The 144179-nt window shown below is 38.3% G+C and overlaps 2 long non-coding RNA genes across 2 annotated transcripts; one reads left to right on the forward strand and one right to left on the reverse strand.

Moving 5' to 3' along the window:
- Window positions 1-34778: 34778 nt before the first annotated feature.
- LOC104151921 (uncharacterized) lies at window positions 34779-69213 on the forward strand. Its single transcript, XR_695888.2, has 7 exons — window positions 34779-34953; window positions 35447-35584; window positions 44221-45806; window positions 49512-49611; window positions 58904-59016; window positions 68364-68483; window positions 68607-69213. It is a non-coding gene; the product is annotated as an uncharacterized lncRNA (long non-coding RNA).
- On the reverse strand, window positions 54624-120530 carry LOC104151918 (uncharacterized). The gene is made up of 4 exons (XR_695885.2): window positions 120446-120530; window positions 106180-106259; window positions 83693-83750; window positions 54624-54893 (listed from the first exon to the last, which is right to left on the reverse strand). It is a non-coding gene; the product is annotated as an uncharacterized lncRNA (long non-coding RNA).
- Between the last annotated feature and the right edge of the window lie 23649 nt (window positions 120531-144179).

Genomic DNA, 144179 nt, shown 5'->3' on the forward strand with positions numbered 1-144179 from the left:
TTACAAGTGGAGTTTCTCGGATATATCCTGGGACTTGTTCTATTTGACATCTATCCCTGACCTAGAAAAGAAGGTAAAATGAACCCTCTTCAAATCTGTAGATGACAATAATTTGAGATGGACAGTAAAGAGGAGGGCTGCTATTCACAGGGGCCTAGACAGGCAGGAGGAATGGCTCAACAACCTATGAAATTCAACAAGGATGTCATAGAGAGGTTTGGTTTAGGGGAGAAGTTAAGAAAATGGGTTTTTACTGGACAATGGGTGTTAGGTGCCAGTCACCCTGTCTTTTGTTGTAACCCGGGACAGCCTGCAGAAACCCCCCACTGCCACAATCTGAGATCATTAGCGGAGAGCTAACATGTAACCTGTGGCCTGCTGAGGAGCCCTGGGGCCCCCACCCCGGGCGTGGCCTGCTTGTCCCTTCCTCCTCCTCCTCCTCCTCCTCCTCCACTCCCCGCCTTCCGGGGTAACCACCAGGTACCTTCACCCTCGCGGGTTTGAGCCCATGTTTGTGTTTGTAAGGACTGCCATTGTTCCTGTCCTCTGTTGTGTGGGGAGTTCACCGTGTGGTTACTGACTGATTAACGGTGTATCGCTACTATTGCTGTTATTATTACTAGTCTTTAGTTCTTACTGCTACCAGTGATACATATTAAAGTTTGTTATGTGTGTCTGGCCGTTAACTGTGAACCCGTTCACAGGTGACAGGGACACCTGTACCGCCACCCCAGCCCTTCTTGCGGCGTGGAGCGCTGTGGGGACCCGAGCGTGAGGGTGCTCCGCGGTCGGCTCCGCCGCCCTTCCCGGGCCTCCCGTGACAAAGGATAAATGGAAAGTTCTTCACGCGAGAAGGAATGGGCCCAGGTGTTGGTACAGGCTGGGGACTTAGTGAGTGGAGAGCAGCTCTGCTGAAAAGGACCTGTGGAAGCTGGTTGACAGCAGGCTAAACATGAATCAGCTGTGCACCGTAGCAATGATGAAGACTAACATCATCCCGAGCTCTATAGCACAATCATAGACAGTCAGTCAAGGAAAGTGATTATTTCCTTTTTAGACTGCAGATGCAATACTGTGTCCAGTTTTGGATCTCCCAGTACAAGAAGGACATTGAACATGAGAGAATTCAGTGGAGGGCTCCCAAGATGCCCAGAGGCTGGACCACTCGCCCTGTGAGAAGAGGCTGAGGGAGATGGGGTTTTTCATTGTGGAAGAGACACAGCTTTGGTGGGGGTAGTCGAAAACAGCCTGCCAGGCCTACAAGGAGGTTACCAAGAGGGCAGAGCCAGGCTCTTTACTGAAGTACACAATGAGTTCACGAGAGACAGTGGTCATAAATTGAAATGGAGAAGTTCCAGTTGAACAGAAGGAAATGAATTTTCAGTATGAGAGTAACTATGTATTGACACAGGTCACTCAGAGAAGTTGTTCTGTTTCAGTCCATGGAGATTTTCAAAATCTGACTGAACAAAATCCTAAGCAATTTGGTCTGAATTCAACATTGATCCTGCTCTGAGCTGGCGATTAGACTAGCAACCTCCCAAGGTCCCTTCCAACCTGAATGATTCTGTGACTCTTAAGCATTTGGGGACACTGAAGGTATTATTTGAGAGGAAAAAACTAATAAATAAATAAGTATCCCAGCTACTTGACATTCTTCTGCACCAAAATGTACAAAGAGCCAACTAAACATAGGAGGAGCAGGAGGATGTTAGTACTGTGCTAGGTAATAAGCATAAGCTCACATGTGAAAAGGCTTCAGACTGACAAGAAGAATGAAAGAAAATGTCTAAGAGCACTCTAAATGGTCTGGAAGAGAAACATAATGGTAGTAAATTGCATGGAGAATACAAGATGAACTAAGAGGACCTAGGAAAATGTTCTAAAGAGAAAATCTGACTCAGTCTAAGTCATTAGACTTATAACAATAGTAAATTCAAGGAAGAAATGGGTAGCAAATGGATGATGTGGAGATTAAGCAAAAATAGAAAGAACATGACAAATTATAATTTACAGATTTTTTTTTTTTTTAAAGTGGACACCTATTTGCTCAGAAGACATTAAAGCAACAGACATGATAGGCAAGATGTGAGTCCAGAAGATAGGATATATGGTCAGTCATATAAAAGTGGGTGTAAGAAGCTGTCTGGAGAGAACCCTAAAATACAGCCCTACAAATCTGGCAGTACTATGTAAGATGTAAAGACTATAAGAAGGAGAAAACTGTAACTTTAGGCCAGACAGGGTCTAAGAGAACAGAATCATCAGAAGATTATGGATTTTTTTCAAACATTACTGTGAAATGTCTAAAAAGAATCAAAGAATCATTATAAAAAAGAAGGGAAAAGTATTTCATTTACTATTTGATAAGAATACTGAATTAAAAATGCAAGTTTGATAAATATAATCAGTTATGCTAGAACTTAAAAAATCCTTTGCAGTTGAAAGAGTATAATCATAATTCCAATTCTTGATGATGCTTTGACACTATGAACAAATCACAGTTGCATTAGATACATAGAAAACTGACTCTCTCATAAGCTATGTGTCCTTTCTTCAAGCAGCATTGCAGGGCACTTGAAAATACTGAAGAAATAATTATTTTTATGGATTCACCAATGCTTTGGTCTAAGTTAGATTCACATTAGGATTCTTTTTCTGATGAAAATCTGTGTAGTAGGGGATTATTGCTGTAACAGTACTCCTGTTACTACTTCTGATCAAAGTAGTAATTAAGAAAGATCATACACAGATTAAAAATGTAAGGACTTTATATATATGTTTTTTACTTACTAGGTTTTCTGATAGCACTGATAATACCAGTAGGTAGTACATGAATATTTTTAAATAGGAAATATTCAGCTATCACTTTCCATAAATGCTAATCCTCAGAACCCTCTTTGTCATCATACCCTCTTTGTCACTTCTGCTCATATGCACTACCACATCAAGTATTGTATCTGCTCTTAGTATACCCAGAGCTAATCTGGAAGTGGTATGGTTTTGTCCAGTTTATTAAAATAGTTATTAAAATCGCAGCCTTTATCAAAAAAACATATCCCCAGCTCATTGCCTTTTCTGGAACTGATAACTCCCACTCCCAGGCTTAGGAATGGAAACTGTCTCCCTGGAAGTGCAGATCTGATAGTTATAAGTTGGATATATACCCTTGAATAGCGTTCTTAGCTGCTCAAGACACAACTTAGCTTCTAAAGTCAGAGTCTGACTTTTTCATAAAAAGTGAGCTAGAAAATTGGCATGAGAAGAAATAGAAGAATATTTCCAGACACAATTTAGTTCAAATGAAAACAAATACAGCAAAATGACGCAGACTGTAAAAAAAAAAAAAAAAAAAGCCCTAAGGTAATTAGGGATGAAGGAAGATATTGCGACCCTAAGAGCAGTTTTCCCATGCAAACTCAGAATCAGCAGAATGTTGCCACCGAGTTATAAAATATTTTTACTCTATTTATCCTCAAAATGTCACCATGCAGATTCTTTGAAAGGATGGAGTAGGAAGAATATGAGTAATGTGTAAGAAACACAACCTATCTCCCAATCTCTTCCTATATACTATTTCTGAAAATGTCACTACCACGCTGATTCTACTAATAGGATCATTAACTCATCAAATCAGGCTCAGAAGCTAAAACTGAGAAATGAGACACGCTCACAAAATATCTCCAAAGAGCTAATTAGGTGGAAGATGGCATGGTCTTGGCTCTGAAAAAGGTCAAACTAAAAGTAAGGCTTAAAGGGTAGGATCTTAAAAAACAAAATATACTTTTGAAATACCAGAGAATAGCAATGCAAGGGATATTCACAGCCTATAGCCTTTCACATGTAAAGTGGAATGTGGAGAATCAGATATGAGACACGACTGGATTTCTCTCTCTTGCCCAGCATACTGTGTAGAACTCTGGAATGTTGCTCTCCATGTTGGAGATATATGCCTGGCATACAACCAACAACAACCACTGCCTCTTAGAGCACTCTTTCCAACAAGGCCCCTTCCAAAGCTCTTTGCTTTTGTGATTGCTCTAGCTGCTGTGAAGTGGGATTAAGAATACAAACTCAAGTGCAATTGTTCCCTATGAGGAAAAAAAGTGTAAAGAAGGTAATCTGAGATAGTTAACGTGAAAATGGGACACTGCACAATGAGACTGGGAAAGTGCACACTATCCTAAATGTTATTAATGTGGGCTACAGTCCTCTATCCATCTTAGTAAATCTACACTTGTTTCCAATCACAAATCAGTTCAAATTTACTCTTATATCTGTCTATCCATTTATACATATGTATATGTATAATACATTCAAAAGAGAATAATGGAGCCAGTCACAGAAGCTTGAAAACATTAGGTAGCAAGGAATGAGATGAAATGTCCCGAACATCAAGTATTCTTCCAATACATTCAAGAAGGCAAAGAGCAACCATATGAGATTAGAAGAGACCCATTTTAACTCATCATAAAATAGGCAGGTGAGGAGAGGAACAGAGCAGAAGGATGGATTACTTTTCTTTCCAAAAAAAAGATTGAAAGAGAGGTCAGGGAGCGCTAGGTCTTAATCTGTTCCTCAAGGCTGACATGAGAGAATGGAGGGAACAGGGAATCATTATTCCTGCTCTTCTCCGTCCGTGAGGAAATAAATCAATACCAGACAGCAACAAAGAAAGAAAAGGGAAGTCACTAATCTTAGGTCCCACAGAGTATTTGAATACAGGCTAGAACTAAACTAAACTGTGAGAGGCTGAGACCAAAACACAGAGAGAACAATTCTTACAGGTTCTTGTCCAAAATGCCGTAATTTAAGGAAGGTGTATTTAAAATAAATATCTTCCCTCCATTCTTCCCTCAGCTCCATCAAACTTGAGCTTAATGTGGTTGAGCATGAGCCCTTCAAACTTGAAGTAAGGTTTACACAATACAGAGGGTGGAAAATGAAGTCCTGGAAGTATTAACTGTAGAGACAAAAAGAAGAAGTCAAAGCATCACTTGCTTGAGGTTCACTTCCGCATAAGATTGCAAAGCAACATAGGCTTAATTTAAACTAAATAGGACTTGCAAACAGCTGTAGAGAGCCTTGTGCAACCTAACACGTTTCGTCTGTTATATGAACAGACGAGAAGAGACAGGAAAATTGTGTGTATAAGAGGGCCAGAAACTGCCAAAAATCTTCCAGTTCAATCCCACGCTGACATTAGCAAAAAGCAACAAACCCAAGTAGACAATATAACAACCGGTTTCTGATTACACCTCTGTTAGAGCAGCTGGCAACATAGTGCCTGCAGTTAGTAGAGAAGCTGGAAGATGTTCAAGATTGAAAAAGGCACAAGCACAATGCTCACATGCTGTCACACAAGAGAAAAACTGTGGGTAAATACAAAAAAAGAACCTACAGAGAAAAGCGAAGGTCTTCACACAAGGGTTGACTTTGTCACAGCGGCAGTTATGAAGAGCCGTGGCAGGTCAGCTAAATTCTCAAGGCAAGTGGGAAATCTACATGTAAAAAATAACATCTAGTCAAATAAATGTGGTTAAAGGGGATATGGTGCACTGGCAAAACAAATAGCTTAGTACTGCTGTTTATATCCCTGGAAAGAGAAGTCTTGCAGTGCCTTTGTGGGGACTAGTAACTTTGATTATCTGCAATGTGGTCATCTATTTCCAAATTAGTTGCACAGACTGTCTTTACAGTCACTGAACAGGAGTACTTAAAGAATGCAAGCCACCTCATCCAAAAATAGGCGTCCCGAAATGGTTCTAAAATATTCTTCCAATACATACTCCTTTCCTCAAAAGGAGATTTTCAATATAGACCTTCATGAACAGACCTATGCAGTGTAAAAGCCTGAGGTAAAATTATTTAAGATTCCTACAACATATTTATTTGACTAAATATAGTTGTTTAGTCCCATATAAGACTCTTCTGACCAGTTAATAGAACTGGACGGCATTTTAGCTCACCCTAAAGAAGACACATAGGGCTCAATTCAGTTGATCACAGATAAACATCTGCTACAATTTGAGGCACACTGAGGTATTTGGGACATCTACACACTGTTCACAGATATGACAGAAGACCTAGGGGAGACCGACATCCTTTTAGAGAGACTGCTGGGAGTTCGGCAGGGTTTGTTAGAGCATCTCAGATACAAGTAGACATCTATCTGCATGTAATCAAATCAAACCCTTAGGCATCTCTATATTAGTAAACAAAATACAGGCCCTGAGATCAACTAGTATCATAGACCGATGTCCTTGTCATTACTCTCTCTTTGTGTCCAAAACAGGTTGGCACTATCCAAATTACCTGTTGTGAATTTTAAGTTAAGGAGGCCACACCCAACAGCCTGATGGAGCAAGGCTGTCACAGCTTCATATGCCTGGGTCCAACCAGTAGCAAGGCTGAAAATGTACTCCCAGTAGATCCTCACACATATATAAAACATACAAACATATATATGTACATATGTATGGCTAGCCACACAGATCAACACAGACAGATACTCTCAGCACTCATACAAATACAAGCAGTACCAACGGCCTCATCCTGTTCCTTGGTTGACTGGGAGGAAGGTCCATTAGTGGGATGTACATATACATATGTGCAATGTGGATCCTTCCAGCAGCTAGGCTTGGACACTCAGTCCACCCAATAGCTGCCTCTGGATCACCAGTATCCCCAGTTGCTGGCACCTGGACATACAAGCCCCAAGGCCTGTAGCCCCACTCCAACTGCTGGTACATATACCCACACACACACACACACACACACACACACACACACACACACACACACACCACACACACTGTGGATCCATCGAACAGCTGGCCTTGGACACACAGCCCATCCAGTAGCTGGTCCTAGATCCTGGCTCCTCCAGTTGCCTCACCCCTAGACATACACATGGACACCAGAGGCACATACACGAACTGATCTCAGTCAATGCCCAGACCCCATGGTCTCCCTGGCACTGGGCCAGGACTCCCTTGGCACTTAATTTCACCTACTCCAGTTTCTACCATTCCTGGCACCCGCATGGGCCTGGTCACCCATGGTCCCTCTCCAGTCGCTGGCACATAATTTCACTTACTCCGATGTCTCCAGTTGCTGGCACCGCAGACACATGGAGCCCTATGACCCATGGTCCCACTCCAGCTGCTGGCACTCAGACCTCCACACATGCACACACATACACACAGAATGGATTCCCTTACCTAGGAAAATAGTAAGGAATTTAATAAGAAGAAAGGACAGAGTGTGCTGAAAAGGCACAGGGCATATGTACTGACCAGCCCCACTTACACACGACGAACCCCTTTTTATCCTCACAGCCCTCTATTTTCCTTTGTTTGCTCCTCCCGTAAACTGCCTTGATGTCTCCTTTTTTCCACCTTTGGTTCCTCCCCTAAACATCCTATAATAAGTCTTGCACAATCCCAAAATGCTCTTCCCCTCCATCCCACCATGTGCCCCATACACCCAGGCAGTAACCCTCCTCAGCCCAAAATGTGATCCAGAGAGCTACTCCTGTTGACTCATCTCACTGGGCTTCACACCTGGATCATGGGGCCAATGCTCTCCTGCAAGAGCCCTGGGAGGAGTATGGACAGGGTGAGTTCCTCTGAATAGGTAATTTGGATTCCCCCATCTGCTATTGTCTCTCCATGCTCCTTTGTGCTTGTGGAGATAAGCTTTAATCACATAACCTAACAGTGAATTGTCTCTGATATGTGCTATGTCTCAAAACATGCCTGGGAATTACTTAAGTGGACATTATCTGGCACAATCTAAAACCAAACCAGGAACAGTTTAATAATGTGGATGATTGACTTCCAGTGCCTAAGCCCATGCCTTGTCATTGCTTAATTTGCTTGTGTAGATGTAGACAGTGGCTAATGCACTTTCTGGAGTCCAAATAATACTATATCAACTAGTTCCATCTGAACCTGAGGAAAAACTTCTTCACTGTGAGGGTGACAGAGCATTGGAACAGGTTGCCCAGAGAGGTAGTGGAGTCTCCTTCGCTGGAGATATTCAAAACCTGTCTGGATGTGATCCTGGGCAATGTGCTCTAGAGGACCCTGCTTGAGCAGGGTGGTTGGACTAGCTGATCTCCAGAGGTCCCATCCAACCTAAACGATTCTGTGATTCTGTGATTCTCCATTAACTATAACAGGAGTTTCAATGGTAGTTGTTATGAAGATAAAAATATCTTGCCTACCTTGCAGACAAATAAGTATAAGTGTTTTACTCTAGAGCTAAATCTCATGCCATAAATCATCTTAGCCTATTCTACATTAGTGTCTCGATTAAATATTTAAAAAGAGAAAAAGAAATGACAAAGAAAACACATGACACACTTTCTCAACTTTGATTAAAAAAAATGAAACAATGATAGTCATGTTAGTCATGACTGTGGGCTTCCACAATCACAAAAAAAGATGCTGAACAATCAAAGCAACAAAAACTTCCAGAAAAAATAAACAAAGATAGGAAAGCACTATCAGGTAAAACTTGGCAGAATATGTGGTTGCAGGTATCTCTCATCATGAGATAGGGAAGAACTTTGATGCATCTTCAATCAGGAAAAGAATGACTACCAATTGTCTTTACATGTAAGGTCCTATAATAAGCAGCTGCTTGATTATAATGAGAAAGAAAGCTTTCAAAGTAATGTGGACATGCTAATACTTTTCTTTATTGAGCAGTGAGTTCAATACAGAAAAGCAGAAATTTCTGAAGGAAAAAATGAATGAGCTTAAATCCAGAGAACAAAAATTTTGCCTCAGATGCGCCAGTAAAAACATCCTACACAAATCAAAAAGATGCTAACAGCAGCAATTACCTTTTGTAGGTCTTCATTTAAGCAATTAATATCAAAGGAGTATTAGGAGTTCAAAAAATAACTTCAGCTGCCCATTGACTCTGATAGAGATCATAGTAAAATCCACCTCCAGTTCACAAGTACTGACAATTTGAAAAGCACACAGAATTGACTTGTGGCTTGGCTTCTATAAAATAGTCTGACAATAGAGAAGACAAAGTGTCTTTGTAAATGATTCCTCGTTAGCTAGTGTGTTACTATGTTAGAAGTGCTGATGATGCAACATAGCAGATTAAAATCACAGGTTTTGTAAAGCTGAAACATCTGGACTCTTTACTCAACAAAATGCATTCAATGCCAGATCACAATTAAAACATTGCAGGACTAGTATATGATAAAATCCAGCAATTCAGCAGTGAGAATTCTGTGGTAAGACACTGGTAGACTCCTTTGTTCCAGAGGCAGAACACAAACCTCCTTGTGACAAAGAGAACAACAAATCATTCTTATTCAGGAAATCCAATTTTCATTGATCATCAATTAAAATAAAAAATATTAAGTACATGATAGCAGTTTTATGCAGTTTACAGTAGCTTCCAAGTGACTATAGACTTTAATTTTGAGCTCTAGACTCCCCATTTACTATCTCTTGAAATAAGTAAAAGGTAAATTCAGAAAGAAAAAAAAATTATACCTTATGGCAAGCTCTAAAAAGATTTAATTTTATATCACCCTAATCTAGCAGTACCCTAAAGTACTTATATATGTTCCCCATTCAGTCCCTGTAAAAGTGAGATTCATCTTATTTAACATTAGGTATCTGAAGGCTTTCTAAATTCAATTTAATTGCTTAGGTTATATCTATATATCAGAGAGAGAGAAAAATTTACAGTAGATCTTTCATGCCATCTATTTTAACTTCCTATTTTAAGATGGGATGGATTCACTTCTAGAAGTATCTAACTCTCTTTACTCACTACAAAGAGAAGACAGATGACTTCCTTAGACTATATGCCTAATTTCTAGGTGGCTAAAAGTTGAATTTCATCCCCACATGCATTTGTAGAAGAAGATTCAGAACTTGAAATTGTCATCTGATGCATTTTCTTGTTTTCATTAGGCACAGAGAGCTAGAGGACTGTTTTCTTAAAAACTGCTGCTCCTTGTGTAGCTAGCACATACGCTTTAAGCATTATACAGATGGCTAGAACATTTCCCAGGAACCTGAGCTCAGCAAGCCATTCTCAGGACAGGGCCAAAGCCATCAGGCAGTCTGGATAATTGAGCTCTTCCCCTCACATGGTAAACACAAGCTACAGAATTCATGGGGACATTAAAAAGAAAAAAAATTTTGATTTTTTAATCCAAGAACTTTCTAAACTAAAAATTTATTACACAGGCTTGCCAATGGGGACCAGAATCATTCTTTTTTTCCCAGTGGAACTCCCTAATTGATGGGACACAAAATCACGATTCTGTATTTTTGTTCTCCTTTTAAAATAAAATCATGTGTTTTAAAGATGCAAACTCTCTAATATAACACTTAACTGAGCAGTAGTAATCTCTCTGGGAATGTGCATAAGTCTGAGACAATAATAAACAGCTTCTTCAAGCATCAAATCGCTACTCAGACAGGCGAAGTGCAAAGGTATTGCACTTGATTGTTGAGAAAGTTTCTGTTTGATGGAATCTTTAAACACTAATGACAGAGAGAGAAGTAACCTGATTTCTTCATTCTGAAGGTATGAAATGAAGCTGATTAGCAGTATATGCAGAAAGGAGAAGAAACGTATCACTTTGAGTGTGCAACAGGCTCTGCTTTATATCATATGTGTGAATTACACCAGTAAAGTGTAATGTAATTTGGCCAAGGTTTGCTAGACTTAAATAAAAAGACTTTGATCGACTTCTGCAAAAAAAAAAAAAAAAAAAAAAAACAGCTCAGACTTATCTATTGCCTTGGAAAATACTGCATGCATCAAGACAAAAGATGCAGCTTGAACCACCTTTTCAAAGGACAAAGAGAACTTTGCAAAACAAGTCCCAGTAAGTCTCAGTGTCTGCTGATTCAGAGACTGAGAATAGTCTCAGTTCCATTGAGCTGAACACAATTGATACAGACCATTAAAATTATAATCAGCATTCATCTGTGACTCCTCAGTTCTTGTAAAACTTTGTATGCATAGGATGGACCCATCTGTAAATCTGAATTGTTGTTGAAAAGGAATACAAATACAGTAGAAGGTTTGCTGTAGGCAGAAAAGCAAGGAACAATAGTGTAGCTTTGTTAGTGTTTTAGCTCCTACTAAAAGTTCACAACAAATTGAAGAAGTCACAAAGTGAAACGTCTCTCAGAAGTTATAATAATTGTTCAGTTTCAGCAAAAAAAGAAAAAGGGACTGGAAGAGCGAACAGTGGTATCTTCAAGCTAGAAGAAAAAATATTTAGAAAGAAGAGCAAGTATAAGCCTAACTGCATAGCTATAGAATTTGTTACAGAAACAGAATGCAAAAATTGGCTGGTCTTTCATCAACAGAAGCTTCTGGAGGGACGCGTCTATTGAATAATAATAAAAAGATTTTCTTAGCCTTTTGCTCATTACCTAAAAAACATTAGCTATGTCAAAATGTCTTTAAAAGAATCAGCCTTCCAAAGGTAAAAGGAGACAACTTCAGAAGTAGTTCAGGTACACTGTGAATCTGTAACAGAGAATATTCCTAAATCTACAACCCAGTGTCAGCAAATAATTGCAGTACAAAAATAAAGTAACTATTCGGATTACAACATTTACAGCATTGGTCTACATTTTACTGAATGTAAAACGTGAACACATAGCAGTTTTGACTGTTATAGCGGGATTATGTACAGGCTGGTTACCAAATGGTACTTTTGTTTAGTTTATCTCTATCTAATATAGTAAAATTGCTACCAAAAATTAGTAGTTCATAACAGTAGAAGTCCAGAATGGCAGTAATAAAGAGGAAGCATTTTATTACTCATTTCATATCCATAAAGTCTTTGGCTTGACAGAACAAATTACTAGCAGATGTTAAAGATATATCTTGGGTAAAGTGCAGAGGAACCAGTGTTCAAAAATGCCCTTCTATAATTCAGTTTGAACTATCCAATTTACATATTCACTTAAATCTATATACGGCCATATATGCCACAAAAGGCTGGGATATCTTATTCTATTTAGGGGATTTTAAAGTATCTTAACAAAATCTGTGGTGTGAAAACAGTCCAGCCTGCACATATCATCTCAAGTTAAACACACTCCAAATCAGGAAATCGGCATATCAGAAGAATTTATTAACTAAATGAATTAACAAAACCTAAATATCTTTCTTATTCAGTGTCAAAGGTAAATTTCCTCTAGTCCCATATCCACCCAGAATTTCCAACTATCTCAGCCTCTTAGGATAGCAAATTAAACAGTGCTAGAGCACAAGCCCCAACACTGGAATTAGATCATCTATAACTGCTAATTATTGACATGATTTTAGCCCAGGCAAACCAAAACTTTTCCAAAATGGGTGTATTTGAGGAGTCAACCTGGACTGGTAACCATTCTCATTATGCATTTTGCACATGGCCATTCTGTTTCAGAGGGGCAAATGAAGGTGGTGCAAATGTGTCATTGGCTTTAGGGCCAGAGAGCAAGCCCGGGCACTGTTTGGTTATTAAAATAAACGTATCATCATCAAACTATAATATTTTGAATTTATGCTTCTACTGTTTTCACCATTGCAAAAATATCAGCAGGGTCAACAGCATGTATATGATTTGTTTATCAAAAGACTGTCTACTTTGTTAGGTCTACATCATAGAGCAACTCCCTGTGAGAGAAATTGTTTTTTGCAAGTTTGAAGGGACTCTGATGAGTGAAAAGAAATGGTGTCTGTCATCTCTTCTTGACACCACCTATCCAATTATTTCAGAAAGGAGAGAAATCTATTATGAAGCATGTATATGGATTATAAATAGTGGGCTTGAATCTGATCTAACCCAGAGAAAGATTTAAATAGCAGCCTCTCTAGGAAAGATACTCAAGCAATTGTACAAGAAGCTAGAGGTTGAGCACATACATTTGGGAAAACTCAAAGTCAGTCTTACAAGTGTTACATGGCTCCTCAGAGAGTTGATAACTTCATCTGTTCTGCCATTAGAAGATACAAAGTCTTAAGAGATGATACCAGAATATGTCTCATATGACCTATGAACATATAATATATCTTCTTATGAATCTTTGACTGCAAAAATAAAATGCCATCAAATTGCCTTAATTCCTGAGACCTAAGAGAACAGTGCATTGGTATTTGTATATCATGAGAAAACAGTCCTGCTGGTAGGCAAGCAGATTTTCTTCACTACAGGAGTATGAAATTTACTGTTAAAACATTTTGTAAGTTTTAATTAGTCTTCTCTGAGACAAATCACGCATGAACTTCTATTTGTAGGTAAAACTCACTTTTTGATAACCATACATTTCTTATCATACCTACTTGTGCTAAGGGACTGAAAGAGAGAGCAGGACACTACAGAGTGAGTTCATATGAGCAGAGACTCTGAGGTAAAACTAATGCTAGGTCACTACAGATAAAATTAAACAGAGACACACATCAGTCAGAGAACCCTAACAGAAGTCTTCCCACTGCTGAGAAAAGTGAAAAGATTCATTTATCAGTTCTCCAGATGCTGCTTGTGTTTGTATATTCTCAGTATGAAATTTGCTTTCTTTGCAATTTTTTAAATAATATTCAGTTTTCAATCCGCTACATTTCCAAGTCCATTCTTGTAATAATGTTATTTCAGTCAGTTCCTTCCCACTCTATTTGTGCACTATATTATTCCTATTTGAGAGTGGTATATTGCACTTGCTCCAACCAAATGATATGTTACTTTTTCCTCAGACTTGTATCTCTACTGTATTAAGATTATTGTGAACTTTATTCGTTTGTCCTAACATAACGGCAATCCCTTCCACCTTGGTGTCACCTGCAGATTTAAGAAAACTACCCTCCATTCTAATGTTCATTTATGAAAATATTGACACCTAGACAGAGCATGCCGGACAGATGTTGGCAGCACTTGTCTTGATACAGTCTCCCATCCTATATATGAGCCATTGAAAATTGTTCCTTATATTCAGCTTTCCAACACCTTTGCACCTATGTTATAGTAATGTTATGCAAATCATGCTTCCCTAAAATATTTTTCAGAATGCCACATGAGACAATATCAACAATATCAACAAAAAATCCTCAGAAAAATGAACATTTACAGCAATGGGAAGATATATGTCTGTTTCTCCTCTTTCCAAGAGATCTGCTACTCTGCTACAAAAAGAAATTAGACTAGTTTGATGCAAATTACCCTGGATAAATCCACATTGGCTGTTATTCATCTTCTGGTACCTATGCATAGCCTGATTATCCTTTTCCAGCATTTTGCTAGATACTGAATAAAGCTGATTGATCTACCAACTCTTCTTTTTTTCCTTCTCTAAATGTAGGTACTCTATTTGCTTTTTTCCAGCTTTTCAGTACCTCACAGAATTCCCTGGGTTCCCCGGAATTGCAGAGGTTAATGCTCTGAAATTTCATCACTGTCTGACGTGGCATTGTTGTCTCACCTACATAAAAGTAAACAAATAGTAAGCTTATGTAAGTGAAATCATACTTTAGGCAGATGTACATGGTTTTACTTTCATCTGAGGAAAAGAAACAGGAAAAAAGAACTTTTCAGATGCTTAAGTTATACACGTGAAGAACATTCCGAGTGTATCACTGAGAGAAGTCCTACTTAAATTTTACAATTTGTTAAGTTATAAAGACACGCAGAGCACTAATGGCTCCTGCTATTTTGACATAATAGAGCATGAAGACCCAGAAGATGGTAACACTGGATGCTTTTTTAAAGGAACTGGAGATCTTCTTAAACTAACTGAACAAGAAATAAAGAGAGAAAGACAGGAATATTGGGCTGAACAACAACAAATCTGAAAATGAAACGCAAACACAAAAAGTTGTATATACACACAGCTGTGGAGTTCCAAGCAAGACAGTTTCTGAGGATCAGGTATGAAATTTTATATATATATATATATATATATGTATGTATGTATGTATGTATGCATGCATGTATGTATGTATGTATACATATACACATATTATTATGCACATATTCATATCTATACAGATTTCTAAAATGTTGTAACTTACCCTTCAAATAACACAAGAAAATATGTTCAAGGTCATGAAGAAGAGAGAAGAGGAAAGCAAGCAAAGGAGTCCTTCGTGTGAACTCCTCTTTGCTTACTATTTTGAAAAGCTTGAAAATCCTGCAAATATTTGGAGTACGCTATTGCTTTTATTATTTTTACTATTATAAAAGCTGGAGGTCAAAACACAATCAGACCCTCCTGTAGGAGGCATTTTGTATACACTTAGTGATAGACTATATCTCTTTCAGACAGATGTATAATCTAAGGATATGAGATAGAAGAAGAGTGGGAATGGAAGAAGACCTGGAGATGTAAAAGGACTCACCTCACATCACACAATGAACTGGTTATGAAGTTCAAAATTCAGTCTGGGTTTCCTGAGTCCTAATGCAATGCATATTTCCACGCAATATTTCCTGCTATGTAAGGAAAGTTCAAAATACACAGTCTATATTAATTTTCATTCAGAATTTATTTCATATTTATTAGCTTTTAATGTCGCTATTTGACATCCAGAGTTTTTGTATTATTAAGTTTTATTTAACAAGTGGAAATAAATGACACAGTCACCAGAAGAACAAAACACCTCAAAACTAAACAAAACTAAAAATACGTTTGAAATATGTATGTAGTCCAATTTTCATTTTATATAATCGCTATATTTCTGCTAAAACACTTCAGCATAACTTAAAAGGTTTCTTCAAGATTAAAGGTCATTAAGCAAGGAAACAAATTTGTGAAGGTGTTTTGTAAGATGACCCAACTAACAAGAATCAAGAGAGAAAATTTAGGAAAAAGAACTAGAAGAACTTTTATCCTTGAAACTTTCTTCATTCCGATCCACATGATAAGGAATGTTTCAATGCATCAGTCGTTAATATTCAGGCTAAGCAAAAAAATCATTAGAAATGTGTTGAAGGTTTTAGGCCATACCCGGCTTCAAGGAAATTGTTAGGTGACTCAAGAGCCTTATAGTACTATGAGCAAAGGAGAGAAAACCAGTTATAGTGTCGGTGTGTTTTTCTGCTTCTTTTTATCTAATTCCTGAAGCTGCAGCTCCAAATACTTGAAAATACTGGCATCTCTACAGCTATCTGAGCATGCCGAGGTGAAGTGGGCCATAGCAGTAATCTTCTATATGTAATGAAATATTTCCTCTGAAAAGAGCTATAAATATGTTACAAATTGTTTGTTGACTTTGTTGTTCACTTTGGGAAGTCAGCAACAAGAACCTAACACCAGCCTTCCGTTCCATGTCATGTGCTGTTAGAAGGCGGGATGGGAAAATAGTATCTTTGACAGTAGGACAAACACCTGTAAATAAAGGGGAATATTTCACATCTATTATCATCTCCTCTTTTGTGTGTTTTCGCGTCATCTTGTCTCTCCACTTTGCTTTTACTCTCTCCTTCCCTCGTTTTCATCTCGTTCAGAAAATGAGGAGTTCCCTGTCTTTCTGAGACGAGGAGCAGGGTGAAGGAGGTAACCTATTTGATGGGCATCAGCTTCTGGTAGAAGAAAAGACAGTTTAGTGACCTAAAGAACACATTTAAAAGATTAACAATCTTTGTAAGGTAGAAATCCAGGAACAAAAATATAAGAGGGTCAGTTCTGGAGTCAGTAGGACTTTTCACAGAAAGATAGAAAAATCAGCTGGTCAACAGACCCAGATCTCTTGGGCACATATGCCCATAACACATCCCGTGCCTTGATATGCTTACTAACAACCTCAGGACTCTCTTGCAACACTGCCAACTCCAAAAGCTCCAAAATCTTTATGAGTTTTCAAGTTTACTCTGCTTTTGGGGAAAGATGTTGATCATGTTCTTAAAAGATACTGTGGTGTTAAATCTTCCTTTTGAACTCAGACTACCCTACCCATGTGTAGGAATTAAAGTGTGTGAATCAAAGTCTGGCTAACTATTCCAAAAGGAAAAAGCAAGAAGGGATTCCTATCAGCTCCATTTGGTGTGTAATTTCCCTCTTCTCCTCAAATTCTAGTGAATTCACCAATGTTTCTGACCCACATTTACCCCTTCTCTAAGCTTGCCAGTGACATATCTCCTGAACCCACACTAGTTATTGCCATTTCTATACAGCACCCCCCTTCTTTTGGCTCCAAAGGTTCATCATGACTAATTGTTGTCTTGCCTTCTCTTTTATTTCTCAAGCTTAGGAGACAACATCAAGAGTGAGGATCACTTTTCTTTCACAGCCTAAAGTTGCAGGGGTTGAAACAGAAGGACATTGCAAGATGTTAAAACCTATATGGAAACAGTGGCATACGCCAATAATTACAGCTCGTAGGAGAACACTGATCCCAAAGCAGCTGATTTATAATTTCTGATGTAAATGTGAATTTGCAAAAACAGTGGTAAAACTTAACTGCTCTTTTAACAAGGAGTCTGGCAAAGCATGATAACTTTATTTTAAAGTTACTTCATCCAGGAAACGTTAAGGATTTACCTAATAATACATTAGGTGATTTTAGTTTAATATCTGTCCTTTGGTAATAAAGAACATTTCTGAAATGAATTAGAACATGTAGGGCTATACATGTATTTATACATGCATACATACATATTTATATAAGTATATTTATATATATTTATCTGAAGCATTTGGCTCTGATGTTCCCCCTCTAAATTGTTCCTAGTCTCAGTCATATTGCCGTATTAAAGTAAAAATAAACTTTAGGCCCTAGCATCCCCAGGTGAATTAGCTATGATTCTGGTTAAGCTCAATCTTTAATGCAAAATATCTCTGCTTCTGGGAAGCTGAGATATAAATGAATAATAAAATATTTTCAGTAATGTGAAAATGATGCTAAAACCTTGGAAAGGGCTTGAGCAACTAAAATAGTTAAATATTATCTGATTGCAGGGGAAAGGAGAACATACTGGATTCTATTTAGAGTTTTGCGTGGGTGGTACGAGTTTTGTTCTGTTCCTACTTGTTGAAACAACATATTTACATCTCCATATAATTAGTGACTCCCTTGGGATCCTCTGAGTAGGTTATTTGGATCAACTGAGTAAACTCTTTACAAAATGAAAGTGATTCTTTGGCCACTGTAACTACTGGGAACACAATCTGTAAGCAAGTACTTCTCATCTCTAACTCCACAAGCTTTTGAGCCAATCTGGAAATATTTACTCTTCTAAGTAGCCATCTCAGGAGGAACTGCAAAACAACCTTAAAAATGTTACTTTCATTCATCTGTAAGGTAATATATTTCCTGGAAAAATGCACAGTTTGGGGAAAAAAGACATAGAGTAGATTGAGAATCTTATTACTGTTAACAGCAAAGTGAAAATCATAGCTATCAAATCAAGTTTTAAGAATTTTTAAACTCTTGGTTTTTGATACTTAGAAAACATTTTCTAAATAGAATATCTTTAGAAATCAATGCACTCTTCAAAGTTTCATTCTGTTTTGTCTTAAGCTTCCAGTAACAAATATAATTGCCTGACTGACTATAGAGAAGTGTCATGACATATATTTTAGAGCATTTTGTTTTGGTCAAGCTGTAGAAGAAGAGAAAAGGCAAGCTGCATTTTCATCCGTAAAAGTTCAGTGTTTTTCTGGATATGATAGAGGTTGATATCTGGAGAAAATAATTATCTTTTACTGGAGGTCAGGTTACAATATAAAAGGTGTAAGATCCTGGCATGAAGCCAGTCCCCATCTTTAGCATTCCTCTGGATTAATGCTTTAGTTGCTTCTTCCTTAACCTCCTATTTATGAACTCTTCGGAAAAGATTTCCAATTATAGGCAATTTATAGCCAATTTAATTGGCTATAAAAGCAGAAATGCCAAATAGACTTCCATCTGGGACTTCAGAGCACTCAAGATCACGGGGATAAGGTAAACATAGATGTCGTCAGGGTGACATGGCTTGGCAACATCTTTTCTGACTGCATTATGTACATTGGTTCTTTAGGCCAAGCTAAAAGAGCTTCTTTAGCTCTGGAACATGCAGATTGGCAGTTCAATGGATCTTGTGCTGTATCTGCATCCAGGTCTTTAAAGGGCTTGTGGATCAAGTAGAGGGGAAGGTTTGTAACATACACTAATGCTATACTCACTAAACATTTCAGGAAAGGGAGCCAGGAGCCAAATGTAATTTTTCTTTTTTTTTTGGCATAACCAGAACTATATAAAATGGATAAATGGGAGTGGAGAGCTAAGATTTTAACATCTTCCCTAGCAGACTGAAAATTACATTAAAGTAATGTTAATAGTCTGTATAACTACTGCCATATAGAAACATTATTTATACAGGTACAAAACTCCCTTAAAATCTTTTGTTTTGGAATATTATATGTTCCCATTTTTTTCTTTCGTTAAAGTCAAATGGATGTATTTTTTCTGACTACGACTCACTTACTTAAAACATAAATGGGCATCACAGTTTCTAAACTTACTATATATGTCTTTAATATCTATTATGTTAAAGAGGCATGTTTTATTCACTCATGTTATTCCTCTGGTTACTAGTGTGCAGCACATACCTTGACACTGTAATAGTGTATGAGCACTTTTCATCTCATTCTTGCTATTCTTACTGTATTTTTAAAATAATTGTGCATATAACTACCCCCTTTTACTCTTTTCTGTGTATACCTTCTATTATAAAATGCAGTAAAAACTGGGTGCACTGGAAGAGAAAGAAAAATCAATTTATATTAAATTTCTAAATTAGATATCTAATTCTGATAGATTGACTTCCTTTCAAAAAGAAAATTCAACGAAAGAAACAGTAAGAAATGCAAAATTTTATTTCTCTTTATAACTAGATTTCATTGCACAATAGTTCTTTGCCTAACCCTGGAATTGCTATAGGCATTGAAGTTGCCTACTGACTGTCCTCCGTTCCTTCTTGTTAATGTATTCTTTATTAAACAATACTAAATGCTCTTGAATATTTAATGTTGCAACGTTGGAGCTATTTACCTCATTAGATTTCAAGAGAATACGGCATTCACTTCATATGACAATGCCTTGCAGTGTTGTAGGGCTTATGTCCAAAGTTCTCAGAGCACTTTTCCTCAGTGCATTGTACATCTTTGCAGTCTTTCCATCTTCATTAAGCATGCTTAGTCTAATTTATGTATCAGGAAAACAAGAATACTGAAGCCAGCTGAAGCCAATAGCACGCTGGCAAGTACAGCGCTATTTTGGTCACAGAGAGAATATGTTTATGTTGGAAAGGAATTAAGAGTGATTGAAGGCCTGCTTTAGATAGATTAAATCTGATTTCTTGGACCAAGTATCCCCACTGGCTCTTTCAAAGTTGTTTGAAGGGCCAGTCACTATTTCTTAACCTTTAGTCTCCATTAGAGGATGGTAAATATTCATAGCCCAAGTGGACAGGAACTTCTCATTTAGTTTCCTCTGAAAGAAGTCTATTTCATATGTAGCAAAAATAATTTGGTAACTTTCCAAGGCATGAAAAATAGAAAGAGCTGCGGTATTCACTTCAAAACTATGCTACTGCTTCTAATCAAAACTCTTAAGGTAGAGATGGCATAGCTGGGACACAATGTGTAAGTCAGGGTATAACTGAAATTCACCTGTCTGGCCCTCAGACATAAGCCAGTGATCCCCAATTTGTGATTAATTGTTGAATAATAACACAGCAATTAGGAATGGGTTATGCTTAATGATTATGATACGAACCACTGAAACAACCTAACTAATCTGAGTTTTCTATAAGCACCTCTCCCCACTCCACATTTAACCTTCTGTTAAATAAACACTTCTGCAAAAATGTGCCTAGCCTGCTATTGCTTCTTTTGTCCTTAATCTTTGTTTACTAGCCTGTCCATCCTAGACTGTGAACTCCTTTAAATAAGGACTTTATCTGTCTTTCTTGAAAGTAAAGTACTTAATACATACAGTGTGCTACCATAAAGGAAATGACAAAATAGATGACATTTTGGATCTGGAGCCAGATATGGATGTTGCCATTCATTCCATGGCCTGATTTATCACTGCAATCTTTGAATTACACAGTGCCATCTATGGTTTGTCATACACAGAGGTGGCTGAGTAGTTTAAGAAGGGACTTTCATTAATAATTGAATCAAGACTGGTTTGCTGTGTTGCATGAGGTCAGACGATTGGTTCACATCCAGATAGCAGCTGAGGAGTGGAAACATTTTCAAAACTTTCAAACATTTTCTGTATGAATAACTATGCAACACTTCTTATCTACTCTCTAATCATAAAAGTTTCTGTCACCTACTTAGTAAGCAGAAGCAGTACAACAGGATTTAGATGATCCACTACTCCATAAAGGCCAATTAGAGGAAGCAATCAATTCACAGTTAGTCCAGTGCCTGAAAATAATTTATCTGACTTTCTGATGGACGTGGGGAAGTGCACAGCAACAAATGCTTGACACGAGGAAAATGAGATGGGTCTTGACTGAATGGAATCTAGGAGGAAGAATTTAGTCTGCTCTTAACATGTTATTTGCCATTTAATTTGTTTTTCAAAGAAGTAATGTTTACTTAACACAGTAACATTTTAATACATGCAATACTGAAGGAGGTTAAATAAAAGACACAAGGGCAGCAAAATCCCCTACTTACTCTTCACAAAAGGACAAAATTGTTATGTGAGAGAAATGCAGATTAATTTCTCAATCCTCACAGCACTTTTTGACACCACCGGCTATGGGTTACCTCTTAAGTATTTGAAGATTTCAGCAGGGCTGACTGATGTAGATTTGGATAGGTTTAAATCATACTTGTCAGTGTGCTATTAATTTTTAACTACAGCCATTTTTTCCCTAGATCTGTTAATATGCCAGGCAGTCCCAGAAAGCATAAAACTTTGACCCATGCTCTCCAGCATTTGCATACAGCACTTTCTCTAGATGCTTTATTCTGTAATCAGAATTCTAGCTATCCCCTCAACAGCATACAGATATAAAAATCCACAGACCCAGATAAAAGGGCCCCCAAGCTGGACCCAATTTGGTATATATTACCAAATATACATTTTTTTAATGTTAACTGGTCTTTTCTTACTCAATTCAGAGAAAATAAACAACTTCATCTGACTGCTTAACTCTGCAAACAATGCTCTTTCTCTGGTGGTACAGTGCAGTGGAATATGGTTTTTCCTTACAACCCACCAATTATTCCCATGTCTTTTCTGGTCCTGCAGATCTCCTTTAGAAGCCACATTAGTCAGAGAGATAAAGTAAGGCTAAAATCGCTGGTGTCTCAGCATGACACAAAACTTTGTTTTAGACCTTTATGACAACCATTTTGGGGTTACAGCCCCATCTTTTCAGGGCTTCAACACAGATCACTACACAATCTCAAATCGTATCAAGTTCTCAAGCTGAGACAACTTTGTAGGAAAAAAAAAAGAAGGTAATTGAAGTATTTCATTACCTTTGGTCTAATATTGAATTTGTTTTTAAACAGCTCAGTAGAATATACTTGCAGAGTTCAAAACAGGCAAACTTGCATTTAAAAACACTTTCTTCTACATCATCTTTTCCAGAAATACGAAGCTTTTCATCCTTGCAGTTATGACTCAAGTTAACTAATTGGGTTAACTGTTGACACCTGTTCTGAACTCTGCAAAGAGTTGGTTAATTTAAGACATTTATAACATTTCTAACATTCCTATTTGAAGAAGAATTTTTACCACTTGAGAGGACCTCTGTGCATGAGAGTCCAATGTCTTCATTGGTCAGACTCACAGAAAAGTGAAAGTACCGTAAACCATAAAGCAAATCGTGGTGAAATAGACTTAACTCTGGGCAGGCCTTAAAGCATATCATAGTTTTTTTTTGAATTAGGACTTATAAGAACAAACTGCAATCTCAATCAAGTCCTTAGCTATTAATTTTCTCAACTGGGAGTTGTAGTAGAGAAAACACAGGCAAACAAGTTTCTTAACTGGAAATCTTTTTTCATTTGTATAACTAAGAGTTTATCGTGGGATAGCCAATCAGCTTTTAGACATTGTATTAGTTCCTACTGTTACCACTCTCCATCTTTGCATTGTCCCTAAGGTTCCTTTTTTTCTGGCAAAGAAGTATAATCAGAGAATCAGAGAGCTGTGAAGAACTCAAGAACTTATCTCCTGACAAATAACATTTTTTAGCCATCGCATCAGTGATACCTAAACCACTTTGACGGACGCTTGTTTAGCTTTTTCTTTAAAATTTCCACTACCACAGATTCTATATCATTCACAAATAGCCTGATACACTGCTTGACCATCTAAATTATCTTTGTTTTACATTAATCAGATTTTTTCTTGCCCTCGGACCTTGGCAAACAAGCAGTTCCTCTCCTCTTTATAAAAATAGGATTTTTTGATTGAAGAACTGCCAACCCATTAATCTTCTCTTTTCCAGGCTATACTAACCTCTTTTTCCTAATCGTTTCGTAACATTCTTCGGACTCTCCAAGCACCTGGAGAAACAAACAAACAAACAAACTAGCAAATAAACAAAACAGGAACAGGATCTGAAAAATGATGGAATATATTTACCTTATCTTTCACATTTTTTCTTTCCATTTGCAATTATTACTTCCTTCCATCTTTCTCTTTTTTCTATGACATTTATTATTTTATGCATCCCTATGCAAATCAGGATTGAATCTTCATCCATAGTTTGTATCTAACAGACCTGAGACAAAAGATCCAAAAAATACAAAGAATGTCAAAATGACATCATTGATCTTCTCAGCAACAAACACATTGAAATAATTATTTCAAAGGATAATAATGGCAATTATTAATACAAGTTATTACTTCTACCTTGCAAATTCATTCTTAAATATTATATACCACAAGATTCCATCCTGGTATCTGTACAACCAAAATTTAACGTTTTGCTACCTTAATGTGCACTATATTTTGTCAGAGGTTTTCTTGTTCCAAAAATCTCAGTGAAACTTTCATTTTTCTGTCACTATTCTAGTTCACTGTTGTTCAAATGAGAGCAACTTGCTTTCATTTCTCTCATCCTTCGCCTTACTTTTTCAGATTAGAAACTCTGGTGCAAGGACTATCTCTTACTATGTTTGTAAAGTACTTAGCACAATGAGGTGTTAATTCCACTTGGGGGTTCTTCTATTGTTACCAGGCAAAATACTTTACCTCTATAATCTCCAAGAAAAATATTTCTCTTGCTACTGTCAGTAATAGCTATTTCAGCAAAAAAAGAAAAACAAAAATCCAACAAAAACTAAACTTAACTATTGTTAACTGATTCCCCCTTTCATCTCAATGGTCAAAAAATCAAAAGATTTAATCTCATAAAAGACATATGCTTTGGGGAAAAAGTAAAAGCATGTGAAATATGACTTGAAAGCTCTCCTGTGCGAGGCTAGAGAGGACACAAAGCTCTCTAAGTGCGTGGAGGGAGCACTTGCTTTGCCATTAGCGTTTGATTAGACAGTAGAACAGATAACGTAAGAGAAAATTAGACTCTGACAAGAAGCAATTGAACCATGAGTTTTTGACAGTCATCTGTTGGGCACCTTATCACTTTAATTCTTAAGGCCTCTTAGACAACACATAAGGACTTTGTTCCAGTGGATAATTACCATAAGCACATAGTGAAATGTTATGCCTTTTTCCAAAGATGCATTGGGTTAGCTTCAAGTGCTGCTGCACCAGAAAGCAGGGTATTTCTTGGAGTCTGATTCTGCATGCTGTACAACACAGCAACTGTGGTCTTCAATTATAAACGTCATAAAATCAAGAGTTGAGCAAGCAAAAGAGCTTTTAAGTTCAGATCATTTTGACTGGCATGCGGTTTTAAACTTTTTAGCATAGATTAGAAAGTACAATATCTAGTATAGACAGGTCACTATGGACTGTGACAAATAGGTTGCAGTTGTTGCAGCTTAGGCTAGTCTGTTGCAGTGTCCAAATTATAGCTATTTGTTTACGTGATATTTGACACTGGAGGTGTCTTTTCATTCTGTGCTTGTACAACAGTCTAATGTGGCTTCTCTCTCTGAAAAGGACTTTTTAAAACTGGATTAGATGAGGTGCAATGCCATAAGAACATGCTCTTGGATAAGCACTGGCATCTATCTGACCACTGTGAAGAACAAGCAAAATTTGTTCACCTCTGCTTGCATGTGCCCATGAAGACACACCTATTCTCCAACCCCCCAGATATTGCCTTATTTGGATAAAACTAGAGATGTAATGATTTAAAACAGTCTCCTATGGATGAATTTAGATTACTAATAGTAGACAGAGTACTTCTGCCTTTTTCTGATTTCAATACTAACAGTTTTGGACCTTTAGGTTAAAATAGGTCGTAAAACACATACCAAAATATGTCAGTCCAAAATATACATGTCCACCTTCTGCTATAATCATTGATAGCAATGCACAAGTGAATGGTATGTCACTCATGCTAATATGCATATGTGTGTATGTATTTATAAATATATTTTTATATGTGATATGTGAATACATATATATGTCTTACCATGAAATGCTTTAAAGAAGCAAAGGGGATTCACTTCAGAGTTTAAAAAGATAGATAAAGTTTTGAGATGAAACCAGACATAATGTAGCTCCCCTGGAAAAGGAGAAATTAATGACAATACTTAGAGCAGGGGAAAGCAGTGGGCATTAGCAGTAGTTTCAAGTTAACCTTCCATCCCAGGTGTACACTATAATTATAACTGTTAACTTTCTGCTTGCTACAATCATTTCCAAATATTTCAGTAAGGCTACTGGAGTCTCTCTCTCTAGTGAGATAATCAGATAGCTGGTTTTCAGAAAAAAATGGATCTAAAAGGATAGTCATATTAATCAGAATCACACACTTGAGTGGAACTTAGTTTTCACACTTTCAGGTTGAAGCATAGTCCAGAAATGGTTTAAAAGTATGGTTCTGTCTAGGATGTTAGCAGTATCAATTCAAAGTAGCTTGCCCTGAGAAATTTCCATTTCAGAAAATCAGCTACCTTTATGATATTACAGTAATCTGGGGGGATTTGAATGTCATTAATACCATTGTTCTATATCTAAATCATAGGAAATTTTCAGTTTCACTTAATGAATTTAAGGCTAAACTTAATCTTTATCTACACACAATCGTTGCTTTTCCTTGTCATCATTAGCACAAAGGATGACTATATAAAAATTGATACAATAATGAATTGTTTCTAAATTACACATGTTCCAAGGAGAAGGGCTTATCAAACTATTGCGTTTTTCACTGATAATAGACAAAATAATTGCATCTACTGTAAATTAGCTACTCAGTAAATTATTATTGTAAACACTATTATCTCAGAAGCAGTTCAGAATCACGTTAATATTTTTGTTACTGTTTCTAAGTAACTGGAGAGACTTCGATTCCAGAGGTGGATATTTGTTTTCTGGGATGCACATTTACACAATTTTGGATATAACTTGCTGATGCCATAATTCAGTCTAAATCCATACGGATTTGCCCACAAGTGTAAATTTGACTGGTTTTCCAAGTTTCAGAAAGGGCCCGCTGAGTGAGTTCAGTCACATAGTCCTCCATTTCATCTGCTAATAACCTGAAGCAGCCTAGACAAGGGTGTGAGTGGGTTTCAAAGGTCATATTAGTGATCTGTGTAGAATAGAATTAATTATTTCTATATGATTCTAATTTTGCATTCAGGCTAATATAGCTAAGGCAATAGGTAAGTCCATACAACAAAAAATAAATCTCACTGTAATTTTACAAGGTCAGAGTAACCGGAAAACTATTAGAGGTGAATTCATTGTTATTCATTTCACTTCAAAGTTAAATGCCAGTTCCCATGACCCAGTAAATGGAGTGTAATTACTGTAAGTATATAAATGATATAACTGAAGAAAAACCTGACTCCTGTAGATGTTCTTGAGGAATTCTTTTTTCATACATCTGGGTGATTAAAAAATTGAACTCCTGGACAGCAAGATCAGTCAAATTACTTCCCCATCTCCTGACAGAAAAAATACACTTTGAAGGGCCTTATTAAGCAATCTATCTCTATTGAGCTCATTAAGTTCTGGACAGCTAATAAGAATATAATACAATCTTGGATGTCCTCTGTAACATAATCTGACAGGTTGAAGCTCCACTCCAACTTCATTTGGATGGGCAAACAATGAACCATATGCTAGTTTCAAATTCAGCTTAGCTTCCTTCTTGTTTTAGTGGAACTCATGCATTTGCAAAGAGAGCTTGAATAAGAATCTGGATTACCAGTTCAGTATCATTCATATCTCTTTTTTCCTCCTTGTGAATGTCAGCTGTCACAATTCATCTCACTTCTTACTCTGTAAAAGACAGATATCTCCACCTCTGAAAAGATCCACGTAAACATCTTGTTATGCACTAAAATGGCTTCTTATACATAAATGTTGCTATGGGTCTGACAAAATACAACAACTATGTATTCATGAACAACATCTACTGGCACCTGACATACTAAGTATTTCTATACATTCAGTCTTGTCTCACATATGAAGTGCCTTTACTGGCCTTGCATAGACTCGGTTTGTTCTGTCCCTTTTTTCCTCACCTAGTTTGAACATACAAGGTTCTAACATCTTGCTCTTCCACAGCCGAGCCTCCCGCTTGTGAACTCCTCTTTCCTTCTTATGCAGTCAGGGAACAATCCTACAATGTTTAGTCCTTTATTCTAATACTGACCTACTTGATAATAGTGCTGTTACAAACCCAATGTACAAGTCACTAGTCAGTTCATCTGAGCTTCAGTGGCTAACTACATGTTTCAAGCAGCTTCAGTAGCTGGTGGCACTCAGAGGCATGAATGGCTATTAGTGCCTATCCACCTGTAACTCCTTAGCCCAAATGATGATATGCTCATTTCCAACTATAAAAGCTTCTCAGCCTGCAACACAAGTTGGAAGAAGTCTTGAACTTCCACCTCTGAAGTGGAAGATAATTCCCTTGCTTTAACAACAAAGCCCTCTTGCTTCCTCTGGAGAGGAAGAGCTCTCCTAATTGCAAGTGACCATTCTGCTGTTGTGACCAACCAATAAAGCCCCACAATGGAAGAATGCTCAGAGGAGATGGACAAGGGTGATGTGTTCATGAAGCTCAGGGAATAATGTAGGGTGAGACTGAGCGCAGCTGTTGCATGGAAGGTTGACTTTACCTCAACATAAAGGGAACCTGAGGGTGGCCTGTTTCAGATAAACAGCTATGTCAGTTGAGTGTGTTAACTGGTGGTGTAAATGTTTCTCCCTGAGTTCATCAAAAGTGTATGAATGTCTCTCTGAGTTAGCTAAACCAGCATGGGGGGAGTATATTTGTGGCTCAGTCCAACACAGAGTATAAAAATTGAACTAACAAAAGAATTTTGAAAAGAGCAATGGGCTTGAGCTTGTTTCAATCCATACGTTCCTTCCTGGTGACACGTAGTGTTGTGATGGTGAGCACATTATAGAGACCAGTAAGGGAGATCCCTTTTGTATTGTGATTGAACTGTGTATTGCAATTGCTATATTTTGCTAAGTGCAACTTACACAGATATTGTGATTTCAGTATATTGCTGTATCATTCTGCTAACTCAAAAATCCTATGTAACATCAAATATCTTTAAAGAAGTAAATCTGATATTAAATTTTACATTCTCCATGCATGGAATATCTAAAAGAACATGGCTAGAGAGTATTAGACTCTGACAGCTGTGTGTCTGATCTTTATTGACTCTTAAAAATACGCTTCTCCTCCCCTTTTCTTAGCACCTAGTGCAAAGTCTGAGGCCTAGAGAGCTTTCTCAACTGCATATCTAGTTAAGACTGCAAAAATCAGCCCCAGGGACGGAATCTGTCTTTACTATCTTTACTATTCTTCTCTCTCCTTGTTTGTGGTCATTTGTTTTGCTTTATCTAATGAGAGAAAGGATCAGACTTCAACCGCACGATCACAAGTTGATCTAAACTGTCTTTCTCTTCTCCCTGGGTGGGGGGCCAACAAATGTGATCTTTTAATCCTTTTAATCATATATATTTACTCCAGAAGTAATCTGCATGACTTGTTTTCAGAGTTGAACAGGCAGTTTAGGCTTTCTTTGATGTATGCAAGTGTCTATACTACAAAACCCTCCTAGCATACCCTCGCTAGTGCTGCCCTTTCTTGCTTGAACCTCTTGGTATTCTGGGGATCTATTCTATCTCTCAGTTGTCCATTGATAAACAAGGATGCTTTGTGAATGAATTTATATTTAGTTGCTGCAGCTTGCTGGGATGCACCTTCAAGATCCTAGCCTCATCTTGACTGGAGCAAACCCTGGTTCTTGTGTGGAGAGCATGTGTGTTTTCTTTTTGTAGAAACCGGTATGAACCGCAGGTCTTACCCTGACACAGAGTGGGTGGTGCAGCTAGGAGGTATGCATGGTACACATTGACTTGGAGACCCTGAGTTCCTGTAATTCCAATGTCACCTACCATTCTTCCCCACTTGATCATGACAGATCCCACCTGTCCTTCTGGGAACAATTAGGCCCTGTCTTCCCAACTGAGAGCACAACCCAGTCTCACCGGTTAGCCCCAATGACACATCATGAAGCTCATGAGACAGAAGTTTGAGTTTTGATGGGAGGAAATTAAAAGCAGTAAACTAATAGGAGCTTTTCAACAATGGGAATACACTCTTCAGATATGCCTGTCAGGGAGTCCTTTGAGCTTAGGAGAAAAGAAAAAGGAAATGTTAAAAGTTAAGAGGAGCAAAATTTTAAATTCCTGTTGCTCTCAATTTGTTTTCGCACATCTTTTATAAACAAATGATGGTTAATTTGACCTGAAGCCCTCTACCACCAATAACTATTTAAGGCTGTAGCAGTAAGAGTTTTCCTTATGTTCTATTTTTCAGGGTACTGAGATCCCCACTCATTACAACAGCAGTCATTCGTACTTGTGCAAAGCAGTTATAAAATACTAGCAGCTCCAAACTGTGAATGTTTTAGACCCAATTTACAAGGCACACCAATTACTATGTGACAGATAAAGCAGCGGACAATCAGGCTCCAAGATTTTGTGTCCTATCTTAACATGCTCTTGTCTCTTAACAAATAAGTCATTAAATGTAGCAAGGTACACTTCTCCTTAAAAAAAAAAAAAAAAAAGGTCATCAACAAATGGAGAAGTGCCTGAGATACCCTGTTCTGTTTTTCTCGTTTTCTCAAGATGATGTTCCATTTCGCTGATATCAATGAAACAAAATTACCACAAAATGACACTCCCCAGCTGAACATTCATGTTGAGAACTCCAAAGCTGAGCCTTCATGAGGAGAATCAGTGGCCTGAATCAGTTTACTTTCCCAGTCTAACTTGTATCCCTTCCATGTGGACCTTGCAGAAGGTGACAGGTGTACTGCACTCCTGTCTCTGGTTTATCCCTCCAACTCAAGAACAGTATTAGTTCTTGGGGGTTTTTTTTTTTTTGCTTCTTTTTGTTTGCTTTGCAGGGTTTTTTTCTTTTTCCTCTCAGTATTCAGTTTGCTCTCATTAGGGAGGAAAAGATTTTTCTCCAGACGGCTGTTCTTTCAATGAAAAAACATCAGTTGAATTCTGAAACTCTTATCTATTCATGCATACATATAAAGATATAGATATATAATTTGTCATACAATATCTCCTCCTAACAAAGCATACTTTGCCCACTAAGGTATGACTGGACATCATGAACAACTCCGTACGATTTTACATGATATACCATAGTAGCTCTGCTGCCTGTAAGTCATCCAATTTAGGTGGCATAAAAACTAACTCCAAAGACGAAACCTAACAGAAACAAAACAAAGTGTTTTTATTACATTGTCGCAACCTGAATTTCAGGGCATGGTTTTCTCACAAAGTAAAACTTAGCTTTCCCTCTGCTTGAAATGAAACCATGAAATGAACTGTGCAGTGGTTTGTATTACATGAAATAATCTCCCACACTCTCCTGGGAGTGACAGCGAACTGTGATAGCCACTGGGATTGTTCACGGGATACTTGCAGTCCTGAGGAAATAGCATCTTATATCTGCCGTACCCATAACCCTCAACAGAGTTACTCAATCCTCAGTGCTGTAGGTGCCCTGAGTAGCATCCCTCTTCACAGTTTTCAAAAGAATAAGGAAATGCTCTTACCTTCTCCTTCTTTCCTCATCTACCTCTGCAACATAACAACTTTGAAAACTGTATTTTATGAAGGGGAAGAAAACAAATGTCTGCTTTTGAAATAAATTGCTATACTGAGTAGAAAATGCTTATTGCTGTGTGCATCTGAGGAGCATTCAGGTTTATGCACTACACGCGCAGCAGTGTTTTCAAGATCAGCACTGTGTAAACAAGAAAAAATTAAGGGCCAAAATTTTAAGAGAGTTTAACCTCAGCACTGTGACATTATTAGCCTGTGTTATGCTGAACTACAGACTGTGGTTTCTGATTGGCACCCTGAATTTCTGCTTCAGCAAATTAATGGGTATAACAAATAATGGAAAATATAAGTGTAATGATACAAATATTATTTCAGAGGAAAAAGGCTGCATGGTAGAAACTTAAGAGTTTATTAATCTCACTATTTGAAAGCAGTAGTCTACACACCACCAACATTTCAAAATTTCAGTATTGTTGCAATGATTTACATCAAGCCAATTAAAACTTTTGTGCATTACAAAATTAAGCGAGTATTCTCAAAGAAACCAACAGTTGATAGGTACCTGATCAAGGGACTTACTGCCTGTAGAATCCTTTGAAAAATCCAAGGTAAATGTTCATTCGTTACTACTTATGTTTCAAGCCACATCGTGATTCTGGGTCATATAGCTACTCACTATGTTCCCAGTAATCATAAGGGACCTTGCCTTTTGGGGAATCTTGAAGTCTAATAGTCTTACAATTTGTTTATAGATATTTACATTTTTATTCAACACATTTTGAGAGCATCCATTTTAAAATGATGACTGATACATCCAGGTATCTTAATCACAAAATGAATTCTACCCTTCAGGTCTGATGCAAGCTCATCATCTACTGTCAGGAACTGTTCAACAGCTCATATGATTCAGAAATAATACATTAAAGATCAAAAGGTGAACACGATGTTAGAGCTGTCTTCCAAATGGAATTTATTGCGTACAAAATTCAGACTTTATATGCAGCTTCATTTCTAAAGGGGAACAAAAGTCAAAATCTAAGAATTTTCTGCAAGGCACAGTCTTCCAGAAAACTCCATCTCAACTATTTTGAAGCAGTATATTTTGATAAGGTAGAAATTTGATGTTCTGATAAAGTTGGAAAATTGGCTTTTTATTATTATTATTGCTACTATGTATTAAACGAAAATATAAAATACATTTCAAAATGAAATGTTTTGACCTTATCAAAATATTTCATTTTAGTAATTTTCCCATCAAGGTTTTAAATGAAATGGATACATTCTTGAAAAGCATTTAGGTGTTGTGAAATCAGCATTTTCTTCCGGCAACCTTTTTCACGGGAAAAAAATCTTGACTAGCCCTTATTAACAGATACTGCCAAATACGGCATTTTTCTCCTGTAGATCTGTATGCCTACTTTCTCTGTTTCAAGCTCACTTTGTGAAGTAGCTGAAATGAAGTGACTTTTTCTAAACCGTGTGAGTGGGGAAGTGAACAGTGATTTGCGCTGCCTGTGGTTTCCTTGTAGCTTCCAAGCTGGGGCTATCTCACATGACTAATGATGTGACATACTCTTGCAGGGAGTTGCTAGGTCTCTGGCTTAAGTGGAAAGCAGCTGGTAGGAGCTACTGAAGTGAAGACCTTTGGTGACAACACTCTTGCAGCCAGCTGCTTACCTGGCCCAGCTCCCGTGTTGTGGGACCCTGCTGGTGGGTCAGCTGCTCTCAAGCTTGTCCTTTCCTTGAGCTCTCTGAGAATATGCACGTGTCCTGTCTCTTATGGCTCTTGACCATAAGACTCTGGTGTGCATCTCCTAGTGTGGCCAGTATGGGCACTTCTCCAAGCTGTTTTATTTTTCTACCTCTCTGAGGAAGAGCAAACATGTAAACGCTGAGATGATGTTTATTTAGATATTATATTTATTTAGATATATTTATTGGACTCTTAAAAAATAATTTTATTGGCTAAGAAAGAAGACAGAGTGGCACATGGGACTGAAACTTCCCCAAGCGAATGTGAAGCCTGGGTAATGGGAATTTCTTCATAATAGCCCAGTAATTCGATTTCCTCTCCTGCGGGGCTCAGCAATAAAAGCCAAAAAGTTGTCCACTGTGAAAAACATGCAAAAAATGGCCAAGTGTAGAGAATAATGGCATCGAATAAAACTATTGGCAATGACTGATGCATCTCAGTGCTGGTACAAAGCTAAAAATCTATCACCAGCTAACATTTATTACGTAAGACCCCTTTACCACACTCCTATTCATGTCTAACTTCTTCACTCTGCTTCCTGCATTGATTAAAAGATAGTCTTCCACCTTCACAAGAAGTTGGAAGGTTGAACAATTCTATTCCTGGAAGGGGAGAAGCAAGGAAACGGCAGGGAAAGAGCTGATAGAACAAAAGAACCGAAGGAAATTCTAAATAACTTTATACAGTATTCCGCACCCTGTGGAACATTCAGGAGGTGTATTTTGAGTAATGCATTTTATTTTTACTGTGTGTAGAAGGTAGGGCATTTCAATCATATAGTGCATTTATTCTACTTATCTCTTTTACAGAAAACAGTATATTAAAGGATAAAAATAATTCCAGTTCCAATAAGATGCTAAATGCTAAAAATAATTCCTGACTCCCTCAAAATCAATCTGACTGTAATAAGGCAAACACTTATTTGAGTTTCAGCACTGGGAGAGGAGATGGGGTGGATGACAATCAATTTTATTCATAAACATACATTAGAGACAAATGATGCATAATTTAGATTCTCTCCTGGCTTGTTGAATCTGCAGGCAGCCATGCTTCATGTTGCATTAACATTTTGATTGAATGAGCAGGGTCAAAACCACCACTTTTTCTCATGTAGGGAAGGAAAATTATTCTGAAGCCAATCATCAATCAATGTATGTAATCAGCCCTCTGAAAGTACCTTGGGCTTTACACATAACCGGCTCTCTGTTGTAGTAAAATCTAAATATCAACACGTTTTTTCGTTCGATAGTCCTACCACATATACATAAAGTGTTAAAAGGCCAATGAGGACTTGAAATGTATTTTGCTATTAAAAAGATTATTGCAATGGATTTATTCCAAAGGTTGTACCATTTCAACTCCATGACTTTCGGTGTGTGGATTAATTTGCATATAATTGTTTACATATTGTTGTACAGCATAATAGAGCCTTGCTACTTTATTCATTTTCTTGAAGTTAATGGCTTTTAAAATAAATCCAATGAAGTCAAAGAAAATGTCACTGATATCAATCAAGTATACCTGTCAATATTACTACTACCAACAATATTATATTATAGTCATATTACATATATATTATAACATGACTACTTTAATAGTCACTGACAATCTATAAGCCATAAATGCATGTTTTAACAAGATACTGGTTCTGAACAACATACTGAAGCCATCCAGAATTATCTTGGTGGCATGTATTAGAGCTTTAAAGGTGTTTAGTAATCACATGGCAACTTTCATTTGCAGTGGTTCACCAAGGATATCCAATTTGACACATGGGAAATGAAGATGCTAAAGGTTAAACAACATACCCACATTTACATAGTGAGTCACTGGCTGGGCAAGAGGGAGAAGCTCACAGTTGCTTATCTCTGTATCCTCATCTGTTCACTCCGGTAACAGCCTGTGTGTGTAATACTTTTAGGATACTTGTTCTGTAGTCTGGAACAGGATCTGGTGTTTGGCTAGGATTACTTCTGTCAGCTGCTTCGGGATCATCTTATGTAAGTACAACGTCCTTAGTCCCCTTACGTTCTGAAGAGGAAGAGTGAGATTTACATACTTTAAATAATCAGATTGTTATTGTTATCAGATTGTATCTATTGTTAATACAGACATCACTTAACAAAGCCTTGCGCTTAAGCATTTAGTGCAGCAAACAACATCAACATCGATATACCTAAAAGAGCACTGTACACTTGATTTCCATCGGCAGTGTCCTTGACTATTAGGTCACCTGCATGGGACCAAGACACTGCTTCCTCTGTGAATTCAAGTAACAAATAGCCTCTTACAGTGGAGCCAGTGGAAAACTAACTCATGAACTAGCGTGCAAACTGTATGTCCAAGGGTAGTATATTCACTTTCACAGACTACTATAAGATCTAAATATAACCCAAATGTAAATTCATAGGGAGTATAACAGCTCTAGCCAGTAATTTTAAAGGTCTTTGAGGCTCAAAAGCCGTTACATCTTCTCTTTTGAATATACTACAGAAAACGATTCTGTCAAGGAACCAAGGAAAAAGTCAAGGAACATGCTGTTCTCTGTGACAAATAACCTGACTGCTGAAGGGTATGTCTGAATTTGCCTGCCATAGTTCCTGAACCTTTTGGATCTCCCCCAAGAACAAGGTGAGAAAGTAGACCCTGATGGTTACTCTGCAGATCTTGAACCCACAGCTAAACATTCACTGCTCATAGCTCCGAGATGTGTCTTCAATGTTTTAATTAAAAAACCTTTAAAAATATTACAGTCAATGTTAAATGTAAGACCCAATCCTATTATCCTTGTCAGGTGAATATCTATATCCTTGGAAAGTTGACAGAACCATTACTTGGCTATTCAAGACAGTAATCAGATTTTCTGAGCATCAATCAGCAATCATGAAGTCAGGAACATTTTATCATGAAGTCAGGAATACAGAGGGTTTTCATAAGCTAATCAGCAGGCATCAAATAGACAATCAATCTAATTAGTGGCTCACATTTGCGTGGCAATCACAGCTGCCAAACCTAGACGACAAATTTCATTAGTAATGAAATCTGAGGACTATGATTTGTGAAGCCTATCATCAGACTGGAATTGTGGTGATTTAAAAAAGGAGAGTCGTTATGGTAGTTTGGGACATTTGGGGAATTTAATCTGTGTAGTGGGTTTTGCTTACTGGTGTTTGTTTTGCCTTCAGGGCAAATCAACATCCAGAGTCACAGCTTTCAGTGAGCTCATCTCTCAGTGTGGACCATAGCTTCAAACGAAGTTAGCATTCACTATTTAGACACTTATTTTGTTTCCAAAATATAATTGGAGCTTTTGTGGCTCCTAATTTCCTAGAGAGCTCTTTGAAAATTTTAGGCCAGAACTAGCTATATCCAGAGTACTTCTAGTGCAGTAAATATTTCTAGAGCTGAAAATTTAAAACACACCCATATGTGGTGTGTTTTATATTCAGGTATGTTCAGGTATAAATTAACCGTTTACAAAGGGGAAAAAAAAAACAACTAAATCACAAGAAGAAAACATTTCTGAGACTGCATTATGCCACTTATTGACAACAAGTAGAGATAGTAAATCCATCAAGGAGATTTGTTTTTTCTTGACGAAGAAGTGACTCTTATCCATTGAACACAAATATTTGCTGAATTGTGCCCTTTGACTGATTGTACCGAGTCCTAATCCCGAGGAAACATAAAATTATAGGTGTTGCTGCTTTTGCTTCGGGGCAAGGAGATAAACACATGAGGTCTTTTCCAACCCTATTTTGCTAAGATTCTGCAAAGTTCCTATATGTTACCATTCTAGGCTCTAGTCTCAACAGCTAGTATAGATGGATTCCTTTAATTAAACAGTTGATAACACCCTCTCTTATGTCCTGGTACTTTCAGTAAAGTGAGGACGACTTAGAAGAGGATTCTATTATGGTTCTATTTTACTTAGGCTCCTGTTTTATTAGGGTCTACTAGGCCGGTTTCATGTACTATCACCTTATAGCCAGACTTGTAGTTATTTAACTGTAGAGCCTATTTTAACCATGGTACATGTTCTAGTGTTGCATGCATGGAGTAATGGAAGTACTTGAAATACACTGAAAAGAGAGAGCTGTATTTAGGCTACTCTGTAAAATGGAGCTGAAGCATTCTTATGAATCAGCTTTGAATAGTGGATCACTATCTTATTTGAAAGCTTCACTGCTTTTGCCTGGAACAGTCCTGGAATTCTTAACATAACTAATCCAGCTGTCTGACTGCCATTAGGATTAATGCTACAATAAGCACAATGCTCACCATCATCTTAAGATAAAAAGAAAGCTTTATATACTTTAGGTTAATCACATATCTATTGTCAAATTATAATTTTAATGCAGAAAGTCAGATTTCCATGTTAGCAATATCTAAGCATTAAAATGAGACCTATATTTAAATCAGATTTAAATGGATGGAGACTGCTGGGAGGCTCCAAGGATTTGAGCTTATCCAAGCTTTCCTAGGAAAACTCAAGATAAATCTTGAGTCATTAACTTTCACGTTTTCTCATCCTGTAGTTTAATCTTTTGTGGCATCAGGTTGCAATCCCAGTTTTTAACACCCTTTCCTTACAAATGCATTATGTTAACAAAATGGCAGAAATGCAAAATATTAAGTAAAAGTTTTTGTTGAAGGGAGTACATAAGCAGCTTGGATTTTTTTTTCCTCAAACTAAGAATCACAGTGTGAATTGGACTAAATGCCAAGAATAAAGTTAACAAGTTAAAATGAACAGTTGAAATTAACAGGTGCTATAGCATATGTTAGATTTAACTGCCAAGTATTTCACACCTTCATTAAAACCTTTCATGTCAATTTTAAGGCAATGTTAAAATAGAGGAAAGCGTTGCTTAAAAAAATGAATATCTAATTGTTATGTTTCAAAATCAGTAACAGGATATTTTGGGTAGGAATATAGTTTAACAGATAAGACACTGAACTAGAATTTGTCATATCTGGCTTTAATTCACAACACTTTGTAATTAACCTTGGAAAAGTACCGTAACCTACAAAGCAGTTCAGTTATCCTATTATGGGAGACAATGGAACAACGATGCATTCCTGTTTCGTGGGGGTATTATGAAGGCAAAATGGACTAAGAGCAGTGAGGTGCACAGATTGTATGATGAAGGACCAGTAACCCTGTGGACCAGGAACATGGTATTGCTATCGCTAATAATGGGCCGCAGACTTTATACTGAATTTGCAAGGCCTTATGACTGAGGCTTGTCAAGTTTACTTCATGTTAACTTATCACTGTAAAAGAAATTGTTTTCTTCTGGGCAGATGGCTATGGCTAATTTGTTTTAATTTTCTTACTACTGTATTGTAAAACCATAGTTTTATAGGGATAGCATTAACAAGTAGCTATTCTTTGCAGAATGAGATATTTTGATTCTAATATAATGAAGTAGTATAAAGAAAATAGGGGCCTGGTATGGTAGCAGAAGCCTTGAGAAGTGGAGACACATGATGTGGCATAGAGGAGTACAGGCAAGGGCGTTCAGAGATGGTGCACAGGCTTGGCGCTGGAGACCCCACAGCAGTAAACAACTTACCCATGGTCAGTTAAAGAAATGCAGACCTGAGCTGGACAAAACTGGTTTTAGAAGTAATAAAGACAGGGGGGAAAAAATAGTATCTAAAATATGTAAAAGCCATCTTATATAATTTGGATGTAACATGGAACTGCAGTCTGCATGAAAGGATGAGTGTGACACCAGAAAAAAAGGGTAGAAACTGAGAAGTGTATGTATAACAATTTTAATTATTAATGAGACTTTTTCTGTATAGAAGTGTTCTTTCTTTTTCCTGTAATAATTATATCTGAAGTAATACTGATTCTTGGATTAGGCTATTAAGATTTCTTTTACACTATCAATACATTCTTGGCTTTATATGTAAGGAATATTTCCTCTTTTCCCATATACAATATTTTGAGCATAACAGACCCTGTACAGGAACCTAGATAGAATCAGCTGTCTCAGACTCATTCTATTTTCACATCCACAGCAAGATCTATTTGAAGATTTCTAAGTTTTGTACCTGGTGAAATCATCACCCATGAACGTTTAAGGAACATTTCCTGTATAGAAATGTTGTTTTCCCCAAAGTCTTCTTTTAAAAAAACAAACAACAAAAACAACAAAATATGTTTCTAAAATGCATAAATCAATGGACAATACATGCCTACATTATTTATATTCTTTTATCTGCAGCTTGGAATTACAGTTAGAACATGCTACCAACTGATTCCCTGAGTCACTGAGCCTGGAGTTGTTGTCATTCTGAGATTATTATTCTGAAAGAGAAATGTAAACTTTGTACGATATCATACGAATGTGCTTTTTTGTTCTAGATATGTGTAATTAGGAGCATTATCATTTACTTGCCCTTTGGTAACACCTGGAAGACCAAAACTGCATTGGTACTGGACCAAACCTGTTACCGGTACTGTATAACTATATGTAAAAAAAACATGCCTCTAAAAGGCATGAATCTTAATTCAAGTAAAGAGATAGAAGTAGCCTATAGCATATAAATGAGATAGGAACACGGCAAAAGTGAGACATTTATGAATATTGGAGCTTCACCATTTTACATTAGTTTCTTAATCAGTCCAAGTATTTTGTAATTTCAGAACTACAATAATCTCTAACATGGTGAGGTAGTAAATAAATATTTGAGGTATGACTTCCACTCCAAAAAGCTTCAATATAGCACATAGAAAACTAACAGAAGTGTTAAAGTTCGTTCTACTACTCACTTTCTGGCTTATGTAGCTGTGCCAAAAGGACAAATCAGCATCTTCTAAAAAACGGTTAATTCAGGGAGCTTTTATTCCCACAGTGGAAGGTGTTCTAGAACTCAATTCCTCTGCTAGTTCTATGCATATGTTACGATAATGCAACTTTAAAATATTTATTTTAGCTAATAGCTATTTCCTCTAGGTGAACACATACTGCGCTGAGGAGTGCTGTAAAAAAGACACTAATCGGAAAAAAAAATGTTAGTCACTCTGGATTTTGAAAGCAAAGAAAGTAATTTTTATTGCAGAATAAAAACACATTGTCCTTAGCAATGGATGAAATGTGAGGGGAATGTTTAGCAATGCAGCCAAGCGTGAGTACATACCTGGACTGACTGCTAATAAAGCGGTTCATTCTTTTTCAACTTTTGATAAAATCATAACATTGTAAGCTTTAAAAAGTGATTTGGGGGCACTTTTTTCCACTTCATCCATTTTACTCTGACTGATCTTTTAAATTATATATATGCATATTATTAGCAAGTGGAGCATGGACACGTTTCAGTAAAATCTCATAACAACAGAGATACAGAGCTATATGTATTTCTCGAGTTAGTGGATTGCTGGTGCATTCTTTTTGTTGGAAATTACTATCTTCTGAGGCTGAAAATACTTTCCATTCTATTTTCCCTTTTTTCAATGGAAGTGGTAAAAAAAATTAGTGATTTTCCAGTTCATTACTTTTCCTCAGCTGCACTGGTTTTTTTTCTCTTTTTCCCTCTACTTTTTCCATTTGTAAATGAAAAAAAAAAAAAGAAAATATGAAAGAAAAAGGAGAAAAATAAAAATAGTAAAAACCTGAATAACAAATTTTAAAAATAAATTTTGCCTACTTCGTATAATTTTTAATATACTTTCCATTCCCATGATTTCCCTCTAAGAAGGCAAGTTGTTCTAGTGGTCTACTTATCTCCAGTGGATTTAAAAAAAAAAAAAAGGCAAAAACTGGAAAAAAAGGTAAGAACTGGCTCAAAGCACCACCAATAATTCAGAATTTTTTACTTTTTGTTCAATGCCACTGACTGAAAATCTTTGCTATGTTATGGCTATGTTGCAACCTAAATAAATCAAATAGTTTGTCTCTGCCTATTTTGTACCAGATAGATAAAGTATACATCACAACAACCATCCTAATAAATAGCGCTCAGCTGTCACAAGACTGCAATCTGAGGGGCCCATCCATATAGATACCTCTTTATGATCAGTTTTGGAAGCATTTTTATATACGGAATTTTAAATTTTCATTGCTCATATCACATATGATGACATGTGACTAAACAGTAAACAATTCCATTATTGTATCTATGCTTATTGCCAGTGGTAAATTTACAGTGAAATTATTAGTGAAGGGAAGACTACCAGCTCCATACTCTCTTGTTGGCTTATTTCAAGATCAGAGCTATGAAGACAGACAATCATGAAGAGATTGATGGACTTCACAATGTGAGTCTGCATGGCTGTAGATATCTGTGTGTATGATAGAAATACAGAACTGGGGCCCTTGGTAAAATCTGAGTAGGTTCATTTCGTACTCTTTTAAACAGAAGTTGGATAGCTGAGCTGACCACAATAAAACAGAACTTCAGCTGTACACTATCAGTCTAAATACATAATCTGGAACCAATCACTTAATTCATATATCTAAAAGTAATTAAACCAGAGCACAGAGGATCCATTTTTCCTAAAAGATTGAGTTAGTGTAATCCTTTATTTTAATTAAATTATATTTTTAAATGATTTTGTATGTAGCTTATGCTAAGAAGAAAGATGCATCTGAAAAATAATTTAAGAAATCCAAAAACTTAATCTCTTCTAGCACTATACTTTGACCTGCAATGATCCTGGACAATCACAAAATATATTGCCTTCTGAATGGAAAGCACACCAGAAAAGAATCCTCTCCCTGTTACAAAAATGGGTCACAGCCTCGTCACAGCTGGGTAGTTTGATGCTGCCAAACATTTTTTTTTTAGGATAATTAGATTCTAGTTAGATACTGGAAACATTACAATTCTTTCAATCCAGCTTTTGTGTATAAATTATATATTTTCTAAAATATCAGCATTTTCTATTTTAGGTTTGAATGGGTAGCCCATGTTTAGCATAGTGGGCAGATCTCATGCTGTCAAGAGCTGGAACATGCTTGGTTCACACTTTATAAGTCTTTCAGGAAGAAGTCTTCACCATAATGCCCTCCAGGAGCACTAGTATCCATACAAGGGACCAGCACATCACATCCTGACAATGCTGAATTGTTCCCTAGATAATTCTTTTGAAAGTTTCTTTTTTTCGTGGTGACTATTTAATTAGCTCAGTGAACTTTCTGAATGGTCCCCTAAGTCATTGAGTTGAGGGACCATGAAAAGACGTCATCACAGAAAGGAACTTCCTGTTAAGTGGCTGAGGGAGTCAAAAAAATTGGAATTGTGTTACGTCTGGTTGGTTCCCTTTTTAACTATAGTAGAGGAAAACAGTAGACTGTCCATGAAAGGTGGATCTCTTTCTGAGTATTCAAATTGCAGCCTGGGGACATTTACCTCCTGCCAGGGCCATTCACTTGGTTTGTAGGTCTTTAAAGAGGGAAGTGAATGATTTACTCTGCCTGTCATCATCTCCTATAAAGTCCTACAGGCTATGTTCCATCATTTCAGGCTTTACATGGTGTGTTAAATCCTTGTCCATCCACTGTGAGGAGACATGCTGCTAGCTCCATGGCAGCTCAGTTAGCCCAGTCCCGGCTACTCTCCTGTGTGGGAGCAGAGCTCGCTGTTACCCATGTGCAGTGCACACTGCAGTCAGGTGTGACCTGGCCTGGCAAACCATGGCAAACAATCCCTGTCTCCACCTCAGCAACCTATTTAGACTACCCATCTTGAAGGCTGAGAACTCACAGTCCTATAATACACACACACAGGGAAAAATAAAAGAAAAAAAACTATGTAAAGGCAAGCAACAAGCTGCTCCCAGCTTAAAAAGGAATCTAAAGATCCTATTTAAGTCATATTCTTCCTTCTCTGACCCTGCGGGATGTAATTGATTAAATTTAAATGGAAAGTCACATGCCAGCTACCTGGTCTATTTACTTATTTTAAATATGCTAAAATCAGTCAAATTTGTTAGTGTAGACAAATATATTCCTCTTGCTAATTTGCCCTCACAAAAATGAGATGACAACATAGGAGATCATCCTGGTAAGACTAGCACCCTGTATAACAGGCACCTGCTTCCAAAAGGCCTGAGTGTTGCTATGAGCAGTTGAGACGGCAGTTCATATGCCTTGACTTTTTTACAATTCCTGTCTGCAGAAGTGTAGCTTGACTCAGAAATAGCCCTGTGAGTATGGAAAGAAATGAGTTCATCCTCACGTCTTATGCTTTGCCTTGGGGCTCATAGCAGTTTCTCTGCTGTACATTACATGGCTGGGCACCTCCGGGATCCCTTCCCAATTTAAAAAGGCCAAGGGAGCAGCACATAAAAAATGAACTCTTCCTGGCATCTAGACATTGCTCAGTCACATGTTCTTCCAGCTTCCTCTCCAATAGTAGAATAATAGAAAAATACAATTCCATAATGTCTATGAATATCCATGCCATCAACTGCAATTTTTTTATTTGCTACAGTGAAGAATCAATGAATGGCATTGCCTATCCACCAGCTCTGCGAGAAAGTGCCTGAGAAATACACTTACTTCTATAACTATGCTATGATTTTATTATAATTACTCTTCACTCAGTTTCTGATTTTCACACATGACACATCATCATTGCCTCTTGTCTCTCTGCTGATCAGATCATTCATGTCCAATAATTGGTATTTCCACAGTCAAACACTTAGGTACAAAGATATCACTACAGCTGTGGAAGCTCAAGTTGCAGATCATTGGTGACTGGGAGGCCAAATAAGAGAAATATCTATCAAATAAGAGAATATATGCATTATATACATGTGTGTGCGTGTACGTGTCTGTGTGCGTGTGTGCGTATATGTAAAACATATCCTAAGACTTTTCTACAGTATTCAATTTTGGCAATTGCTGAAGGCAGGAGACTGGACCAAACAAACCTATATTCAACTGGTTTGACTCAGAGTTTTTATGAAAACTCTCAAAATACCAAATTGTTACTTTTAAGCTCTTGTTTTTCATTTATGAACTGCTGACTTATGCTGCTTGTCCTTCTGAAAGGGATAAAGTTTATCTTCTGTGAGAAAGGCATCCTGGTAGAAAGAGCTTCAGCACTGAGAACTTCTTCAAAGATGAGTCACAGCTGTGTAGGTTTCTATTACCCTTCCAAAAAAAGATGAAGAAAGGAAATGTCATCATACTTTACATTTCTTAGACAAGAGTAAAGCAGAGCTATGCTTTTTTTTCTTGTTTTTTTCCAGCAGCTTCTGTGTATAAATTATACATTTTCTTAAATATCTGCATTTTCTATTTCAGGTTTGAACTGATAACCTGTGTTTTTGCACAGTAGGCAAACCTCATGCTGTTACAAGCTGAAGTGAGATTGCCTCAGATTTCACTTCCCCTCATCTCAAGGAGCCCTTCAGTAGTATGCCATTAGAGATAATGTGAAGCTTTGAACTGAAACACTGTAGACACCATGATGCATTACAACCTCTCCAGCCAATGAAATGCTGCAGTATAACGGGACCTGCTCAGCCACACTAGCCCATGTTAAGAGGAGATAAATACTTCCACAGAAAATCGTGTCAAGGTGTGACACCTTCCCCAGCTAAGGAGCTGAAGGGGCTGTGTGATTCTCTTCCGAGAAGGTGGAAGTCAACATGTGTCAAGGTTGCATAAATTAAGACTGTGGACTAAATACCTTTTGAAGTAGTTCTTGCTGCCATGTAGTCCACAAAACGCCATGGATGGAGGGATTGCATGTTCTGTGAATTATGTACATTTTGGAACACACGAGTGCAGAGGCAAAGGTACAACTGCCACTGCTGAACGCTAAACCGGTACACAGCACTTGGAGCTGGGAATGCAGATACTGGATCTGCAAAGTCTTAGAGTAAACGATCACAATTAAAAATCTTTTAAATCTTTTATGAAAGATATAGAAGAAAAGCAGACAAAGCTTTTTATGTAAAGTATTCAAGGAGACTTTCATTTAAACAGCATCCATTATTCCCCTTTCTTCTAGCTGAAGAGCATTTTTATGAGGAAAATTCCCTGGCTGATAATGTCTTTTTATACATTATTAAGATGATATTAACTCCCCTTTTGGGAGAGAACAAGAAAATAAAAAGTAGTTTAGATGGGCTGGAGCTGTATTTTTTGTCTCCTTTATTGGAGTCTGGGCCTGCTCCCTTGAAAAGAAAACAGGGTAAGCACATACACAAAGGCAGTGGGAAAAATAGCCAAGAGAGAAAAAACAGCTTCTGTTTGTACTGTTGACTCTGATTGGTAACCTTGCTTCTGGAGAAAGACAAGCACAGCACATGGTCTTATCAGCCTCTCCAAGACCTGGCAAGCTTGAACCAGTGTTAAGCTGTTTAAGACATTACTATTAGCTGCCTCCTTGGTCACAGGCTTACAGTAGGGTTCACAAAAAAAAAAAAATTGAGAAGGAGAGAAAAAAAAATAGGGATTTAGCAAGCTAAGCCAGATTCTATCTAAACAGAAAAAGGGTGGGGAGGAGGGAGGAAAGACAAAGATGAGGAAGGACAAGACTGAGAGTGACACCAAGGGCACAAGTTTCATATTCTAACCAGCATTCAGGATTTAGCCAAAGCTCATGGAGAAAAGGCTGCTGTTAAATTCTTCCTCTACCTCTGTCTTGCTGGTCAGCCCATCTTACCTGCTTCTCTGATTTCTCAGCACCAGAACCATGGAAATATAAAAGTATCACTGCAGATTCTGAGCTCCTGAAATATGGTGGGCCTGGCAGCTGAAATGCAAAATTATACTGCTTTCCATTTTGTTGTCCTCCCAGCGGTACTGTCAAACTATCAACTGCTAAGTGTGGTGACTGGTAGAATATCCCATCTTCTCATCATTTTATTCATCTGTTAAAGGTAACTTCTGACATGCTACTGTTGTTCCATTACTGTCTCATCTTTGTTCTTCTAATATGCCAGAAAATAAATATCATATTCCAAGATATCAGAAGATTTCTTTGTTTAAACTATTTTTGTTATTTATGTGTAAGTTTTGTTTACTTACAGAAAAAATGTTTTATAACAAGTTGTGTTGATCTTTGGATGCTCTGACTGATGCAGAAGATAGACTTCTGTGCTGCAGCCGGAGTGAAAGAACAATTGCAATGCATTGTCCATATAGTCAAGTTATGGTCCCAGCCCAAAGTATGCATGCCTTTATGCATCTTCTGGAGCACCCTCGTAGTGCCGTGAGGAGAAAATTCCAGAGCACTTTACACTTCACTTCCAAAGAGCCCTCAAGCAGGCTCAGATATCTGTATTGATCCACAGCCATATAAATAGTCCCAGGTCTGCCAGGACTTATCTCTGAGCATTACGGGTAGACCCCCGTGCTGGTTCTTGCCCATCCTGACTGCACATTGAGTGTGCTGGTCCCAGCAGGAATGGAGGGTAGGACATCCTTGGATGGCAGCTGAGCATAGGTTCATGCGCATCTCAGTCCATCTCTGAGAGGCAAACGCAGGGTGCTTACATTTGAGAGCAGGAAGTTATTTTACACTCAACACCAGTAAAGTATTTCTGCATGTCTATTTTCTTGACCTATTGCCCTCAACTTTATTATTACTCTCTCCCACTCTTCCCCCTTCTGCATCCTGTCCCTAAAGAAAATTTTCTGCTAACTCTGGGACAAACCTGTAGACTTGCGGAGGATGGCAGCCCACATCACATGATTAAGAATATAAGATAAGGAATTGTTTTGTATCTTCAGGCTCAGGTAAGGCAGAGGGAGTACAGAGATAAAGAATAGCATTGGCAGCATGTTTTGGATTTACCTTAAGAATGACCAGGTGAGTGCTGCTTCACCTTATGCTGGGCACCCATCAAAGTTTTAGATTTTATTCCCTTCAACATCTTTCTTTTGCACATGACAAGTGCCATGACTTAACATGCTGATGGGGAGATGAGATAAGGAGAGTGCAACAGTGTCTACAATGGGGGATCATAAGAGGGTGTGTGTCTCCTGGTCCATGTTATCCTCCAGCAGAGCTTTAGACAGCATATGGCCAAGCTTAATTTGTATCCCTAGAGAACATATTTATGTGGAAAGAAAAGCATGGAAGACAGCCAGAGAGGAACCATGGGGCTCTAAACCCTGCTCTGTACTGTGATGATGAATTCTACAATGTCAGATTTAAAAAAAAAAAAAAGAAAAGAAAAGAAAAATGAAAAAAAAGCAGGAACTAGTTTTGCACCAGATCAGGCATCTAAATTGCACAGGGGAGGTTACATACAGTCCTGTATCTAGCATCAGCTGACTAGTTCAAAATAGATTAATGTGTAGGCTTTATGCACGGTTCTTCTGAGGTGCTCTTTCTCTCTCTGACTCCAAAGAGAGACTTAGGCAGCTCAGACACCTTGTTGGGGACTAGGTGACTGATCTTTAGGGATTTTGATGTTTAATGGATAGAGCAGATCTCACCCTTCTTCTAAGCAGATCTCCCAAGAACTATCAGCTAGTCCTCACCGTTCTCAGTGACGTTTGTCCTTCACATAGTTAATATTTTATGTGGAAGTGTGATCCCACTATACTCAAAAATAAACCTGTCAGAAGATTTCTTCCTGTAAACTTCTTCCTTTGCCTCTAGTGTAACCAAAAACATATTCTATTTCAGCTATTATATTTTAAAAATAAATGTCTGCCTTTATGCCAACCGGTGAATAATGGTTTAAGCTTTCTAGTCAAGTGCTTCAGTTATTTAATCTTTATCCTAGCAGTTAAAGATTTAGACTTAGAGGAACAGCCTTATATTTAATCACTTTGTGGTGTGCTATCATATTTATAAATTTCTGATAAGATATACTTCTAAAATCTTTATCCTTTTTGCTGCTTCTTATTTGAAAGAGAGTAATTATGACACAAAAGGAGATGAAATCACATAAAAATAGCTTGTTTTTCTTAAGATATTTAGGAATTGTTTTGTATCTTATACCAGAGATGGAAATTTCATAGACCTAGTTAACAATATGACTAGAGAAATGAGATGAAATCAAGAAAGTAGGTTCAGGATTGGGTCTGGATGATATGGTATCCTACCTCTGAACAGTTTTCAGCTACTGAAAAGCCTTTTTTGTTGCTACTAATAACTGATATAAAACATGTCATTGCTTGACTTTACCCCAGTACCTACTTTAGAAGCGAGAGAGAGTCTGTAAAAGGAAATGGGTCAAACACACTTTTATATTGTTAAGGATAAAAAAGAAGTTAAATGGAAATGCTAATGGTGTAGTAACTTTTTCAGTATTCCCAGTTTACCTTGACTGTCAAACTAAAAATCACTTGTAGTTGGTATTTGTAGAAAGAAAGGAGTCAAAAGAACCATGCAGGAGTCATATGAGAAACAGGCAGTCCGCGCAGGGAGGCAAGGCCTATGTGAGACCCCCAGACCACGTGAACTGTGACTGTTCCTCCCTCATTTCCTCCTAAAGGCTGAAGTTTTGGGTTGGGTGCCATTCTTGTTTCTAAAGTCTCACTGTAAGTACACTTGTCTTCAACAAGTGCTTTCAGTTTCTGCATTTTTTAATGTAAATCTAGAAATCATGTGTTATGTAAAAATAACGACAACAACAGCAACAAAACAAACAAAAAATACCCCCAAAGGATTCACCTTTTTGCCCCTCTTTGGCTGGCATCCCTGCTTGACTAAATTTGGGAATGTTTCAGAAACCTCTCTTTAATCTGTGCAGCTTTGCTGAACTGAAATTACTGACTGAGGGCCATGGCCCAAGTCCTGCTGAAGTCAATGGAAATCATTCCAATTATTTCAGTGGAGCTGGATCTATTCCATAAAACATTGACCACTCAAAATTGTTTTGCAAATGTTGAATCTCTCCTTATGTACAAAGCACAGTCGGTAATAAGGAACAGGCTGTAATGGCGCTGAGGGAGCATATATGTATGTATACAGCATTTAATTAAACATATCAGTCTATACTGCCATAAAACATTTCCCACACTAAATTTCGTTCACATTACTCATGGGAGATTTAGGTTTGTGAAATCCCACACAAAAATGTCCCAGCTGTTCTATATACTATATCTTATAGTACTTGTCACTGTGTGTAGGAAGGGTAATTAACCTAAAGAACATTATATTTCACTGCCAAATGCTAAATGTCAGTATTATAAATTTCTTAATATAAACAACACATTCAGAAACAGTAGGAGAAATAAAGATGGAGTACTCTTTGAAAAGGTATTTCACTAAGGGACTGAATGGCCTAGGCAATTGTTACAAGGCACCTTGAAGACATCTTTTCAAATTCTGTAGTGTCTAACAAATCAGTAGTATCCCACTGTGATGGGAGGTACGTGAAAACTTAATGCAGTAGATCTCCCTACACACAGGAATATTCTTGTCTTTTCTTAGTCACATACTGCTATTCATGAAGAGGTAGATTCTTTTGGGATTTGTATATTCTTGAAATGGTTGAAATACGGAATTCCTGTTCAGCTTTCCAGTATTTTTTAAATGTATCCCATGTATAATGAAGAAGAAAAAAAAACTCTGTAGTTTCCTGTAAAGATGAAGATGGGCTTTTTTTTTTTTTTTTTGGTTTTAGAAAAAGAAACTTTCAGGCTGGATTGTTTTTGTTCACGAAAATCAAGTACAGCAGCTCTACGTCCCAGGTTCTCAGGATACCCTGAACTTACACTTTTCAGGTATTTCCATTCTTTCTTTTGTTTCAAAAATATTAGCTTGACATTCACAGATTGTGAGCAAGTATTTGGTGGGTTGAATAAAGAGTGTTTCATGAAGCAGGGAACAATCCAGCTACAGGAAATCCAGAGCTCAAATAGAGGTACCTTGGACTCCGGATATCCCTGCTGCAAAATCAGGAGCCTAATTCGGAAACCTCTGCTTGAGCCCTGACGTCCAAGGCTTCAATGCTGCTGACTGCAGCAGGCACTTGGGAAGCTCTGAACTGCTTGAGTCCACTATCATCAGTTTGGTGAACCTCCCCAGACACGTGGACCCTGAAGTCCAGCTTCAACAGGAGCTGAAATGGATCTTTTAGACTTTGGCAAATGAGTTTTTTGAAACTGAATTAAATTAGAAATGTTTTCCTATGAGAAAGTGTTCAGGCCAGGTCTGATATGTATACCCTTTCCCATTACGTTGGCTTTGCGACTTTTATAGGATTAAGAAAGGTAGCTCTGATTCTGGTTAGTACACTCAGAACTGAATCTAAAGTAATTGCAGCTACCAAAAATGGCTTTTACACTCTGACAGAATTCACCTTATTTTCCCAATAACAAACCTAATCAGAACTATAATAGTAGTAGTAGTCTAAACGGCTTTTCTGAACAGATGTTTCTGATTAAGCACCTGACTTTGCCCAGTACAGTGGTGCGCTTTACCTAAATGAGCATAAAATTCATGGTAAAAAATCAAAGACCAAGAAGGAGTAAAGGAAAGAGCAAAAGAAGGGAAGAGGAGCACTGAATAATAAGCAAAGTTCTGAATTAATTGGGTATTCGTTTTAACAACATAACCATACAAGCAGGGATATCCATACACAAACTCATATCAAAGTTGTTCTGGACATCTTTGCTGGAAGATTACAATTCTTTTACAAGTCTGATCAAATCCTCTGCATTCTGATTGTGAACTCTTCAAGCTGAAAAAGAACAAAAAAACACCCACTGTCTCGGGGACTCGACATGCCCCACTGCAGTCAACGTACATTTTGTCCGTTGCTTGTATAGGAGCTGCCATTTGTATACTTCAGTGGAATTTTTGAGAAACAGTCTTAAGCCACAAGTCATCACAATTTCCTTTCAACAGCAACACTGCACAGAGAGTAATAAAACTGACTTGGCAGTGGCTCCTTTTAAAGGAAGGGTCAGTCAAAGACTTGGGTCTGTATTTTGCATTTATTTATTTTATTTCTTCTACTATAATTCTCACTGCAGTCAGGGTTTTGAAGATAAGAATCCCGGCTACTGACAATACATGCAATTATTACTGTGATTTTTCCATGGAAAAAATTGAAGATGCATTGTTTTGTGCTTATTCATCCGGAGAAGAAGCTTTTCTAATCATCATGACAATTATTTAAGAGATGAAAATGACTATGTACTTCATTTCATTTTTGCAACTGTCATTTTTCTTCACTGTATGTTTCTCCTTCCAGAAAGTAGAAGTGTTCTGTAAGGCTTCTGATTCTGTCTTTAAGACTAAGGATGGAGGAAATGGGTTAAAAATATATTCTCTGGGTTTGAAAAATATATTAAATTGTTGACATAAACTTATCCAACAGGTTTCTTGTTAGTGCTGCAGGATTTTCACATGCCCTAACACACATTTCACACTCATACCACTGTAAGCAAACAACTTGTGACATCATTAACTCATTTACAAAGGTTTTAAACAGGTATTTCTGAAACCGGAAGTTTCAATTGAAGAGATAATAGAGCAGAGTATACTGTAATGAAAAGACAGAGGTTTCCAGTTTTATTAGTTGCAAAATACTGACCACTAAAACTATACCTTTCTGGTGAGTTTTGAAGTATATTACAAAAAAAACCTTTGATTAATGAATCTGAAATCTCTCACTTAACTGTTAACTGAATACCTATGAAAATGCTGAATACTTCTGAATAATGCATTTTGAGTAAATTTTGCCTGTTTAGGTTGAAATCTAAACAATTTTTATACAGTCATGGAAAAATCTAATCCCACCTACTGTACGGTTTTGTAAAGAGTCCTACTGGAAAACCTTCTTGCCTAAGTTTTCTTTATTAAGTCACTGAGAATGCTGTACCAACTGTTCACAATAAAGTAAAATCTGTTTTTTTTGCAAAAGCTACTCTTTGTAAAAGACATGAGCAAAAACAAGGAAAGAATTAACTTTGATTCAGTGAAGTGCTGAACAACTTTTGGGGCAGTTGAAAATGACAAGTATGCATAAATGCAGCGTATTTCTAAGCCAATACAGTGTATTACTAAGCTGCTTGTTGTGTCCATGCATTTTCTGGTAATGCTATCAAAATGTAGTCCTAGCTGATGAAGGAGCATAAAAAAGCATGGAGAGCCACACATAAACTGTTTTCTCTATAGTTAATGAAAGTCATCTCCAAAATATCATTCCTGTTTACGAGAACTGTAACATTTTCCAGAACAGATTCAAGCCTTTGTGTCTAATAGCATATCCATTCGCCTTTGTGTCTAATAGCATATCCATTCCTTAAACTGAGTAAAAATAGTTGACTCGATCACCCGCTTCTGATCCCACTAACGATCAGTGGTTTCCCCTGGAAACCACTCAGGAGTTTGCTTGCAGAGGACTTAAGTTTCATTCTCATGGTATACAGGGAGATCTCGATATCCATAGTACGTAGCACAGAGATAACTGAGAAGCAGCATGCAGTTTCTGGTGTGGTACCTTGCAGTCCAAGGAAGTAAATACGCAGGAGATCTTGAAAGGTATGCAGTGGAAATAGGATGTCTATCTTCCATAAACTTTTGATGAGACCTCGAGTTCTTAATTGTCATTCTGCATTTTTGAGTATATCCCATTCTAATATATGACAGCAGGCAAATTTTTTTTTCCATCAAGTAAGAAAAATATAGGGCCCTGCGCCTAAGTAGCTGTGTAACTTCACTCGTATAAGTGAAACTTTTGGAATTTTTTGTAGGTCTAAGTTACCATAGTAATGAACTAAAAGCAAAGAAGTGGATATTAATACATTTCCATCCTGACAGTGACCCATTTATCAAAGAGAGCTATCCCAGGTACATAGGTCACTGTGAAATCTCTTCCCATTTTATTTCCCCTATATATTAAAATTTCTTTTCATCATAAGTAGACTTACAATGAACAAAGTTATGCATCTACTTAAATGCTTTGCAAGACTGAGGGTCTCTGCACTTCCTATTTAACTTGAAAGGCCAGGTTAATTTAGGCAAACCTGAAACACTTGGAAAAAGAAAAGCTGGAATCAACAGGGTTCTTTGCTTTCACACTGTATAAATTTATGCTGGAACACAGGCACTGACATTTCATTCTTAGCTGTTGTCTCACAGTGCTGCATGGCAGATCAAATGTAGCAATTAAAAATATTTTGAAACTGCAACTCCTACTCCATAAATTACCACAGTCTTTTGTTACAGAACAACCAAGTCAACTTCCTGTTTGTGTTTAAACTATTCACAGCTTCAGCTGATGTCCTGCAGTGTCTTTTCCAAAGGTCACACTGCAGTTTTCGATTCACACATTTGATTAAAAATATAAGAATCACAGTGTCCTGGGAAATGATCTGCAGTAAAAATAGATCAAACTACCTGCTGTTTCCAGAATAAACCAGGTTACTGCCTCTTTTCCCCGTTCAGTCAGTGTTGCAGAAAGAGGAGGAAATATGCTTGACTGCAGACATCCTTCTGCTAAACTAGGGAATTATATAATGTGAGGTGTTTTTTTATGATTGTTTCTTTTTTTAAACATAGCTTCTGTAACCAATAACAAATATGCTCAGGTTACAATATGATTAAGGAAAAACAAGAGACAGAAAACTAAGAATATTTATATTTAATAAGGGTTAAGTTCCCTCTCATTCTTATTTAACTGCCGCAACACACTTTTGCACAGTTGCCTTCAGACCATATTGTCATAACTTTCCTTACACTGATTAGCATCCTCCCTGAAGTCCCATTTGCATTTAATGAAGTTACTATGGAAGAGACTGTTCAGAGAAAGTCAGTCTATTTGTCGTCCTTTCTTGCTTTCAGGATCATGTCCCTGAATATGTATGATAGGATAATTAAATGTCTACCCCTATTATCAGTAATCCTAATACTTTGGTGTCCAACATCCAGAAACTTTGAAAAAAAGTTCACAGCATATGGTGCAAATTCCTGGACCAAAGTGAGTGAAATACAGGAGGCAATGGCATGGCAAAATATGCCTTTGTTAATTATAAATTCCTTTAGCATACAATACAATAATTCTGTTTTTACCTCAGAAACTTCATTTGAGCCATGAGCTCAATTCATCTAATCTAATCTAAAATAAGGATATGATATCATCTAGGAGAGATATTTCAAATCAAACTAGAGGACTATAATTAAAAATTCATCCCTTTGCTATATTTTCAGCTTTCCTGCTACATGGTCCAAGGAGAGATTAATGTAGAATCTCTTAAAAAGGATGTATCTGAAAGCTGAAGGAAGTATGTGGGATGAAGATTCATTTTCAAGGCCTCAAGGTCCAAAGGCTGGACTATGGAAAGCTTCCTTGGAGCCTTTGTTTCCCAGAGGAAGACTTGGATAGATTCAAAACTGGAAAATCCTTTCTAGACTTTATCCAGATTCAATAGTTATAAAAAAAAAAAAAAAAAAAAAAAGGAAGGGAAGGAATGTTGTGCTGACACAATTTATAACGGGCTGGTGAGCATTTTGAGTGGGAATGGGCCAAGTTTTAAGAGCAGATCTAACACATGCTCTCTCAAATGCAAACTGGGTTAAAAACTGCTCCATTTTACTTACTCTACTGTGAAATGGCATTCTGGTTTGTTAGCAATGCAGGTAGTGACTAAAATTTAGTACAATCTTTATCTTAAAAGTGACTCTGCGGGGAACTTTACGATTCTTTGATGATTTTTAATGTAGCTTTAGCTATATTTAAAAGTAATTTTCATATACATAGAGCATCACATTCTTCTTTTAGGAACGAAGAAAAGATGTCAGAACAGGCTTGCAGGCTCTTTGTCAGCCCTTGCTGTGACTTTATCCTTGCACCACTGGAAAATCAAGTAGATATATGTCCAGCTAACACAAATAGTGGCTTTGATCTAGTCAGCTCAGAAGCACATATACTGGCCAAACTTTGCTTGCAGTGTCATCCGATTCCCTCAGTTACAGACACCAATCTTCCAATAGGATCTGCCAGTACGGAGCTCGACAAAATCTCTTCCACTGGGCCTCCTCTTTTTCTGAGCTGGAGCTGAAACACATAGTTTCATAATGAGTATTATTAAGCTAATAGACTAGACGTTAACACAATCATTTACATGGGTATTTGGTGAAGCAAACGTAGTGATTGACTCTAATGGCTCCTTTACTGTGCTGAACATTGGCAAAGTATGCACTGTCCCTTTCAGGATCTTTGCCTCAGAAGAAAAATAACTCAAAGTATTGATATTCTAGTTTAAATAACCATTATTATAAGTTATTCTCCCACAAAATACTTAGATTTTCGTCCTCATTAAATATATTTTCCTGGGTCAACATAAAATCTCAAATTGCAATATTGGAAAAAGAAGCCTTGCAAGCCTCTACGTTTATATCCTCACAACTTAAAAATAGCCACAGCAATCATTTTTGCCACTGTATTTTTCTGAAACTATACTGTATAACAACACTACATCGTTTTGATAGCTCACAATTGCAAGTCTGCTTTCCTGATCCAATTTCAGCTTGATATTTCTGCAGTAGATCATAACACAAAAGCATAGCAGTCAGAGCAAAGATTTAGCATAATTCCCATATTTAGGGTCCTGTCAACAGATGTTGAAAACACAAAGAAACTATTTTGAAAATAGAAGTCATGGTAAATGGACATTTGCCTATCAAGCCTGAAAGTGTGGCTGGCTACCACAGCTAGCAATTGCATACGTTATTGTCCTTGAATTGTAGCTGTAAATGCAGTAGCATACAATGATGTTGCCCAGAGAAATAAATCAGTTTGAAAGTAACCTATTTCTTTCTTTCAAATTACCATTAATAACATTTTGCTTTTGCAAGATTAATGTACCTTTGCAGGCAAAGATACAGTGAAACCAAATGTCTTGTCTGTGCTCTACCTTTCAGTCATCTTGCTGTCTCTTTCTACATCACATATACGTGTGTGTGTGTGTGTGTGTGTGTGTGTGTGTGTATATGTTTCTAAGCAAACTTAGAGCAACAATGTGTAGTACATAAGATGGGGCATATACAGATGAGGCAGCAGTAGCAAAGTAACTTTCCTAATATTTTCCTTCAAAGACACAGGGAAACCTTCATGATTAAAAGAATGTCTCTATCCACACTGAACAAAAGCTAATGGGATTTTTTTTTTCATTGAGAAAGTACCAAATTATACTGAGAATATCATCCTAAAACTTCATGAACTCAGTGGTTCTCTGATGAATAGCAGGTGGTTATTCTGACAGCAATAGTTGCTGGGCCCTAATACTGCCACTGTGTGCAATCCTAGGGCATGCAGACTTGTTACAGAACAACCAGGGCTGTGTCACTAGGAAAGTCTCTTTAATCAAGTACAGCTCCATATATGTCATCACCTTAGCTCATAGGAGGATTCTCAGAAATAGACATTTTCTGGCCCATTTGTCTGCCTAATGCCACTGTATCCTTTATGAGCAGTTTTCCATCTTTTTAGGCTCTGCATGTTCATCTTCTTGAAGTTCAAAACCCTATTCAAAGGAGCACACCTCAATCTGAGGTTTAGGTTGGCATATTTAGAAGTGAGGGATTACCTGTCCCTTCACATGCTTGGCTTTGAGGGCCAAAGGCTTTGAGGGCTTGGCTGGGATTCAGAGAGCTTTAAGGGTTTTCAGCTCTAGTGAAGTATTTCAAGACTTCCAGGCTCCTTTTTGGTAAACCAAGACTTCAGGGTAAAGTTCTGGGGACAAGGTCCCATGGTGGGATTCAGCTGACCAAGTGTAGGGCAAGGATTCAGGTCCTGGGCAACCTGCTCTGGGTCTGGGGCAACCTACTGTAGGTGACCCTGTTGGAGCATGGGGTTTGGACTAGATGATCTCTGATAGTCCCTTCAAACTTCAACCGTTCCATGATTCAATATTAAGGACACCCAAATGCAGCTGACTACATGCCCACATGGTGCCTCACCTCCCGTTGTGGTTTGTGGAGAAGTACTCAATAGATTTCAGTCTGCCAGACGTTAGCGGTATATCTCAGCTGCCTAAACATAGACATTTAGTGCTATTTGATAGTCCTATGATGGCTGTGACTTCCTTATACAGCTGAGAGGTGCAACACAGGTTCTGCATAAGATATAGGTCAACCACTGCAGGCAAGGCGGAATACACCAGCTCGAATTCCAACAGTCATTGAGGTGTGAGCAGTTCAATCTATATCTATTCCAGAGTGAACTGAACTGGTCTCCAAGATCCATTGACTGCACTGATTAGACTTTTTTTGACTATAATGGAGCTTAGGCACCTTGCATGCCTGTCTGCACTTATTCATAGACATCTGTATTTAGGTGTTTCAGTCTTGAATTGAATTATGTGTGCAAATGTAGGTAACCTTAACATTTCTGAGTTAAATCCCATACTTATATCTAAAATAGTCACCTGAGGTTCCCTTTAACGTAAGTCGAGAGAGAGAGATGCACTTCTATGGTACAATTCTTCCCATCTGAGTGTGAGCATCTAAATAAAGTCAGATAATTCCAAGCTTATATGGGTCTGTTTCTCTGTTTCTCTCCACTGACATCTAGGGGATCCTTGGGTAAATTCAGGTGTAGACATTTACATGGGGGGACATACAGGGGGAGGAGATTCCAAGGGCAACTTTGTCATTTTATGCCCTGTGTAGACACTGTCCTGTCTCCAGCTATTGGCCCAGAAGGGCAATAGCCTCCTGTAGGCTCTAAGTCAAATCTAGAAGCCGCATGAGATGTCTTGCATTCTTCAGGGCAAGAATGGCATTAGATTAACTGAATCAAGCCCATAAAGTTAGTTGACATGAATTCTATCCCCATAGTGGAGTATCCACAGTGGAGCATCCTATCTTACCTTGGATCTCTCTCAGATCATCAAGGAAGGACAGAACTATTTCATTTTGTTCAAATGACTTTTTTTCCTTCCTGAACAGGAAATTGACTGGCCTCATCTTTTTTAAAATAACTGGTGCTTCTGTTCTGTAACTAAGTAAATAGCTTTTTATTATACTAAGTGCCATCTCCTGTATGTGACTAGTTGGTAAAACAATTTTTTGCCTCAATGAAATGCAAAAAGTCTGACCCTTACCTTTGGTGGTTACTCGGCTCTTTCCAGCAGGGAATATACCTTTCATTGAACTTTGTGTTCTGTGTTGGTCTACATATTAAAATCTTATATTATATGAATATCTAAACAGTCTAGCTGTTCAATGGAGTTTATGTATACGTTTCTGCTTCTTCACTGAGATGAGGCAAATAGAGGCAAAGAGAATTGTTGTTCTCTTTAGAACAACAATCGCTTTGGGGTGCTTCCTAACCTCTTCAGTAAACCGCAGCATATGGTGGGAACAGGAACAGTCATGACGTCCTGAACTCTTACACACTGAGTGCAGGGCCATCCTTTGGGTTGCGCTGAAGTATAAGGCAAGCCAAAACTTTCTGTCTTCCCTTGCTGTAGAGTCCAGTTATGATCATAGGCCTATCGTTGAAAAGAATCAAAATGAAATTTGTGGGCTTGCAAGAACTCTGCGCTTAAAAAACAGTATAGACTTAGACTTAACTCATAGCATCTCAATATCTCATTGATAAAATGCGAATAAAAATAATACTTTGTCTACCTTCCTTTATTTAGATTTATTACTAACCCTCTTACTAATACATTTCTTGGGTCCTAATCTCATTTGCCCCTTGAGGGCTGCATTGGCATTTACAACCATAATACTAGTTACAATTTTGTTAACCTTAAAAGAATCAGAAAGATACTAGATAGACGATGCAGAGAGCCAGCACTGAGTGGGAGCACCATGCCTAAAACATCCAGATGTGGAACAGCCTCATTGTTCAGCGAATTACCAGAACTCACCCAGGATGTTCAGTGACTCAGAAATTTCATTTACTTTCCTGGAAGACTGAGACTGTCAGCACCACAACCATTTCAGTATATTCTCTGCACATGTAGATTTTCCTCCCTTGAAACCTTTCAGTGAAGCAGATTATTTCAAAGCTCTTGCTGCTGTCTGTTCAAATACTGATCTTCTGTTTGCTTTCAGAACCTCATTGGCCTCCACGCTTATATTTCTTGTCACTTCTCCCTGTCAACGTGAGCACCACTGCAGCTGGAGAAGGGCAGCTGATACTAAAAGCTCTAAGGCTAACGTTGTAGGTGACATTTCTAATTTCCAAAAGGCTTTCAGCCCTTGCAAAATGCAGAATGACAAAGTTTCTATGAAAGACTGGCAGACCCATCTGCCTTGCTATAAATGCTAACAAATTACATCTGTGATGAAGGTCGGAGAAAGGCAGGGTAATATTTGTCAGAGAAGAAAGAAAAAGGAAAGATTTTCTTTTATTCAGAACAAGTCTCTGGGAGTTCATCATCTCACCAGACTGCGTAGTTAGAGTCTTCCTTGCTATGGTCTCGCTGGTTCCAGAAATCTAGCATCCACTGTGACATAAGAGTTTATCTATTGAGGTTAGGGCTGGCTCCCAGAAAACGTAAACTGTGGTTCTGTATCTATACTCAGACTGAGGTGAGCCTGGAATGTGTATTCTGCTATCTGAATAAAGTGAGTCTAAGCTATATATGAAAGATAGCCTCTGTACTCTGTTTAGGTGTGGTAAATTCTGTCTGAACACACTAGACCTTTTGGGGAATTTAAAGGGAGCCTCCTTGACCTAAACTCCTGACTCCTGATAGCCTCCTAAGTGTCAGTTAAATATCTAGCTGTTACTTGAATTATTTCAGAGTGTATACTGGTACCTGTGCTTAGGCTGCTGGGAGAATTTAATGACCTAAAATGGAAGTTTTGCCAGACTTTTACCTTTTGAGGATAAACAGCTCTAGATTATAGCTTATTTGGACATCTAAATCCATTTTAGTAACCATAAGAGATAGTTTTCCAGGAGAGTAACAGGAAGATTTAGAGAAATTATAATATGTTCAGGGATGTGGTATGGGGAATATCGCACCTTCTAGTGATGTATGAAATCTAATTAAATGTTAAAAGAGATACTCTTCCTTTTTTTAATTATACTTTTTCCAAATTCCTCTCTATCCTGCCCAGATTTGAGTATTTTTAAGAATTTCAGGGAATACATCCCTCCAATCCAAATGCCTGTATGAACATGAATTTTCACATGCTTTCCACATGATCTTATATAATATAAATATTTATATTTCAACATGATCTATAAAATGTGATCACTTTGACTCAGCAAGGCAGATATGCTCAATGATTCTTCCACCTTCTTGGGATTCTAGGTATAATTTTACTTAAAGTGTGTGCACATCACTCAGATAAGCTCATACTGATGTCTGTAATGAAATACACCAAAACTTGAATTGCTACCAGCTTTGCATTTCATTAGGAATGCTTTGTATCCCTCTGATAAGTATTTGCCAGTCTGGATTTTACCCAGACTGCTAGAGTTAATGCCTCTGATATCTCGAATAAATGACTGTTGGTCTTTATTAATAACAGCTCTCCAGGTCACTGGGTTTACATGCTGTATGAATTTCATTTTTCCAACAGTATCATGCACTACAGAACAATGCTAGTTTAATGCCTGCTTCTCCCTTACTGCAGCAGTGGCATGTTGCTTGCAGATCTTCTATCTACAAGCCTGATCCAGAGCTCTTTGCATTTGCAAAGATTCTCATTGACTTCTCTTTCATAACCCCTTTTGTAACACTTATAACACTTAAAGGCCCCAGACAAGACTGTCACTGGCTCTGCATTTCATCAAGAATTCTTTGTGCACTGCTAGTAACTGTTCTCAACTGATCTAGAGCCTGATCATACATCTAACAAGAGGCATCTTATGCACCAAACAATTTGTGATGCCAGTGGGAAGAGATAGGCCATCAGAGGCCCAAAGAGCTGACAATATTTCCCAGGATTACCAGTTTTGGGCACAAAATTAAAATGATCTGCATTTCAAACCAGTTCCTCGATGACTGTCAATTCTAATGACACTTTCACCCTCACTTGCACTTTGTTCTTCATAGTAATGGCATTCTCCTCCTGTACCCTTCTCAGGGCACTGCACAAATATGTGCATGACTGAAAAGTTTAGGAACATAAGGGAAGTTTTGATCAAGCCCTAAGTGACAAAAGATGAATTCTATTTCACTTACTAAATATGAGAAGATTGTAAATATATAGCACAGGAACACCTTTGTCATGCCACTAACATCAATTTTTTTTGGAACTGTGTTTTAGACTAATACCAGCAAGATAAAGGCTTCTGTATGTGAATGTAAATTACAAGCATTGCAATAGGGATTCTGTTAATCATCTGACAGATGTGCTTAACTATGGTTGTGTTCAGATCCTCACTGATTATTTCACACATCTCAGCTCTGGATACATATACCAGTTAAACGTGGAACAATATAATTTGGATGAACTCAAACTTGATATTTTGAAAAAATGGGAAAAATTCATTATTTCAGGTCATTTTCTAGCTGAGTCAACTTCTAACTCTTGGTAGGAAATATCATTTTTAGCTGGAAATAATGAAGTTCTTTTCCATATTCTCATCATTAAGCTTTCCTCATCACTTCTGGATATGGTGCTTTAACTTTGGTCTGGAATGTTTTAAGAACCTCTTTAGAATGAGAATGAGAAACATAAGATACACAGCTTCTCATAATAGTGACACTGGGTTTTAACTAATGCTATCTTATAATTTAACTGCTGTGTGAGAGCAAAGAAGAATCTTTTACATCCGTATCATTCAGATGAATGTTACTGCAGCCAGTAGTAACAGAATTCCTAACAATGGAATAACAATTGTCAAGTGCACATAAAATTTCACTTGATAGATACAGATTGAGAAACAGTAAAAGCTTCAGGCAAAAGCCAACATTATTTATTCGAAAGATTGTAATCAGATTTATTGAGCTGATTAGAGTGATAGATAATCTAAGATTTGGAAATGCACCCCTGAATTTTCAAAGATTTAGGTGAGGATTTAGCTCTTTGCAGCTGATAAGAGTCACACAGACTAAATTACATGCATTGCTCTGAAAATGTAAGGGAATGGCCATTGAAGGGGAAGCGGCTTAGAGAATGCTGTATAAGGTAACGCATATTTGCTTGCATACTATTAAATGGAATTGCAGGCTCTGCAATAACTCTTAATGAGGGAAATTTGCCACTACAGAGGCCTGTCAAAACAAAGATGGGTGCTGACAGAGTGTTTGATGGAGAAGAGAGAAATGACCAAAGAATATTCTGCAAATGGACAGCTATATAGAAAAACAGCACAGGGAAATCTGTAGGGAGATTTGGGCATCAAGAGAGGTGTCACTGAACAGGAACCGCTGTGAGTAGGTGGGAAGGTGGGGCAATGGGCCCAAAATAAGTAGAAGGACCAATCAGAGCACTGACCTAAGGGCAGCATTTTATATAATCCATAAGGTGGGAGACACAGACCTTTTGCTCAGCACTCTCCTATCTCAGGGTCCTCTAAAGCTAGACTAGTACATTGATCATTTATAGTGGTGTCCTCACCCATATGACAATGGCTTCTCAGATTTCTCTGCACCTGACCCCAGGTTTTATCATCTAGCTGTGGTAGTTATAAGATAGAGAAGGGGGTATATTGGCTATATTGCTACAGATGTTTCCAGGAGCTGGGTATTGCTCCTAGATAAGAAAGTATAGTTCCAAGTACAGTGCCTTAGTAAGATTTGTTTTTTCACTCCAACATAAGCTGTCTATTCCTGCTGTTGCCCCAACGCACTGGTGCACTCAGTTCTCCTCTAGAGAAGTCAGTGAAGAGGTTGCACTGCTCAACACTCAAAATCATGTGAGCTTTGATACTGATCCAGAGAGGAACCAAGAACAATCAGAAATGAGGAGGGAAGGAAAGGAAAGGAGTCCAACTTAAACTCCCACATCAAACTTGAGAGGAAGGGAGCATGACAGTGTTTTGAACTAGGGTCAAAAAAGGGAGTGAAAAGTGTTTTCTGAGGAAAATTAAGACTTCAATTTAGGCAATGATATTAAGTTTCATGTAACGGGAAGAGAGTTAGGAGGAGATGTGAGAGTCATAGACGTAGGAGAATATGTAAAATACATATTGGATAGAGAAAACAGGATCAGGAGCTGGAAAACAGATTTGTGAGGCAGTATCAAGAGGATGACAACTAAAGCTGGTGCAGCCTGGTGAGATTACCGAAAGCAGAAGTGTAAAGTGAGTTATGTATTCTTTTGCCTTGTTACAAATGGGGATTCTGACTTGATATACTGCCTGCAAGAGTGCCATCTGGTGATCCACAATTACATTACAAAAATGACCTTCCCAAACAAGCTATAGTTGGAACTAGAATACAGAAATTTCAATAGCTCAACCCTCTGCTGATTTCATTAGACCAAGGTACTATTATATGTATTGTACTGAGAAAATGAAAATCATTAGAACTCACAGGGGAAAAGGCTGGAACAAATATACTGAACATTTGAATAAAGCACAAGCAAATCTTTCGCAAACCATGCACAGGAGGTATGCATGCCAAATCCTGTTTATGCTCTAAGTGTGGAAAGATGCTTATATAGAAGAGAGGTTGGGGAAATATTTATACAGGTTTTTAACACTCTAGCTGCAGCTACGCTCCAGAGTATATAAAATGTTAGGCAGTAAGTAGTAAAGGCAGATTCAGTAAGGTTAGCTCTTTGCCTTAAGAGCTGTTTCCAGATTTACTGGAAATACAGATACACATACATTTCTGTTTCCAGTAATCTCACTGGGTTGCGCCAGCTTCAGTTGTTCAACCCTCTTGTTCAATTTGTGCTATAATCTTTATAACTAAAGCTACCTGGCACTTCCCCCTCTGACCTCATGAAAAAACCTTACAGTAAAAAGCATTTACCTTTGTTGTTTTCATCTTCTTTCAAAGCACGAGAAGAAAATATGAATGTGAATGAGTGTCAATGATTTTTTTCTTTCTCACAAGGACAGGATCCTCTTTCGATTAATTTTGGGTTTATATGACCTACAGTGCTATTGAAAGGCTTCATGCAAAAACTAGAAACAGAGTTAATACATTATGAAACTCCAGAAAGGTTGCTGAGGAGAAAATTCTGAAATGATTTTCACAGCTGTACCTGTTCACCTGCAATGTAATGACTCCACGAAGGCAATGACTCCATGTTTACATGAATTTGAAAGGCAAGATTAGGTTTGAACCCTATTCATAAAATGACAGCTGAAATGAGAAGTATTGCTGCTTAAACCCTCTCCTACTGCAGTTCTGAACACCAACAAGCCATCTAAAAAAAGAGGAATGGAGGGCCCAAGTTAGCACTCAAGAGAGCTTCAAAGTTCATTGTTAAATAAGGTAATTATTATGTTACTTGTAGGGAAGTGGAGATGCACACAGATCAAGCGACTTGCCAAAAATCATACAGCAAGTCCCTAACAGGGCTAGTAACAGAGTTCCACCTAAGCCTCCGGTTCTGAGCCTGGCCTTATACATTAGGCCACGCTATCTCTCCAAAAAGACCTTTGACATCCCAAATCACAGCCTGAATCAAGGTTAGGAACTGCAAACCCTTGAAAAATAATTTCTGTAAACAACACTTAATTGCCAACTTAATCAGTCACATTTATCTTCATTTTAGATGTAAGTGAAGCTTAAAGCTCTCCAGAGCGTAGGAAATAGCTGAAATAAACACAGTGCATTGTCTTTTGAGACACTAACCACAAGCAGTTGCTCATTAAAGCAGTTGCTCAGCTTTCTTACAGAAGACTGGGAAATGATGTACCTACTTTGAAAAAGGAATAGATTCTAGGAACAGCAGTCAGAATAGATTTTCTTCAGCACAAGGTATAATGGTTTAAATACTAATTAAAGGAAAGTAAACAAACTGCATACATGAACATCAACTAGAAGGGACTGAGCAACACAGCTTAGAGAAAAGCAAGTCCTGTCCTAGACAGGCTAGCACTCTTCTATTTTATTAACAACAAATGAGTAAAGGAGAACCAGTTAAAATAGTCTATTAGGACCTCCTGGAAGCCTGTGATACAGTCTTTCACAATGGGCTATTAAAAAAGCTAAAAATTGACTCCCCTGACCAAGATTTTGCTCCAACAGGCAGAATGTGCAATATTTTTAGAAAATGGCAAGACGATAGAAAACAAGCACAAAGGAGAAAGAATCAGCTTGACATATGTAAAAAAGTTATCAGTGGGATAATCTGAACTTCCAAGTTAGGCCTATGTTGTTGAAGTGTATATATTAGTCATCTGTGTGAAAGTACCACTGAAACATCTATCAGTAACCCAGACATATTTAGGTATCCAGAGAAGACTGAGAAAATCTTGAGGGCATCTAGTAATGAAACACATATAGACAAAAATGTTAAGGAACTTAGCTCGTGAAATGCGTTACGTGAACCTTCTACTAGGTCTTAAACTACTTATTACAACTTATAGAAGGAACCACTAGATAGTAATGATCACTTTACTGCCCTAAAATAAACTAGATCTCAGGCTAAAATCATATTTTGTTTCTTTGGTCTTTCATTACTAAGTAATTTTTTCAGTTGCACTTAAAAAAAAAATAATTCTGACTTATTTGTGGTTCCAAAATTTATTTTATAATGACAGAAAGAGATTATAAGCTCACAATTTTGCATACAGTAACTGGATGTGCACACAGCTTTGGATATTTGCACACATAAGTTCAACATACATGGTAAAGCCTGCAGATTTCATCTTTTTATTTTTCAGTTTAAGTTAAAACAAATAATAGCTTGGAGACAAGAAAGCCAAGGGGATTAGAGATACAAACTTTAAGTACAACTGGAGAGATACCAACATTTTATCCGTGGAACCATATGTATGACATCAACGAAAACCTCTTTTTAGCACCTCAGAAACACTGCTGGAGATTCTCATTTTTGCCTCTATGAGATCTTGATTGTCTCCTTCACAACTTAGCGTTCACACGTTTGAGTTATCAGAATGAACTACTGTATAGTTGTATAAATTCAAGGGAGAAAATCCATAGCCTGTGTAAGTGAATCTCAATGCTGATATAACTTTTCTAAGAAACTTTGCTAGACAACAGTGTGTCATTTAAGTTAAGCTCTACTTTTGCACAATAAAGCCCTCTTATACAAGAACTAGACAAAAAATGGAAATAAACTTTGACTCTGTTCCAATAGCGCTTGATCTAATTTGAAAGAACAAATTAATGTGACAAAAAATAGGACAAAAAATGAAGGATGATGACAATAGTACAGCTTTTCAGATAGCTTGATACACAGGTTGATGTTTGTTGGACAGAGTGACTGTTTGTGCTTCATATGAAGATCCGAGTGAGGATAAAAGTCTTATTGATGATATAACCAAAAAGGCCTAACGATGATACAGGAGCAAGAAGAGCTCTGAATCACCTGCATCAGTATTATAAATATACACTCTACAATTGTTATTTTATGGATGTGCATGTCCTAGAAGTACTTATAAGGTAGCTAGGCACAGGCTTTTAGTGATTTCTAGATGCAGTTAACCATGCTGACAACACAGTCACATTGTCCTGTCTATGGTAAATGCTCAAATGGATGCTCTTTTTATTCGTGAAATTATGTGCACATCTTACTAGAGATCAAGCCTGGATCTCCTTCTCTCTCATGTGAAACTGTTTTAAGGAAGAATGAGAACTGTTGCAAAATTAATGAAAGGGAATTCCTACGCTGATAGTGTTACTAAATCATGGCCGTCACTAGCACTATGCAGTTTTAGTTTCTCTCTGTTGAAATCTTCAAAATAGTGATAGGCCAAAAGCTCCCCTGAGAGCCACTCATGAGGATTTTACTCTTGTATTATTATCGCACTGTCCCTCAATCCTAGCAAGCCAAAATTACCATCATGCTAAATTAACTGGATCTCATTGTCCCCATTTTCCATCAAGAGTGATGTTCACATACTGTTCTCATTCTAAGAGTATTTAAAGATAGGTTCTCAGTGTATCTATTTGTAAGAAACATATATTTTCAGTGTACAGAAGGTTACGTACCAAGGTTTGAACTATGCCCTGCCACTCTGCATGGAGTCCTTCACTCACAATAGGAAAGTGATTTCTTTGTCGTTGAATATTAACTCACTTAAAATTTGCATTCACATTCAGTAAAGAAAGATTATCATATTCTGGCCATGAAATGAAACTGCTTAGACTTGTCAAAGAGGCATCAGCATGTCTCAAGCTGGAGTGGAGGCCATTAACCCTTTGGAAAACTGTTAAAAATTGGTATTTTTATTAAATATCAAGGTTAGGAATGGGGAACCTTTCATGGGCTACTGTGATCTGTTTGAGCAGATGGGTGTGTCCTAAGAAAAGGATCTTGAGAAAAAAAATGATTTCTTCTCAGGTATGTTCCTTTCGGTTAGCAAATACGTGTGGGAAGAAATTCTCCCCCAAGGATTAGAGCCTGGATATGAGAACTACCAAATGCAAGCCACCCTCAACTTCACTACCCCTAGCCTGAGATTTCACAGTCCCCCTTTCATATCTGCACCCACCCTCATCACACACACTCTACTAGGCTAAAAGAGAGTAAGATTGAGCGTGGCAGCCATTTAAGTAACAAAAATATCATTGTCCTTAACTTCTCCTATATTTCAGCCAACTTATTTGCTTTACATAGTGATTTTCAAAACACAGGAGATGCTGTCTCCAATAATGTCTTATTCAAAGCTATCATCACTTCCAGGTAGCAGAGAATACAATTTCATGAACCTGCATTTCCTGAGATGCTAAATCACTGAGTCCGGAAGGGGCAACAACTACCATCTTAAGTTTATTCTCACAGATCAAAGTTAAAAAAGCAAACAAATAGTAAATAGCTTAGCAACTGCATCTTCTTAGTATCATACTTAACACGAAAAAACTGTTGCATTTGTTTTACACAACTTGCATATATATGTGTATATATATATATATATATATATACACACACACACACACACACATATAAAATTTTCACAAATTATTCGCATGAAAACTGTCATTTAATTTCTCTGTGGAAGCACTCCAAGAAGTGCAAAACAAGTGTATATGGTACAGGAAAAGGCAAATTCAATTGCTCTCTGAGAGGAACAGTATTGAACTATAAATCTTTCTGGAGAGAGAAATGCAAAGAAATCCCAATCATTATGGTTGCTCTGTGTATTTTAGTCTTCTGTCCTGAGTTGGATAAGAAAAAGAAGATAGCCTTGGTTGCCAGCTGTCAATTAAAAGAGAGGTTGTATTCTGAAGTGATACAGGTGCCTACTGAGATGTGCTTTAAATTCATGAGGCCTGAAAATGATATGTGGGGAGTTAATTAAAATTCCTTCTGATTTTTGAGCCTTTTGGGGAAACATAAATCACATTTCTGGGTTTTCCCTGTAAGAAGTAGAAACTCACAAATACATATTCTTAATTTAATAGGCACGTGCACATATACTCTGCTTCACACAATAATTAAATCATTATGTTTACATCACGCACAGGTTGAATCATGAGATTCCAGGAACTGTTGCTTCAGAAAAAGCTCGCATTGTTGAATTAACCTCTTCTCATTTCCATCGCTATTTTAAATGTTGTGGAAGCATCTCTAAGCTCTACCACAGGTAGGTGTTACAGATTATAAAACTGATAGTCAGAGATATTCCTTGCTTTAAAAGTTTACAACATAAATAACTGAGACTTACAAGAAAGGGGAAGACCTGAGAAGTTTTGTCTCTTTCCTACAGAAGAAAAACAGAAGCTGCAAGATATTAAATGACTTCTGTGGAGGAAATATATGACAGAGCCAGAACAGAAGCTACACTAAAAACTGATGATTTAGTAACATGCACAAGATCATCCTGCATTTCAGAACTTATTAAAAAAAGCTGGTGCTTCTATCCAAATCTTGCTTTCAAATCTCTCAAGGTTGAACCACTAAAAGTATGAAATACCAGGAAGCTTCTTTGTAATTTTCCAGTTCAAAAAGAAACCTTTATTGGCTTTCTTATAGAATAAATTTATGGTGCAATTTCAACTATAGTTTATGACATTTTATCTAAGAAAACTTCTTAAGATTATCTTTAGCTTTCTTTTACATCTTCTTTTTATCCATGCATTAATGATGTAGCTTTTTGTCCACCTATTCTTTAAATCAACTTCTACTCTTGTAATTGAATGTGAAATTCAGAGGGCTAGATCCAGTAAAGCAAAGAGTAACAGCAGAAGTGAACTTGCCTTCATACCAGCATATAATGGATGGCAAGACAAGCTGGAATTCAGAGACTATATGAAAGGAAATGTGAAATTTAATAGTAAATTCACCAAAGAGCTGAATAAAATGCATGAAATCAGAATGTTGCCTAAGAAAATATTTTTAAAAGATCAGTGTTAAACCCAGCTACATTGCCCCCGAGAACATGCAGGTAATGCATCTATATCTCCGCTTCCATTTATGTACCCACACTATTTATGTATCTCAGTCAACTTGACTAGGCCATGCTGTAGGCTCCAGAGACCAAACCACATTCATTTTCTCACTGAAAGCAGTACGTATATTACTGGAATAAAAGGATATTTTGACAGGTTTTTAGAGTCTTATTGTGTTTTGCGTTATGAGATAGAATGACATTTATTTTACTATTAGCATCAAAATGTATCAGCTCCATGTGACAACACTTAGCTACAACAATAAATTACAGTGATTTATTTTTAAAAGATTCAGCTTCTAGGTCATCGGAACAGGAACTAATTAATAATTATAAACTGTTAAGAATCTCATCTCCACCACAAACTTCTCACATTCAGCTCATAATAACCTCAAATCTAACACAGTTCCACATTATTTTTTCAGATTTATAAGCATGAATTGGGCATGTCAAGATAAATAAAGATATTCATCATAGAATAGTGTTTGATACTTGTCTAGAATAACATTAACACAAAGGAATAGCAGTATTAATGGTGACACTGTAGGTCTGGTCTGTATCTATTACCAAACAGAGCTCAAGGAATCCTGCACCAGTGGAGCCCAAAGGTGGTACATTCACAAGATGTCATACAACATCATACAGATGCACCACAAGGGCTCTCCCATGGTTTTAGCCTCAAAGGACTCTAATCATGCAGGTAATGACGAAACACATGCTTAAACCTATGCACATGTGTGATCACACAGGAGTCATCATTGCTATTCTTGTGTTCAGCATAAGTGTCTGAATTGGCTGGATCTTGCCAACTCTCTGAAGTTAATCATAGTGTGAGTCACCTCATCCTGCACTGTAGGTGCCTACGTGTGAACTAGTCATCCTAAATTCCTTATATACTTAAATGAGGAGAAATGGGCACTGATAGCACATGATTCAGCTGGCCTGTTTGTGAAGTCAACACTCGGTCTGAGCAACTAGTTGCAGTTAAGCAGAACTTACGACTGGAAGAAGTCTCCTCAGTTGCTGAGCTCAGTTCCCATTAACCAAGGAAAGAACTGCTCCAACAGTTTGGTCGGAACAGGTCTGTTCCCTTTTTCAACCCGATTTCTTGCCAGTCAGAAACATGAATCAAAATGCCTTTTTGAAGAAAAAATTAGAAATTCCTTAGACCCACAGCAGCAGTGCCCCACTCTCTAGTTCTCAGAGGAGACACAAAATTCCCTTGTGCCACACAGCTTTCTCCTCTCAAACAAGGCTGGATTCTTACGAGTCTTCTTGCCCTTCCCCATGCTATTCCTCATACAACCAACCTCAGTTCTCCTCTCTCACACGTGTCCCAGGGCTGCATCTTCTTTGCATTAAGACTACATCAGACTGTCTCCCCTTCTCTCAGAAAACTCTATCATTGACACAATGCAGAATTACACTAGAAACAAATGTTGAGCAGGGACTGAGTGCAGGTTAAGAAGCAACCTGCCTAATAGATTCAGGACAGCCCTCACCCCGCCCCCGAGTGAGCCTTTACCCAGCAGAAAGTACAGGTATGCTTGTGAGAGAAGGAGGTGGTGCTATCATTGATAACGTGAATTTACAGGAAGTGGCAAGTGCAATGAAAACAAAGATTTGAAATGCTAGGTTGGAAACGGGACAGGCGGAGTAACAACTTCCCCCAAGAAGGGGGAATAAAACTCCCTGGTTTCTCTTGCCACGAGGGGGATAAAGGGTGGCAGGATCTCCCCAATGGTCTCGCTGCCAGCTTACACAAGGGAGTAATTTTCTCTGGAAACTGATCTTTACTATGTTAGAGTCTCAGTGCCAATTTTATCCATGTTTCTTGCTGTCACTACTATTTTCCTCAGCAGCAGTGCCACTAGCCCTGCTATTAGCCAATGCTGGGCTTTACCTCAGAAGAGCCCAATGTCTCTTCGCTTGAAAAGTTACAGAAAGGGGCAGCATTAATAACAGTAAAATGATGTTAAAGGCATTGCTGCTGAAGGGTAAAAGAGGTTAACTGGGCAAAGCTGCATTGGCCTGACCCAGGCAGGATCCCAATAGTAGGCTTAGAGTTCACTAATTTACATTCACATCCTAACCTGCGCTTTGCAAGTGGAGCCCATTTCCAAAGACCTATCTAAATAGGGGCAATCAGGAAAATGAACCTGACTTAACTAAAAGTGTGACTTGAAAGCGGATTAGCTGAAGAGTATTTGTGAACACTTTCAGGAAGAATAAAAGTGGACTTATTTCTATTTATTTAATTTCACTTTGGCAGGGAACTAACTCAAACTAAGACCATTTTTATTTTCAATAAACATGTTAACTATGGAATTTAATGCAGTTTAATGGAATCACTTTAAAAGTTAATTCATATTAATGTTTGAGTTATTCCTTATAAATGAGATCTACTTTAAACATTGTTACTATAAATTCAAGCTTCCCAGCTTCTTTGGGTTTTTCCTCTGCGGCACCCACCGCTGGTATCGTGTCGTGTTCTGTTGAGGGCCAGAGGCAATGGGAAACTTTTTTTTGCTAAATGCTAAGTGCAAAACACGCAAGCTAGGATGATATAAGAAATCAGTGGCAAACATGGGAGCTGAATTCTGGTCGGTAACAATATTCTTCTCTGAACCCTAAGAAATAAGGATGCACAGCCCATGTTGAAGCTTGCTGTCAACCTGGATACAAACCTCTAGACCAAACCTCTACCAACGTAAAGACCACAGGGAACAGCAGCTCCACAATTGTTTGTAGGAATCTGCACAAATCGCTTTTAATGATAATCCAGAAAGAAACAAAGTGCAAACAAATGCATCTACCCTTTTAACAAATATATATGTCCCTGTCTTGAAAGCCACAACATGTCTATTTTTTTGTTTATTCTGCCTCTAGTTTGCTTGATGTACATCTTCTGTACCTGAGTTTCTCTCTTTATACACTGATGTACATGTTCCTATCTTATTGAGCCCTTATAATAGGAGATCTCTGAATGGCAGATGCTGTTTAATAAGCCAGTGTTGCAGTAGTTCCAACGCAGTATTTTTTCTTTACTAAATAATTTGCACATACAAAAATACTGTCATACACATCAAATTGTTATATACTTTGTGATACAAAAATATTATCAACAAACTTAAGAGAAGAGAAAATAATACCAGAGCAATTGCTCAGTAAAAAGAGGGAAAATACTCACCTACCTCAGTATAACTCAGAACAATAACAATTTCCTAAGAAACCTTCATCTTTAATCTCTTTCAGGAGCTTCCACAATCTCCTATTGGCAAGACTATTGTTTCCTTTTTTTTTTTTCCTATTTAAAAATCCTTTGGCTTCATCATAATCAACACAATGTATGTGCAATCATGAAAAATAGCCTGCAGCTCTGCTGGATGAAGCATATCAGCTTGTTCTCCAATTTTAGAAAATTCTATTTTATGGCTATCACAATTGCAATGAGGAAGCAGAGCTGCAAAGAGAAGCTGTCTGAGAAATATGCATAACTCTATCTTGATGAAAAGACTAAATGATGACAAAACAAGGTCCTTATCAAATCATTCCAAAAAAAAAGATGTAATAAAAAGGTATGATTCACCAGGGAAGCACGTGGATTATATTGTTATATATGTTGTTTGAGAAAGTAAGTTGACAAGTGGAGAAAGAGACATCTAATCTCTGATGTACTAGCAACTCTGAAGGTCTTTCTTCCTATTAAAGTGGATTCTTGTCCCCACAAAACCAAAAGTAAGTAAATATGTCAAATAAGTCCTGACCTTTCACTTCCTTATTGCAATTGTCTGACTTGTAAATTCCCAGCTCTAGTGTCATTTTGTGAAATTTTGGATTAATGGTGCAAAGAAATATTTGTCTTGTTAATAAAGAGTTTTCAGATTCTCCGCCTCTGTTTTCATTGCCTTGTTATCCTTATTTATAGTATGTAAAATGTGTAACTTGCCAGAACTCAGTAACACTTCACATTTTACAAGTCTAGAGACAAAGCATCCTGCTTGTCCTCTACACACGTTTAGTACTGTCAAATCATTAAAGCTCTCCCATGGGTATCCCTCCTTGCCAGATTTGAGACCTTATTAAGATTTACAGGATGAGTTTGGGATTGGTAAACAGCAGTAGAAGCATATTTCCCAACTGAATTTCTACCAGACAGCCAGCTCCTAGTCTTAGAAGTTAGTCTTATTTTGCTGAAATTGCTGTTTCTTAGGGCTCATAAATAATGATAAATAACAGTGACAAAAAATGAGCTGAGAATAACAAGAAAAACTAGAGGATAGTGTAGAAAGGAATCAAACTGAAAAGTACACTGGCACTGATTCAAACCTTGCTATAGTCAAAGGGGTGTATAGGCTGAGTTCAACCTATAGGAGCTATAGGAGCAGAAAATGTTTGTGAGGCTTTAAAACCCATTTATGGTGTGGAATGGATATAGATGTTGTGAATCATTTCATTCTTCATCCTGAATCCTTGTCCTATCCTACCATGATGACCTCAGAAACAGCCCCCAAACATCAATGTTTATAATCTCCCCTCTTCCAGACAATTTCACATATAGAACTCAAGAATCAATAGGAAAAGTCACCCAAATAATGACGCCTACAGAATAAGATGCCAGGGAGAAAAATCAACAGCCACCTTCCCCTGCAATACCACACAGCTCTTCTTCCTTGATATCCTTAAAAAAACCAACAGCTTACAGCTGGAAGCAACTAAGGTTGTTTATGGAAGTCATAATGGGAAGGAAATTGACAGGACAGTGATGGGACCAGCAGCCTTGGGAGATGATGCAGCTCTCTGTCCTCAGAGAAGAGGTTTGGAAGGAGCAATAGTGGTCGGTAAGGTCACACACTTTTTAGAATAGATGCTCATGGTAAAAGGGGCTGTAACTGCTGAATCTCAACAGATAAGATCTTGGAAAGAAGGAATCTGAAGTGAATCCTAGTAAATACAGCTGAGGAGGGGTTCAAATAATCATCTAGTCCATACCCCTACCCTAAAGCATAGTAAGCTATACCTCTTCAGTTCCTAATAGATACTTGTATGTCTCCTGCAGCTGAAGTGTCATAGCCCTGTATTTCTCTGTTCTTACTATTAGAAAGTTTGTCCCAATGTCTAACCCAAACTCATTGATTGCAATTTATACTTATTATCTTATTCACCATGAAATCAGAAAAAAAAATCCTCTTTCATAATTTGTTAAAAAACTGTTATCCTGCCTCCACTAGTCTCTTCTCAGTTAAACAATCACAGTTCATTCAATATTCTATGTATCTTCTATGTATGTCCTGTTTCCAAAACCTTCAGTCATTCTCACAAATTTTCCTCTAGACTATCTCCAACCATGCACACCTCTTAAAATGAGGTGGCCAAGATCAATTCTAAAATTCCACTCCAAGCCCAACAAATGCAGAAAACAGCTGAAAGGTTATCTAATAGTAATATGGGCTATGCTCTCCTTTATACATCTCAGTATGATGCTTTTCTCTCTCAGAATAACATGATGTTGCTGACTTGCACTCATTTTATGATTCGCAAATCTTTTTCTGCCAGAATTTCTCCTTGCTTAGTTGTTTCTTACTCTGAATTTGTGTTATGGATTATTCCTGTCTAAGTGTAAAATAGTGCACGTGTCCTTATTGAAACATGTTGTTTTATCACAGCATTTCCCAAAGGTGTCAAGATTATTTTGCATTCTAATTCTGTTCCTCAGTGTACGTGGTCCTTCTCCCACCTTGGTGTCTTCTGCAAATAAGACACTGACACTTGCTCTGTGACTACAGTTTTCCAACCGGCTTTGCATCAAACATTTAGTAGTTTATTCTAGATCATATTTCTCTAGTTTGCATATACAACTGGCATATGAAAACACTGCTGATGTCTAAACAGATGTTTACTGATTCTCATTGGCCCACTATAGAAAGGGATGTTTGTCTAGGAGGAGAACATGAAGAAAACTTTAGGGCAGGTAGATGAATCAAAAGTAGGAGAAATGAAAGAGCTTCATTGTGAAATCAAAGAAAGACAACAAAATTGATGTTTTAAGTCAGTCTTTGATGATTTCAAGATGCACTGGAGGTTCATTTCACTCTGCTGCAAGTCTTAGTCTGGACTGTTTCGTTTTAGCGGAACCTGAATATAATTTCCCCCCTCCATATATTTATTTTAATGGTAAAAATTCCTCTCCTTCATTCTCAGATACCACGCACCTCCTTAAATTCCCTTGCATTTCTGTTAAAAAACAAAGGCCCTGAACACCAGCAGGGGTAGAGAAAACCGCTAGAGGAGCAGCTAATTAGAGCCCATTGGAAAGAATCTCTTCCTCTACCTGCCCCTCTAAGGGTTCAACCTTGGATTCTGACACTTAGCCAGTTTTTTTTTTTTTTTTTTTAAATATCAATTCATACTTAGAGGGCCTTACTATCAGTCTTTCTTTTACCTTTCTCTCCCTTCCCAGAAGCATGAGGAAATCTGCTAACCCTTTCACCTTCGTTCCCTTTCTTGCAAGTGTCAGCTTTGTCAATCACAGAAAGATGATCCAGCTCATGAAAATGTGTCACAGTAAGTAGAGTTTCTGCCCTGACCTTCAGCTGTGCCCTCTGTAGTGACAAACAAGTTACGTTTGCCACTCAGAGAAATTTGTTTATTTCCAGCAAAATATAACTTGCTTCCTAGAAGAAAAAGGAAAAAAAAAGTGATACCCAGCAGGGGAAATGCAATAATTTCCTGATTTTATTTTACTTTTTTTTCATGTCTAGGCACAACCTCTCTATAATCAGGAAAAATCTGTATGAATCATTCATATTGGAGAAGGAAATCAATCCTTCAATTAGTCTTCATCTCTTATTTGCTGGGGGCAGAGTTTTCGTACAGAAAATTAACAGTACAGAGCTGGTTGTTCAAGCAAACAAAGAAATGGATTTTCAAATAAATAAAAGTACTGTTTTTTCTTTGATACACTTACGCAGGATCTTGTTATTTGCTATCCATGTGCACTCAAATGCTATCTACATATTTTGAAAATTTCCAGGAACTGAAGATTGCTATTGTACACTATTATATGTCCAAAATTCCTATTGAAATCTGTGACTTAAAGAATAATGGATGGGAGTGGCTATTATATAAAACTGTAGGATGAAAGTTGCAAAGTGTCCAAATGGTTCAACAACTTAAGAGCTAGATCCATCCCCCCCAAAAGGACATAGGCCCTAGAACACAGCTTAGGAGGACTACAGGCATTTGAGTGTGCACTTTAACACTGCAGACAGTGGAGATTTTGATCCAAAACCTTTGTTTGACTTTAACCTGAGATTTCACAAAATCATAGATCACAAAATGGCTGAGGTTGGAAGGGACCTCTGGAGATCATCTAGTCCAACCCCCCTGCTCAGCCAGGGTCCTCTAGAGCATATTGCCCAGAACTGTGTCCAGGCAGGTTTTGAATATCTCCAGGGAAGGAGACTCCACCACCTCTCTGGGCAACCTGTGCCAGTGCTCTGTTACCCTCACAGGAAAGAAGAAGTTTTTTTTCAGGTTCAGATGGAACTGCCTGTGTTTCAGTTTGTGCCTATTGCCTCTTGTCCTGTCACTGGGCACCACAGTGAAGAGTTTGGCCCCATCCTCTTGACACCCTCCCTTCACATACTTGTACACATTGATCAGATCCCCCTCAGTCTTCTCTCCTCTGGGCTGACCAGACCCAGCTCCCTCAGCCTCTCTTCATAGGAGAGATGCTCCAGTCCCTTCATTACCCTAGTAGCCCTAAGATTTTCCCTTGTAACAACTATCTCCTCTTTGCTTGTATCCCAGCCTGAACAGCTGCGAGCTTAACTTCAAGCTGAACTGTTCTGAAATACAGAAATACGGGAGTACATCATCTTAGTTAGTAGGCATGGCAAAATGTGGATAGACAAGCTCACACTCCCCTTGTTTTTGATTAATTTCTCTTTCTTACCAAAATCTCTCCGCACAAAAATTGTCCTGTGCATGGTGCTTCTATCTATGCCAATTTTTAGCTGATTGTGGAGCAAACTTCTCTGTTTTCCATGTGGAAAGTACTGGTCATTCACTTCTGTTTGTAGTTCCTCTAGGGAGATTCAGTGGGTTACACAGTGAAAATTGAGTTTAGATAAAACCACTGCATGTTATGATTGCACAATCCATGATTTGTTTGAACCTCCACAGTACAGAAGTTCTGTGAAACAGGATAACACAAAGGTGTCTTAAAACTAACCTCTTATTTCCTTTCTGAGTTGCCCTACCAGACTTTAGGTCTGAGGATCAAAACTCTTTTGGATTTTAGATGTTCTGGAACAGTGTTGGTTTGGCAGTGGGGGGATTTGCATATGCAAAATTGCACAAGGTGCTTTTTCTTACCAAAGGCAGCTCTTGCAAATGAATATCTCTTCCTTTTGTCAGCCTGAAGCCTGGAAGTCTTTGATCATTCCATAAAACTGGTTTCTGAATTACAGCATCTAGTCTTTTTTTGAATTTCCTTGAATGTAACATGTTTTTAAAAGTTGTATAAATATCTGCTGAGCACCCAAAAACTTCTCTCTCATTGCTTCTGGATCCCAGCACCTAATCTTGCTTTTATGTCATGTACTATATTAAAAGGAAACGAAATGTGATTCAGTAAATTATCCACTTCAAGTTATGGCCATTTCAGTAGATAAAAGAAGGGTCCTTTATCTTCTATTTATTTTAAATCCCACTAGGATGCTCACTTTATATTTAGTCTTACCTTGGGCTTTGCCATGAATCGTCAAAAAGGCTTCTCAGGTAGAGTTACAATGAGCAGAGCTGTCTTGAATACAAGTAATCTCTGACTTTTAACACAAACACTGTTTATTGCACATCTAGTGGCAGTAGCACCGTATCTAATTCCTTACAGCTGAGACGTTGTTAACTAATAGTAGTGAACCTAATATTTTACTCTTGCTTTTAACAATCACCTAATCAGAACACTATGGATAGGGATTATCATTAAACCAGGAAACAATAGCCTGCAATGTGCGAACAGCTGGAACCTGAGTCCTGCTACAGTGCACAGTGGCTGGAGTTTCGGGTACTTAATCAGAATATTATCACAGAAGATTTTTTAAAATCCATTTATTTAAAACTCCAGAATTACCAGTGACTGTTTGATCTTCCAATTAATACCAGGCAGTGCTAGAGACATTAGGCTTATAGTGCTCCAGATATGTGCATCATGGTCCCCTGTCTTTGATTTCTAACTCACAGTATACATAGATCAGTATTTTTCTGCCAACAGTTGTTAATGCCAGGCACCTGATCCTGCATTTAAGCGATTCTACTAGCTGTGGTCTGATGTTCAGAAGTGCTGAATATGTACATTTCCCATTGAATCCATCCAGCATACTCTCAAAATCAGGCTCCTTTAACTGAGATGACTAAACAAAGATCCAACGTGTAATTTCATGCGCTCAGATTTGAGAACTGTTTAATTCTTCCAGAAGAAGGGATACCCATTGCATTCGGAATGGAGCCCTGGCCATTGCTTAGCTTCTTGAAGAACCTTAATGAGAAATTTAATGCTAATGAAAATAATGGGTATTCAGCTCCTCAGAGAATCAAGCCAAGTAATGCAATTATATCTTAATGCTTAACCATACATGTATTTTGAAGAAAAAAAGCACTGACTTTAAAAATGTTGCTGTCTACATTCCCCTATCCGTTTAACCTTGAAATTAAAGGCTTTTCTTTTTCCTAGCTTTACTCACCTGATGTATCTCAGAGCAGCAATATTACTGAAGTCAACAGAAGCATCGATATGGGTAAGTGCTACTCAAGATATGTCAGACTTGCACTATCAAGCCCTGAAATTGTTTGCTTACCAATAACCTATGGAAGAAAAGATAATGGTGTACATGGAAAGGTGAATGAGGTTTGATATGAGAACTATATATGCTTTCTCTGATGAAAACGCTATTCTAATCTATATGTAGAGTAGAATTTGCTGGTAGCAAAAAGTTTTTGGTAGCTAAATTCCTGTTTGCTGCATTTGAAAGAGACTGTGGTTTGGAGAAAAGGGAAAATGTTTCATTAGGAAAGTATAATATGTTCTCAGAAAACAGTAGCTCAAAATTAAATATTCTTTCAAAGTTCACACCCGTAGTGTATTAATAATTAGTACTATAACTATTTAACCCCTAGGAGAGAAAAGTAATTTCCGCTTTTCAGCATTAGCCAGCTCTATCCAGATATTTCTGACTAAGCCTAAACAAAAGGATTATATTGTATACATTAAACAAGGAATATTTAAACATATATCTGATTCTTCACTAGGAACACTGCTGCAAGTGGACTAGAAAATTAAGCTTTTCATATTTCCTTCCCAGTGGAAGCTATGTAAAACAGAATAATAAATGATTGTCACTCCATTTCAGAACATAAAATTAATCTTAGAAAACAGAAAAGTCATGAACAATATTGCAGCAGTATTTCATGGTTCACTGGTTATTATCACTTGCCAACATTAAGGTCACAAAAGAACATTTCTCATTTGTTGCCTAGAGTATCTGTGACTACATTCCTATTGTCAAACCTAACCTTTAGAAGAACTACGGAGGGGAAAAAAGAAGAGGGAAAAAAAAAAACTATTTTGAAGTGTGTTTTCTTTTGCTGCAGTATGTGTATAAAAAAAAATAATAATAAATTAAAATTAAAAGCCTCAGGCTGCTGGAGACAAAGCAGGTCACAAACTTTAAATATTTGGTCCCTGTTGAGAGTAAAGCATTAACAAATAAATGTTCCAGCAACACCGTCTGGATTCCCATGAGTATGAAACCACAACTGCCCACACCATCACAGGTAGCCAAGTACTTTCCCACAGTTTAAAAGGGAGGGCGGGATTGAAACAGAGGGCTAAATATTTGTTTTGTAAAAATGGGCAATGTAGAGAATAAATGACTTTTTGGACCAACACAGAACCTTTTATTTCTTGGTCAATGATTTGAAAGTAACCATTACTCCTGGTGTATAAAAATAATGAATGCTGCCTTATGGTTGATCCTGAACACAAATTCAGAAAACTTATTTAAAGGAAAGATTTTCTATCCACGTCGGTTATGTAGAATTTTGTCCTTCTGTGCCTCTTAGGTGAGGGCTTGAAATAAATTGCTTTGCTCTGTCCTATACCTAACAGAAAAGTACACACTTAATTTATTCATCACATTTATCACTAATTGTTCATTTTAGGGATTGAGGAAGGAGATTCAGCACAGCCGAGAGCCTGTAAGAACTATTGCTTTATTCCTACTTACATTTATTCCAGAAAGGCTCTTTAAGCCTCTGTAAATGGCTCTCAAATGAAAACATGCAATTAATGGCAACTGAATGCCACCCACCTTGCAAAGCTGATAAATACCAGCAATCCTGAGCCTTGCTGTACAGATCACACCTATTACCTTACAAAACAATAGACAAAGACATTAAATCTGTGTTAGTAAAAGTAACCTTGCTCTGGATTGTTCAGCTGTCTTGGAATAGCCTGAGTCCATATTATTAAGCTCTCTTGTCCTTCAGGATGAAATGGTTGCACCCAGACAACTGTCTCAGAACAGTCCTCAGCTCATGCTAACTAACCCAAAACAAGTCCACAAATCATGTGGCAGAGTGCTGGTTGACACAGGCCTACAGCATGCCAGACACCCTTGCCACGATTTAACAGCGCACACAATTGAATTGCCATGTTTGGAAATGCTTGCTAGCACTCTTTCATTTACTGGTACAGATACAGCCAGTCCTCCAGGCTTTCAGTGGAGTTCTTGGCATGACCTTTCAAGTTTTGTTACAAAAAACAAAACACAACAAAACAAACAACACATCCTACCTTCCAATAGAAACTACATCAAACTGAGAATTAGTGAACAAATACCCATTTTCTGTATATTCCTTAAGAAAAACAAGTAACTCTTCAAATATTAAGAGATCACATTTAAGTTTGTGATACTGGAACATTAAGCATTTGATAGACTAAAGTATCTATTTCCCCACTGATGTGTGGGTGATTTATGAGCATCATTTCCATTAGCATTAATGGAAATTGCCCAAGTCAACCCCCCCAGTGTATCATATCTTGAGCAGACTCCTATATCTTCTGAGTTTCCTGCTAATTCAAATACCAACTGTGAATAGACCACTTCACATAGTAGGCTAGAGCTTAAGGAATAGAAAAAAAATCCCTACGTACTATAAACAGACTCCCTACTTTGACTTCTTTTTTTTTTTAAATAAACTGCAATATTCTCCAAAGTGACATGCTGAGTGAGACGCACTACTGGAGGGATAGGGGAGAAGAAACAATTAGGCATGGTCCTGTTAGCTGTTTTTTTTGTTGTGGGGTCACCAACTCTTTCCCCCTGACTAGCCTCACTCTAAAATAAAGTGATTGCCTCAAATATAAAAGTGTTTGTGTTTTGACAGCTTTCCTGCTCCATTTTTTCAACCTGAGCATAATGGGCAAACAGCAATGAGTTGGCAAAGTGCTTCCAATTAAGTATATAGGGAGCTTCTTTGCCAGTCTCTAGTGAGTGGTCCTGCCTGGAACCCCCAAGTGTTCTCCTTGGCCAGAAATTGATTTTGAAAGCTAATTAATTCCTGCACTATGCCAAATTTCAGAATATTTTTTCCTATATATTATTGGTGATGTAGAGCAACTGTTCAGGAAGCCCACATTATCAGCAATGATAGTTTTTTCTACATTACGCTTTTTATCTTGAGGGATCCCAAGCACTTTATAATTGTTAACCTAAGATGCTAATTGCATTTATCATGGGGATGAAGTACAACGGCTGGATGAACACAGAAGATGCTCATCTCACTGTGTTCCACATTCATCGTGTTATCTATTTTAAGTAACATTCAGTTTGGGATATGCATACAAAGGAATAAATGCATGTATAGTGTGTTAAAAAATAAAAATCCTTTAAGTCCAAGTGAATGAAGCATTGCTAGTAGGCTGATATCCTCCTGTAGCTACTTGAAAGACTCTGCAGCTAAGCAGAAGAGAAATAAACATTTTGCCATGTTCAGGAGAGAAAACACATGACCTAGAATCTGATTAGGAAAGTTTTTTCTCTCAATACTACATTAAAAAAATTAGAACAATGACTGATCTTTTTAATAAATAAAGCAAAGGTCAGAATATTTTCTTTCACTGTCATATTTCAGGAGTGCAGAAAATTGACTCTGCTATGAACCCTAAGCTGAGGACATGTTTGCTGAAGTTCACCAGCCTTTTCACAAACTTGGATTGAGATTTAAGTAACTTCAGGTGCCAGGAAAGGATATAGGCAGAATTTTGAACAAACTAGATGAAATACAAGGGGTTTTGTTTAGGTTCTACACAAAAGAAGGACTTTTATCAGTGTCAGTTAGGTTTTGCTTTGATATTTTGGGTTTCTTCCAACCTAAGAAACACTTTCAGGATCTTCTCTCTCCCAAATTGAAAGGAAAACAAGCTTGGACAAAGTCCTTAAATGCCAAAACCTCCAAGTTTCACATAAAACTGGTCAAATTGATCTAAATCCATCCAAAGTGTGATGATTAATTGATAAATTGATTGATTATGGGGAACGGCTGTGAAAAATTCCATGCCAAACATTTAGGGGCAGTAAGACTCTGTTGTTGGCTGGTTTTGTACCAGCACTGTTCAGGAGCAATTTTTCCTCTCAACTGAATCTAGCCAGAAGGTGTGTCTGTTTCCTTCATGCACCAATTATACGATCATTTATATTTTCACTAGGAACTCTGTCAATAATGTACGTTCCCTGACAAGAAAATATTGATAAAAATATTTCTACAAAGAAACCGAAGCAGAGATCTGAATTAACTGGAGGCAACCAAACAAAACGATCTCTGAAATGCTATAAGGAAACCAGGTACGTAAGCAGCAGAAGGGTGGTATTTAATTATTACTATCAGACCTCCTTCCTTTTGTAGGTCATCCATAGAGGATGCTGAACTGCATGTGGACACCAACCCTATTTGCTGAATATATCTTCTTAAACCACACATAAAAAGCCTCCTCCTGGACCACGCTACATTAATAAATAAGTCTCAAGCAGATAAAAAATCAAAGAGAGACTGCTAGACTGACCAGGAAACAAGCTTAACGAAAGAAGGGATTTGTGCCCTAGAGATAAGATATCACTCTTTTCTCTCTTGCTAAGTTAAGGGATCATAATTCAACAAGTTCACATTAAGTTATTAATATTGGCCTGTAGCAGTAATTGATAAAGCAGATGAAAAAATGGTAACAAAATCATTAACGGCTTGAAGCATTAACCCCTGCCATGAATTTATACTGCCTTAATCCCTACAACCTGCTAATCGGCTAGCCATGTCCTCTCCTCCGGAAGACCCGTATACTCACCCACCTTTGTTACTGCCTTTGCTGGCGTCATCGTTGTCTCAGGCTGGAAGCAGTAGGAGGCCCTGAAAAGTAATACAGTTTTATCATAATGCAGTTGGCACATCCTGGCTCTCAGGATGGAGTGAGAGTCATGTTCCTCCAGCTAAACAACACTGCTGGTATCAACACTGCTCTTGCTGGGCAGGGCTTTGTACCGGGGTCGGGGTCTCTACCCTGACACAGCAATGACACTGAGTAAAGTTTTACCATCCTTTACTGTTTTGTTCCACATCCCTCTTCCCACCCATCTCACCACTTCAGAAGCAAAAGACAGCAGTTAATGAATGAAGTCTGATTCAGACTTGATTAATATTTTAGTTCCCTCTTTCTCATAAAAGGAAGCTCAGATGAAACAAACTCATAGTCCTGAGGAGTCTCACTGCAGTGAGGTTTGTGTGGCATGAGACTGAATGTCTCTTTTCCGTTGTTCTTCCTGCACAAGAACTTGGCCTGATATAGTCTATACGATATATATATACCTACATATATTCACATACACACACACACATGTAAATATGTATGTGTGTATGTATGTATATGTCTATTATATATACAAGTTTTCCCCTCAAAAATGTTTAACAGATAGAAGTGAAACACTGATCGCATAGATCATACTCTAACAGAGTGGTAATAGTATTTTTTCTTATGCTTGGGTGCTGTCTCTTACTCACACACCTATGATCAAATAATTCCAGATTTTGTTTTAGTAAGGAATTTCCCTTAGGCGAGATTGGTTGGGATTCATTGTGTAGGATATCATTCTCCTTGTAAGCTCATCTAGATATATTTTACCCAGTTGATGCTCTGCCATTGCATTGCCCTCCGGCATTGTTGGTATTTCAGTTTCACCTGATCTCTACCTATGGCACTTCCATATTTATGTCTACTGAGATTTAAATGCTTTAGCTTATAACTGAGGTTACTGAGTTCAGCACAGGTATACATTTATTTCATGTCCTGTCCCTTCTGGCCTTAAATTCCCGGCAAGATATAGTGAAATACTTCCAATAACTTGAAATATCATATACTTTCTAAAGGAAAAATCTTTCTATGGTTCATATTTGGCCAATGGGGATTAGGAATTTATCCAATAGGAATATTTTTCCCAGATGTAGAATTCAGAAAATAAAGGAGTGCACTGATTTCTTCCCATCACTGCTTTCATGTATCTTTCTCATACTCTTTTTACATCCTTTACTCCTTTACTTTTCTGCACAATATGATAAACAGAGGGCAAGATAAGGTTATTAGTCATTTGTTTGTAATAGTGGAAACCATGTAATGAAAGGCCATCCTTTCATTAACGTCCTTTTTCTCTACGCCTTTTGCTCTGCTAATAAGGTGGGAAACTCGACAGAGGTCAAAACTCATCCTGACCCTAAAGCTACTGTGCTAGTTTCAGACGCTCTATTATTCTACAAAGAGAAGGGGAGAGGCTGTTTAAAAGTGCTGAATTTCTATCATTTAATTTTCCTTTTCCTCCAGTCACTCTCAAAGTTTTGGAGAGTAATTCTCTGCAGTTAAATATGCTTTGGACTGCATTCCCAAGCAGCTTGCAGAGACTACCACATAACCTAATGAATGTTCTACTTGAAGGCCTGGCCTCATTAATTGGCACTGTGATATCCTCCCGATCTCTTCCTTCCTGCTTTCCAAAGAGAAGTGTCAACATTTAAAACTCGAGATTTGTCTGCTGATATTTTTAAAGTGGTAAATAATTTAATTCATAAGACTGTGAAGTACCTATTCAATCATAAACATGATTACAACCGAGTTACTCTCTGTAGAGGGAGGATGGAAAAGCTGAAAACCTAATTGGGGTTTTCAGATCTTCTCACTGGTTTATTTCTCAGTTACACTGAGCATAGAGCTAATTATTCTAATGCAGAACTGCAGAGAAACCCAAATTAGCCTGGGTATTAAGTTCAACATAGGGTAGGATATATCTCTTCTGCCTTTAAACAGCTTCTGCAATATGAACATCTTTGTCTAAGCTATGTATGATGACTCTTTTTATGATTAATAGAGGAAAGTATGCCTTTCATTTGACCTCTGCTAAATGTTTGTTCTAGGGAAGGATGAAGTGGAAGTGCCTCCTGCTCTGTGCAAAGAGAGCTCAGATGCGGACTCCCATGTTTCAGCATGTTTCAGTCCCACTCTTATTTACAGTGATCAGTCTAGGTTGCTCTCCTTGCTTCTCCACGAACAGCCCAGGCAGCCCTGAGCTCCACTTGGACACCGCCAAGCATCCTCCAGCATTGGACTGAGCTCTCTCAGAGCTGGCTTGCAAACTGCCCTGTGAAAAAATGCCTTTTGTTTCTAAAGCTATTCTGGTAGTGCAAGCAGGAAGGAAAAACATCCCCAGTAAATCCATTTGCTCCCGCAGTGTTGCCATTCCATGTACAGCCATCATGGTCGTTTGCCTTTCTGAGATTTGTCTAAGATCACAAGATGGAGATAATTTCTGAGAGTTTGTAGACACAAGCCAGAGTCTACCTGAAGCTGGCAGTAGCTCCTAGGCTGGTAATATTTAGTTGTCTTGCAAGTGTTTTCTAGAAAAGTTATGACTTGTTATTCAATTTCTAGGGTATTTCCAGAAAATACATTTTTAAAAAAATTTAAAGCTTTTCTGCTTTCAGTCATTCACATCATTTGTTTACTTTTCAAAAAAATCTGTTAAGAAAATACAGCCATATGCAATTTTGGTTCCTACTCTGCTTCTTCTTTCTAATTCTTATATACTAAGCACAATAGCACAGTAGATTTCTCTCACCTCAAGACACTGTCTAAATAAGGATTACAGCCTTTAAAAAACACAGTCTAATACATAAAATATACTACCATACCTAGCTGATCATTTAAAAAAAATATTTTAAATTATTAAAGAAAGAAAAACTGTATTTAGAATTAAGGTGAATGAATATTGTCCATCACAGCATAGTATCAAAAATATAAAGGAGTAGCAATAGGGAATGGCAGGGTGTGACCCCAGGAATGAACTGTTCTTAATCGATCCAACACCATCTTGCAACGTTTCTTCTTTCCTTGATACTTTCTTATGACTTCTAAAGATCTCAGAAATATAGATTCCCTTCAACTTTGCCACTGCCCACAAAGAAATCTAATGGCTGAAAAGAATGGGGCATCTTGTCAGAGCATGTCAGTCTGAAAAATATAAAAGGATATGTTTGCTAAAAGTAGTGGCCAAGGGGAGTAAAAAAATCCCCTTACACCTTTCTTCTTGAAACACACACTTCAAATACCTCCAAAATAAAGTAAAAATCAACAGCGAAAATGAATTGTCTTCGTATCTCAGAGAAAAAAAAACTACTTTTTCAACAATTGAAATAAAAATAAAATAAAATAAAATAAAAGGTATGTCTACGAGAGGGAAGAACTGTCTGAGCAAAATACTGAGGTCTGAATGTCTATGAAGCATTTGAATTCATTCTTCAAAATACAAACATTTTCGCTTTGTCTACATAGACACAATCAAATAGGATTAAACTGTTTTTCAAACTCACACATTTACCCCACCGAGATCCTGAAGTACAGCAGATCCTTCATGAACCTCAGCCTCAGTGAACTGTAAAGTTATTACTTAGACTTTAATTCGCTGCAACTCTCTTCTTAACAAACTGACAATTAATTATTCTACTAGCTGTTCAAAAATTACGGCAAGTTACTGTGCTATAGGAAATTTATGCTGATTTATAGTGCTCTAGCTCGGGAAAAATATTGGCTGTAGTTACTCCATTCTGTCCACTTAAACGGGTGCAATATACATTTTCAGTAGACTTCTTTAAGGTCGAAGTTCCCCCCGCCCCCACCTCTGCCATGATCTTGCTTAAAGGGATTTAATTCTAAATGTGGTGTACACTGCTTTGCTTGATATGGACATCACAGTTACGGAGTGAGCAGCCTGAAGCTCCTTTTACAGCCGCTGTGTCTGTATTCTTGCACACCATAGTCCAGTCCCATCAATCTTCAGGGTCTTAACTACAGTACAAGTAATGAAAGTAATGAAATACCTATGTTAGGGATTGTAAAATATATTATTCCGGAAACCTCAAAAATCTCATTTTAAACTGATTAAATACAAAAAACTCTCCCCCAAAAGTAATATATATATGCCCAAGAGACATACTATATAAAGTGAAAGATAATGGTAACTAAGGTCTCAGTTAACATTTCCTTTTATCTAACAATTTTTCTCAAGAGGCTCTGGTACTTTCCATTCACTTGTTGTCTCTGTACATGGATGACAGAAGCAGACTCTCCACTTGCTGTTGTTTTTACATCCCTTTCCTCTACAGACAGATCTCCATCTGTTGCTGACAGTGCACTGAATCCCCTCTTCTCCCCTAATCCAGCATCTTTAAAATATAAGCAATCCTTTCCATCCTCATCACAAGCATGAACAGAAAAAACCCTATCAGCCTGAAGAGAATCATGGAGAGGTTTCCCTGCTGGTAGGGCATTTGGTACATCCTAGACCATGGGTTATCTTGGTACTAATGTATAAATACATCTATTCACACAGATTTAACTGCTTGCAGTCAAGTTCAGATACCATCATAAAGATATCCTGTTGCACCTAGTGTGTATTATTTTACATATAGCATCTTCACTCCCCCACAAAGGGTCTCAGCCCTTGAAAGCTGGTAGTATGGCTACGTAGTTACAGTCCTCCACATCCTATTATAAAGAGCACCTCTAAAGTATAGAAAAAGAGACAAACTTCAATGAGATCTCTGAAGACGATATACATCCAGAAACAGATGCCCTGATGTATTCCAGATACCTATATATATATACTGCAAGAGTGATAATTTCATGCATTTTCATAAGAATTCTGTCTCTTTAGAAGTGTCTCTAAAGCTGAAATTCCTGGCTTCTGGTTTGTCTGCCTTTCTGACAGTCTCTGAATCTTAGCAAGGAATTCCTGAGAGTCACCCATGGATTGCCTCCCAAGATGTACCCTCTATGAAAAATAATCAAGATTTGTTATTTTTTTTTTTACTCCATCTTATTTTGTTCCAAAGATTTATTTTAAGTTTAACCTTTCCAACTGCCAAAGTAATTTGTGTTTCTTTCAGAGATAATTGAATACTTGAAGAAGCTTTACCAAAAAAAAAAAACAAAAACAAAAACAAAAAACCCCATGAACTCTATGTGGAAAAGTATAGAACTTGTAGGCTCAAATGCCAGAAGGCAAAACTTGTCCCTCCTCCACAGTTAATCCTAGAATGAAAACTGAATTAAAAGTAGTATCTGGATTTTTCAGTCAGTCTAGTGCTTTTTCAGGTCTGGATTTTGAACAAGTAAATTTGGTAAGGCCTCAGCACAAGCTGCAGATCATTTTTTCTACTGCCCAAAAAAAGTTGTTCCTTTCTGTAAGGGGACTCAAACCTTGTAACACCCCAGGCTTTGTTGCCAGTTTGGTAGAAGCCTAAACACCTGAGTGCTTAATGCACTGATATTTACATATAAATTGACATTTTTTTTATCACTCTGGATATTTGCTTGAACAGGTAACCTATGTGGGATGGAAATAAATATATGCTTGTCTGAGGTCACTCACAAGTCAAATCTATACTTGATCAGCTCTGACCTTACCTTCAGGGGCAAATAGATATCAGTCAGAGTACATATTTTAGGACATCACTTGCCATACATGGTGGCATGGATAGGTACTGAAAGACAAAGCAAATAGGCATGCAACATGCCAATGCGCCTCGGCTGCTGCATTTTTTGAGCTAGTGTGAATAGCTCAAGAGTTATTGCATGGATGTCACTATGGGACATCCTATTTCAGACCTCCTTGCTCTGCAGCAAAGTTGTCCTGTAAAGACTTTGCTCACGTATGAAAGTAATCAGTGGGTGTTCAGAAGAGAGACCATATCATACCTCATCCTATTCATCAATATTAACTTTTTAGTGCACACCCATTCCCAAGTGCCTTTGAAATGCTGCATGACCTTTTTTCAAGTGACAAAGTAACAGTTCCCATGAACATTTGCATGTATGTGTACTTAACACTCAGCAGTGTCTCTCCCTAGAGCTGAAGGACAAAAAAGATGTGCTGTTGTCAGTGCACCATCCTGCCATGCTCTGCAGCTTGCTTTAGCCATGTTATGCAGGGTCAGCTAAAATGGCCAGTAAGGTCCCTTTTAATTGGAAAATCTATTAGATGGATAGGAAGGAGCGGGAAATGCATACTACAAAAAATAGTCAGCATTAACCTAATTTTTGCACATAGATCATGCACATTTACCAGAAATATACAGAGCTCAAGGCAAGGGTCAGGCAGCAGAGAGCTGAAAAGAGAGTGGACCACTAATATAAAGGATTACAGTCAGCGTAGGACAGGGAATAATGCTGTGGCTGCTCCGGCAAAGATACACACACAAAAGGCTTCTAAATGAAATCAGTGAAGCAGGAGTTCTGATAACTTAGCAGCACACTCGGGCATGGTAGAGCCGAAGGAGGGAAAAAAAAGCACTAGGGGACAGAAAGTAATAACGTCTTGCTACCCATGGGCAGACTTCACAGCAGTTGAATAAGACAAATAGAAGAAAGCGTCCGCTACTGCCCAGAGGGAAATGTAATGACCCAAGTTATGACCTGCCATAGAAACAGCCCTACAGAATAAGACAGAGGCAGAAACCCAGGAAGTTATCTGAAACTAAAACAGGGCTTGAATTAAGGGCAAGTCGGGAAAGTAATGATGTAATCAAGAAGGCTTGATAAGGACTGCTGCTCCTTTGCCCCACTCTAAGATACATCATTGCTCAACTTAGCTGATCTAAAATCAAACCCAAATATGACATGTGTGATGGGAAAAATATTGTGACTGAATTGTCACAGGAGCACTGTTTATCCTAGAAAAAAGATAAAGTGAGGAGTCTCAGAAGGGAGATGGAGAATGGCCCAGCTGTTTATACCCATACACCATTAACACTGACCCACAGAGTCTGTTGCCAAGTCTAGGACACTGCTTTTTCTACTCTCTCCGCAGTGCAAGTTCTCAAATTTCATAAAGGCTTTAGAGCTTTACTGTCCTCAGCGAAACAAAATACTGCTGTGAGAACAGTCACGGCTTGTGCAAAGTTTGATTTGCCTTAAGAATTTCCTTTCTTTTTACTTCTTGTATATCAACATCAGGGAGTGCAAGTGGAGGAACTTTCAAGAAAATAAAAGACTTCCCTGTATATAAGATCCATGTATCTCTTTAGATACATTTCTTCTCAAGTAGTGGACAAACAGTGCAGAAAATGTTTGAGTTACGAATTAGAAGAACTGTGATTCTCCTATTTTTAAAGGTCCTCTCAAGTTTTTTTTATTTTCTGAAAATAATAGAACTCATTTTTCATCATACAAGGTAATTAAGCTGATCTTTAGAATGACTCATTCTCTACTGCTCTCTCTTTTTCTTTCTGGTAGTCTTTATCAGAGATATTTGACAGAAGAGATTATTGTTATAATAATTGATAATACAATGTTTATATAATGTTTCTAGTAAGAGAGATTACATTTATTGCTTTGAAGGAGTGTATGTGGCCCTTAAGTTCCTCCTAAGTCTCACATACCACATCTCCTTTTAAAACCAGACTGAAAAATTCAACTTTTTGTGGAAATGCTAACATGAAACATTCTGATCCATCCTTCTTTTCCTCTACCCCATGAATTGGCAAAACATCTGTTGACTGTGACCTGAAGGTGTTAATCACTTGGCAGCCTTGAAGTTATATTTTGCAGTAAAGGTTCTCTGGAAAATTCTCTCCACTTGGTCACTGAAGGTTATAATATTCAGCCTCAGTGTGCCTTCTCTGCATCAGTCCTTCCATATATTTCTGTCATAAGCCTTCTTATTTATCTCCTGTATGCATATCACAAATTCTTAAAAATTGTCCTTCTGATGTCAGGATGATCTTCTGTCCCAAAAGATGGAAAAAGGCATAAACAGTGAGTATTTATTTGCTGTCTTATTTGCATCAAGACAAAAGGAGGAGAGCTTTCTGTTCTGAGTCAAGAACTATAAACTTGACCCAAAATACAGAAGTTTTGAAGCAAGAAAACAAAAATAGAGTTAGGAGGCTTTTGTTCTTTCTTTGATTTTTTTTTTAAATCCATAATACTGCCATAAGAAAGTTGTTGCATCACCCTTCTTCTTAATGATTAGAAAACATCATCTAAATTCCATCTTCAGTTTACTCTTTGGTGATCCAAAACTATTTGTTCTTCTACTGACATGATCCTCTACCTTAAAAAATTCTTTCCCTTCCCTGCTGTTTATTCGCCAGAGTTTGCTTATAAGAATCAATCATGTCCCTTTCAGCCTTTGTTTTAGTAGCCTAACCAAGCCATGCTCTCTTAAACACATCTATATTGCCTTACATTGTAATGAAGTGTAGTGCATAGATCTCTGAGCCAGAAGAAATTCAAGCTGGCCTCTCTACATGATTCACTGCAATGTCACATGGAATTACCATCTCAGGTCCAAAATTAATATAGCCTCTCTAGTGCAATACTATACTCCTGCTAAAGATTTACTTTCTTCTGTCTTCTAACCTTTCTCTATTCTTCCTTCTCTGCCCTGAGTGATCACCTCATACACACATTTCTATTCTTCTCCTCCTTTTATTTTCTTCCTCCAAATAATGTTCATTCTCCACTGAAAAGAATCAAGGTGTTAGTGTTTGAATATTACCGGGGAGGCATATAGACTGCAATAGAGAGGAGTAATGCTGTACTCTTAAAAGATCAGTTGAAAAACATGGTGCCCAAAAGGCAGAATAGTCAGACTTAAGATAGACAGTGTGAATCATGTGGCATTTATTGGGCTGATAATGAAAGTCACTAAAAGCACATCACATCTACAAAGTTTAATAAAAATTGAGAACAACATTTTTAAAAAACTGGGCGGAAGAAGGGAAGGTAGAGGGAGGTGAAACAAGTTATTGAGATACAGTGAGAAAGCATCATTAAGTCATAGAAATTAGGAATAGAAGGTATCTTAGGAATGGTTGTCTAGATTATTGACAGCTAAAACAACATTCTCCCTTCTTGCACGGTGGAGGATGGGGCATTCCCAACTTCCAGGCTCTCTTCCAGCCTATGGAACTGTTGCCTCACCGCAGAAAAAATCCCACAACAAAAACTACCATTGCCATTCTAAAAAATAAACTACTCTGAAACTGGTTTATAGTACAAAAAGAGGTGGCTTGAGAGGAAGAGGGCAAGGGGAAATAAACCACATAGCCCTCTTCTTAAAAAGAGATAGAAAACTTGGCTCAATACCACTGCGCTAGCCAGCTGCTGTGCTCTGAACAGTGGGTGATAAGTAACATGCAGCTGTAAAACTTGTACGTCAGGCAGTCGCAAGCTCCTTTACTTTTCATCTCTGCACATCACAGTTTCACACTGTGTAAGTCTTCAGAGATCATGAAATGCATGTTTTGTCCTTTGCTGGCAGATATTACACATTCTTTTCTGAAACTCTTCCTATGCCACTTGGGATTGAAAAGATCTCTCAATGAAAAATAGGTTTAATGAGTATCTTGAAAATTTTCCTGAAGAACATTTAAGTGGGAATTAAGCTACTTTAGTTCATGTCAAGGGTATCACTGCAATATTTCTTCAGACAGAAGAAGATGATATATGACTACTTGGACTACAGGGTTACCTTTTCAGTCTGAAAAACAGACAGTCATAGGGTTAGAGGTGAAACAGGCAAGTACCTCAATCTAACTGACATACTGCTATACATAAATTTAATTTTAATGGGAATTTTCACTAGCTAACAAATGACTAAGAAGCACTGCATAAAGCCCAAAGGTAGTAGCTAGTATTTCAAGGACATTTTTTCTTCCTGAAGGGGATTGCACTACATAACATCTACATGTAGCAGTTATGAAATATACATGACTGCAGAGGGAGAGATATGGAATTAAACAGTGAAATAAGTGCATTTGCATTTCTGGAAATCATGCCAGTCCCTCGTTTCTGTACACATCCCCACAAGTGAAGAACTGCACCGACAGTCACGCATGCCAAAGTCACAAATCTGTATCTACCATGTTTCAAAAATGGCATTGAAAATAAAAAATTTCCCTCAGCAGAAAATATGTCCAAAAGCTCAAGATGCTATGAAAAGAAGAAGAAAAGAAAAGATGAAAAAGGAACATGAATATATGTAAATGTCACTGTGCTGATCTAGGGTTTTAGAAAGCCCAAACTGGCTACAAGACAGCTTAGAAAAACCTATTAAAAAAAAAAAAACAAAAAACAGACAACCCTATAACCAAACAAAAACAGTTGCAGAGCAGAAACGTAATGTTGCTGGACATTAGGCTATCAGTCCAAAGGTGAGGAGGGTTTGACAGACAACAAAAAAGAATTAGCATAAGCAAATTGTTTTCAGGGGAAGAAAGGAAAAGACTGAGGAGCCAAAACTAAACAAACGCAAGATGCTTGCTATCCCAGGGCACAGACTGTATTGTCACTGCATTGCGAAGCTGAAATGCGCAGATGGAAATGCAGGGTCAGCAGTTCGAAGTCCAGCTGGTGGCCAGTTGGTAGTGCCATCCCTCAGGGTCAGCGCTGGGGCTGATACTGTTTAATGTCTTCATTAGTGACTGAGGCAATGGGACAGAAGGTAACCTCGGAAACTGGGGTGAAGAAGTCAATATCCTGGAGGGCAGATCTGCTATTCCAAGGGACCATGTCAGGCTGGAGAAATAGGCTGACATGAACCTCAAGCACTGCGAGAGCGGCAAATATAAAGTCCGGAATTTGAGATACAGTGACCTTATGTAACCCTCCAGGCTGGGGCTGACTGCACAGAGAGCAGCTTGGAGAAAAAGGACATGTTTTAGCAGCACAGCAAAGCACTATGGCAGGACTTTTCCCTTCCTTTACTTAAAATTTCTTTCCTTTCTTTTTGCTAGTAAATTTAAGAAGTAAAATAATACTGAGAAAGAAAAAAAAATTAAAATGGGAATTTAAGGGTTAATACACTTGAATATTATAGAAAACCTTGCCATGTGTTTTGAAAGCCATTTGACAACACAGAGCAGGAGGTGTGGTGCCCTGTAGTTCAGAGGGTACATTGTTTACCATGAAATGCCGGATTTGCATATGATAAGTACTTTCTTTTATTAAAAAGCAATGCAAATAGTCACACAAACTCCTCTGTAAATAGCAAAGGAGAACATTTAGCTACCCATACTGAGGATTTACACCAACTGAAATGACAGCAGAATCCGACCTAGACATCAAAAAATGTCCAACTTGTGTTTGAGAAATTTCTCTAAGTAATTTCTCTTTCTTCTGTTCAGCAGCTTTGCTCCATTTTCACCTATTCTAAATGAAAAAGAGGTGAGCTACTTCTGCACATGAGAAAAAAATCATATCTGAAACTAAGATTTCAGCCTTTTGTGTTTTATGAAACCCTACTGGCAAACAAAGCTCACAGAACCCCTTATAACCTATAGGATACAGAGTTTATCTTTGCTGAGATTAGATCTCCCATATGTTTTAATCTCTTCTCTTTCTTTAAACACTTCATAATAACCCTCTCTTCAAGGAAACACTCTTTAATCTTATAATTTTAAAACTAATTCTATTTCAGCTTTCCTTTTGGCAAGTGACCTTTTCTTCTTCTTTTGCTACAGGTGAAGAAAAAAAAAAAAAACTTCTTTCTGATTTTTATCCCTGCTCAGCATTCTGAATCTCAAAACTGTTCATCTACTGCAGTTTTTGACAGCAATAATATTTTCCATTCTGAATTTCTCAGTAAGCAAATCTCAGAAAATGTTTCTTCATGGAAGCCATTTCATTAATTCATCTAAATGCATTTCTCTTATAAACCAGGTTGATTGTTTCAAAATGTCAGGGTCTGGGAGCAGATTTGAGAGCTATCCTGGCAAACACAATTGACTAGATTAAAAACAAACTATAGAGACATGACAGCAAAGTGGACCAATGACTGGCCCACCATCTGTCAGCAACGGATTAAAACAGTCTTTCTGTATGGATATCTAGGAGACACTAATTCCAGTCCAAATACATGGCTTGGCATATACAGAAGGAGATTTACTCAGAGGATTTTTTTTTCCTGGTAGTTGAAAGTCAGCTGTAATCTCACTAATATAAATTGCTCATTCAGATTAAAAGAAAACTCCCATGTACTACATACTATATTCTAACTACCACATCCAATTAACTGAGTAAATCATTACAAATGATTTGTATATGTCTTGAATGGACTAACGATAAAAGAGCTGTAAACCATTGGTTTAATTTTCATAATGTTTTTACCAGAAAAATGGCCATCAATCATACAATGCCTGAAGGATCTCCCCACCGAGAAGTCACAAAGGAAGATTTCTGTCAGTTAAAGCAGCATGAATCCAATTTAAGTCCACTGGTCTCATATGCATCCACTCCAGATTGAAGTAATGTTAACACTGCCTAAAGGAAGTCTCTGTATTCAGTCACTCCACCCTAGAAATTAACCTGGCTCCATTCTTAGATACAGCTTTAGGTGAAGGCTTGGGATGTAATGAATGAACTTTTCAGAGCAACAGCTCTTTCCTTCATATGGAGAGAGAATTCAAATTCCAACTAGACAAGACCATTACTGTTGAATGTCTCCATTAGCAACCTGGGTAATGGCACAGAAGGCACTCTCAGTATGTTTGCAGATGGAGGCGGGAGTGGTCAGTACACTGGAGGGCAGGGCTGCCATGCAGAGGGACTTGGACAGGCTGGAGAAATGCTGACAAGAACTTCAATAGGATCAACAAGAGAAAATGAGAAGCCTTGCATCTGAGATGGAATAAAACCCCGTGCACCTGGACAGGTTGGGGGCCAACTATCTGGGAAGCAACTTTGCAGAAAAAGACCTGAGGATCCTGTTGGACAATTTGAATGTGAGCCGGCAATGCGGCCTCATGGCAAAGGTGACTGGCTGCATCCTAGACTGCATTAGCAAGAGTGCATCCAATAGGTCTAGGAAGCGATCCTTCCCCTCTAATCAGTACTTGTAATACTGCATCAGGCATACTGTGTGCTTTTTTGGGATCCTCATTACAAGAAACATATTGACATACTGGAGCATGTCCAACGGAGACCACCAAGCCAGTCAGGGGCTCAAGCACACAGCATCCAGGGAGAGGCTCAGAGTTGGGTTTGTTCAGCTGGAGAAAGAGAAGGCAGGGGAGACCTTTTGCTATCTACAGCTACCAATAGGTGCATACAGAGAGGACAGAGCCAGACTCTTCTCAGAGGTGCACAGCAGCAGGACAAGAGGCAACAGAGACTATCCGGAACTCAGGAAATTCTGATTAGATATAAGGAAAAAAAAATTACTATGAGGGGGTCAAATATTAACACAGGTTGCCCGGAGAGGTTGGGGAACCTCCCCTTGGAGGTGGTCAAGATTCAACTGCATAAAGACCTGAGCAATCTGATATCATTAGACCTCCTCTGAGCAGGAGGTTGGGGAGGTTGGACTGGGACTCCAGAGCTTCCTTCCAGCCTAAATTATCCTATGACACTATGGTTGACATTTAGATGGCTAAAGTGAGCTTACACGTATCCCACCTGAGCAATTCTTCACACAAATATGATTAGACTTCTTACTAATGGAATGAAAGAGCTCAGATATAGGTTTCCAGGATTAATCTTGACTTCATAATATAAGGCTGTTAAAGAAAGTCACATTATCAGCTTTAGGTTATTGACATGGAACAAACTCATTCCTCTACAGAAGGTCAGTCAGATTAAACAGAATTGACAAATATGATAACATTTGGACAATAGTAATCATAATGGTACAATATAGTTTCATCTTCCCTTTACTTCAGCTCCTTGAAAATAAATTTACTAGTAAATATAATTGTCAGGAGAATGTAATTATCATATCTATAATTTTTCATGATTCTGTCTCCCATTTTTGTACCTTGACTGTAATTTGAACTCACAGGTTGGGTCTTTAAGATTGCAAATTCCCTGTTTTGATCCTTGTGTTGTGCAGCATAACTGGTTGGCTCAGCAAATTAAACTTCCTCCCACATTTTCCACTCATACTTTAATCTGAGCATCTCTACTGCAAATAATTATAAAAATATATTTTCTTTAAACGTGCTTTATTAAATCATATAATCAAAAAGACAGTGCCTCTTGCCTACTAGGATGAACAGTGCAATAAAAGAAATCAGTATCCAATATAAGATTCCTGTTTGCATTGTGGCTGAAGACTAGGGAAGAGGGGAGAGCACTGATTACATCTGTGGGTTGATGCACGAAAAATATCTAGTGAAAAAATCATTCCATCACAGTGTGACATCTCTTGCCTATTCCTCTTTGGCAGCTAGCACAGCTAGCAGGATCTGGGAAAAGAAAGCTGAACTCTGAGACCAAATAATTCCAAATTTATATTATCAGCTGCTGCCCATGCTATAAATAACCTAATTTGCCCTCCACACAAGGCTACAACTAAATTATTCTAAAAACACTTCAGAAAAGATGAATTTTCGACAGTGGCTGGATGATTTGCAGTTCTTGAATAGCACTTAAAGGGCCAGGAACTTTTGTTCAGTCCATTCTCTAATGAATTTAGAGACCTACTGAATATCACAGAAAGTGTTCTGACTAATTGAGATGGCTTCTTCATTTACTATAATGGCAGGGAAGATTTGGTCTGCTGTAGATATTCTGCAGCGGTTCTGGGACCAGCATTGTAGCCGCCTCAGAAGAGCAAGACTGGGAGCCAAGGTCCCATGATACACCTCCTGCACAAAAATTCCTGTGCTGCCATGAAGGCGTGAAAGCCTCAGCAGCATGCCATTCATTGCACATGCAGGTGACTCAGTGCCTAAGCAAACAAACACATTTTTCTGTGCCTCCTGCTTCCAGCCTACTCTTTGCCTGTATCTTATCTGACATGGGCTATACAGTGATTTAACGGCAGCAGGGCTGCTTCCTTGGTTTGAGGTAAGCTGCATAGTCTGGCTGCACAGATAGATACTATTCAACACCTTTTAGCCACCTCAGGCACCCGGGTGGCTTTGTTCCTGGTGCCTTTTGGGAAGGGTCCCTGGTTCTGCCTGGCTCGCAAACTGTGCTGAAGAATTATTTGGAGGAACACCAGCTGGCCCAAACGAAAACTGTACCAGGGACCATTTTAACAATTTAATAGTCTCGAGTATCAAATTATAATGCCTGGGCCATGAGCCCAGCACTGTTTAGCTTACTGGAGTAGAATTAGACTGAGGAACCAAAAGCCCAGGATAGTGGGGCTACAAGAAAAATTCAAGTAAAGCACGTGGGAAATATGTGAAAAAAATATTCTCTTTTTTGGTCCTAGATCAACATTTGAGGCTGCATAATGCTGATAAGAAATCTTTTATGTCTCTTCTACAAGCTAACCTGACAAGCATCTCAGCAAACCCAGGCTGTGTTTGCATTAGCAGGTAGGGCTGCCCAAAAGGAATGGAGGAATGAATCTACAGTATGAAAGAGCTGGTGTTGACCCTGACATCCACACCACAGGCAATTCAGAGGGGTCATTTCAGTATAGTCTGGTGTGGTTGAATGAGCTTCTGTTAGTGGCTGGAGAACATTGGCTGTAAATCATCTGATTGTGCCTTATCGCAAAAAAAATCCATTTTGGGTGCTCCAAGACTGCTCCCCAATGTGAAGCAAAGTGTAGTAACTATTTACTTCAAAAGTGCACACTTCATCCAGAATAGAATGCTAATGTACATTCATCCCTACAGGGCATGCACAAGATCCCTCAAAAGACCTTGAGTTATCATACCAAAGAAAGGAAATGTGTGTGATGTTCAGCGTACAAGCAAGAACGGTTTCTATCAGGAAGCTGAAGAATATTTGAGCGTTGGTCTGAAAGCAATGGGACAGACCTCAGGTCACACTGGTGATGGTGAGCTTATGGTGCGTGCTGAAATGGTGTCAAGGTATTTATTTCTGGTTTATCAGAGTAGGGAAGGATAGAGAGAGCTAGAAAAATGTAGCAATTTCCTAACCTTCAAATGTGGGGAATCATCTATTTCTAAGCTACGACTCCTGGAGTGCACACTGCCATCCAGCAGGCCGAGGATGCTTCCTCAATTACATTGCATTACTTTGCAGATTACTTTCCTGTTGTCTTGATCAATCCCTTTTGATAGTATATCTCCATATCTAATGGTAAAACTAATTCCTTGAGGCAATGTTATACATGGTAAAAAACTGTAGAGCTTTGGTTTTCCCATCATTTACATTGATATAAATAAAGATTACCACCACGGTAATAGATAATTTTACCGGTTTGAGACCTAGATGAAACACAAAGTGGCTGTGGATTTTTTTTCAGTTCCTTTCAGATAGATCTTTGAAATGACTGTTTTTCCCTCTTCACAACTGGCTGAGTTACTGAAGTATGGTATCTTCTTGCTAGTGTACAAACACAAATAACTTCATAATATAAACTTACAGTATGACAAAGGCCACTTAAGCCTGAGGCATTGTGCAGCAGTCATATCCTCCACCATGAGGGGCGCTTGAGACAGTAATTTACATTTGGTGGAACCTGTATACATTTTTACTGAGTCCTTAAAGTTCCTTAAAGATTCATTTTTATTTCATAAGAAGAGTTGAACAAAGAAATTTAAATGAAATTAAAATAACAAAAGTAGTAAGGAATATGTGTAGGTAAGCTATACAGATGTATATTATTAGCCATGAAGAATATTCTGTGCACCAATGTAAGTGATAATAGAATAGAACTTCAGAAACAAACATATGGAATGGATATTGTGGTGAAAGGACAATAGGACAACTTGAGATAGGAGATGTTCAGCTGGATATAAGAAAAAACACTCTATAGAATCACAGAATCATTTAGATTGGAAGGGACCTCTGGAGATCATCTAGTTCAACCCCCCTGCTCAAGCAGCGTCACCTAGAGCACATTGCCCAGGATCACATCCAGACGGTTTTGAATATCTCCAGCGAAGGGCACTCCGCAACCTCTCTGGGCAACATGTTCCAATGCTCTGTCACCCTCACAGGAAAGAAGTTTTTCCTCTTGTTCAGACTAAACTTCCTAGGGTTCAGTTTGTGCCCATTGCCTCTTGTCCTGTCACTGGGAACCACGGAGAAGAGGCTGGCCTCATCCTCCTAACACCCCCCCTTCAGATACTTGTACGCATTGATGAGATCGCCTCTCCGTCTTGTCTTCTCCAGAATGAATAGGCCCAGCTCCCTCAGCCTGTCTTCATAGGAGAGGTGCTCCAGTCCCCTCATCATCTTGGTAGCCCTGCACTGGACTCTCTCCAGTACTGCCAAGTCTCTCTTGTACTGCACAGCCCAGAATTGGACACAGTACTCCAGGTGAGGCCTCCCCAGGGCTGAGTAGAGGGGCAGGATCACCTCCCTCGTCCTGCTGGCAACACTCTGCCTAATGCACCCCAGGAGACCATTGGCCTTCTTGGCCACAAGGGCACACTGCTGGCTCATGTTTAACTTGTTGTCCACCAGCACTCCCAGGTCCTTCTCGGCAGAGCTACTTTCCAACAGGTCAGTCCCCAGCCTGTACTGGTGCATGGGATTATTCCTGCCTAGGTGCAGGACCTTGCACTTGCCTTGGTTGAACTTCATGAGGTTCCTCTCCGCCCACCTCTCCAGCCTGTCCAGGTCCCTCTGAATGGCAGCACAGCCTTCTGGTGTGTTAGCCTCCCCCCCCAGTTTAGTATCATCAGCAAACTTGCTGAGGGTGCACTCTGCCCCTTCCTCCAGGTCATTGATGAATACATTGAACAAGACTGGACCCAGGACTGACCCCTGGGGAACACCGCTAGCCACAGGCCTCCAACTTGACTCTGCGCCATTCACCACAACCCTCTGCGCTCGGCCATCCAGCCAGTTCTCAAGCCACCTCACCGTCCACTCATCTAGCCCACACTTCCTGAGCTTACCTAGGAGGATGTGATGGGAGACAGTGTCCAAAGCCTTGCTGAAGTCCAGGGAGACAACATCCACTGCTCTGCCCTCATCTACCCAGCCACTCATTCCATCAGAGAAGGCTATCACATTGGTCAAGCATGATTTCCCTTTGGTGAATCCATGCTGACTACTCCTGATCCCCATCTTGTCCTCCACGTGCTTAGTGAGGACCTCCAGGAGGAGCTGTTCCGTCACCTTTCCTGGGATGGAGGTGAGGCTGACAGGCCTGTAGTTTCCCTGGCTCCTCCTTCTTGCCCTTTTGGAAGACTGCAGTGACATTGGCTTTCTCCAGGATGACAGTCAAGCACTGGAGCAGGCTGCCTGAGCAGACTATGCAGTCTGCATCCTTGGACACTTTCAGGAGCCAACCGGATAAAGCCCTGAGCAACCTGGTCTGACCCCAGAGCTGATCCTGTTCTGAGCAAAAGGTTGTACTGGAGACCTCCTGAGGTCCCTTGCAGCCTAGATGACCCTACGGTCCAGTAATTCTATGATATTTAGATGTATCAGAAAAGGGGGAAAAGGAGCTGCTGTCCTATTATTTCATAATTTCACTGCCATACATGCCAGTACATAGAATAGCACATAACACTTCATTCTGACCACTGGGTATATGCATGTGTATACATGTTCATACATTTTTATACATATGGAAGAGGAAAATAAAAAGTTAATACAAGAGGGTACCACATCCGGTTATCCGATGTCACAGGGGAAGATTTTTCTTTACAGAGTTAGAAAGTTTCAGCAAATATTAAGTGGACAAGGTGCTAAGAGCACCGAGAAGTTAATTATTTCCCGTTTGAGGGCTTTTTGTTATAATTTACATGGTACATTTAACAGTTGTTCTGTAATGATATATATTTACATAATAGTATTCAGTAGTGTACGCTCAGCTGACAAAAAGATAAATGACTGATCATTTTCATATGTTAAAAGCATTTTCTACCAAGCAGGATGATTAAAGCATTTCTGAAAAATCTATTGTATTTGAGATAGCTTTGATAACTGCTTTTCCCCCCCCAAGGACCTTTTATAGGTGAAACCAAACAGATGGTCACATTGATCCTTTTAGATGATCCACAGAAACAGGATGATATAAGTATTATGATCCGCGTAACCCGCACTGAAGGAAGGAGTCATACTCTGCCCAGCACTGACCCTGTTATTCTGGTCAGTGACAATGCAGGAGGAGTTATTAGATTTCAGATAGTCTCAAGATCTCTTATTGATTGCAAAGGCAGGTTCCTCTTCCTATTGACCACATTCACTTTTTGTGCCATAAACTTCCCTATTCATGCTGTCTTTGGATGAGAATTTGTACAGGTTGCCTATTTCATTGTTGTGATGAAAGTGGTACAGAAAAGAATCTGTGTCTACAGATACAGCAGCTAGGAACTAGCTAGCATGTATTTCACTGTAGTTTAACTATCTTTCCGATATAACTTTAAGAACCCTTCACAAGGACATTGTATGTTCTTGTGCTTTTTCTTTAATAAAGTTCCTATTTTGCAGGTCTATTCTTATTTTGTTTGTTTTCTTTTAAGCATTTCTCAGATATTTATGTAAGGTGGAATTCATCTAGAAGTAATTGGCCATATTTAAGCTAGTCATCTAATTTTCCTTTTCTGTCACCAGTGACAGACTGGCACCTCCAAAGGGCAATTTTCATCCCATCCTAAAATAGGCGTATGAAAGATTATAAAAGGCATGAAATTAATTCTAATAGTAATGTTAAATTCTGAGTTTGGATACAATTCCTACTGCATTCATATCATATCTATAGCATACATGAGCTTCATCTATTGCTTCATATGTTAATTATTCTCATCTGTATTAAATATTCTGTAATACACTTCTGAAAATGATTAAGACAGGCCAATCACTAACACTATGAGCTTATCATGGTTTTTAAATATCCTTTGGGGGATTTTTCATTGGAAAGTGTTGATTAATTGAAACTGATTCTTTGGTCCAGGATGGAATTTCTGGTAAAATATATAAAGAGAGAGTACTCTTCTCAGAACAGCAAGTAGTCTGGTTGTAATACTAATTAAGTGTGGAAATTTTTTTCTTTAGGATAGGAATTTTATCCAGTCTGCCATTCTAGATAACTTAACTATTCCACTGGGATATAAGGTGATTTCATGGTCTAATGAATCTTTAATTAATGATACAGGTTTGGATAATTTCAGTAAACAGTATTGAGGACAGCCAACAACTTACTGCTGATGCAGCTCACTTGGGTCTCCTGAATCTCCAGGAAGTTCTTTATGTACTAGACCTGTTTGGGGATCTTTTAATTTTTTCTCATTTTTCATTCCCCAGAACAACCAAACAAAAGATCCTGAAACACAGACACAAAACTTTCACAGAAAAAAATTTCTCCCCTAAAATAAATACCTTAAAATCTTAATCTTCAAATCTTTAAATCTTAAAAAGAAAAGAATTGAAAAGAATTTCTAGACTTCCTAAACTTCTGTTTTAAATAGAAAAGATGGATAAATGATAAAGATGGGCCATAACACACAACCATAAAAAATAAGACTGATTTGCAAGTAAGTCAGGATTTATCAGGATGATGCTAATTTTGTCATGTAAAAATTATGTAAGGAGAGAGAGGGTAGCCTGATACGAAGGAGGTAATGGAAACACAGATAATCGGAACACCTATATAATGTGAAAAAATGACAGAAGAAGCAAAAAGAGGGCCTGAGAGTGTCATGGACGGCAATGGAGTGGAAGAGGTTGAAGAGGGAAGGGGCTGAGGGATCATCCAGTCAGCAGAGATGCATTTCAGAACATAACCCTTGGGCTGTCCTACATTAGACTGGGAGGCTTGTGTCTCAGTTTTCATGAAGCATCCTGCCTCATGTAGTACTCTGATTTCTAAACCAATAGAGCAGAATTCCTCTCAGCTTTTGCCATTGACATTGTAGATGTCTCCATCTAAGCCAGCCAATCATGTCTCCTACTCTTCAGGAAAAAAAAAAAAAAAAAAACTATTGCAATTCACCCGATCTGTTTTCAACCCATTATGAACTGCACGTTAGAAGGACAGCATTGGTGGACTAGACTGGAAGCCCCCATCACTCTTCACTGGAGTTCTGCTTTGGTTTCCCTGCCTTGCCTCCATCACCTAACATTGTAGGAAGCCATTGATTTGCCCTTCCAGCCAACTCCTGCCTGCTAAGATACATTTTTAAAACCTTTATGGTTTATACTACTTCACATTTTGCATATTAGTAACAGTATTTATTTGTACATAGTGCTGTACAGCTACTAAGCTGTTGAACCCTGATGTACTTTCAGCTTTTGACAGGAAGCATACCTAATCTCTGCAAACACATAATTAGAATAGCAATCGGATATAAGAAAAAAGCCCTTGTTCAGGAATATCAGTGAGAGAATATCACGTGCTCCTTCTATCCAAGCCAGTCTGCTTTCAAGATCTGAGACTCCTCAATCACACAAAGTAAATGTTCTAAACGGTAATATCATAACATTACACTTATCCTAGAAATTTGCTTGAAAGAGTCTACCACTTCCATTACAGTTCCATAATACTTCAAACCAGATTCCACAGAAAAAGTGATCAAAATCCATACCACTTTGCAAAATGTTTGTGGGAATGGGAGCAAGAAAGAGAAACATCTACAGTCAAATCTGGCTTAACATCTGAAAGTAATTTAAACTGTTTCTGTATGTATAAAATGGGGATAAGAAAGCTTAGTCAGCTACTTCAAATAGCTGTCATGAAGATTATTTAGAGAATAGTCTTAAAGATGTTTTATGGAAAAGAACTCTGCTTTCCACATTATTTGGTTTTTGACAAAGAGAGGTTTAGGAGTCACTCGCTAGAAATTTCAACCCACTCAAGAACAGAAGGAATGTAATCTGTTGCTACATTTTTAGATAGCTCCCACAACTGTGTGACAGAAAACTATTTGCCTAATAGTCATATACCCAAAATAGTATTGCTATGAGATCTTGAACTTCGCTATTTTGCTATAATACTCATTATATTGTACTAAAAGTTACCATAAAATGAAGTGGAACTGGAGAGAGAAATAGGTACCCCTGGGGAAAAACAGGTAAATGTCATATTTACACATATCTTTAAACACCACAAAAAAACAATTAAAAGAAAAGAAGCTCTGACAAGATGAAGTGATATATAGAGAGAAAAATTTTAGCATATTTCTAAGTCTAGATTTATACAACTTCATGCATTCTGTCATGTCTCTTTATGGTTAATTAGCTATTTGGTTACATTTTTCAGAGAGTATATTTATCAAGTTCACTAGGAAAAACAATTCAAATTAAACTAAAGACTTAAGAAACTATGAGAGCATCATACAGCTTTTAACTCCTAATGCTGAATTAAACTGGGATAAACAGAGATACTAGAAAAGTATAGCTGCATCTAATACTCACTTGAACAAAATGGAAATATTTTCATTGCCTTCATTGAGCACAGGATCGGGTTCTGAAGAGGGAAAACCTAGTGGCTAGTGCTGTAGGAAAACAAAAAAGGATTGTCACTTTATCACTAAGTCGTAGCTGCAACAATCAACCATTGTGATTTCTCTGCATCTAATTTATCTGTCCATTAAAACGTGTATAACAAAATGGACATGTCACAGAAAGCCTTAAGTTTTAATAGGTTAGTGTTTATATAGGTAGTACAGAAAATTTGTCAAAGTATGACATACTCAAACATGGAATGAACCGAGTACGAATAAATTACATATACACTGCTCCTTTATACTATGAACTTGTAGACTTAAGTTTGCATGTGTGTGTTTGAGCGTATATACACACATATTTTTCTATATTATAATGCCTCAATGCTCAGGGCTTTGAGGAATAAAAGAATTTTCTGTAATGTGCCAGATACAATCTTCCATTTTTATGAGCTTGTGAAAAAAGCTTTCATAGCAAAGCCAACTTCTCTTCAGGGATTATTTACATTTAGTGTGAAAAGTCATTAAAATTTTCAATTGCTGGATTTTTCAATAAGGCAACATATTCTAATGATCTGTACTGCTTCACATTTCTATTTCTTTTTTTTTTTTGAATCAAAGCTGTGAAAAACACAGTATTATCCTAAAATTTTACATACAGATATACAAGAAATATTAACAAAACAATTGAATAAACCACTTTTTTTGAGCTCAAAAAGGATAAATTCAAATTCAAACTTTTCAGCTGAGCTTCCTCCTCTACTTATTGAGGAAAATAAGTGATTACTAATTAAACCCTTGTTTGCCCTGGAGATTTTCTACACCAATTGCCGCCATAAGTGCCTAGAGAACAGAATCATTGCAGCAGTGCAAGTGTAGAGAGGCAAGGCTGATATTTGCATTAGAAGTGTTTACCCCTTGTTTCCCAGTCTGAATAGATCCAACAGTGCAAACAGCTGCTTCATTTGATTACACTAAGGATTTCACCAGGGGAACTATGCTGATAGTCCCTAATACAAAGACTACGACCTCACCCCCTCGGGTTTGTGTCTTCGGTTTCGCCTCTTCACATCCCCCTGCATACACAAATATTGTAGTTCAAAAATTAACTAGGTGCATGAAAAATGACAGGTGCTCTCTCAGATGAGCCCTATTGCCTTGCTGTGCATCTGCTGTTCAAACTCCCAAACTCCCTTGCTGTTTGGCTTCTCAAGCAGCTGTCATTTGACTTCTCAACCTTGCCATTAGATGCCTTCGGTGCTACACTTTTTTTTTTTTTCCAGGATAGATGTTTCTCAAATGTTACCTCAGCCCACACCAGAGACTGCAAGGCAACAAAACTGCAAATAAAGATTTCCTTTCTTCTTTCTCTAAGCAATGCATCTTATTAATGCTAATATTATTCCAAGCATTTTAGCTGCATGCTAGGGGATCAGACCCCATGTGCAAAAGAGCAGGTTTGTAAGAGCAGCTCTGTTCCTTAAAACTCTTAGCCCATTATACTGTGAATATCTGGCTTGCTTTCATGCTCTCTTTGTTTTTGATTAGTTTTTGATTGATTTTGGCTGAACAGCAGCCAAAATTTTAAAACCTCAGAGGCACCTAAATTTGTACTTATACAGCTACATAAAAAGTTCTCATCATCAGAAGCACTGAAAACTCAGATATTTCTCTGACTTCTGTGGACACTACAGGTTTTTGGTAATTTTGAAAATATGCCTTTAAGTGGTTAATTATGGACTTCTAACCCACATACTGTCTAAATGGTCTAAAAAAGATAGCTTATTGGTGATCAGATCTCCCACAAATAAATTCCTTATGCGGCTTTCCTTCCTATATAGTCAACTGCTTAATTACTAATTAGTAGTATTGCAGCAGTGATTATTGTGTCCGAAGAGACTGAACTCTTGCAGCTCATGATATATACACCTAGTAAGAGATGGTCTTCTTACCCAAAGTTTAGAGATGCAGAAATAAGGAATATTACTGTACATAACACTGTCTAGACACCCAAAGGAATTTCACAGTCTATTCATGAGGAGGCAGGGAGACTTTGTGAATGGTACATGTGTTCTGCCCTGTATATGATGCTCTCCTGCAAAGATTGTGCATCTGGGCAGTGACTCCCTGCACAAAGGAGATGTGTGAGTTTCACCAGATCCCTTTGCGTGAAAGGCTGTGACATTCAATACTTTCATCAGTGATTTGGAAGTCAGTAAAAAACTACTGCTGATAAAGCTTGTAGCTGTTGCAAAGAAACTAAGAATGTTTAACAGTGATGAGAATTTGGAAATGAGTGCCATTGAGATTATTTATTTTAGTGACCTATTCAAGCAAAATGATGTCTAAATCAACAAAAGTATCTTCTGTGATATGCTAAAACAAACAAACAAACAAAAACCCCCCACTCAGGATCTAAGAACTAAAGCCTGAGGATTGAATAAAAAAGTTACCAGCTATAACATCAGATTGGACAAAGAATTAGTCCAAAACAATTTTGTTGTTGATAATCATGCTCATTGGAGAAAGAATAAGCCCTCGGCTATGTTTGTACCATCCTTTACAAGCACCAAGAAGCTGCCTTTGAGGCTCTTGTTCAGAACTTGCAGACGCAATCTTCAGCGTATGCAAGAGCTGCCTAAGAGAAGAATATGTACTGAAGTGGGAGGGAAAGAAGAAAAAGAGTAAGTTCTGCTTATAGTCACACCCCAGCCCACTGGTTTAGTGCAGTACAAACAGGTCTTCCGTATGGACTATGTAATGAGGCTTTTGGGTGTGCTGAATAATACTACTTGGCACAATAGAAGGCATCATGGAGTATACTCAAAAAATAAGTTATCGCTTGATAAGGATGGCAATTTGACCCTAAGACTTTGTAATAAGATTTGATTGCCATCAGTGTGGAAAAAATATTTAACTTTCTATACTTCGAGGAAGTTAGAAAGACAAAAATGCAACCGTGACATTTGAAGAAATGAAAAGTCAACATATAACAATGTAAATCACACATAGCAAATACAGCTATAATAAACATACCTTTATCCATCTTAGATACAATGACAAATACTTTCAAAATTCAAATTATATTTTACAGCTTAAGTAAATATTAAAAAGTTGCCAAATCTGCTAGCATAAATCCCTGTGACCTCGTAAGTTTTCACCATGTGCATTAAATAAAATGAGAAGGAACCATGAAAGTTTTTTTGCCTTGCTAAGAGAACAGCCAGGCAAAAAGAGATAGTCTTGCTAACCTTTCAGAAGCACTGTATTTCTAGAAGACCTGTGGAACTGTGGGTTTGCCGGCAGATAGGTTTTGCATGATCTTATTGCTAAAGTTATGGAAAAGGTCATAAATTATTTGCATGGTGATAGCACCTGCAGCGCAGGAATGGCAGCCATCATTTACCATTGACTGTACCTGCTGCAAAGAGCTTACCGCTTAAGAAGAAAGAAAACATTCCACTATGAGAATAACATATATCAAAACAGTTGTGGTCACTCTTGTAGATTAAATCACTTCATCTCGCTGAATTGGTTTTTTCTGTAGGCTACACTAGGGAATACACTTAGCACGCTAGCTTTCTGTAGGGATGGCGTATGTGCATGCCACTGGCTTATGACTCACAGGTTACCTTCTGCGAAACTCAGTGCAACTCACTCTTCACGAGAGTCATGTGGAGCACCATGAGGTAAGGTCTTGCACTGAGGTGATTCCAGAAAAGAAGCTGATGCTCTTGTCAGTTCGTATCCTAACTTTCATCACCCTTTTTGCCTGTGCCATCAGAGCTATTTCTGTGTTATTTGTACTCTCAGTCTGCCTGTATTAATAATGTTTGAGCAAGTCTTGCAGAACCGCAACAGTGGCCAACGTCTCAAGCTGTAACCCACATACAGTGATAAAATTCTTTTTCTTCAGTAATTTGAAACATTATATCTAATATTTATTGCAATGTATATTCTCAGTAGATGACAGAGGTTACGTGATATGTTATCTCCCCCCCCAAACAAACAGACACCCATCTGTCTTTCCTAAAGATGGTGCTTGCCAGCTGTGCATATATAAAGAGTAAATGTAAAAACAGCTGTTCAGTCAGTGCAGCCCATATAGTGAGGTTGTCATTGCAATCATTTTGGCTGGGAAAATTTCCAGTCGTCACACTGCTGCTCCTCATGAATTACACTTGTCAGGAAAACATCAGCATCTTTTATATGGCTTTGGGTTTTTTTAGGATGAATGCTGCAAGTGTATTTAAGGCTATTACTTTCAGAACTTGAGAAAAATCAATCAATAATGCTAAAAAAACATATGTCTGGCTCTCCATTCAAGCAGCAGATTGGAAGTTTGAATAAAAGTATAGGCTGCAAGAAACATAGAGTTATCCTTCCAGTGCACTCCATATAAAAAGGTCCAGCAATAAGGCCCCATAAAGTATTCTGAACTTCAGAAAAAGATATGGACCAGTTGTAACAGTCCTGAGGAATGCAGTGACAGTGACTGATCAGATATTTAGAAAATATGGCTATGAGGAGAAATCTGAATAATTGGTATTGTTAAGCGTGCAAAGGAAAAGATGACTGAGGACATGAGAATAAATTTGAAATAGGTTAAAGGCTGTCACAGAAAGAACGGCAACTATTTGCCCTTGTTTAACTTAGTGGATTTAGACTGAGTCAGTAAAGATTCAAGCTGGATAGTAAGAAAAATTTCTAAGGATACAAAGAGTGAAACCCTGCAATCACAATGTGAGGATGCCACGCAACCTTCACCTTGGGAATTTTCAAAAACAGGTTTGAGCTACATCTTATTTAGGCAGACAGGGTCTCCACTTGAGGATTTCTTTAAAAAGTTCCTAACTCTTTCTACAGCATGAACACTGTGTCCTTGCTTGAGAATGATCAGTTCATTAGCCAACTTAAACTTAAGCAAAAGTTATGCGTCTAAATACTAGGAATGGATCCCATGAAATCTACTTGTAGAAATTGTTCAATTCTCTTCAGAGATATAGATACAGATAAAAGCTATGGGGTTTACAGACATACAGCAGTATGCTAATAGCATTTCAAGCATGATTTAAGCCTGTAAAAGTGTTTGAACATAAATTGTTTAGGTATGGTTGTACTCTAACCCAGTACTAGGTTTACGATATAGTTCCGTTGGAAAACTAAAATGCGGCTAATGAAAGCTCTGTGAATATACACTAACACTGCTAGTCTAGAGAGAATGGGTGGATGACTTTCATTTTTTACCTGAAATCAGAAGCTTTGGTTAGGGAGAGGTGCTGGAGAGTCAGGGAAACCAGGTGAGTGCTGCCTTCTGCTGGACTCAGCCCTCTCAAATGTGCCTGATCCAATTTTTAGTTGATACTTTCCTTGCCTGATAAAGGGGATTTTCTACACCAGATGACAGTATCCTAGACCACGGAGGACACAGCATGAAGGTGTTTTTCTCATTCTGTCTTTTCAGGACACCAACACTTTTCCAAAGGATTAAAATTGAACTATCTTTGATAAAATAGCACTTTTTAATGACTTTTCTTTAAAGTGAAAATGTTTCAATTCTTTTAACACAATCACATTTTTCAGAAGTTCTCGACATAAGAATTGGGTGGGAATGTTCTTTAATTTGATAATACATTTTTATCTAAATCAAAATATTCCTGTCCATAGGTTTCCAGCTTTGCACCTGAAAATATTAGGTTCTGAAACATCAATATATTTCATTGTGTTTTGACTTTCAGATTATATTTACATTAATTAGTCTGTTACAGCTGTATATTTAATAATGTAGATGTACAGGTGATTTGTATGCTGCTTGGGATTATGAAGACAAATTGAAAAAGATAGTAATTAACAACATTGTTAGTCAATGTTTTGTAATATAAGTTGTTAGGAATGTCTGTTCTCCAGGAAACATCAACATTTTGTATCAATTTAGCATGAAAACATTTTTGAAATATGGAAATGCCTTGGCAAGGGGAAATTCTGTTTTTATCATAATCATAGATAATGCAATCAGGGCTCAGCTGCACTATTCAGAGATAAACCATCCCAAGGCTCATACGGATAGATCCCTTCTCCATAGCTAAAATGGAAAATTACTACAGGAAATAAGAAAAAAAGAGTTACTAAATGTTAGAACAAAGTGTGAAATACTCATTTAAATTAAATGTAATTCTGATTAGCCTCATTACAGGCACATATATTTTTGATGTCAGTTTCTGATATTCTCTGATCCATACAACTCAGTCATAAGACAAAAGTAAATAACTGGAAATTTACTCAGGGCTTTTTCTCATCTTTTGCCAATCACTTTGCCCTTTGAATTAACTCCTGTCTTAAAACAGGATTTACCTGGATTTATCATCATTGACTTCTGCAATATAATGTATTCTTCTGGCATTCCTTAAATTCATCTTAGCATGGCATTTCTAGTGTCTACACTAGACACTGGTTTAATTTGGTTGCATTTGTACATGTGTACATCTGGCTACTTGGATGCAGCTTCACATTTAACAGGGTAGTGCTAGGAAGAAAGAGGTGCATGAAGGAGGAGTCGTGAGGAGCAGACCTGGGGAGCATCTACCAAAGTCACAGACAAGGTTTTAGGGGCTTATTTCTTCTGCAGCCTTTACAATACTTCACAGTTAGTTACACAGAACCTTTGATTTCATGAGAACAGGAGCTGATTAATTAAATCTAGAAATCTGGGCTGTGCAAACCCTACGGGAATTTGTGAGCTGAGCCCTGAAGTTCGCTTAAAAGTTGTTGGATCCAAGCAAACAGCTGCAGGCTTGCTTGGAGGACAGAGCTTTCAAAAAAAAAAAAGAAGAAGAAGAAGAAACAAAACCCTCCAATCACTCCAAGGGCAATCTTTTGGAAGCAAATAATTGCTCTGCAAGGACACAACAAATAGGGGAAAGTGCGCTTATAAATTTCTTTTTAGTTCTACTCTATCTCTTCTAGTCACTTTTGTACTCACTTTAAGTTTTACAGAAGATAACTAGTCTAGTTTGTTCAAATAAAATTTGCCTTTTGAGATTATAAGTCCCCTTGATCTTTTTGGGATAGTCATTATAAGAAAAAAAAAGGTTTAGGCAGATCCACTTTAAAGCTCTGAATACCGTTAAAAACTCGTTTGCACTTTTGGCCTCCAGAATATCCTGTGGCAAAGAAAACCACAATTTAGCTATGCATTACGTTCACTTTATCAACAGCTTTCTTGATTTTATAGACTCTACTGTCTTTTTCAAAGTCCTCTTTTTTTTAAATATTTTCTCTTCACATAGAATCCACACCTCTTTTGTCTTTGCAACCATTCTCTGTACTCTTTCTAAATAGTTATATGACCTTTTTGAAATGCAGTGACCAAAACTTCAGCATGTCTTGAGGCTATAGCAATATTGTGGATTAACAGACTTACATAAAGATGTGTTCTGTTTTGGATAAAGTAAACCACTGTGATAATTTTATAAAACTAATCTATATCGTGTTTGTTTGTATGATAATAATTTGAGTTCATGAAGTGCTAATGAAATTATTCCAGGCAACAGTGAATTTGTAACAAAAATGTCAATGATATAAATAAGTGGGTAAATTAGGACTTTTCTATTTCAGACAGAGAAAGGAGGCAGATTGAATGCTGTCCTGATGAAAATAGATAATAACATTAATCATTAGCTTGAGAAAACAAATTTGATCTCTCACTACAGTGCTGCTTTTAGAGAAGTTAGAGAAACATGTTAAGACATCTCTGGGTATTTTGGGAGGAAAGAGTTCATTAGCACAGTTTATGCTGCCTGACCTGAGGGAAAGCATTTATTTAGTTCAGGAGAGCATTTGGGTACACTTTGTCAAATTTCTTTCTCATACTCTACCTAGAGAGGTCTGATGCCAAGTAAATAATAACAACAGTCAAAATAATAATAGCCTTAGCATCCCGTGGTGTACTTTATTATTCTGTTAAATGGTTATAACAAGTCCTGCAAAGCTTCTACTGACCTCAGTCACTCTAGAATTCATAAGGCACTGAATATTGCTGTGCTGAGAAATCTACCATCTGTTTTAATAAAGAAACAAGAAAGAACATTATTTAATCAGAATAATGAGCACAGACCATGAAAACAAATGTAAATAAAAAAATAGAGGAAGAGGATGAAGTAATATATAGAGCTAGATCTTTCTTTCAAAAGCCTTTCTGATATCAGTGTTGCATATAACTCAGCCTCTGCTGGAATTTTTTATGTGCAGTATTAAATCCCTTACAGCTCCACAATTGCATGATTAGGCTGACTGTATTTACACATTGATTTTCATGCTCAGATTCATGGATTCATCTATCACAAGGAGAAGCACTCTTCTGACACTAGTGCTGTTAAGCTAACATGAGCAATTGTCAGCTACCAGCACTCATGATACAAGTCTCATCAACCCTCTGAGAATCAGATTTGTTACATCACTTCTGTACTTATTTATCACTTGAATTCTACCATGTTTCCTTATTCCCAACATGGACAGAGGAATCTGGAAAGGATAGGAAGACAGATGGAAAGACAGAAGGAAGGAGCGAAGGAAGGAAAGAAGGAGGGAAGGACAGATGTTCAGAGGGAAGGAACCTTCTGTGATCCTGTTATGTCAGGACAACCCTTTTGGAAAAGACTGTAGAAATGAGTGCGGCACGTGATTTTTGCATTTCAGAGACCCACTTACAGAGGTTTCTTTGGTGGAAAAATCTTCTGAAGAAACAAAAATTTATGCAGCAGAGCTAGCGGAGTTGAAGGCTGCTTTAAGAATAACATATTCCCTTCTTGTAAAGGTCAAGTTGTGTCTGCTATTCTCAGCCAGTTATGCAGAACTCAAGCTTGGCTCCATGTGTTACCACAGAAGCTTTCCAGAACATTTTCCGCACTTGGAGAAGGAAATAGCAACGATGTTAATTGAAATAAACTGTCACAAGCAATGAAATGCTCATTAACTCTTATTGCTGTTACTTCCATTTTTCATGATAATTACAAAAGGATAAATCAAGGCTATCAAAAACCTGTTAAGAAATCCATACATTTTCACAGAATCACAGAATCACAGAATCGTTTAGGTTGGAAGGGACCTCTGGAGATCATCTAGTCCAACCTCCCTGCTCAAGCAGGGTCACCTAGAGTACATTGCCCAGGATCACATCCAGACGGGTTTTGAATATCTCCAGGGAAGGAGACTCCACCACCTCTCTGGGCAACCTGTTCCAATGCTCTGTCACCCTCACAGGAAAGAAGTTTTTCCTCTTGTTCAGACTAAACTTCCTAGGGTTCAGTTTGTGCCCATTGCCTCTTGTCCTGTCACTGGGAACCACGGAGAAGAGTCTGGCCTCATCCTCTTGACACTCCCCCTTCACATACTTGTACACGTTGATGAGATCCCCTCTCAATCTTCTCTTCTCCAGGCTCAACAGGCCCAGCTCTTGCAGTCTTTCTTCATAGGAGAGATGCTCCAGCCCTCTAATCATCTTGGTAGCCCTCCGCTGGACTCTCTCCAGGAGTGCCATGTCTCTCTTGTACTGGGGAGCCCAGAACTGGACACAGTACTCCAGGTGAGGCCTCACCAGGGCTGAGTAGAGGGGCAGGATCACCTCCCTCGTCCTGCTGGCAACACTCTGCCTAATGCACCCTAGGATCCCATTGGCCTTCTTGGCCACAAGGGCACACTGCTGGCTCATGTTTAACTTGTTGTCCACCAGCACTCCCAGGTCCTTCTCGGCAGAGCTACTTTCCAACAGGTCAGTCCCCAGCCTGTACTGGTGCATGGGATTATTCCTGCCTAGGTGCAGGACCTTGCACTTGCCTTTGTTGAACTTCATGAGGTTCCTCTCCGCCCACCTCTCCAGCCTGTCCAGGTCCCTCTGAATGGCAGCACAGCCTTCTGGTGTGTTAGCCTCTCCCCCCAGTTTAGTATCATCAGCAAACTTGCTGAGGGTGCACTCTGCCCCTTCCTCCAGGTCATTGATGAATATATTGAACAAGACTGGGCCCAGGACTGACCCCTGGGGGACACCACTAGCCACAGGCCTCCAACTTGACTCTGCGCCATTCACCACAACCCTCTGCGCTCGGCCATCCAGCCAGTTCTCAAGCCAACCCGTGCCCCTTTAACGAATTTTGACAACCCGTGCCCCTTTAACCAATGCAAAAATGAGATCCTTGCTGTGCTTCTGTAAAAAGAAGACGACAAGAAACAGCCAGTCTGCACTGACCTCTTCACCTCTATTAACACCAACTCCATATGAAAGCTGTAAGTAGCTCTGTCTTATACGAGAAGGTGGAGGTTTCGAGCTCGGAATACAAGCTGCACACTTTGTTTTCTGATTTTGCACCTGACTTATTTACTTGGGCCTAATGAAATCATCCAGAATATTTTTTTTAACTGTATTACATTGTGCTCTACAAGGGCAGAAAAAGTAGGCCACGTTCCTCTCCTTTGCTCAGTCGTCATTCTTAACAGGAAAGACAATAGATTAGCCCTAGTGTGCATGGCAGAATCTATCCCCAGAAAACTGGTCCTCTCCCTAGTAGCACTAAAAGCAACTGATAAATCTACCAGGTAAAGAAAGAAGTGTGGTCTAGTGGTTACAGACCAACCTCCAACCCATAAATCATGAGTTTTTTTGCTAGTTCTCCTTCAGCAGCCCTCAAAAAATCATTTCATCTCTCTCTACCTGTTTTCTTCCCAGTCTTTCTCTTGTTCTAGACTGTAAAGCCTTCAAAGTCAGGAAGCTTTCTCACCTTATGTTTCCTGTAGCACCTACCATAGCTAACAGGATCCCCCTATTTGGTTAAGCAGTATAGTATTGCTACAATAATTAATACTAATATGAAAAGGACTGATAATCTTTCTTGAATATAATTTTTAAAAGATTTTACCTGTGCTGAAATACACCTGCTTACATCATGATTTTTTAACATTATTAACATTGTTTTATTATTTGCTGACAGTGCACTAATCGCTATGAGAGGCAGAAGACAACCTGGAAACAGATCTGAACCCTGCTCCTTTTGATATGATTGACAAGGAACTTCATATGGTAAATGCTCAAGAAATAGAGCACAAAGATGGAAAGAATATGGTTAAAAAATTTTTTAAGTTATTAAAAATTATTCAAGGGGGGTAAATAATGCCATTTCCATATGTTCTCAATATCTTTTTCACTTTAAACATCTGTTTGAGGATTACATTACACCTGTAGATTTCATTTTGCTAGAGGCATTAGCAGACGCCAAAAATGCACTTTAAACAAACTGGCTCAGTAGAACTGGGAGGTACTAAAGCACCTTTAAAAGAATCCTGAGAGATTTTGAGGAAATCATTTATCATAAGACCTGAATAATGCAGTTCTTCTGGCACAACCACACATGTTTCTGTTTGTCTTTTTTGTTGCTATTTATGGATGAGATATGGTTTATCCACTATATGCACACAATTTAAACAGTAGGGGCAAATGTTTCTGAAAGCCTGGAGAGCTAGAATACTGTGCTCTTAATTCGGATACCTGTAGGACATCATTCCTGAGAGCTTCAGAGGCACCCACCTGTCTCTACTGCTTATATAGACAATTTTGACAACTCCTTCAGCAGGCCAAAGTTAGATGGTTAAACTGGGTGGGTGGGACACCACTCTGTGATTTTGTATTATTTGCATGCTTTCTAGATATGTTCAGAGTTCCACCATGCTCAGCACTGTATATTCAAAAGGGAGATCAAATCTCAGGCCCTAAAAGTCTGCAGTTAAAATAGAGATAGAGAAATGATAGGAGGGAGACGGAGGTGGGGAAAGATTACATGAATTTGAATAACAAGTTAGATGTAGGGCTGGAAAGAGAAATCACACATCGCAAGTCTCAGCCCAGTAGTTGGGTCTGTAGACCGCACTGCTAGCAACACCATATTAACACACAAAAAATGGGAGAGATGAGAACCTGGTAATGGAAGTGAAAGATCTGGAATGAGACCTCTACCATGGCAATCCCAGAGACAGACTCACTTTGGGAACGAGAAGGAGAAGCGTACATCCTAGGCTGACTGGACAGTAGAACAGGGCAGAGGAGAGCACCAAACTGCCATCCTGTCCAAGACACTGAAATGCTTCACTTTTTGCTTTGGTTTCTTATATTTTATGATAAACCTCATTTCCAACTACATCATATGCAGAAAATATATGATAAGCCTTATTGTTAATAACTTCTTAGCCTCATCCTCTTCTCTTTTTACTGTAGAAAAGCCACTTTCTTTACAACAGAAGAAAAAAACATATCTGATGCTCTCAGTTATCTAGGAGCAATCTGCATCACTGATTGGATTATGTACTAACAGCATTACTTATCCCCATCTGAGAGGTACCCTACAGGGAAAAGCTCCAAAGAAAGACACTGCATTAAGGGAAGATTTGGAAGTCTGATTGCATTCTGTTTCCATCTCTCTGCAGGGCTGACTGTCAATGGCATTCAGAGCAGCACAGCAGAAAAGGAAAAACAGCTCCCTTTCTTTAGCACTGTGAGTCATCAGTGATTGAAAGCATCTTTACCTCAGTTTAAGGTCTGGCCAGGGCACGTGATCCAGAGTTCACTGAGAATTTGCATTGGCTTTATACAGTTTCAGATAAGTTCTGTATTTTTCAGTTAGAAATTGATTATTTTACAGAGTCATGAAAGTGAAGGAATAAAGTGTGTAAATCTTAGAGTGAAGATGCAGTTCATAACTATAAACATTCTCTCGAGCAGTGAATCTGGATCCAGATGGTATACAATATTAAACTGCAGAATCTGGATCCAGATGGTATACAGTATTAAACCAGTGATATCTCTCTAAGCACATTTAAAAATAATTAATATTACCATGGATTTCCTCCAGACTTCTTCCTAATAATGAATATGGAGCAGCATGTCCCCTTAGGAGGAGAAAATTGCAAAGGTTTCCATGTTAACCACTAAGTAACCTATTCACTTTTATCATCACTGATCCAGTGGCTTGAGTTTAAGCGCTGGAGAGATCAGCAGATCTTAACAGTTTCCCACAAATCAACTTCATTGGACAATTTCTCAAATGTGAGATAGCTTCTCAAATGACCCCAAAAATTTGTGTTACAGTGCCTGTCATAACTCTCTGGAAGAACCTCCTAAAGCCAGAAACGTAGATAGCTTACATCACTTAAAATAGACACAGTCATGTAGAAATGCACATAAACATGTAGAAACATGCTGTGTTACAGATGAATTTCAAAAGTTTTGACATACACAGTCCTATAATCTGGAATAGATGAAAATCTCCACATTGGAAAGTTTCTGACTTTTCTCCGAGGTTATAGAGTTACAGATGGAATACCTATGTGTATATATATATATGTGTGTGTGTGTGTGTGTGTGTGTGTGTTTGTGTGTGTGTGTATTTTAAGTCTGAACATAGGGTTGCAAGACTGGAAAACTACCCAGTATTGAAATTCAGACCTGACCTATCTGAAATAATTTTTTACCTGCATGAACTGGAAATCAGTGAATTACTTGCAAAAGATAGGAGCAATTTTAAAATCTTCAGTCTTTTTATATCACATGTTAGAGAGCAGCAGCTGGATGGAAAATCAAGAAGTTAAAAACAAGATTTTTTTCAACAGAAATTATTGTTCTTCGTGAAATAGGGAGTTGGTATCTATTTTAATATTTGAGGGTCAGAACCTCCACAAATATCAAATAATCTAACTCCAGTAAAGCAAATATGCAGCAACTGAATATTTGCCCTTGGGATTTTATATGCATCCTTTGTTTATTGTTTTCCTTTATGTGAAATCAAATTAGATTACTTTTTGCCCTTTCTGTATGAAAAAATGTGTAGTGTTTTCAGTTGTCAAGCACTGGTACTTGTCTTCAGTTTTCGTTCAAGTGTTTTAATGTTTAAAAAGTTCTAACGTCCTAAGGGACTATGGAATCAGACTTTTGCTCAATTTGGTCAACATCTTTCTACGTATACACAAATTAAGGTCTTCCTGGTACTGAGTCACAATTACTTCATCTGTGCTGGAGTTTTTCTCATCAGCATATTTCCAAGTTTTTCTGTCATTCAAGGTTGATACAATATAATTTAATAATATTCAAGTATGATATATTTTTAAATTACTTTGTATCATTGTTTAGCCTTATAGACAATTTATTAGGTTTTGATTTTAATTCTAAAAGATTGAGTTTTAATGTTAACTCTGCTACTTACTTGCTTTTGACTCTGGGCAAGTGACTTCATCACAATCTTTTCTAATTGCTCTGTTTCGAATGAGGACTGCTGAACGTCTCCAACAGCTTCTTGTGTCACTGCAGCCAAACAATAATTGCAAACAAACAACACTGTGTTATGAAAATACCTTATAAAAACAGAAGTGAGAATTTATATCGTGCAGTTTTAAATATCTGGACATTTGACAAATGTTTCCCTTGCCTCTGCAGCCTTTAGAAACCTTCAGCTTTGCAAATGGATTTACTAGGCTAGAATGTGTTTCAAAGGCAAAAATAAACAACCCAGCAAACAAAAAATCCTACTTCACATAGATTAAGATGTGATAAGGTAATATTCCTAGGATGTTAGATATGTTAACTGTCTACTGAAAAGGTATTGATAGTCTTGAAGCAACTTCTCCCAGAGTCATCTAAAGATTTCAAAACAATGAAGACAAGTGCTACGTATATTTTGAATTCATCTGGATTGTGCTAGTGATGATAGCAGATGATCTTGCTTCCAATGTCAGAATTAAAACCAATCGGATAAAATTGAAAAAAATATAAAGAACCGAATGCCTTTGCATCTACTTCTTGTCCTTCACCCTAGTGTGTCTCACTGATGAACAATATAATCTTGAAAAAAAAAAATCAGCGTTCTTTATTCAAAAACTTTTTTCCTTTTAAGATACAGATCCTTTATAGCATGTGATGGGGTTATTGCAGACTTCAGCTGCATGGGAATAGGTACTATGTTTTCATACTGGTTTATCATGACTTGCATTTCTTTAACTACACCTTCAAATACTCCTAATTTACTTCCTTGCTTTCCCACAAGCAAATAGGGATGTTGGATGAGCTTGAGGGAAGAACACTGGGTTATGAGTAGCTTAGCTGGAAAGCAGTGCTTGTGGTGCTAATACACATATCCTGCACTGTGCATGGCACTACTTGTAAACATTCGGTCCTGCCTACCTTGCTGCCTTTCTAAAACTTCCCCTTTGATGTCTGAAAGAATGGGCTTTAAGGCAGCATTTGTACTGTAATGTGCCTGAACTAGCTGGCTTATCTGCTTACCTTTGATTGAGTTGTTTAGAGCAAGCACTTTTCTTTTCAGTTGTTTGTAAAGCATATACTCTAGGGGTGCACCTTCCTCTGCTTTTCCTGATGTGGCATCTAAGACTTCACCTTTCTAGTTAATGTCATGTGAGGGGAAAAAAGGACCAGAAGAAGAGTCACGTGCAAGATAGGACAGCATCTGTCTGGTCACTCAGTGGAGAAAGGGCCATGGTGCTGCTCTGCATATCCCAGCTGCTACGGCAGATTTGTTGAGCAAGGGAGAAGGCACAGATCAGACTGAGTGGAGCATCCTGCTATGGAAGAGATGCAGCAGTGCCGGTCTGCGAATGCATGGGATGTAGGCACCGCCTGTGATAAGGGAACAGGAATGGGAGCCAAAAGAACGAGTCTCAGATACACTGCAAGAAGCTGCAGCAGGTCCCAGCCAACATGCGCTGCCAGTTCAGACCCTGCTGTAAATTTCCTGGGCCAAATAGAAGTGTCAGGGGCCCAGACCATAGTCCATAAAAGAGGATATACACCGGGGAGCCTTTAGGGTCTTTCTGTTATTGCAATTGATATGAACACGCTGGTGTTAGCATCGGCCTCTGGCTAGATGAATTGCATGAGTCTTTTCAAACTCATGGCAGTAACTAGGAGGACAGGAGATTTCTGCTTGCTCTTCTGGCTCCTCTGGGAACCAGACAGATCATCCCAGAGGCAAGAGATCTCTTCCATTCATTACTCCTATGTGAATACTGCCAATAATATATCCAGCATGTCTAAGCTTCAATCAGGCTTCACAATCCTATATTTCACTCATCCAGCACTACTCATTCAACAGCAGCCATTATCCAGCTCATTAGCGAGTGCCACATTTTAGCATAAACAGGACCTATAAGCATTTGGTCCAACCAGTTAAAACCCCCATATAATCTCCTGCCCTGTTTTTAAGGTTTAGGCATCACTCAGATGTAAGCCTTGGCAAGAGAGAAAACTGAGCTTTTTCTTTTAACTACACAGCTCAGTGTAGGTCACTCATTTCTGAAACCCGTAAAAGCTCACCATTCTTGGAAGTTTAACACTGGAATTAGCATAGTCATTAGATCCCCTCATTATTAAAGTCATTTGCATGAGACACAATAGCAGTTTGCTCCTCCTGATTACCCACTAATGTACTCATGTAATGCAATGAATACAAAAGATTTGCCTTCATCTTCTTTTTTTATTTAAGCCCAACAGTTTTATCCTTTTAGTTCAGATTTTGTCAAACAATTTAATTCTGTTCCTACTGACGATAAGAGCAGGAGCACAGTTATGTTCCCATTAGTAATGTCCTCAGCTTCTCTTACCCACCCAATTCTTCCATGGTAGTCATTGACGTTGTTCCACCAGAGTGGAATGACAGGGGTATATTTCAGCTGAGGATCCACCCTACCTAATGCACTTGAAGTGCTAAGAAGTGATGTTAAAGAACAGAGAGCACATTTTAATTCACATTGTAAATTCTCTAAAGAATGACATTCTCAGTGTAGCATTCATTTGTATTAGAAAAGGGCTCTGATTTAATCAAGCCATATCTAAATCCCTACCTGAATCTTGCATCTAATTACGCTTTAAAAGAAATCTTTGGATTCCCCCTACTTCGCTGCCAGTTAGTATTCAGACAGCAAATAATGACCTTAAGTAGTAGTAGGTGTTCAAACCCTTTCTGAACTTGAAGCAGTAGAAACAGAGCAAATCAGACTCTCTGTGGCGGAGCTCTGATGTGTGCAGCGGCTCAAGCGGAAGTCTGAGTAAGGGATTGTTTCTGTCTCCTTGATCTGCAGAGCATGGCACATGCAGGAACACCTATTCTCTCCATGTTTGTCTGATTTTAACTGGACATATAATGAAATGACACATCAGAGAAATGTCATAAAGCATTGTCCATAGTGGTTTTGCACCTATGCCAACTGTAGCAAATCATATCCCATCAGAGACATCACGGACAGCAAAGAAGGTGGCAACAAGTGTCATGAGCTAAAGATTTCAGCACAGAACATTCAGAGCTTGAACTTAAGCCCACTGCAGCCCAGCACATCATAGCAAAGGGTTTTGGACTGGCCTGTTGAATGCAGACTTCAGTGTAAGAATTCTCCTTTCATCTGGTCCCATTCTTTTCTCCGCTAACAATAGCCTAAGAGAAGAAGTACATTCTCAAGTATACAAGACCATGTGCTACAGCTACTTCCAGCTAGGAAAGAATATATTATAAGCAAGCATTTTAGAACCACAACATTTATCTTCTCCATCATAGCAGGTATTGCCATTTTTAGATTCACCCTAGCCATAGCAGAATCACAGAATCACAGAATCACAGAATCACAGAATGGGAAGGGACCTCTGGAGATCATCTAGTCCAACCCCCCTGCTCAAGCACTGCCACCTAGAGTACATTGCCCAGGATCACATCCAGACGGCTTTTGAATATCTCCAGCGAAGGGCACTCCACAACCTCTCTGGGCAACATGTTCCAATGCTCTGTCACCCTCACAGGAAAGAAGATTTCCTCATGTTCAGACTAAACTTCCTAGGGTTCAGTTTGTGCCCATTGCCTCTTGTCCTGTCACTGGGAACCACGGAGAAGAGTCTGGCCTCATCCTCCTAACACCCTCCCTTCAGATACTTGTACGCATTGATGAGATCGCCTCCCCGTCTTGTCTTCTCCAGAATGAACAGGTCCAGCTCCCTCAGCCTGTCTTCATAGGAGAGATGCTCCAGTCCCCTCATCATCTTTGTAGCCCTGCACTGGACTCTCTGCAGTACCGCCAAGTCTCTCTTGTACTGCACAGCCCAGAATTGGACACAGCACTCCAGATGTGGCCTCCCCAGGGCTGAGGAGAGGGGCACGATCACCTCCCTCCACCTGCTGCCAACACACTGCCTCATGCACCCCAGCATACCATTGGCCTTCTTGGCCACAAGGGCACACTGCTGCCTCACGCTTCACTTGTTGTCCGCCAGCACTCCCAGGTCCTTCTCGGCAGAGCTGCTTTCCAGCAGGTCAGCCCCCAGCCTGTCCTGCTGCATGGGGTTATTCCTCCCCAGGGGCAGGACCCTGCACTTGCCTTGTTTGAACTTCAGCAGGTTCCTCTCTGCCCAGCTCTCCAGTCCGTCCAGGTCCCAATGAATGGCAGCACAGCCTTCTGGTATATTAGCCACTCCTCCCAGTTTAGCTTCATCAGCAAACTTGCTGAGGGTGCACTCTGTCCCTTCCTCCAGGTCATTGATGAATACACTGAACAAGACTGGACCCAGTGCTGACCCCTGGGGCACCACTAGCTACAGGCCTCCAACTTGACTCCGCACCACTGACCACAACCCTCGGAGCTCGGCCATCCAGCCAGTTCTCAAGCCACCTCACTGTCCACTCATCTAACCCACACTTCCTGAGTTTACGTGATGGGAGACAGTGTCAAAAGCCTCGCTGAAGTCCAGGGAGACAACATCCACTGCTCTCCCCTCATCTACCCAGCCACTCATTCCATCAGAGAAGGCTATCACATTGGTCAAGCATGATTTCCCTTTGGTGAATCCATGCTGACTACTCCTGATCCCCTTCTGGTCCTCCAGATGCTTAGTGAGGACCTCCAGGAGGAGCTGTTCGATCACCTTTCCTGGGATGGAGGTGAGGCTGACAGGCCTGGAGTTTCCTGGCTCCTCCTTCTGGCCCTTTTGGAAGACTGGCGTGACATTGGCTTTCTTCCAGTCCTCAGGCACCTCTCCTGATCTCCAGGACCTTTCCAAGATGATGGAGCGGGGCCTAGCGATAACATCCACCAGCTCCCTCAGCACTCGTGGGTGCGTCCCATCAGGGCCCATGGATTTGTGGATGTCAAGTTTGCACACATGATCTCTAACCTGATCCTCCTCCACCAAGGGAGAGTCTTCCTTTCCCCAGACTTCCTCTCGTGTCCCCAGGGTCTGGAATTCCTGAGGAATGGCCTTAGCAGTCAAGACTGAAGCAAAGAAGGCATTCAATAACTCTGCCTTCTCTATATCCTTCGTTACCAGGGCACCCACTCCATTCAGCAGCGGGCCCACATTTTCCCTAGTCTTCCTTTTGCTATTGAGGTATCGGAAGAAGCCCTTCTTGTTGTCCTTGACATCCCTTGCCAGATTTCATTCCAACTGGGCCTTAGCCTTCCTTGTCGCATCCCTGCACACTCTGACAACGTCCCTGTACTCCTCCCAAGTGGCCTGTCCCCTTTTCCACATTCTGTAGACTTCCTTCTTCTGTTGGAGTTTTGCCAGGAGTTCCTTGCTCATCCATGCAGGTCTCCTGCCCACTTTGCCGGGTTTCTTACTCAAAGAGATGCACCTGTCTTGAGCCTGGAGGAAGCGACACTTGAAACCAATGTACCATACCAGTTTTCAGACCAAACTCTATTGCAGGCCTGCAAACAGTCCCTAAATGAGTGTCACTTTGCCACATACATTTTCATGAAGTATTTTAAAAAATTAGTTTCACAAAAATCTACACTTCTTCAGCAAAAATTTTAAAATATTATGTGATAAATTAACATCCTTTGATATTAGAGGAAAATCAAGGAGCTCATTAGTCAATAAAACTTAAACTTTCAGTACAAATTTTTCAGTCTAAATATTAGCCGGCAAAGCAATGAAAACAATTGTATGCATCTTTAGCGTGCAACAAATGTAAGCCAATTTGATTCAGTCTATACCATAACGAAAGAGGGCTCAGCTAAATCACATTACCTTGCATTTGCCAAGGGCTGAGATCAAAATCTCTGACAAGTACCACAGCTCATCTGACAATCTGTAATCTGGTGAGCTGGAGTAATTTACCTGTAATTTTAGTCTTAAATTACCTTGTGTTGAGAATCATGAGGATGAGGATGGAAAGTGAGGCTTAGGTATTAGCCTCACCCTTTAGGTATTAGGTAAGTTTCATGGAAAGATAGAGCACGCATTTGAGACGAGGTGAATATTAAACCAGAGGGGTTTAAGGGTGCCCAGAAGGGCAAGGGGTGATCTGGTGGTTGGGACAGAACCAAAAAGCCAAAAATATAGCAATATGGTTAATGCATAAAAAATAAAAAAATAAAAAAGAAACAAACAAACACTTGGAAACTGCTAAGACAAATACAGTTAAACCAGACATCCTGCACTGAATGAGGTTAACCCATGATGAAAATACATTTCCATGTTTCTTGTGGCAAGTTTTCTAGAGAAAAATGTTACCTTATTTTTCACAGAGTAAAGAAACCCGAAATCTAACCTTTTTTTCAGAGTTCATGCACCTCTTTTTTAACCTCCTTTTAGTTCAGATTTCCTCCATTTTAGTAGGTTAGAAGATCACATTTCCTGTTAACATTCTGCACTTGTCCCTTTACCGTGCACGCTCTCTTGCAAATGCGAGATAAATAAGAGCAAACTCCCTCTTGGCAGCACATCCCTCCTTCATATTCACTGGACCTGGCTACCAAGGCTAACACTCTTGGAAAAGAGGCACTTTACCCTGAACACAGTGAGGCCCGGTCTTTCAGTCAGTTACAAGTAGGTTTGATGAACTCTGCTCTCTCAATTTTTAGCAGAAAGATTTTCTGCCTCCCCTCACTTCACTTTTCCAGTGCTGCCATCCCTTGCAGAGTAGTTGCCAGATGTCACCCCATGGGTGGTTTTATGTTAGTCTTAGAGAACGTGATTCCTTGCAGTGCTGCGTTGAATATACAAAGGACTTTGGCATCCTCCAGGATGAAAGGTGATATGTAACATCATTATCATTACTGTATCATCGATCGCTGCTGAAAGTATCTGAAAGATTCGTCATTACCTTGTTAGCTGAGAATGTTTGATTTTGCTACTTTAATTATCCTCTTAGCTTCAGGGTTTTCCTTTAGATCTCTTTGCTATCAGAAAATCTGACCTTTTCAAGTACTTTCTGCTATGAGAAGAAGGCAGAGAAGCAGGGAAACCCTACGACCAACTCCTAGTGCAGCCTGAATGCAAAGAGGAGGGATCCTAAGATCCACCTTAGGAGGGTCTACCATGTGTGAAGACAGCGCAATAGTAGCACACCTTAGCCACTTCTGGGAAGAAGAGCTGGAAAAAAAGCCCAATCAAAAACAAAAGAAAACAAAAGAAAAAGCAGTGGCACAAGAATAATTGTACTAGATTAGGTTCATCATGTACCACATCTTGTTCTTCCCACTTGGCAGAAAAGCCTGTGGAGGGAAAATTAGAGACCTCTGAAATCTGTTATCCCTTTTCTTATCTCCAAAGAATAAAAACAACATGCTGATCTCATGGTTGTGCTCCAGCTTTCCCTCTTTTCCTCACTTTTGTCTTGCCAAGGACTAGTTAAAATGACACATTCTGGTGCTTTGTAGACAAGGCATCAACTTTCAGATAAATACATTAAGCTTTGTGTGCAAATTTTCTGGACTCAGACCGTTAAAATCCACTTAAAATCTTTCCAACAAGGCTCCAAGAGCAAGACATGAGGGTACCTGACTGGACCTATTCAGCAGCAACCTTTTCTTTTCTCATAACATATTTTTTATATATAATGATAAGAAATTGGAGAGGAGAGTACAAAATATTATTAATTAGAAATTGAACTAGAGCCCACGAAATAAAGCTCTTGGCTGTTTACTAAAAATCACAGCTTTGATAATGTCTTCTAACTTAAGATATAACTTATGGTATCATTCATCTTGACTTTTCATTTCTTCAAATAAGTGCTTAAAAATAACTGTTTTCACTTTCCAAAAGAAGCAGAACACCCAGCTGCGTACTTTAGCCTTCACTTCTGAAAGAATATCATATAGGCAATAAAAACATGCATAGATACTAAATGAATGTAAATTCAAATTTTTCAGATACACACAAAAAATAACATTTTATATCCTAGACACATGGAGTGAAATTCATATGCCCTGGCTTTGGTGTTGTAGTTAGTAGCATAATCCCACATTGTTAGTAGAATGAAATAAGCACCTCCATCAGACATTTTTTTCATTCAGAGATAGAAGCATAAGGCAGATCACATGAATTGCCCTGTGGAGATAGTTATGCCTCTCATAAACTGTGGAGGGTCTCTACATTGACACTTGGAAGTTCTACTTCTACCTCATAGATGCCTAAAATAAGGCTAGATTAATTTTAATAAGAATGACCTTCCGATATGACATCTAGGTGTCTAAATGATCTTTTAAAAAGCTCTAAAAGCACCAGAAAACTCTAGCTAAATCCAATTGAAGCTCAGAAAAGAGAAAAGAAAAAGTCAAAAGACATTATTGCAATTTAAAATAGAAAGTAGGCATCCAAGTGAAAAAAAAGATATTAAATACGAAATATTAAGCTAGAGTAGCAAGAGGCTAACCTCATCCTATCCAAAGTCACCTTTGAATAGTCACAGACAGTTAATGCTGCAGGGAATGAGTTCCGGAGCCTGAAAATGTCACTTTATGCATTGTTAAAAGTATCTGTCTTCAACACAAAAATAAACAAACAAATGGAAAAACACTACGTGTATTACAGCAGAAATGAACTGAGTGTTTTGGGGTTTATTTTTTCAGTGTTGCAGATGCGTGTTCAAGGCATTTAACTCTTATGAGTAACTGAATATTGATTTCATTTCCATCTGTGTTTTGAAATCTTCCACTAGACAAAACTGACTGCTGCTAGTTAAAAAATAGTCAGTCATCTAAAAAATAACACATAGTAGCAACCGCTATTTTTGCCGTTATCTTAAAGAAGATAAAAAGGAGCAAATTCTGATCCTAGTCATATAGTGGTTTTATCAGCCTCAGTGGCACCTTTCAAGTGTTATAATTGAGTTTAACACAACCACAGACTGTTTGCAACTTCCATACGATAGGAAACTTCTTAGTAGGCCAATTGCTTTGAATACAGCCTGGGTCAAACCACAGAACGTTTCTAACACCCAACTCACTGTAAATTTGATGGGAATTTTAGAGTGGGCAAGAAAAGTCTGAGGGTACAATTTATAAAATACGCTTGGATGAGCTGCTTACAATTAGCCAGCAGCAGAGAGTCACAAGGCCAAAGGACATCAAAAAAAGAGAAAGCCTGACTCCATGAGGCTTCCCAGTTCTGACAAGACACCAGGAAGAGGTAAATACAGTGGTTTATCCCATGCCAGGGCAGTTGGGACACCTCTCTGGGAAGAAGGCGAGGGGGGGGATTGAATCTCCTCAGGGTGCAGGTGTCAATAACACCTCTGGAAGAAGTATTCTTGCCACTGGAATAATGGAGAATAATGACTCTGCTTTCTGAAGAACAAAGTCTGTTCAGCTGGGACAGGATGGGACTGCTTGTCATGATTTTGATGTGATCTAGCATTCAGGATAAGCAAAAAGTTGCCCCTTTGATGACTGTATATCATTATCTGGATAAAGGGACTGAGATCCTAACTCACCTTGTCTGAGTCATTCCGCTGGGGAAAGATATTTACATTTTAAGTATTTAAAACAGACACCGGAATATCAAGTCCTACCAATTTTCAATGGGATCACATTGCTTACATGCCCAACCTCAACTTAAAAACGATCTTTGATGTATTCCAGAATGCTTTTCCAACCCTTCTTAAAGGTTTACTTTTTTACTTCCTTGAAGGCAGCAGGGACAGATGAGAGTTCAGCTCTAGAAAGAGCTTTTGAAGATAGTTAGTTTCAATGCAATTTGAATTTAGATTCACTTGTGCCTTCATGGCTGTAAAGTCAGAATAACTCTATCAGTGTGTCTTCTTAAGAAGCAGCTGTGACTCTCAGTGACAGGGTCACTCTGCAGGTAGACTTCTGCTGGTGATTGCAATAGGAGGCTCCAGATTTTCAACTTGCATGAACTAAATGACTATCATCAATCATTTCATTTCCCAGAGACACAGTTTATCTCATTATTATTGCTCAAAACAGCTTTATTTACCTATTTCATACCTTCACTTAATCAATTTTGTAATGTCTTATTAAAATTAGCTTTTGAAAAACATAAGGAAAAGGACTGAAAAACAGGACCTCCTATTGCCTCTCAAGGTAACCAAGACCTCAATCTAAATACCTCTATGGCAACACGCAGGGAAAAGTATGCTTTCAATTCCTTTATTTCCATGTGCAAAACACACATCCAAATCACACTTTGTGAATAAGTAAACAATTTAACTTATTTTTATTTTTTTGTGTGGCTTTCTATTTTCTTTTTCTGGTAAGAAATAAACAGTGAGAAAAAAGGAATAATCAAACCCATCCAGCACCGGCAAACTTTTCTCATTACACTTTGAGCTATAGCAGAATGGGGAAAATAGCAGATCATTATGTCTGATGAGTGTAATTACACTTTCTTTAAAAAAAGGGGGGAAATCTAGGTTTATCACTACACCTGTTTTTTTTTAATAGATGCCTTTAAAATCTGCTGAACATGCAGCAGCAGACAAATTATTCCTTTTCGCTGTTTGATGGCCTCCAGTAATGCTTAAGAAAAATTGTTTTCCATTCCACTGAACTGTAAAATAAACAAAACAAACCCTTCACTAAATGCTCTAAAGGCCAAAGGGTCTCAGTGAATGAACTTCAAATGACTGCTTTGCTCATCATAGAAAAAATCCATTATGTGATTGTGTTTAGAAATGGCCTAGCATATTTTGGATGCTATAGCCTTTTAAAATAATAAGGACTAGAAATAAATAACAAACTAGTGAAGAGGCAAAAAGTAAGTTGCTCCCTAAATCTAAATCCAAATGTATTTCAATGTCATTTTCTATATACAGAGAAATACATAGAACTAAATCAGTTCTACCATTTATGGTGAATGTTATGTTTTCCTGTTCTCTTCAGCTTACTTTTATTCCTTCCATGAAAGAGAATCTCATGACCTTTTCAGTATTAGCCTCAAGACATAGCTGAGCTATTCTTTTCATATAGAAACTTAAGACCCCAGCTGGCTAGCATGAAAGCTAACTTTGCCAACAAATCTCTAAGAAAACATGTTATAATGTTCATCTGTATTTTGGGGATTTTTTTTTCTTCTTACTAAAACTATCAGTGCATGCAGATATAACAGCTTCCTGTAGGTTTTTAGGTTTAACCACTACCTTCTGAGACCAAGCACTAATTAACATGCTGTCTTGAGTGTTGTAAGCTAATAAAAGATCGAATATACAGCAGAATCAGTAGACTTTCTGGTGACTGCCTCTCCTTTACTGTCTCTTCTAGAAAATGTATTACTTGTGTTTTAGGATTCCTAACCTCTTATTCATCACCAGAAAATAAAATACCTGTAGTATCCATTCTTTTGTAAGCTCCATTAGGAAATGATTTCCAGTCTCTCAGTAGGATTTCCAACAGCTTCACCGTGAAGTTTACTCTTTATAAGTGATTTCTTCATAATGGATAAAGAATGAGGAAAGAGCTTTTCCTTTAGAAGATTTTTCTCCTCCAGGTTTTGTCAAGGAAGTTGCTTCTTCTGGCATATTCCAAACCATTAGGAACATCTATTGATAACGTTGGTAGGTAATGAAATACAGAAGATGTGCCTGAAAATCCAGAGATGAACTTAGTATTTCTCCAAAAGGGCTTTGGAGCACTATTTAAGATATCTGCAGGGGCTTTTTAAAACCTGTCCTTGCACCCGTCTTCATTTGCAGATATCTGGATCCTTTTAAAAGAATGGCCTAAGAACATAACATCAACATTTCTCAGATATTAAGTAAAAAATAGGCCCTTCTCATAATGAAATAGGTCTCATTAGAGTTTCTGTCTGAGGAAGGCAGGCAGACTGCTAAAATAGATTTTTCCACTGGCAATGGATACAGGTACAGTGAAATCCTGCCTGTGGACCTCCAGATGTAGCTGCCACTCTTCGTAACAGCAAAAGCAGCTTGGGTTTGTAGCTTGTATAGGAAGTGACATTCAGCTGTTTGGGCTTTGTATATCCTCTGCCCACCTTCTTCAAGGAAAACTGGCAGGCCAGATAGATCTATGGAAAGGATCTGGTCCACAGGATGCTCCCTGGAGCACACTGATGAAGAGGAATGCAGCCTAATACAGTTATTTTCTTGCAGTTTGAAAGTAGTAGCTATGATGCACATATCAATTAACTTTACCCGATCATGGACCTTGTATGGTACCTTTATTAACAGCAACGGAACTTCCACCAAGCCGCAACACAGCAGCAGAACTTTTATCTGACATCAGAAATTCTGAATAGGTTCTTCTGGAAACTGTCATTAAAACGTCTTGGTTGAATAAGCATCAAGTTACCTATACCAGATTGGACACCTTGAAGGACAACATGTTCTAGACCACACAGGGTTCAGAAACTGCCAGGGGTGACGCATTCAATTTTGTCTCAGAAAGTACTAGATAACCCAGTAGGGAACAGGCAGGGCTTAACTAGATAAAGGATGCCACAACATCTCTGTTCAGGCCATTAGCAAATTACCACACAGGACTATGTGACACAGCAGCAATCAGGTGTGGATGATGATTCAGAATAGCAAGGGAAGGCAGAGCTGAACAGCTATCCAAGTATGACTTGGTCATAGAAGTATGCCCCACACAGCCTGATATTACTGGGGAAATGGAACAGAATTTACTTAATGTTTAACCCTATTTAAATTGTATTTGGCAACTGTGGAGCTGCTATTATCAGGATAAGACTGTGACTATTTCCAGCCCTATGCTGGGATTGCATTTGAACATGGAGATGTAGAGAAACAAGACGACCACCTTTTAAACTGCTGCAAAATAGTTACATGAATAATTCAGTTGGTGCTGATGACTCCTGTGTCTTTCTAAAGCTTTTTAAGTCTTTGATTGCTTGGATGCATGATCTGGTCATTAGAAGGAACAGCCGAAGTAACTGGCATCAAGTGAAACATCAATGACAGCAAAATCGCACACACCACTTTTTCAGCTTTGCCTCTAAAAATGAGAAAGAGCTATCAAACCTGCAATGCTATCTTCCCAACAAACTTGTAAGTAAATCCACACCTAATAACACTGTCCTTTCTTGGATTACTAGCCAAAATTCTATTCTGTATCTGCTCATATGAGGCTTTTCTAATATTCAAAGCAATCATAATGCAAACTCCAGAAACCTCTTCTTCTAAATGTAAAACCCCCACTTTCCCTCTATGGTATGAAGGTAGTGCTACTAACAAATTAAACTACTGTATACAGTGTTTAGAGTTGCTACTGGCTGTGAAAACTCAGATAACTCCCAAAGAAATAACGTCTGTCATGTACTTCTCTTGGGTTATGGTGCCATTTGCCAACCAGGAAAAACCTTTAGAAAGAGAAGAGCTATTCAAGATTATTCTTTCAGTACTCCCATGGAAGTCAAGACCTGAGCTGATTCTTAAATGTTGACAGAAAGCAGGATAGGACTAGTTACCATTTCAACATAGTTCTAATGCACTTTTGATCTGCAAGCTTGCTGTGGAATCCAGAATAGGCTTTATACCCACCCTGTACAGAGTAAGTGATAGGAGGGATACTGGAGGCAAGACAGACTTCTAGAAACTTTGCCAACACTTACAGAAGAGGATATGCATCTAAATTAAGCACAGTCAACTGTATAAGTCCTGATGGACTGTGGGTTTCTAATGCAAATTAAAGTTCCAGGTTTTCAGTGGTCTACGGCTATATTAGTATACTAAATTGTAGCATGGCATGGCTTTGGCCACTAGATTTCAAACTCCCGTACCACTGACTTTTGACCTGGACCAAGGCAGTTTTCATGTGTCTATGCTGTTTCAGACTGTGAGAGAATTTGGTAAGGCGGGCAGTGCCTGGCCTCGCGACTACGATCTCTGTGTATTTTACAAGCACAGAAGCTGCCTTAACAGCTTAAACGACAGTTCTTACCTATAAAGCCTGTGCTCTTACGCATGCTATTCCATCACAGGTGCAATCAGAACAGGAACTTCAGTGAAGTCATGTGAGGTATACAGGAGGTGACCAGTCAGTAAGTATTTAGGGCTGTTACACTATCCTTTTTGCTGATGGAAGTATAACATGAACTCCTCTATAGGTAGCTGTTCTGCCAGCAGCTCAGGATTCCTATGCTCATCCTAGGATTCCCATCCTTGACATCTTTTTCTTGCCAAGATATCTAGAGGTATTTCTTTCAACCTTTCTCATACACTCTGCCTCAACTCTCCTCCTACCTGAACCCCATCCAACTCCAGATACACTCATATTTCCCAATCTGTCCAACATAATCCCTGTCCTAGTCCCAGCTCAGAGTCTTCATTTTGATCCATTCCACCTTCTACATCCTGCTCCATCATGTTCCCTTTTCCTACTGATACCAAAGTACAGGCTGATCTATGCAGCCAAGCCCGTCTTCCCTTCTTGTTCTAGTTCACCTGTACCCCAACTTTGTGATTGGGAATTTTAAAATTCAGAGTTTAAGTCCCATCTAAATAACAACTTAGAGGGTGGGGGGAAGATGTTATGCCCAAGAAAGACAATATTAGTGGTATTTGAAAATGTTCTCTTTTGGAGTCTTGTCATTCATCCATTACTTGTCTGAGTTGGGTATTTAGTTTAAAGTACAAAGTTGTGTTTTGTGTTACTTTTTTCCTTATAATTGCTTGGTAAGGAGAAAGAGAGTGAAAACTTTTTTTTTACACTTCTGTGATTTTTGATGATAGCTCATATTGCTGTTGGCGAGTTCTATTAACACTAGACAGAGGTTTAAGGGCTTCCTCCTACTGACACCTGATTTACTTGCATTATTAAGTAAATCTGAAAGGATCTACAGCATACATATAAGCATATGTTTTTCTCCTATTCAAATAAATAATGTACTATGGGGACAAATCTACAAAAGCAATCAGAGGATCAGCTTGCAACCTTACACCTAAGCAGCTGTGTGACTCAGGTCAAAATACCTAAATCATTGCTATTCAGAGGAGTATTTCTGCAATAAGTAAATGAAACTTGCTTCTTTCTATGAGAAAATGTGTCTGTTTCTTTTAAGCCTTTGCAGAAGGCTTCTTAGTGTGCTCAAGGGCAAAGTATACATCCATTATCTTCTCAAAACTGTTCAAAAGTAATTTCTGACCAGCTCTGCTGAAAAAATCAGGTTAAATCATAATCAGGTCTCCATGCAGAAGGCTGAGGGAAAAACAGTGGTTCGAATACATAATGGGTAGGTTTTTTTATTGGGCAGACAGCATCCCTGGTCAGTTTTGTGTTTATGGCTCAGTACTAGTGAAACATTTTATTTTCACATCTTAAAAGATCATTTCAGGGCTGAACAAACACAGCAGATTCAGCAGCAGCTGGAATACAGCTACTACTGTTCACCCTTTGGAAAGTTTATGAAAGCGCTGGCATGGTTCTGAAATATTAAAAGGTCTTCTGAAACTCAGAGAGAAAACAGCAATGTAAAATCAAGGGTCTAGTCTGGCTGAGTGGATAAAGTGCCATCCTTTTATTCTGGAGACCTAAATCTTTCAAGTCAATATGTGGCTTTTATGGTCATTGGCTAGTGGCTGTGAATTCATATCAACAAAAGTAACATAATTCAGACCAGGACAGAGGAAGAAATCAAAGTGTAACAAGGCTTGTGTTATAAAAAGGCACAGTCACTCACTTGGAAATAGTCTTGAACAGTAACACCTGACCCAAAGCTTTTGCTCTTGGGAGAAAGTTCAGATCACAATTTGCATTTGGATGTTTCAGCCTGGCTTAGTTCTATACATCTAACATGTTTTACACATTACGTGGTACCATATTTGATATGACTCTACTACCATAGCCCAGAACACCTCAAATTTTGATATACTTACTTATTCTTTCAACCCTGTGGGGTAAGGAATACTCGGACAGAGACATTGCTTACATTTACAAAGACATCTTAACTGGCAGCCAGAATATGCAAAGTGCTTAAACACGCTGGCATGAACATAGGGAAGACATTAGTCCATAACAAGTTTGAATTTCAGCATAGTACCTCTGGCAGTCCTTGGGAAACAGGCCAGAGCTGGAGACCCACCTCGAGGCGTGCCAGCTCATCTCATGTTTATGCTCCAGATGCAGTCCTAAAAAAAGGCAGCTTGATGCTGCATGCAAGTGAAGACTCACGCTGAGAGTCAAAATCACTCTGCCTCTCTCAAGCCCTCTCTTCCCTCAGCCACATCTTTAAGCATCTCTGCAACTTTTCATTTCAAGAACTTGCACAGAGCTCTGGCAACCTTTCACGATGCAATATTTCATGTCAGATACCTTTGGGTACCTGCACAATTTCCAAGAGCAGAAAAAACAGCAAGCCCTTTCGTGTTGCTCCAATGGTTCCACATTTATCTGCATGTGAAGTGTGAGAAGGGAAGTGCTATTTGAAATTATTTTCAGTCCCTCCACCTGCTACAACCTAACAAGCAGCTATCAGACTCACTGCTATTTCTCACTGGTCGGTGGAGTTAAAGCTGTAAGTAACATTTCTCTCCTTTCCCTTGACCAGACGAGGGACTGTACTGATCTCCTCCTAACTGGTATAGATGATCTCATCTGCCTCTAAAATATCTCCACAGAGATTTCAGTCGTCAGCAACTAACTGCGGTTATAGAAGGAGGAAGGGAAATAGGACTGGATTCTGCCACGCTTTTAGATGGGTGTAGTACTAAGTAAGATGCAGTGTTTGGATGCAAATCTTGCATGAATGATCCCACACCAAGCTCCATACCATAACGGCGTGTCCCTGAATACACTATCCTTCTCGTATACCTTTAAGCAGTTTTTAGCTCCCCACTGTTTACCCTCCAGTAAATTCACAAGATCTGTTTACACTTTTGTTGTCAGTTTTAGCTTTCACGACCCTGAAGAATTAGGTAGTATCAGCAAACTTGGTCACCTTATTACCCTCACATTTTTCCAAATAATTTAAGAATGTAATGAACAGTACAGATTCTATCATCAAGAGTCTCTTGCTGTACCGATAAGCTCTTTGCATTGTGAAAACTGTAAATTTGCTCCTATGTTTCTCATCTTTTCTCCATAACTTTAGTTAATCTTGGACACACTGGACCAGGGCTGCATACAGGATTCCAAGTCTGTTGCTCCCAATTACAAAAAAATTGAATGTGGTTATTTTTATTTCATAAATGGAGAAAGCAGGAGATGAAGCTACATCTCCTCTGGCCCCTCAGAGGCCAGCAGCAGAGCAGCAAAAAGAACTCCTGCCTTCTGTTGTCCAGGAGGGACCACAAGGCTGCCTGCTGCGTTGTACCACTGATCTTGAACATAGTCAGGACACACTTACACTGAGTTTAAACATGTGTCACCACTTTTTTTCCAGGGAAAATGCAGACTTTAGAATGGATACCACAGTGCCAGCATCCAGCTCTGACATCTGTTTGACTGTTCATTCCCCTGTTTACCCATACCCTTCCAGTATATCGCAAAACCCTCAATTATTTCCATCACATGCCTTAAATGATCCTATTTCTAGACTGAGTTACAAATACAGCACAGAAGAAAAGCAGTATTCAGATGTTTTAGGTTTATGGGACAGTTAATTCTCTTTTTTCTCATCCAAACTCCCTTCTTCATTACCCCTTCTCCTTCCATTTTCAGGAAACTCCTTTTCCTCACCCAAATACTTAGTTTAATATGCCAAGTAAATAGACTTGCAACTTTGGAAGAATGAACATAAAATCAGAAAGAAAGAATCATACATAACAAAGACACCCCTAATGTTTACAACAGCACTATCTTTTATCATATAGTATATATTTCTAATCAAAAGAAGTATTTTAACTAGATGAATTATAGCATATCGATGTCTACTACTGTCCTCCCGTAAGGCTGTCCCATTGCAGCAATCCACATTTTCACTAAGCATATTGAAGGTACGGAGAGGCATTAAAACTTAGTGGTATGACAGTATTGTGGAGGTGTATTAACTTAGTCGGCTTTCATGCTGACTCTGCGAGTGATAAAAATGAGATGAATCAGTGGGTAAAAAATACATAGAGATATAATAACCAATCTGCTTCTTTCCTGCTCATCTCTGGCTTCATGAGGCTGAAAATCTCACTGCTTCAGCCTGGGGAAAGAAATCTTTCCATAATCCTACAAGAGTTTACAATCTACCATACAAATCAAAGTAATATGGTAATCAGCAGATAAGCACAATAAGACATGTGGCGTTAAATGAAGTCTCTTGTTCTCTCATGGTGGGGGGGGGGGAGAGAGTTATTTGTTCAATATACCATTATAAAATTATCTAGTTTTAGGGGAAAAAAACCACAACACAAAGAACATTATAAATCTTTATCTTCTACTTCTTTTTGTGAAATTTATTGATGAATAATTTAGAACAGTGTCTTAGCTATTCTTTCTATAAAAATGTAATGTGACTTAATTATGTCGTCACAGTAATAACAGTAAAAGAAATCCACTCTGGGGATGAGCAGAGTATATAGTGTTTTATGAAAAGTCCAAAAGACATTATTTGAATTTATACAAAGTGGGTTTTAGCACTTGAAATGCTTTTATTCATAAAATTGTTTCCAAGCATTGCACAGGCCTCCGACCAGTAAAGGAAGTTATGCAGCAGATGAATACAAAGGATGGTGGCAGGTTTGGCTGATCATGGGGATTTTGTGCACTGATTTGTGAACTTACGGCTATTAAGGAATACATTAAGTACCAGGAATAGGAGAGGCAGAAAAGTTTTAGCAACTCAAGGCAAATCTATCTAGTTGACCACTATCCGTGTCACATCAACAAATCCACAACGCACAATCAATTAAAAAAAAACTGAACAACAGCTTTTGTTGTTATTTCTTCATGCAGGTAGAGAAATATGAAAGGACCGTTTCAAAGGAGATCAGATCAAGGTAGGATTTAAATCCACCTTCTAAATCAAACATCACATACACATTTTCCTCAGCAGCAAAGCAGATTGGATACATACGCAGCAACTCAGAGGCATAAAGTCATGAATGGGATAGCCAGGAGTAATAAACATTGCATCATCTAGGACAGAGCTAAGAATTTCCATTCTGTTAAGATACAGCAGTACATATCACCAGACATCCTGTTGCTAAATGATAACAACAGTGGCTAGAACTAAATATTGTGCTACTGAGAGAGATGAGAAACCACAAAAAATGAAGCCAGCAGCTTTCCTACTCTATATACTTGCCCTTTCTTATGTGAAACCTCCAGAGCTCTTCTGGAAAACGGAACATTCAGAAGAATTTGCATCATAGTTACACTCTTTTTATGTACAGGTCATGTATCTTGTTATGTCTAAGGCAACCGCTGTATCTCCCAGTGGAGAAGAGGCTCACAACAAGGTGACTAAGATGGTCATACTCTGGAAGAAAACAGAGTTTAAGAATCAAACAATAATCTCTGCTCATTAATTGTAATTGCATCTGTCCTTAAGAGAGCTGACACAAAACAGCCTTGTTTTCTGCTCTGGATGCTGTGGAGCATATCTACACTGAGCTACAATCTCTAGAATATAGAACTTTCAAATAGTATATTGTCGGAAAATCTGATTTCTACTTAGATTCGTTATTGCTCAGACTTTCCCAGAACTACCCTCCTTTATTTCTAAGAGAATTCACAATGGGGTGATTTAAAAAGAAAAGTTGCCCAAAAACAGTAGGTAAAGTTCGTTTATTTCCCCTTGTTATTTTTTTTTCTTTTTTTATCATATAAGTTTATACCAGGCATCAATAGAGCGGATATAAGCTGTTCAACAGGACTGCGTGGAAGCCTGAATTTTGTCCAGTAGTATGAGTTATCCACTTTAAGAAAGTTCAAATGGAACTAAAAAGGGTAAAAGATGAAGCTCAGCTTTCAAAAATGGACAGTGATTTGGAGCAATCTATTAAAATCCCCTTCAAATGTCTTATGTTTAAAGAGGACAAACGATCAGGATCTTCTGAAGGCCAAACCAGCAAGCTAGTGCAATGAGCGTTCAGCTGCGCACACAAAAAAGAAGAACCCAGTCTCTCTACTCACACTGGGGCAGACATTTAGTGCCAGCCCTCTTTACTCAAGCGCCTTTTGGAAGACCTTTAAGTAGTGTCACTTACATTGGCCAGCCATGTCTTGCTCACTTTCTTCTCCTCATTTCAGAGAAAAGCTATATTATTGCTATTCTTTTGTCATAATTAAATAATGTATGTACTGAGCTCTCTATTCATGTTACAGTTTCAATAATAGCCTCTGTATTATTTCTTCTTCTGACAAAATATGCAACTTGCAAGTATTACTGAAGCTTAGATTAAAAAATAGTTTCATCCAAAATGATATCCCTTTGTGTATAGTCTCTCCCAATCAATAATCCTTTTGGAGCTTTGGAAGCAGATTTCAGTTCAGACGTTCATTTTAGAGAAAAACTCATGGAGGTTTTCATGATATTGAAGCCAGTTCAAGCTACAATGAAAACTTGCTTTATTTTATAATAAAACTGACTCACTGAGAGCAATACTTAAGTATATGAGATCTGCTTACATACCACCATTGTTTCCTTAGTGCTATCAGACTTCACTACTTTCAGAGGGAATGGAGGAAACTGTAAACTATGTGAAACTTCAAGTTTTAGGTAGTTGATTTTCTCTGTTTTTAAAGTTCCTATAAAGTGGCTTCAAAAAAGGCGAAGAGCAGAATGAGTGTAACTAACCAGGCTAATTTGCATTGTGGGTACCTTTTTGTATCATGATGGAACAAAGCAAAGATAAAAATGGCATAAAACAATGGTCCCAGGAAGAGAGACAAAAAATAAGATGACAGCCTGAAAGCTGCTGTAGCAGAAGGAAATAACTCACTGAAAAGTTGATGCTGAATAGAAACAGGAATGAGTGGGTTGAATTGACGGATGTCCTTGCTCCTTTTAGCAATGTAGAGTTCAGCTGCAGTAAATAGAGTGCAGATTGTAATGTCAGAGGCATACACAGAAAAATGTCTAGAATGCACAGTTGTCTTCTGCAGGCCCACGTCCCTCTTTCTCTCTCCAGCAGAATGTTATTCACTTTAGGCTTTGATTCCCCATTTATTTTTTGATTTTTTTTTTTTAACTGAGATGACTTTGAAAGTCAGCTTAACAGGAAGCAGCACTTTTTCTGAAAAGTTTATAAAATGCAAGACTTCTGGAAAGAATTGGTATTTTCTGATAGGATCCACGCACTTCCCTTCATCCCTCATCCTTCTGCTGCAGATTGGCTGTCAACAGACAGCCTGAAAACTAGGACCTTGGGCACCTAAGTTAGATATCTAACCTCAAGCTGCAAGAACTTCCTCTGTAAACCTTCAGAGGCACCCATTTCTCTGTCATAGAAATGCAGACACTGTCTTTGTGAATATTGCTTCGGCAGACTTCTAAAACGAAATAGTGAGCTCCACAGAAGCGGAGGGAAATGAGGTGGCCACGGCTAGCAGTGTGAGTCTTGGCTGTAAGTTGCCTGCTATGTTTTATGTGAAAAACCAGCTAGCTAAGGAACTGGCATTTATTTCACCTTCTCTAAAACATTCAGCAACCTATTTAAATTTTGTATTTGATGATAGGGATTCCTCAGGGAAAATCATTCAGCTCAAGAAATGATTAAGAAATGATCCAGTGTGCTACATAAGATAGTGTGCAGAGATAGTTCAGCAGAAATAGATGTACTTAGCATTTGCAGTATCTTCCTAGGGTTTTAGGACTTTCAAAGCACAACAAAGGTAGGCCACCAAAAGCTGCTAAGGCTAAATGTACGGCTCAGACATTCCTAAACTCTGTGCTAATAGGATCACTAATGTTAAAGAAGTTTTAAGGAATTAATGTGGTTGCTCAGATTTTCACACTAAACCCACCAAAGCCAAGGTTAATGTTGTGAAAAAAGGAGAGACTTCATAGAATGTGTTAGCTTACTTGAGACATCTCTGAGATAGAAGGCCATTACAAAAGCGGTTAAAGACTGCTGCAAACTCTCCTACTGAGACAACTAGCTACATAAAAGGGTAAGTGCTAAAAAGCTTTCAAGCACTGCCTCACCTGACAAGGTTAGGAAAGTACATATTATCTGAAAGGCAGATCATACTTTTGAGAAGTAAGGAGGAGGATTCTTTTTTGGCTTTCAGACATCCACCTAACAGACAGAAGAGAATTTATATGGGCATGTTCATTTGCCTGCTGCTGAGACAGGCTTACTGAGAACAATCCTAGTAGACAGCCAAAGGATATTTAGAGATGCAAGAGTTCATCTTTCTTCCATTACAGATGTCACATTCTTTTCTCTCCTCCTCCTGAAATAATACATACACATAAATTTTAAAAATTGCTAAAGATAATTCATCCTCATCATCTGCAGTAGCAGCTGCTGGAGGTATGGTATTTTTAAAGGTCAGCATACTTATTAAATGAACCTATCCAATGGGATTAGATCCTTTAGGTCATTATCTTTAACTTCAGATAAGCAGCCCACAGGTACAGCTGGGAACAAGGTTGTGGACACAAAGTCCTCTGTCTAGAGCATTGTAATACACAAGAACAACCAGTTCTTTGTCACAAAAGGAACTTTTTAGGAGGTCACACTGTATTCGCATTGGGTTTTATGGTGTCCTATTTCAATGCTAGACAAAGCAATTAAGAAAAGTCGCTACTGTTTTAACTTCATCCGTTACCTCAGTAACGATGAAGTAAAAATGGGAAACTGCAAAAGGCAGGGAAGCAGCCTGAGCATGCGGGACAAGTCTGAAAGTGATAGATTGTGACCTTGGGTGCATGACTTCCCCTGAGTGTCTTACAGCTCTCTCATACCTGTTTGGATAATCTCTTAAGTACAGGAATGCTTCATAGGATGAAAACATATAGATGCATGCATGTATACATAACTTCATCTCTTCTAATTTTGACTACAAAAGTTAGAGGATTCATTTTCTTTAAAAAAAAAAGCTTTCTCTGTAGGCAGTGGAGGACATCACTTTCCTTAGACCCTCTCCCTCTCTAGATGGAGCTGATCTCTAGATCTTCTTCCATTGGCTGCATCAGGAGCATAAAAAGTTTAGGCTAGATGCATCCCTCAGTAAAGTTACATGAGATGAATTCCATCCTACATGTGTATGTGCTTACAGCATCTACCCCAATGTGACTGGACTTAACGTGGATCTATAGCCTGTTGTACGGTAAATTAATAAAATAATAAGAATACTAATGTTCTATAAACCTTCCTTATCTCTCCAAAATTAATGGGAGCCACCATCAGAAGACAGGAGTAATAGTTAAACATTAAGAAAAGGAGAGACTAAGAGAAAAAGTGAGGCTAGAAGAAAAATACATTTCCTATAGAAAAGAAAATCTCAGATCTTGTCTACGTAGACACTTAGGAAATGGAAAAGAGGTTAATAAAAAGTATGAATCTAAAATGGATTACTTAAATCATACAATCCTTGAATAGACATCTTTATTTAAAATTGAAGTGGTTAAATTTGACTTATCTTAATTCATTTCTAATACGAATTGAATTAAACAAAATTAAGGTCTTCTTTACTTCTAACAAGGCTGTCTACATAGGGATTTAATGCACCTGAAGTATGAACTTTAGCATTTAATTTGGACTGGATTTCCTAGATGTCCCAGTGCAGAAAAGCGCTATTGGCTTCACAGCGGCAAAAATTAAAACCAGACAACAGGCAGTGGAT

Source organism: Struthio camelus, chromosome 3 (assembly GCF_040807025.1).
Source record: "Struthio camelus isolate bStrCam1 chromosome 3, bStrCam1.hap1, whole genome shotgun sequence".
In the NCBI taxonomy this organism is placed as follows: Eukaryota; Metazoa; Chordata; class Aves; order Struthioniformes; family Struthionidae; genus Struthio; species Struthio camelus.